The sequence below is a fragment of the Mauremys reevesii genome, linkage group 9 (assembly GCF_016161935.1).
Source record: "Mauremys reevesii isolate NIE-2019 linkage group 9, ASM1616193v1, whole genome shotgun sequence".
NCBI lineage: Eukaryota > Metazoa > Chordata > Testudines > Geoemydidae > Mauremys > Mauremys reevesii.
Window position 1 is genome coordinate 18,115,407 of NC_052631.1, and position 144,179 is coordinate 18,259,585.

At 39.7% G+C, this 144,179-nt stretch overlaps 1 protein-coding gene across 2 annotated transcripts; it reads left to right on the plus strand.

Annotated features, from left to right (window-relative positions):
- The first annotated feature begins 54,548 nt into the window (after positions 1-54,548).
- BCHE (butyrylcholinesterase) lies at positions 54,549-97,708 on the plus strand. 2 transcript variants are annotated; one of them, XM_039486937.1, is made up of 4 exons: positions 54,549-54,648; positions 58,511-60,035; positions 86,126-86,292; positions 95,980-97,708. In XM_039486937.1, the coding sequence occupies exons 2-4, from the start codon at positions 58,513-58,515 to the stop codon at positions 96,102-96,104; spliced, it is 1,815 nt and encodes a 604-aa protein (XP_039342871.1). In that variant the 5' UTR covers positions 54,549-54,648; positions 58,511-58,512; the 3' UTR covers positions 96,105-97,708. The 2 variants fall into 2 exon arrangements, with proteins under 2 accessions (XP_039342871.1, XP_039342872.1); XM_039486938.1 differs by lacking the exons at positions 86,126-86,292; positions 95,980-97,708 and adding an exon at positions 73,551-73,603.
- Positions 97,709-144,179: the final 46,471 nt, after the last annotated feature.

The window sequence follows — 144,179 nt, forward strand, 5'->3', positions numbered from 1 at the left end:
CTTTCTTTCTTTCTTTCTTTCTTTCACTGTTGTGAATAAGCATGAAAAAAGGATATCACAGACAGAGCAGATGTAGGGGAAAAGTCATGAATTATAGGACCCAGTTCTGCAAACCATTACTCCTCTGTCCCAGTGGAATGTAACTATGGATGTGAGTATGAGTTACATAGCCTATGGCTCTCATCCTTTTTCCAGGGGTTGGGGGAAGGGAGAACTACAGCTCAAGTCACAAATTGTGTGATATCACAACTCACTTCCTTCCTAGGTCTTCACAATGTCTTCCAGGAAAGAGAGGAAAGGAATAATAAAGCCTGTTTAAAATAAAATGAAATACATTTCCACCTGAAGATACCGTTTATACATTTATTAGTAAGAAGCATTAAAAAGCATAAACAAAATTATTTTGTTTGCTCTATATATCACTTTTAACTAGCAAACTGTACTCCAGGACTTGTGCTGCCATCATTGGTAACATTGGTGAACAAACAAGGATCAAAAGAACATTGGTAATTTCATATTCTGCGATAAATAGAAATACATAAACTATTTCATAACTGGCAAAGAGAAAAACTGTATTAGTTAAGACACTGCACTAATAGATTTCTTCATGTTTCAGGCAATGGAAAATGCAAAGTTAAAAGCATAAAATATTATTGCTTTGAACTGTGCATCATCATTTACTTTTAGTTCATGATTATTTATATTTATAAGGCTGACATTGCTAAAGATGTTGCAGAACATTTTTTCCCTATTCAAATACGTGTCCATTTGGTCCTAGAGCTTTATTATACTCTTGGAAAAGAAAAATCACATTTTGTAAAACCTCCATAGCAAGCTGTGCATATCTTTATAGAAAATGTGCTAGTTCTGTCAATCATTCTTGACACCTACTTCTTTCCTTTGGTCATCATAAAAATGCTGTATCCAACAAGGGATAATTCTCTGTTCACCTTGTCTTGACAGATAAAGAGGAACTGATCCTAGAACTAACAATTAAAAGTACTTTATGTACAAATGAGCATCACCTGATCACATTTTCAATGTGCAAACAGAATAAAGTCCAGGCTATGTTATTCATAGGCTATCAGGGTTGGAAAGGACCTCAGGAGGTCATCTAGTCCAACCTGCTGCTTAAAGCAGGACCAATCTCTAGACAGATTTTTGCCCCAGATCCCTAAATGGCCCCCTCAAGAATTGAGCTTATAACCTTGGGTTTAGCAGGCCAATGCTCAAATCACTGAGCTATCCCTATATATAGTGTTTCCATCTTTGTGAAATTGGCCCTTTTACAGCACCAAGTATATATATGTGTGTGTGTGTGTGTATATATATATATATATATTTTCTGAATGCTATATTCTTGGAATTATTTTGTAGCTATTATATGGCCTAGGTTAGACTAGATGATCACAATCTTCCTTTCTAGCCTTGGAATCTATGAGTCTATGAATAACAGGAGGCTGATCTTCAAAGGGAAAATCCACTTGTGTCTTCTATGACTCTATAATGTTATTAATTATAGACCTTTATAGGAGGAATGGGGCATTAATCCAAAGGGAAAGTTTTGCAGAAAAGAAGAGTAATCTTATGAAGGGGGATAGTGTGCTCAAACATATTTGGAAAGAATGTAAGACTAAAGCAGAAGAGAAAAAGCTACCATCAGTGAGTAAATGTCAACCAGGAAATTGGTCAACTGAATAGAAAACTCCAGCGGGGACAGTGGGATATGTGTTTTTAAGATTCAAACCTCGTTTCCTTAAGAGTCATTCCTGTGATTCCCCTTTGTTGTCCTACCCTGACTTTAAAGCCTACAATATGGTTCCTAGTAATTTCCCAGAAAAATAATTGCTTGATATATATTTGTATTCATTCATCATGTTGGTTGATTAATCAAAATAGTGACAGTGCATTTGAAGCATCAGTTCGATCATAGGCTTTGACTGGAAGATTTTAAAAATATAATTTTTTTATTTTTCTTGATCATTCAGCACAAATTAATTTCAGTTCTTAAATGTCTTAGTACTGTATTTTGAATTAACAGCCAATATATTCTAGTAACACTAATAATCCATTTTAAAAAATCAGTCAAATGAATAACTAACTTAATATCTCTGGAAAGACTTGGAGGACAAAATCATTCAATATTTATTAACTGACCTTTAGGGGCAAACTGAACAAACAAAGATTTTTGTCACATTTGAAAAGAAATATAATGTATAAACAGCCATAGCAAAGTTCAAAATATCATGTAATTTAAGCTCCATAGACCATCAGATGTCAGCAATTTATAATTTTAAAATGCACGAAGAAAATGTTAATCAGGAGTAGGATACAGCTGGCCATGCTCTGTATCTGGACTGCAGCTTGAAATGGATTGATGTTAATAGTCACCTAGGTGCCCAAAACATTCACAATTTTGGCAATTGACCATCATGTGATAGATGTGAAAATTTAAAGAGCTATATATTTTAGAAGATGAAAAAGATTAAATGGAAGTTGCTGTTAGCCATTCAATATCATGTCCTGGGCCAAATTTCAAAAATTCACATGCAAACTTAAGAGGAAAATTTGGCTACACCTTAATAGTGTTTTACACTTAAAAAGACATGATCAAAAGGCTTTCATTTTGTCAGAAAGAAAACACATCGAAACACCAGGAGCACACATAGAGGGGATGTTGATAGATATCCTTCCTAATGGAGAACAAATGTGTTTACGGTTACCTATATATCATGCTGATTTCGCTACATAATTTAGTAAGCAAATGTGTTCCTGCTGCTGCTATTTGGTTAGCTTTTCTAATGCACCAATTTGCATGACATTCATCACAACGACTTTTCACTAAAGTTTTCTTCCTAAGTTGTCTACAAGATTTTTGAAGATCTCTTTTGTTGTTATTCTCTTCTGTTTTTAATGTTGTTTGTTTACTTTAATATCTGTTTTAGTCTGTACTGCTATTCACTCTAGAGTCTAGAAATTTAACTTGCTGAAGCTTTTAAAAATAAATCATTTTCTGCACTAGAAATCTCTTCTGGCCTGTCAAAAGAGATAAACTTAGGGTCTTGATTCTCACCTACCTCATTCCTGCACTTGGGGCAGGGAAGAGATGGGTAAAAGGCAAAAGTTACCTTAAGTTGCCTTTGTGCTTTCTCCTGGTTTAACTGTGTCACAGCTGCATTGACTTCAACTGAGCTAGGACAACTTACATGCATTGAGATTCTATATTCTAGGGCTCTGAAGCAGCCTGCTTAACCTGTAGTATAACTTGGAGCAGCCTCAAAGCTGCTGTAGATTATGCTTTGCTTTCCATGGCTCCTTAAGAAGTCTGGAAAGTACAGACTAGCCATAGTGAAGTGCACTCTGGTCAAGTCCTCTACCTGTTTTATACCAGTTCTGCACCAGCCAGGGGGGCCCGAAATACAGAGGAGGGCATCGTCACTGGCCTAAAAGTTCCTTTATACTTCTAGAGTAGTGTACAACAGCCTTTAAATATCTGCAAGTCAAGTCCAATATCTCCTGTAGACATCCAGCTATGATAGTTGTATGCTGGTAAAACACATAGGCCAACAGGTGGTGCAGCAGTACAACAGCTTTCTCTGTTTTTCAGTGGTGTTCAAACAATCTTACATTCTGCTCCAGAATAAATTATCCATCAATTCCTAGGGTGGAAGGCTGCAGATGCTGGCCGAGTGGTAGACGATATATGAAGGGTGACGGTCACCCACTATACGTAGCCTGGTTATGGCTGACACTGCAGGTTTTGACATGGTTCTTTGGGCATAGTTTTAAAATGTCCCTCTGATTTTTGAAATTTAGCCAGTTACTGGGAAATCCTTATAAATAAAATAGAGAATACCATTAATACTACTATTAAATAGCTCTTATACAGCATTTTTCATCAATGGATCTCAAAGTGCTTTACAAAGGGTGTCAGTATCATTATCTCGATTATACAGATGGAAAACTGAGGCAGTAAAGTAACTTTACCAAACTCACCCAGCATGCCAGTAGTGGAGCCAGGAATAGAAATCAGTTCTTCTGAATTCCAGTCTCTGTCCACTAGATCACTAGCATTGGAATGAGCTTTTTAAGTATGCCCACTGTAGCTGCATAAATAGATTTGTTTGTCAGTATAAAATACATAATATGTTCAAATTATTGATTAAAAGTTTCACAACTTTTTCTTCTATTCTAGAGCTCTTTGCCAGTTTTCCTCGCTGCAGGGTATCGAGCATGTAAGTATGCACTGGAACTGCAACCTAAAATAGAGGCAAAGAAACATTAATTTGAACATATTATCCAAGTATGGTCATACATTCCATATAGTATTGCATCAATTTTCTCACTATGTGTACTATACAGGTATATTAGAACTGCCACCTAAAATGAAGTGTAACATAAGTTCTTTGCCTCTGTTCCCACAAATCAATCGTGTTGCATTTACTCAAAAGGAAAGGAATGTGAAAAAGACATATTCTACAATAACTTATGAGCTGATTTTGTAGAAAATGTTGCAATGTTAGAGACATGATGGTGGTACTATACATAATAGCTATATAAAAGACATCACTTCTAATTATGAATGATACAGGTCATAAAATAAAACTATTTTAGATACACACCAGTATCTGTAAAATCGACATGAAATATTTTGAAATTATCAAAGCAGAATGTTTTGATTGAACCAAACCAAAATTATGTTTGGTTTATCAATTCAAACATTTTTGAGACTTTGATTTTTTAATCCTCATTTGGAATGGGAATTTTTTCTAAAATCTCAAAAAAAAACATGTGGGACTGGAAAACAATTTCCCATCCAGCCCTACTACTAGGGTCAAACCATCAAACCATCGAGAAATATGTTCAACCCATTCAAGGAAGAGGGAATGTAAATATCCCTTTAGGGGGATATTTTCTATATAGCAAATTTCTGTTGAACAATGTAATATTTAATTGTTGCGATTTATGGGCTGTTTAATGGTTAATTTTTATTATTAAATTACAAAATATTATCTATTTTATATTTTTATCTCTAAATATATCTATTTTAATTACACTTTTGTTGCCTATGTAAGGAATTTCTAGAATTCAGTGACAATATAATGCTCATAATACACAATATGAAATTTCAACTTTCCTCTTCTAGGACTTGATATTATAACTCTTCAATGAGCAATTGTAATTCCAACACATCCCAGCCATTGGTGGGTGGGATTGAATCTGAGACATCTGAAGCTAAATGCATGAGTCTCTACTACAGGAGTTAAAAGCCACATGACTCTTAAGCCACAGCTGTAGCAGACACATCAAGCTCTATCTGGGCTAGGTGTCACTAGAGGGGAAAAGCAGCAAAGAATCCTGTGGCACCTTATAGACTAACAGACGTTTTGCAGCATGAGCTTTCGTGGGTGATATGCATGCAACAAACCTCGATGCCAACTCTGCTCACATATCTACACCAGCGACACCATCACAGGACCTAACCAGATCAGCCACACCATCACCGGTTCATTCACCTGCACGTCCACCAATGTAATATATGCCATCATATGCCAGCAATGCCCCTCTGCTATGTACATCGGCCAAACTGGACAGTCTCTACGGAAAAGGATAAATGGACACAAATCAGATATTAGGAATGGCAATATACAAAAACCTGTAGGAGAACACTTCAACCTCCCTGGCCACACAATAGCAGATCTTAAGGTGGCCATCCTGCAGCAAAAAAACTTCAGGACCAGACTTCAAAGAGAAACTGCTGAGCTTCAGTTCATCTGCAAATTTGACACCATCAGCTCAGGATTAAACAAAGACTGTGAATGGTGTGCCAACTACAGAACCAGTTTCTCCTCCCTTGGTTTTCACACCTCAACTGCTAGAACAGGGCCTCATCCTCCCTGATTGAAGAAACCTCGTTATCTCTAGCTTGCTTCTTGCTTGCATATATATACCTGCCCCTGGAAATTTCCACTACTTGCATCCGACGAAGTGGGTATTCACCCACGAAAGCTCATGCTGCAAAACGTCTGTCAGTCTATAAGGTGCCACAGGATTCTTTGCTGCTTTTACAGATCCAGACTAACACGGCTACCCCTCTGATACTAGAGGGGAAAAGTGTGCCACACCAAGCAGGCATGAGTTACGCAATTATTCCTTATTCATAGAATCCCTTTGTCATCAGTGGGATTTCTTCAGTAAGTAAAGATTTTCAGGACTGAACTCGGAATTAGTTTTCACAGGTAATTATACCAGCAATAATACTGATTAAACCATACAAGTTATTTCTAAATGAGTCATTGGTATGATTTTTGTAAATTATATTGATAATTTCCCAAATACATTATGCATCAGCTTTCCCTGATCTGTGTACTGAAAAGCGCTATTCATCGTTCTTACACATTCTGGGGTTTCAGGAAGAGTGATCATGTAGTGGCTGCTGCAGAAAGGCAGACACTAAAGTCTGAAAAGCTTGCAATATAATTAAGTGCTAATAGTACTATCACACTGTTTTAGGAGGCATTAATACAGTTCCCAAGTGGATAAACTATGAAACTAAAAGAAACATAGTTTATCCCAACAAGGGAACTGGATCATTGGCAAGACAAATACCACAACATTACTATTATTACTGTTATGCTACAAGAATTTGCAATTCTTTTTTTAAAGTCTCTAGATATGGATTCCCGTTCTTCGTAATGTACAAGTTAAAAAGTTTAGCGAAAGGGTGTTGTGACATCATGACATTACAAGCAGGTTCTGCCACCTTTACTCATACTGAATAGTCTCTTATTCCATGAGTTGTTCCACTGAAATCAATGGTAATACTTGCTTCAAGGTGCTACTCAATATGAATCAGGGTGGCTGAAGTTCACTGTTAGCACCACAAGTGTTATTATATCACATCAATATTATTAGCCCCATTTTACTGATGGGAATCTGACACATAGAAAGGCTAAGTGACTTGCCCAAAGTCATTCCAGGAAATCTGTGGTAGAGCAGGGACTTAAACCTAGGACAACAAAGTCCTAGGCTAGTGCCCTAAACACTGTGCCATCCTTCCTCTCTCTACTAAGGATCTGGGGCAAAAATTGGTCCTGCTAGTGAAGGCAGGGGGCTGGACTCAATGACCTTTCAAGGTCCCTTCCAGTTCTAGGAGATTGGTATATCTCCAATTATTACCTTACCTAAAAGATTTTGGAAGGGTGTGCAACTCTGTGTGGCATAGATACTGACTCTGTGGAGAATCCCTGCAGGCCAGCAAATAGGCGGGAGGGCATTGGTGAGATATCTGAGGTTAATCTCCATGCCATTCATTCTTGACAGCTCTGCAAAGATTTATGGTGATAATTATGATCTGAGTTTTTGTGGACATTTATTTGCACTAGAAACTGGACTGAGCCCATCAACAAACTTAATATAAGATATTAAACAGTTGTCAAACTGTAGTGATTTTTGGTCACTAGCTAGTTTCAGAACAATGATCAAAAGATGAAATACAATTAACAATTCTCCATCACTTCCAGTCACACCTCACCTCCAATTTCAATGAATTAAGGAAATAAGGACAGTGTAATGGCAGCAAAAAAGAGTGCCCCTGAATATTTGGCACCCTGAGTAAACTGATAAAAAAATGCTGTAAAAAACGATGTGTATAAAATACAGTAGAAAATCAGAGATTTAAATAAAAATGTTAAAAAAATATTTTTAAAGAAAAAAGGAATAAACTTTCATGTCTGCATTACTTTTACTTTAGATTTAAGAAATCCGCAATAAATAGACTGTTTTAAGGTGTTTTAAGGCCATCAATTCTTCCAAGAAACACAGAAGTATAGCTGCTCAAAATATTCATTTGAAATGTTTTTTGATGAAAAATAGCATATTCCTTCAAATGGAAACTTCTCCAGGAAATGTCTGTTTTCAATGTAATTACATTGAAAAATGAAATTGAAAGAATATTGGATTTGAGATTTCTGGGTTTTTGAAAAAAAAAGACCTTTGAAGAACAAATTCTGCAAAAATTAACTCCCCCTTCCACCCTCCCTTTTTAGTCAATTCCCCGCCAGGAACAAAATATATTTCCTAACTAGAACTATGTAGTACTCTGGTGAAGATTCTCTATGCTGATGAGAGAGAGCTCTCCTGTCAGCATAATAAAACCACCTCTATGAGAGGAGGTAGCTATGTTGATGAGAGAAGTTATCCCATCGACATAGCAGTGCCCACACCGGCGCTTGTGTCGGTGTTATTTTGATGCTCAAGGGGATGGTTTATTCATACCCCTGAGTGACATAAATTATGCCAACATAAGCTGTAGTGTGGCTATAGCTTCAGTCAGCATCAAACACAAAAGCTGTCTCGGTTTTTCAAGGGTCACACTGTGCTTACAGGCTTCTGCTTGGCTTTTTCTTGTCTCTTTAACTCTGCCTCTTTCTCTGTTTTTGTCTGTGACCCCAAATATCTGTGTATTCTTTCACACTCCAACACACACCTACCCAGAATAATACTCAACATAAAAACTCCTTGGAGGGTTCACACACTCTTTTCTCTTAGGTGGGACTTATGTTTACAGTTAAGTATGAACTCATCCTTCAATTAATCTATTGACCTTAATAGGGTTTTAACCCAACCCATAACAACCCGGCTCATAACAACATCCCAGTACCTCAGCTTTAGTCAACAGTACTTATTTTACAAGGATATGAAGAAAAATATCTAGTGAAATCACTTTTGAAGAAAGGGAAAGGGTCAAATGAGTAATATCCTCATATCCTTGCAATATTCAGGGGAAATTGTGCTATTAATGTGGGGAAAAATGCTTGGTGTAATGTATAATCTATATACTATTTTCATTTGAGTTTTCTTATACAAATAGAAAATGAAGCACCTATGCATGTAATTCTACACTGCATAAATCTCTTGTGGGGAAAGGTTAAAGATTCAGAGACATTATTTTATTAGACAATTTCATAGTGAATTAGAGTCACCACAGCAATTAAAATATAGGAAAATCTGTCTTGGTGAGATCTGATATCTCATCTAGTATGAAGAATAGGACATTTTAATTAAAAAAAGTTGGGATAGTATGACCCTGAGTTTTAGAGGTGTCCAGAACCTAGAGTTTCCACTGATTTAACTTTAGACTGTAAGCTCTTGGAACACAGACTGTGATTTATGTGTTGGAATAATGTTAAAAAATGTGAGGGCCTCATTTGTGACATTTTTAGGCACAGCCATGAACATGGGGAGGTGCATAAGCTGTGTAACACCAAGAGTAGCCCTGACAGGCCTTTTGGCTTGGAGACATGCCCCAGAGTCACAATTCCTCTTTGCTGTGAGGAGATGATCTATATCAACAGCACACTGAACTTTACTCAAATTGCCCTTTTAGGAGTACTAGTTAGCGAATCAGGGAGGGGATGGAAGCAAGGTGTGAAAGCTGTGGCAGTTTTCAGCAATATCCTTGAAAAAAAGCCTTATTGAATTAAATTAAGTATCCTGGGAGTCCATTGCATTAAATGAAAAGGTTTTGTGTTCTTTTGGGACTGGATGATCAAAGTACTATATTGAACAATATTGCAGATAAGAATGTTTTTTTGGGACAATACATGTGAAGTGGAATTCCTGGAAATATCTATGAGGGAGGTGCAAAAACCCAGCCTATTAGTTATGCCACTGTCTACTGATCACCTCTCCTGGAAACTGTCATGGGTCCAAACTATATAAAGAAACAGGCTGTTCTAACCAGTTGCTGTGCTTGTTCTGAGCTAAAGCGGCTACTACAGAAAAACTCCTTGGTAGGGTTTGAAAGACTGACTCTTACCAGAGCACCTGCTGTAGTTGGGCTGGGGAATGATCTCTGGTAAGCTTATTAGTATTTGGGTAGGTTCTTTTATTGTTTTTAATGTTTTCTCTATAAGGCTCTCACCTTACAAATAAATGTGTTTTCTTAGAAAGAACTATGTGGTAACTTAAAATTGCAGACAATTATGCTGTTCCTAGGCTCTGAAGAAAGAGCAAAGCACAGAGGCTGACCTATTTAGGCAATCTGTCTTGCTGGTAATAACACAGTATAGGCAGGGAACTGTGGAGCCTGGAAAACCCCCGTCAGAGGAGAGAGAGAGAGAGAGAGAGAGAGAGATGAGTCTCCCCAGTCAAGGGAAAAAGAGGTGACAGCTACGGAGCCAGAAGCTTAGAGTGGGTGCCTCTGCTGGACCACAGAGTCTAGGGCCGTCCCATTTCCTGCTTCTCGCTTCCCACTCCTCTTTCACCTGTTGCTTGGGTGAGTAAGTGGCCATGCAATCAGGGCCGGCTTTATGAACGACGGGGCCTGATTCGAATACCCGGCGGCGCGCTGGGGCTTTGGCGGCACTTTGGCAGTGGGGGGTCCATTCCAGGTCTTCCGTGGCACTAAAGGACCCCCACCCCCCGCTGCCAAAATGCCACTGAAGCCCCGGAGCGGACACACACACACACACAGAGCCCGCCGCCGGGCAAGTATAAAAAAAAATAATTAAAAGATGCCTAAAGCACGGGGCCCGATTCTGGGGAAGCAGGGGCATTGGCTTAAAGCCGGCCCTGCATGCAATGTCAGTTTGCTCCTACAAACCCAAACTCAGTAGCCAATGCAGGAGTAAAAGAGGAGTTCTTATTCTTGCCCGTGCTCCCTTTTATGACAGTCAATATTAATACAAAAATTGAAACTGAGATTTCTCTGTGCCTCTGGAAATCAGTCTTTAGGTCTATCTCATCATCAGTCTTTCACTGAGATGCTTCTGGCTAAAGTACCACTGGCTATGAAAGTATAGCATATGGCAAAAAGGCCAGGAAAAATGTCAGAGCTTCTGCATACTTCATCCTCAAATGAAAAAGGACAGTGAATGGATGAGTTTCTAATTTGGCAGGATCAAGGGTCTTGCCTGGATTAGGTAAATGAAGAACTACTCTTTTCAGAATCAGAATGGAAATCCAGAATATCAGGGATATGAGGAACAATGCATGCTAATAAAATTTGAAATTAGAATATGTTAAAATATGACTTTTTGTCATGGATTGCATAGATGGTCACGTCATTTTAGGATTTTTCAAATGCCGATGAAATTATTACTATTATTATTATTTATTATATATAGTATGAATTGTTGATCTGGAGAACCAGATTGGAGTTCTCATTGGTTAGTAGCAGAACAGTTGTTTCATCTGGAAAGACAAAACTTAATTATATATTCAAGGGACACAATAAAGTAATGGCCCTTTAATTCTCAGACAGCAGAAAAAACATTGCTTCTGCTGCAACTGTATCTTTGCATTAATGCTAAACTACATCCTACACTCATAGTCCGTCTTTCCTTTTGGCCTAAAACACAATTACTACTACTGCACATGTAAATACTACAATAACTTCTTTTTGGGTTTAAAAATCTGTTTCTATTTCTTATTCCAGGAGGATTGAAAGCTCAGGATGACAGCAACAGAATTCAGTGTTTGTTTATTAGCAATACTTGCTTAATATGTACCAAAACTATGGAAAGGTGATGCTCTAACATAATGCTGCAATTATATTAAAAAGAGAAGGTTAGCAATGATTTGTGACACTTTATTTACCTCTGGACCTAGGGTGACTCAGGGATCTTCATATGCTGGCCAGATAGGTGAGTTGCAATAGTCCAATGTGAGGTGATGAACACATAGGTCAACATGCTGGAGATGTCTTGCTAGCCAGGAATGAACAAAGGCACTTTTGATGCTGACTGCAGTTTGTTTTTCCAAAATCTTGTTTTAAAGGGCAAATTCTGTACTCGGTTACAAGGTTGAAATCCCCACTGATTTCAGTGGAGTCAACAGCTCCATTATGCAAGGTCTGCAAAATAATCTGAACATTTTTGTGTAGAGGTTAACATTTATTTTTTAACCAGCTTAGCCATGTTTTAATCTGGACCTATGGCAACTGCATTTGCTACCCCAGGAAATATGATGAGTTTTCCTTGCATCCAAATTTCAGTGTCTCTTCTGAATTGAAATAGATGACAGACATGTTTGTCAGTTCTTTTTAAGGCAAGAAAATAGTAACAAAGAAGACTGCTATTTTTCCCATTACAATAAATTCAGGGTTTCATATCATTAGTTTAGGAATAAAAACATGAGCAATAGCTACTGAAGTGTTAACACCAAGTAAAAACATGATGTAGTGCTCTCAAAATTGCTGTTACTGTAAAAGTGGAAATGACTGCCCTTGATTAAACTTCACTCTCTTTACTAATTTGAAAAACAGAGGGAAACGGGGAAATTTACTTTGTTTGTAAACATTTATTTTTATTACAAAACTTAATTTAATTTAACAGTAATTACTCCAAGTTTTACAGTATTTGTAGATAACATTAAGGGATAGCTGATAACTTTTTTTTAACTGCAGCATCTGTTGATGTTATTTTTTTGAAATGTACTTACTTGCAGATAATTTTACCTCTAATATTAAACAAAATGTCAAATTATGATAATCTCTCTGTTAGCAACTTTTACTTGCAACTTTATTAATGCAAGCACAGTAGCTCTAATTTTACTCCTGCAAGTAGTCTCACAGATGTCAGTGGGACTCTTTGCAGGAGTGAGGATTGTGGGACTGGGTCCCATCATCATTATTTTTATTCACTGACTATTCTTCTGTTTAGTTTGGGAAAACAGGAATAGTGCAATCAGGCCCTAGAACCCAACAGTTACTAGATTTAAAATGTATTTCTTTTTCCACACTGAATGAAAAATTCTATTCTACAATAAATGAAAATAAAATGTTGTTGAAAAGCCAAAGCCATATAAGAGATCTGAATGTTGTAGCAATATTTAGGGGTGGGGAATGTCTTGGGCTTATCTTCTGGCCCATCCTTAGGCATCAATTGCCCCTCAACCATGCTGATTCTGTCTATAGATGGTGGAACCATTTCTGTGCTCTGTACACTGATTTCTTCAATGACACCGCCCCAAAACGAACATCATAAGCACATAAGACTGACCATACAGGGTCAGACCAATGGTCCATCTCACCCAGAATCCTCCCTTCCAACAGTGTCCAGATGCTTCAGAGGGAATTAACAGAACAGAGCAATTCTTGAGTGTTCCGTCCCAAGTCATCCAATCCCAGCTTCTGGCAACCTGAGGTTTAAGGACATTCAAAGTATATTGTGTCCCTGACCATCTTGGCTAATAGCCATTGATACACCTGTCCACCAAATCCTTATCTAATTCTTTTTTTAACCCAGTTATATTTTTGGCCTTTACAACATCCCCTGGCAACAAGTTCCACAGGTTGACTGTGAAGAAGTTCTTCTGCTGTTTATTCATTTCATAGAGTGACCACTGGTTCTCATGTTATGTGAAGGGGTAAGCAACACTTCCCTATTCACTTTCCCCACACCATTCATGATTTTATAGACCTCTGTCACAACCTCACTGGCTATTTCTTTCCTGATATGAACAATCTCAATCTCTTTAATCTCTCCTCATATGGAAACTGTTCCATACCCTTAATCATTTTGATTGCCCTTCTCTGTAACCTTTTCCAATTCAAATATATCTTTGAGATGGGGCAACCAGAACTACACACTGTATTCGAGATGTGGGTGTACCGTGGACTAATATGGTGGCATTGTGATATTTTCTGTCTTATTATCTATCCATTTCCTAATGTTTCCTAATATTCTGGTGTGTTTATGCTGCCATTACTTATAAATGAGAACCCTACTGTTAGCCAGCATCAATGCACAAAAATGATTATGTGCAAAGCAATTTAGAATCCAGAATAGAAGTAAAGTAATATGTTTTATAAAAATTAATTAATCCATCGATTAATTAGTTCACCCCTACCACTGTAATATATCTTAGTAGGCTACTGTGTATGGTTGGTCTTACCGATGAGCCATAATCAGAACTCCACATCTAACTCTCATTCACAGATATGACTGACTCTCTTTTTGGGGTGTGAGTTTGTGTGTCTAGGTTGAATTCCAAAATCAAGGAAGCCTATGTTTTGGAGTAGACTGAAACCAGAGTCTCATGCAGCATTTTTGAAAGATTAAACCCACGCCTATGGAATCTTATGAAAATAGCTGATCTTGACATTCCTACCATTTTGAGACCCTTCTCTCAGGAGGTCTTGATTTGGATTAGAACCCAAACCTTCATCCTAATCATGAACCTAATCCAGATTAGTATATCATCTATTTGATTTTCCTCCGGTCTCTAATGAAAAATTAACATGGCCTTGTTTTTTTCCCATTATCTGAAATTTCCAGTAAAAGATATGGCTTAGATACATTCAAAATTTATTTTTAAAATGAGAACTTGTCTAACAGTGGAGTAGTGCACACAATAGGGGTGTGATTTCTAAAGTGCATGAAAATGTTGCACAATAATTGCTCTGTGTAGCCCTTGCTGGTGTGCACTAAAAGTTCCCTAGCGGATTTTAACATAGATCTGTTTCAAATAGCACTATGTTAAAGCGTGCTTAGGGAACTTTTAATGTGCAACAGCAGGGGCTTCATGGACGAATCAATGCACATTAATGTACTTTAGAAATCGTATCCCGGAGTGTGCCTTGGTGCTCCATGTACACAAGCCCTGCGGTATCCTAAAACACTTTCAAATCATGTTTCCACAGTTTCAAATAACATGAGTTCTGGATCAGTGTACAGAAGCCTGGTAGAGAAAACATAGTAATGGCCTGCAAAGGACCTTCCAAACATTTGAAAGTATTTAACAGAAGCACTAACTATAACTACTTAAGGTAAAGCAAGCCAAAAAAATGTTTGCAATTTGCTGAGCAGCAATATGTTTAGACATATCTGATAGTCTCTGTGTAGCAATTTATGCTACAGCAGCTACAGCATATAAAATGCTTTTGTATCCAATTTAAAAACATGAATGTTCTCGTCTTTACCCTAGAGCTTAAAGACAATTTACAGAAGTAGGCCAGTATGAAGTATTGCCACAATAAACTGTTGTTTTACTTCCCTTTTATAGCAAAAATTAGGGGAACACTGCAACTGCTGTCGAGCCTTAAAATATGTTTGCAATAAAAAAAGAAGCCATTGCGTTTATTTAATTTCAATGGTTTTCTTCATTATTCAAAGGCCTTTTAAAATCTTTCATAGATTTAAATATGATTATTTGTGAAAAATATCATAAACCTTGACCAATTAATGTAAATTTCCAGTTCATGCAACTATAGAAAAGCATGGTCCTACTGTACTTTAAGTCATGAGAGAATGAGAAAGGATTTTAATTCCATAATTTTCTTCAGATATATAGTATTGGATGCCCTGGCAGCACTTTGAATAGAATGTAAAACTATGGGCAGTGTATTTCCGTCCATGAGGAGAAATATGCCTTATAGCCATAACAATGGGTGTGAATGTCTTCCAAAATCATTGGGAAATCATTTTAATGGCTGGAAACCTTCATTTTTATTGTTGGCTTGGTTACAAATGACACACATTCTGGTTTATGCTCATCTGCTTTCTCTTCGATCACATGGACAGTTGGAAACATCAAGTGCTTTTGTCTGAGATTCTGGGATGGATAAAGTAGAAATAATGCCTGGATCAATCCCCTTCCTAACTGCTTTCAGGGAATGAAGGTGATTAACTGAACAGAGGAAAATATCTGAGAGGAGAGGACCTCTTTTGGAGAATTTGATTATATCCCAGTAACTCATTGGTGAGACTACTATGCAGTCTATCTCAATGGCTAACTAGTTACCAAGTGCAGAGTAGGAAGTTTGTATAACGTTTATGATCTTAAACCCAGAACATTGTATTTTTCTTTTTATTGCAGAGAGACTGTCCTCTGACAAGGAGGATTCAGGAGCACCATGTTTAGCATAACAGTCTGAAATATATTTCTAATTCCCAGAGATGGAGTAATCTTTGATGAAACAAGGGTAAAAGGAAAACTATACTATGAGGCTTGATTTTAATCTCACACTGGTTTTATAGTGGAGCACACCATTTACCTCAAGGAGGGTTAATTTTAGTTTACACCAGTGTAACTGATATCAGAATCAGACCCATACTAAAGAAAAATAAGACTGGAAAGAAGTTACAATGGATATGATTAAATCTAAATATTCACAGCCCAAGATACTGAGTAACCAATAGTGTCTTTCTATATTTAAAACAGAAGATACCACAGTCAGTAGAAAATGACAAACGTTAAGTTTTTAATAATGCCCATTATCAGACTATTAGCATCAATCACAGTTTGGTGAAAAAGGGGCTGATATATGAAAGGGAGATGAAAACACGAGAGGGAATAAAATGTAACTGATCTGGAAAGACCATTCTCATACTTGCACTTGTGCATATAGAACTCAGCCAATCAATGCAAAGATTTACTCAAGCAACAGAAAAGATTGGCCCTGGTTCGCGTGCAGCCATGGAGGATGCACAGGTCAGTGACCCTGCCTTCTCCCTCCCTGTCTCCTTTGTGGCAAGTTGCTCCCAGTATGGGCAAAAAACTCAGAAGTAGCCCCTGTGCTATTCTGTACTTTCCTTATGTGGGGTTGTGCAAGGAAGTAGGTGGGAGCTTCTCAGCAGTGTAGCCCTGAATATAATGGGTCCGATTTAGCCCCCTTTAAATCAACAGGACTGCCTGAGGAGTAAGGTACTACTCCGTGTAAATAAGGATGACAGAATCAAATCCTTAGATAGTAATGGAACCATGAACAATGAGCAGCATGGGTGTAGAAAGCCTGTGGGCCAGCTTTTCAGTTCTAGGCTCAAGCACCACAAAGTACTGTAGCTTTGTTGGTTTCAAGTGAAGGGGAGCTCCCCATTGACATAAAATCAGTGGAGCAGACTACTATGCCAACTGCACCTCCCACTCCCAGCATAGAGGGCATATGGGTGTGTTGGGGGGGTAAGAGCTCTGGCAGCCCTCATTGGCATAGGGCCACATAAGGACCTAATAAAATGGAAGTGAGGTAACCTTCTCTAACTCATAGGAGGGTTGTCCAGTACAGCATCAGGCAGGGGCGCTGGAACAATTTTTATCATGGTGGTGCTGAAAGACATTGAATCAAACTGTAAATCCTGGAAACCACTTCAGTCGAGGGAGTGCTGCAGTACCCCTAGTTCCAGCACCTATGGCCTCAGGGAGCCATAACTGCCTCTTGAAAGGCCCCACATCCCCTGTACCAAATCACGTTCAGACACAAAGAACAACCAGTTCTACCTGTTGACAAATATAGTTGATTGTGGTGCTGATTTACTCTGTTTGGTTGGGCTTTATTGCAAAACAAAGTCCTGTACCTAGGGAACAACTACGATATCCCTGGGAGGTCTAACTGCAGAGCACTTGTGGGATGAGGGATGGGGCGGAAATGCAGCAGCGGGAAAATATTTGGACTTTAGGAAAGCATTTGATATTGTGTCTCATGAAATCTTAATTGAAAAAATAATTTAAATTGGCTTGGTCAGGGTCACTTTCATATAGACTAAAAATTGGCTGACTGACAGGAAAAAAAATTGTGATAAACAATGATGTAGTAAGTTGGTGGGAACATGTCCACTGGGGGTACTACAGAGGTCAGCGTTAGGTCTGGGATCCTTTTACCTCTTCATCTGGAAGAGGGTGTAAACAGGATGTTAATGAAATACACACATTATACCAATCCAGGAGGCCTTGGAAACACCAGTGAGGATAGCAAAATAAATAAATAGATTAGAAAAATGGGCAGAATACAAGATTCAGCTAGGGAAGAAAGCATGCTAATGCAAATGGAGGGAGAACAGCCTAAAACTCCCACATTCTGTGGAAAGAAGAAACCTATGAATTAGGAATACTGCATGGTAGTGGACAGAAGATTAGACATGTTCATGCATTGCATTATGGTAAAAAGTCCAATGTAACTTTGGGATCCAGTGCCCTTTGAAGTCAATGGGTAGACATCCACTGACTTTAATAGGCTTTTGATCAGGGTGCTAAATGCGGAGGGTATAATGAAGCAGGGAAGCAATAGTCTCCCTATATAGGACTCCACTGTGATCTCACTGGGCATATTGCACTTAGTGCTGGACAATACCTTACCCAAAAAAATGTTAAACTGGGAGGAACTGAGAGAACAGCTGGAAAAATGATGAGGTTTGTGTAGGGGTGGGCTTGAGAGGAAAAAATGAAAAGAGTTAATGGCTGTAACATGGCTGAATGATGATTGAAGCAGAAATACAATACAAGTGCACAAGTATGTAAGGATTGTAAGCATAAAGGATGGTAACAAATTATTTAGTTAATCACACAGAGGTATAACTAAGAGTTCTATAATATATGAAGGACACTAGGGTATGTCTTCACTACCCGCTGGATCGGCAGGAAGCGATAGATCCAGAGGAGACTGATTTATCACATCTAGTCTAGATGCGATAAATCGACCCCCGAGTGCTCTCCCGTTGACTCCTGTACTCCAGCGCTGCGAGAGGCGCAAGCAGAGTTAACAAGGGAGCAGCAGCAGTTGACTTACTGTGGTGAAGACACCACGGTATGTTGATCTAGTACATTGACTTCGGCTACTTGCGTAACTTAGATCGACACCCCTCCCACCCACAGCATAGACCAGGGCTTAGTCTAAGTAACAGGAAAGCTGCACATTAGATTGTAGAATAACATCCCAAAGGAAGAGGTGACAATCCCATCAGCTGGGGCCTTTAAAATCAGATGTAGAAATGTAGAAGTCTTGCATTAACAGAAAGATGGACTGGCTGAACTAAAAGTCTTTCCCTTTCTAGCTTCTTTGTGTTGAAGCCTATCTATCCCCAGATGTCTGATTTCCTTTTCCAAACCATTTCCAGGTTCCACATAATTTACTGGGAGACACTGGGAGACACAGAAGTGGTATAGCTATTTTTATTGAAATAATCTCCCCCCCCAAAAAAAATGAATACAGCAAATATTCACTATACATCTTTTGATCATGTAGTCTTCTATCTACATTCACCCACAATGATTAATATTATGGTAGTTTATCATCCCCCTGACCAAATCCTTCATTCGAATCACAATTTTCAGACTTTGTTTCTGTACTCAGGCTTAAATCAGTCCATATTATGGTGTTTGGGGACTCAAATATTCATACTTATAACCCAATAGACTCATTAGCAGAGGAAGTTTTGTCACCATAAGCCTTGAATGAACTGACTCTGTCAGTTTCCATGCCAATGCATCCTGATATTTCACTTGACATGGGGCTTCTTGTCTTTTTATCTCAGATCATCTTCTCTGACCATTCCTTAATATATGTTGCTTCTCTAGCCTTTTAGCTAATAAAAAGTATTTATTGCTCTACAAAGTTGTAGATATTTCTACCTAGGCAGATCACAGCCATACTTCCTTAACATCAAATGAACCACTTTAGAAAATAATATTAGGTACATAAGCCCCATAGAACACAGATAACCTGTTAAATATTCTGTATAAATATCACTTCTCCGACTCCTCTGAAACTCCAAAATAGTGTACTTTTGCACTTTATGTAGCCTCCCACAGGACTACATAAAACAACATTCCAGTGCAATTTATGCTAAACAGTTACAGCATCTCTAAAATAATCATCAGAGAATAAATATTCACAATTTATTTTTCTTCCATAACAAAATTATTATTCCTGACTGGGAGAGTAATTGATCAGAATTAATAAACTGTGCCTTTTTCCCCATTTTGTTTTTGCTTCCAGTTCTTTGGGTTCAAATGCAAATGTGGGGGTAGAGGGGCATGGAGGAAGGCAATTTCATATTCAGAAACACATTTGTATATTTGAACAGAAATAAATTTGATAATTTGGTTTCAATGAAGCCATGAGAATACATACCGCCTGAGAATCTCCTCCACAACATTGGTCTTCTAGGCTTATAATATGTATTGGCATGTTCAAAAGATATAGAGGGTTTAAGTTTTATTCACAATGGATAAAATCTGGCCCTGTGCCAAGGACCACTGATAGGCATATGCAACACTTAAGCCCTATCTTTAGAAGCTTAAATGCCAAATGTAGCCCATATTAAATGGCTTAAAAACTGATTTCCTTTGGGGTCCTACAGGGATTTGTGTCAGCTCATTCTCTTCCTTATGTTAATCAATGATTACAGAGAAAATAAAAAATCACTGGTGCTAATACTTGAAGATGATACGAAAATTGGTGGAGTGGTCAGTAATGATGGGTAAGGCTACGTTTTAGTCACGGGTATTTTTAGTAAAAGTCATGGACAGGTCATGGGCAGTAAACAAAAATTCATGGCCCATGACCTGTCCATGACCTTTTTTCTATATACCTCTGACTAAATCTTTAGGTGGGGTGCAGCTTGGGAGGACAGCCTGGGGGACGCCGCAGGTGCTGGGGAGGGGGTCATGGCCGGGGGAGGCACTGTGGGTGCTCGGGGGGAGAGGAGTTGAGGGTGCTCAGGGCAGGGGCCCTGGTGGGCCTGGGGCAGGCACCCTGCCAGGATCCTGGGAAGTGGGGACCTCAGCTCCTAGCTCCACATGCTGCCTCCGTTCCACCCTAAAACCCAGTCCTGCAGCTCCCATTGGCTGGGAACCGCAGCCAATGGGAGCTGCGGGGGCGGTGCCTGTGGGCAGGGGCAGCATATGGAGCTAGGAGCTGAGGGAGGGAAGTTGCTGTCACCCTTCTAGGGAGTCTCCCCAGGTAAGCACTGCCCCACACCCCAACCCCCAGTCCTGAGGCCCCCCCCCCATTCAAACCCCTACTGCTGTGAGCCAGGGGTCCCGAGACTGCCCCAGCAGTGGCTGGTGTGCCTGCCCAAGGGCTGCCCGAGCTGCTCAGGTTGCCCCCAGGCCAGGTGCACTGGCTGCTGCAGAAGTCACGGAAAGTCATGGAATCCATGACCTCCATGGCAAGCAGAGCGTCTTAATGATGGGTCCTGGTCAATAAGATGGGATCATTTGAACAACGTGCATTTAAATACAATCAAATGTAAGGTCATACTTCTCAGAACAAAGAATGAGAGACAGTATCCTGGAATGCTGTGACACTGAAAAAAACTTGGGTTGGTGGTAGATAATCATTTGAACATCTGCTGTCACTACAATGCCATATCTCAGAGGGCAAATGTGATCCTCATTGGCATAAGCAGAGAAATAGAAAGAAAGTAAGGAGGTGAAATCATCTCTGTATACAGCATTAGTGAGACCATTTCTGGACTACTATGTCCAGTTCTAGCACCTACACTTCAAAATGGATATTGAAAAATTTGAACAGGTTCAGAAAGTGGAGGAGATTTGAAAAACCTGCCTTTAAATGAAAGAAGCTCAATATATTTAGTTTATCTCAGAGATGGTTAAAAGACAACCAGGAGGAAGAGATATGATAGCAGATGGCTCCTTAACCTATCAGAAAAAAGGCATAATGAGATCCAGTGCTGGAGGCTGAAGCTAGACTAATTTAGACTGGAAAAAGGAACATGTTTTTAATAGAGAGGGTAAGTAGTTTTTGGAACAACTTACCTAGGAATGTGGCAAAGTCTCCATCATTTGATGTCTATAGTTTAAACATAAATTGATACAGAAATCACTGGGGGAGAGTCCATGGCCTGTGTTATACAGCAAGTCATACTATATTATATTATTGTCCATTCTGGCATTCATATCCATGAACCTGCTAAGTCCTTGGCGGATGTAAATGATGATAGTTCCAGTGGAATCAGTGGAGCTACGCCAATTTACATCAGCAGAGGATCAGGCCCTACGTCAGACTTAACTGGTGATAAATGCAAAAACCTGGAATTTACACTCAGTTCAGGGCTCAATTTCACCTACTGGTTTTACGGTGTTTTAAATTCATTGACTTTACTGAAGTTACTTCTGATCTGCAGAGACCAGAATGACGTTTAGATATATATTTTTAAGTGATATATACCTGAAATTCAGGCACGTGAAAAGTAGATGAGAGAGTGAAAACTGCAAAATGTAGTGACATTCCATCCAGAATAAAATTCTGTGCTTCTGCATATCTCTAGTAATACATAGTTAAGAGCATGGCATATATTGTATTTTTTTGTTGTTGTTGTTCTTTTATTTTAGGAAAACATTGATTCTGTTCCCTCTTTTCACTGCAGCTAAAATTAACCTGGCTGTTTTTCTTCAAAAAAAACAACTTGACTCACAATATGCATCATTTTATCATGCCAAAATATCTTTGTGCAGAAGCATGAGGCTAGCAAGCAGCTATGAATAGTTAGTTGAGAGTTGTTGCAGAGCCAGCACAAAGATCAAAACTGTTATTGTAAATTCTATGAAATATACCTTTTCTATTTCTGCATATTTGATCTATCTAAATATGTACATCCAAAACTTTAATATTCAGCAGCTCAGATGTTGTGCCTTTTTAGTGCCCCTTAATAATGTCACTTCTTTTTGGCCTGAGCAGTTAGCCAATATTTAGGGCCTTGGCAGTTGTTTCCTTTAGAAATGGTAATTGTTGATATGAGTTATATATTTCTTTGGTGCAATCCTCTGTATTTACAATGACTACACACAAAGTCCTGTTTCCTGAACACAGTACACGCAGACAACAGCAGGCAGAATATCTTTATAACTTACAAATCCAAGTCTGCCTTTCCAGGGAGAACTGCACCCCAAAACCCCTCTGTTTCTCAACTCCGTCCAAGGGCCACATTCACCAATGCTTCTTGCACTTTCTGCAGCTTTCTGTCTCTCACGCACACAGACACACACAGCTGCAGCCAGTCAATCCCTTAGTGCCCTGCATTTTACAATCACTCTCAGGAATTCCTAAGCCCACAAACCCCAGGTGACAGTCAATTGTACCACAGCATCCATTGCCTTGGGCAGTGGCTTCTTACTCTTTCTAGCTATCACTACACAAAGGTGCATCCAATTGTTCCTTCCATTTAGCTGGAAAGAAAGGTACTGAGCACACCCATCAGCTTCAGTGAAGTCTATGATTGTCTATAGATAAAAGACCCACTGGAAGGCATCCATCAACACCTTCAGCATAACAATACAATTGAAATCTACAAGACAATTACACTGTTTGGGTCTTACATGATATAGGCTTGATAGTCAAACCTCTCCAAAGACAAAATTCCCATTGGATTCTAGGAGAGCACTTGCTACAGTCATTGTGCAGTACAGCAACTTCCATGGGTGAGTGGAGAATAAGGGAGCCAACTAGGCACCCAGCAGAGAGTTTGCTCTACTATGTCAACGCCATTCAGAAAGCCTCCACGCCTAGTTGGCCGGTGCATATCTTTCTCTCAGTCACAACTGAACCTTTTTATTATGTTTGTTCTTTGTTTGAGCAGAGATGCCCAATTATAATACCATCTACAAGCCCTGACATGCTTTTGCATGCATTTCACATGGTGGTCTTTCTTTTGAGGCTCTGCCTTCAGACTAGGTTTTGCTAGGCCTTTGCTCTGAAAACTTTGAGCTTGATTCCCCTGCAGATCTGATCAAATACAGGTTTATTCTTATTTGGTTTATGTTACTGTGGCAGGGTGAAACAGCAAGGAAGGGTTATATGATACAGCCACGGGATTGAGAAAATGGGTGTCTCCTCTTTCTGAGGCTGAGGCAGGCAAGGAGAAAGATCTCTGCCTGCTGTGGTCAGGGGAAATCCCTTTATTTTGTGTTTCTTCATGAGTTTTTGTGTTTGGATAATAAATGCTGTCCTAGAACAGACTCAGGAAAGGTACTGATCCTTTCTTAGGCTGGTTAGATAGCCCACCAGTTTTCAGTCACTTCCTTAGATTCTCAGTATGTGTCATTGAGAATGTAACTGTGTACTCTAGAGGGTCTAGTTGTCACATTCAGGGCAACTGCTCCTGTGTTTCCCCTCCGTGGTCCAGCCAAGGCACCTACTCTAGGCTCCAGGCTCCTCAGTCATCACCTCTCTTGGGTGTGGTATCCACAGCAACAGCTAGACTGCCTAAGTAGGCCTGCTTTGCTTCCCGCCTCAGAGATGGTACACTGTGTCATCGCCACAGTTAAGTTGCCACACAATTCTTTCTAAGTAAGAACATTTATTCTTAAGGTAAAAGCATTACAGAGAAAACATCAAAACAATAAAACACATGCTGATAAGCTTACCAGAAGTGATCCTAACTCCAACATGGGCTCTGGCCAGTGAACAGTCTTTCAAACCATACCCACATTTTTTTTCTGCGATCAGCTTTGTAACAGCTTTGTAACAGCTTTTGGTCAGAACAAGCCCCCTCAGTCTTATGGCACCTTTGTAGGCCAAAATCCTGCTAACCCTTCCCTAAGGACTGGGTCCCCTTGGACCAGAGGTCCTGTCTTGCTGGATCAGAAAGAAGGCCCTGAGTTAATTTAAACTCAGGCTATTTAAGCAAAAATCCTTTTTTTATTTGTTGGTCCCTGGAGAACCTAGTCAGAACCAGTATATGCAAGCCTTTCTCCAGGTGGTGGTAGCTCTTTGGAGGTGTTACAACTTGAGTGAATTTGCCTAACTTCCCCCCACTGTTCTTAGTTCCTGGAGGGCTATGGTAGCCCTACCTCATGGAATTACATGCCAATAGTACAATGACATTTGCATTGTTAATAAAATTAATACAATTAACTCCTAAAATATTTATACTTAATTCAATAAGGTCTCTCTAGGATGTCGCAGGATATTTTCTTATCTGTCACAGTGGTTATGGCTAAAATCTCACTTACAGACATGGTCGTCTTCAGCACTGCTTACCTGTCTGTCTCACAGTGACCTTGCAGCTCTGTTCTTGTCCTGTATTTAATACTGCAATTATCCATTAGCTGGCCTCTCTTTCTGCTCTATGTCAAAATTGCAATATTTCAGAACAGCACATCAAACAGCCTCTTAAGTGACTTTCCTCAGTTGAAGCTATTTATGGGCTTGTCTCCGACGCTTATTCACACAATGAAGTTCTGTTATTTTTTCTGCATCATGTCACACACTGGCAGAAAAATTATGGACCTGGTAAGAACCATATGGGATTCTACTGAAGTCGTAAAAAGGAATGTCAAAATAGCTTTAATTGTTGTATTTCTTACATCATTTTCTTCAGCTACTGCTAATATAATAAAAAATACCTTGCACTTTACCTGCAATTCTCAGCACACTTTACCACTATCACTAAGCCCCATGACACCACTGTGAAATTCATCCTGCTGTGGAGAGCTCTCACAAGGAATTATGTACAGTTTTCTCTTCCCCTGAGAATGGGGAAGTCTCATAGGGGGCCTCTGTCTCCCATCCATGCTGGCCCCAAATATGTGAGTGTGGCCAAAGACATTAGAGTCCCAAAAACTCACAGAAGGAATGCAGAGGGACTGCAGCCACCATTCCAACTCACGGGCTAGAACAGCAACCACAGAAGGACTGTGTTCCAATACTGCAACCTGGCAGAGGCTTGTGGGTGGTGATTGCCATACCGCAACCCTCACAGACAAGACTGGCTGGAAAAATTCAGTCCATGACTAAATGAAAATGTTCACAGAAACTATCGGCTTACCTCAAAAATTTTAGATTTTTTTCTCAGAAATCTGAAAATTCAAAAACTGACACATTTTCAGCTGAAAAGCAAAATAATTTGGGTTTGTTTGTTTTAATTCAAAATTTCCCACAGACATACCCCATCTCCCCCCCCCGCCCCCCAATTTTCTCACTAGCTTTAATCTCAGAGATATCTGCAAAAAGTCTAATTATTCAGTCTGGGGGCGGGGGAGACTGATATGTCAGATTCACTCAGCAGGACAATGCTAGACCCAAAAAATGAGCGTAGGAGTTCTGAAATCCAGTCCAATGCTATAAAGCAGGGGGGGGAATCTAGGAAATGGAGTAAAAAGACATCCATGCCAAGTAAAGCAACCACATGATGTTCATCTGAGAATAACATTAGAGGGGAAAAAGGGGGAGCTGGAAATTCTGGAGCTGGAAAGAAGATTGAAAATTAATGAAAAAGAGTTTGCAAGATGGACACCAATGATAAAGTAACACAAACCACAACGGTTCACAGCAAAGAGAGAAAGTAACAAGCAAACACAAAAAGTGCAGGGCAGCTATTTGAATCTTCTACCACAGCTTGATAAAAAGAGAGTCATACTACATTGCTTAAAAGGTAAATAAATAGGCTTGTCTTACTGGTCACTTGTTAAGCCCATACCTGACTTACCTAGTTCCTTACCCTGATGTTCATCTGATTTTTTATGCCAGGTCAAACAGAAATTGCTGATATTACCAGCTTGTAACTCTGGTCTGGAGAAAACAGTTCTGATAAGTGTTATAGAGAAATAGGCTGGAAAATCAGTGGGAGAGGTATGTGTGTGTTTGTTTGTTTGTTTTTCCTATAAAGCAGGGCTAAAAGTGGCGCTGGAGGTGTCAATCTAGAGTCAGAAGAAGCAAGTATGGAGATGATTGTCTGTTGCTGGGTATGTGAAGTTTTAGCACTTAAGAAAGTGATGGTTACACCAAAAGCTAGAGCCAGATACAGTGTGGACAGGAGCTGGATAATCTATCCCATCCAACTCAATGTACTTCCAGATCACCTTCCTTTTAGGGCCTGATCCAAAGCCCATTGCACTCGGGTCAAAGACTCCCACTGTCTTTAGTTAGGCCCCTCAGCCTTAAACTGTCCTGAGCAAAGACCACTGATCATGCCACACTGGAGATGGTTTTGTAAGGTCGACCATTTACACTAAGGAAGTGAATGACAAGAGGATCTAGATCCTGCTGTGAGAAATGTGAAGAGGACAGAGAAAACTGTCTAAATGGAAAGGTGGTGAGTCCCTCATTGTGGGGAATCCCCACGTAGCATAAAACTAGTACAGATGGCTACCCTCCTACCTTTGTTGTCTCTTTTCTGTGTCCCTCTCTCCCCAGCTTTTTCAGTTTGTGGGCAATTCCTAAAAATCAACAAAGAATTAGTTACAGGTTGATCCAAAACAAATTTTAAAAAAAGAAAACGAAAAACCTTAAAACTTCTGTGAAATGAAATATTTTGTGGAACCTGAAACTAAACATTTCATTTAGTTTTTGAGCCTTTCTTTACATTTTAAAAAAACCATAAAATTAAAGGAAATTTCCAAACAAAACTCATTTTGAATTAAAAAAAAAGTCAAAAGGTTTTATTTCAAAAATGTCTCGGCTGAAAAATTTTGCCCAGCTCTAATGTTAATAACATTGTCAAGTGTGATGCATGTTATAAACAAAAGAAATGGAGCAAACAGTTTTGTCAGTTGATTTCAGAACTCATTTTTTGGGTCTAGCATTGTCCTGCTGAGTGTATCAGTTAGCAGTGCCATTGTTATAGGCTATCAGATGAGCACATCCTGAGCACTTGAGTTTTACAGCAACTAATATTATGGTGCTTCAGATGCTGCACTAATGTATTACTCTTCATTTATATTTGTGGGGGGGAGCTTGGTGGGGATTGGGTTTGTGTGTGTGATGAGGGTTGGCTGCTGCTAATCCATGGATATGGCTCATCAAGGCACAGCCTGGTATCCTGGAGTTTTCACTATTAATCATTCAGTTATTAATTTCACATGCCTGACACTTTACTGCCTGGAGCTGAACACTCATAGAAAAGCCTCTTCTAAGACCTCCGGAGATGCATTCAGTTTGTTCCCACTCCTCTCTGTTTCCTTCCCTCCCTTTCCAGTAAACTAAAAAAGCTATGATCAGTTTTGTTCTATGAAACAGTATTGTACAGACACACAAGGGATGCTTAGCACCAGGATGAACAGGTTCAAGACTGAAGCGTACTGCAGACTAAAACATACTTTAGGTAATAGTGTTTATTAGAATGAGATAATGTGTGAAAACATAGGGTACGTCCATACTACCCGCCCGGGTGAGTGGGTAGCGATCGACTTCTCGGAGTTCGATATATCGCGTCTCATCTAAACGTGATATATCGAACTCCGAATGCGCTCCCATCGACTCCGGAACTCCACCGGGAGTCGACGGGGGAGCCGCGGACTTTGATCCTGCGCCGTGAGGACGGGTAAGTACTTCGAACTAAGGTACTTCGAGTTCAGCTATGCTATTCGCATAGCTGAACTTGCGTACCTTAGTTCGAACCCCACCCCCTAGTGTAGACCAGGCCATAGACTCCTGTGTTAAACCATCCATTTGAACAATACCAATCGCGTCATAGACTATTCACCTGCATGTATAACAGTGGTCTATGACAGCTTGATCATAGTTACCTTTTATGTATTTATTAGTCCAAGGGCTGGCAAATGAGGAAAACACTGGCAAATGACTCTGACAAGTGACTTGTAGGCTGTGTTGATGAAGACAACCTGAATGATATTACAGACCTTAATGCCCTTTATCTGCAGTTGTAGATGTTCATTGGGAGACATAAAAAGCACTATGTCATGATAGGGAAATCCCTATTCCCCAAAACAAACTTATATTTCTGGTGTTAGAGGAAAATCAAATTAAAATGCCCTGCCAAGTGTGATCTCAGATGGATGGGTGTTTAGCTAAATCCTCAGCCGCTTTCGTAAGCTATTGTGGCCAAGTAAGAGTCATGTGCTTCTGGTAATCAGGAACTTGCTTCCCAGCTCCTTATATGAGGTTCTGGATGGTATTGCTTGTGTCTCAGGTCCCCATATCTGGTCAACCTGGTCACTGGTTCTTGTACATTTTTGCACAAAACCCCTCCTTCCTTCTGTTACAAAAATTAACTGTTTGGACTCAGGGCAGGTGCCTGTTGGGTGCATTATGGCATTGAATATTTACCTTTCCATAAATTATAAAAATAAGTTCCCAGCCTTCCTGGGTTGTAGAACTGTTCCCTTTCCAATACCTGATCTCTCAAAATCACAGCTATGGTGCATATGAACTTTTAACATATTAACTTTTCTTCCAGAAGTCCTAAACATCAGGCCTAACTATGGTTAATTTTAGTTTCCTGTTACCAGTGTCCTCTCTCTTTCTCTCTCTTTAAGTTAGACTTGATATTCTGACATTAATAACTCTTGTGCCTCCCTTTTCTCCTTTTCCTTTCTTTCTTTTTGGAAGGTTTTTGCCTAATTTCACATTTTCTTGATTTTGCCCTATGATGATTCTACGTTAGGGCTTCCTGTAACTTTTGAACCTCCTCTTAGGGCCTGTTTCACACTGGTGTAAATCTACTGTCATCAGTGGACCGACTCCTAATTTACTTCAGTGGAACTACAACCAGAATTTGGCCCTTTAGAGCATCCTGTTGAGCATCTCTAGGTCTGAATAGCTGGTATGATTTGTACTAGTCTGGACCAATAGATTGGCTTGTTTTTCATTTACGCCAATGAAATCCAGAGTAACTCTGAAGTCAAGAGTGTGACATTGGTGTAAAACTGATGCTAGTGGAAAATCAGATCCGTGTGAAACTCTAGACACTGGGGATGGAATTCATTCCTGAATTAGTGCTGTGCCATGCCCAAGGACAGAATTTTGCACTGCACTCAATCTCAGGGCTAGTTCAGCTTTAGGTGCTGATGGGGTGTCCCAACTCATGCCTGCCTGGCTGCTGAAGAGCTCTGTGGGTATGTCTGCACTGCAGTTAGACACCTGTGGCTACTTCGTGCCAATTGAATCAAGCTTGTGGGACTCAGGCTAAGGGGCTATTTAATTTTGGTGTAGATGTTTTATCTTGGGCTGCTGCCTGAGCTCTGAAACTCTCCCACCTTGCAGGGTGCAGGCTCCAGCCCGAACCACAATTAAACATCCGCTTAGCTCGAGCCCCATGAGCCTGACTCAGATGGCACATGCCAACCATAGGTGTTTAAGTGTAGACATACCCACAGTGCCATTCACTCCCAGCTTTAGTGCTGGACTACACCCCATCACTCTATCAACACCCCTAACACTACCCCAAGCATCCTTGGGGCCAACGGAGGAGCACAGTGCTGGCAGAGGAGGAGAAGAGAAGGAGAGCACAGTGCTGGCAGGCCAACTCTGTGTCCAGTAACGAAGGCCCTCTGGTCTAATGGTAATTGCCATAGGGCTGTATGGTCATAAGGCAGCCATTAATTGAACCCTTTATAACCTTGTTTCACAGTATTCTCATTTGAGGGGAATCTAGATGTGGAATGAACTAAAAGAACAGATTTGATTAATCCAGAGCCTGAGTATCTTTAGGAAACACTACTAAACGTTACTATTTTGTAAACCTTTCCCACTCTGACCAGAATGACATTCACAACATACTACAAGCACTAGCCTCTTCTTCGGGACTTGGATGGCCACAATGAAGAAATACTATTGAAAATGCTTTCATTACTATGACTTTTAAATATCTGGAGGGGGCGTCCACACACATCGTAACTTAAAAGAGCTAACAGATGGAGTTAATACCCGGAATAAAGAAAGGAGCACCTAGTTTTTTTGATTAATGCAAATATTGGTTTGCAGTGCATGAAATGCCATGATGCAGCTCTTCATACAAATAAAATAATAATATTTATCTACCCAGAGGGTTTACTGTGAAGGAATATTGCATTAATTCATTAATGCGGATGAGTGTAAAACTCCATGCATCTGGCTTGACTCTGTGCGGTGATTCATGCCTTCAAATCACAATGACAATACCCTGTTAGACCCACAGCTAACTCACGGTGTTGTGCTGTCTTCAGTGGGAGGTGAAGGAGCTCATCACTTTGCAGGCTCGGATCTGATGAAAGGGGAACATTACAGCTGATCAGAAATTGGAATTTCCATCCCAGGGGAAATTCTGATATTTCTGTATTTGTTTCTGTCCTGAATCATGCCAAAAATGTATTTTGTTTCAAATGCCAGATCAAAATGAAACATTTTGTTTTGATTTTCCCAATAGAAGATCAAAACATTTTGTCAAAATTGACGCTTTCCCATTGAAAAATTCGACTTCAGCAAAACCACATTTTCTCGGAGCAAAACATTTTGTGTGAAAAATATTGGCCAGATTTAGAAAACAAACCACTATTTTCTACATTATCATACAGTTCTTAGTAGATAAACTGTTTGCCTTGCAGTACAATTTAACATAATGACTGTTTAAAACAACATTCTACTCATGGTACTAAAACTTGCATGGCACTAAAGAATTCAACTGAAATGAGTCACTTTGCAATAGTGGGCCCTTAAATAGTGAGCTGGATAGCATCAATCTGAGAAAATAGACTGATCTTCTTAGTCTTGCCTAAATCACTGTGTGGGAGTAAAGGAAAAGAAAGGGAAGGAAAACAGCAAAAAGAAAACAATATTTACAAAATACTTTTGTAAATATTTTTGGTTTTGTGTCATAGATTTTTCCCCTTAAAACCAATGAACCCCTCTGCATTCCTGTCCATTCTAAAGTCAACCTATGTGTCAATTGTTCCACATCAAACTTCACATCTGACTCATGGGTGCTACTATTATATGGTGTGTAACAGAGAAACTGCTTTGCATTTGCTACACAAAACCTTGAAAAAAAAATCCAATTACTGACTTCATTTTTACACTATTCTCAAAGGGCAGGCACATTGTATCATCTGGGAAGTCTTCCAGTCCTATTTTTAGAAAAGTGAGATATTTCATGTGGCCTGCACTAGATGGTGTTCCACATAATACACTTTTCCTGGACATTTTGCATATTTGCTGTGTCCACTTTGTGTTCAGGTGACCAAAACTATGAATGCATTATTCAAAATGAAGAGACTGTGATAATGATTTATACAATAGCAACATTTTTTTCATATAATGTTTATTAACACAGCCTGTTGTAACAATTTATCCACTTTTTTGGCTCCCTTTGCAGATTCAGCAGGAATCTTTATTGAGTTGTGCATTATGTAGCTTATGTCTTTGTCCTGAGAGGTAACAGCTAATACTGAATCCATTTGGGTCTGCATCAAGTTATATCTGCCATATTTTTTTTTCAGTTCCCTAATTTTACTGAATCTTTTTCAGCTGCTTACATCAGGTTAAATTTACACTTGTGCAGAAAGTCGACTGAAGTCATGTTCCTCACTTATGCCTTCAAAATAGGGCTTACATGGGTTTTAAATGATCCTTTCTACAGAGGGGTGTGACAGATATTGCAATCCCATTTTGTATTAAGTGTATATCTCACTGTGGCCAGGGTTGTATGCAGCTCTAGGGAGGGAGATTTACCACAACTTCTCCAGGAACAAGAAACTGTGGGGGTGATTAAGGAGAATCACTGAGGTTGTAACCACCTCCAGAAAAGTGCCACCTCCTCGTCCTGGGGAGGTTTGCACACACTGGTTCAAACTGGGTTTCCCCAACAGACAGAAAAAGGGCTTTTGATATACAAAGGCTGGGTTAAAACTGACTTAGGGCCTCTTTCTGATTCAGCAAATGGACAAGATTTTCTATCCAAGCGGGGGACCAACACTTGCAAATGGGTTGGATAAATTTTGGTCCCACGGCCCCATTAGACTGAAAGGTGATCTCTGGTAAGCTTTTAGGAACTTTTATTGTTTTGTGTGTTTTCTCTGTAATGCTTTTACCTTAAGAATAAATGTGCTTGCTTAGAAAGAGCAGTGTGATAACTTGTAACTGTTGGCAATACATTATTCATAGCCCTTAGAGAGAAAGTAAAACACAGGCATTGACCTTTAGAAAGATGGGCTTGCTAGAGATATCACAGTTTAAGTCAGGAAGCTGTGCAGCCTTAAAACCCCCAGTCAGGAGGGAGAGGGTTGTAGGTCTCCACCCAAGAAAGGTGACATTTGGGAGCTGGAAACCTTAAGTTGGTGCCTTTTGTGGGATCACTGAGGTGCAGTTATCTTGAAACTGTGACAAAGGGTTGGTATCACCTAATATAATTCAACTGGATTTAATGGGGCTGATTTACATCAGCTGAGAATCTGACCCCACATTTTTCTGGTTTTCAAGAAAAAAACTATGGTTTATTATCCAACTTGTGGTGCTACAAACTCGTTTGAGAGATATGGGAGAAAAGTTGTCTTTATTACTGCTGATGACTCACAAGTCAGAACAAAGAATTTACACTTGGAACTATTCTCTTGGTGATGTGCAAGCCAGTGAAGGATTGAGCTCACTCTCCCAAAACTGTCTCAGCTCTCTGGTGTCATCATAAATCAAAACAGAAAAAAAATGTTGTGCTTTATGTAAGCAAACCTGACTTAAACTACAGTAATGGAGAAGATCTGTTGAGTAAGGCAGTGCTACTTTTTTTTACCATGCTCATGTTTTAAAGTGACAAAGATCAGTCCCAGTTGCAAGTCCTAGGGCACTCCACTATTAACCTCTTTCCATGCTGAGAATTAACTATTTTTAATTATCCTCTATCTCTTAACCAGTTTTTAATCCATGGCAGAAATTTACCTTTTACCCTGTGGTTATTGAATTTCCATAATAGTCTCTTGTGAGGGACTTTATCACAAGGCTTTTATAAGTCTAAATAAATCATCTTCTCCAATTCTCCTTTATATACTATTGTATTAACTCTTTTATATAATTTGAATGGGTTAGAGAGGAAAGGTGGTTTTTTTCCCTTTACTGAAAGTATACTGGTTTATCCTCAACATATTGAGCTATAACACTCTCTTTAATAATTTTCTCAGCTAGACAAAAGTAAAGTTCCATGGTTTATAATTCCTATGTTTACACTTAGGAACTCTTCACACATGCCGTCCATAAACTAGGAATTGCTGTACAGGTAACTCATAGTGGAAAATTTGAGAACTTGCAACATCTAATTATCATCAGACACTCCGTTCTGAATGGCCAGATTCTCAGTTGGTGTAAATGGGATATCTCTTTTGAGTTTAATGGAGCAATGTTGACTTTCACCAGCTGAGAATCTGGCCCTTTTCCTCTGGAGTGCATTTGGGGCTATGTGTCAACCCTAACACACACCATCCACAATGGCAGCAAGACACACGCACATCTGAGTCCCAGCTTCTTAGGAATGGAAAAAAGGATACTCTTTGTTCTTTTCCTTTTGGCAACAGGGTAACCAAATTACTTCCTCCCGTACTGGGGCCCTTGCAGCTTTTTTGGGGTGGTTAAATGTCCTAGCAAGTCTGCAAACCCTGTTCTATCTTCTTTCCTCCATTACTGTGAGTGAAGGTAGAAGGACCCGTGTGGGATGCCTGATGTCTTGCCTGCTGTCAGCAGCAGTCAGATTGTAAGGGTATTATTGCATCAGGGAAGGTATCCTAAAAGGAAAGGAAAAATCTGGGAGATAACAAAAATGAGCCAAATGTTTACTAGGCAAGGGGTAGTTGCAACCTGCCAAAACCACCTCCTTAGGGCTACAGAAGTCTATTTTATCTGGATTTAGAGGCCAATTAACAAAGAATATTTTTCAACGTTATCCACTTCCAAAGATCAAGGTTTGCCACCATATCCTCACAACTGGTCTTCCTGGTATCAATATATTTTAAAGTAGTACCACTAAAGATAAAAGGATGGCTTCCACAAAGTATCCCCTCGTGAGCCAGAACCACTTCCATCGGGGTAATATTCTGCCTCTTCTGCCAAACTCTGAACTGTCAAAAATTGGCCTCCTCTAATGGTTCAGTGTTCTGATGCAACATAACAGTGATCAGTCCTGAGTCCCCACCATAGCCCCCTTTGCTCCATCACATTTCTGATGCTATTTTACCTTGTGAGGCAGCTTAACGTAAGGAAGCTTCCCTCAACCTCACTCTGTAAGTGTCTACACTACAATGTTGCTTCTGCCGATGTAAGTCGCCCATTACACCAGTTTAATAACTCCACCTCAGTCAGGGGCATAGAGCTTAGGTTGATGTAGCTAGGTCAACGCAGCGTCAATGTAGATGCTGTGTTGATTACATCAGACTATCCCAGCTGTTAGCCCCTGAGTTGCCTGCAGAACATTCAAAAGTTCAGTGGGATATATATTTACTAAACATGTCACTATTCCTCCATTATCAGACTTCTTTTTAACCAGACATACTGAGGAACACACTGGATAGTGAAAAATTTGAGAACTTTCAACCTCTAATTACCATCAGACCAGATCTTGAAGTGATCGGCATTCCAGCAGGTTCCCCTGGTTACTTCTGATGTTTCTTTCACTCTAGAAACCACACAGCAGGGAATCAGCCAGAGAGCCTGTAGGAAATTGCCACAAGGAACTGGAAGAAACAGATACACTTTAAAAGAGAAATAGCATGGGGAATGTCAGGAAAGTGAAAAAAAGACCACGCTAAAGAATTACTCTGAAAAAATAGTGTGTACGTAGTGTATGCCAGAAACACACTGGGGCAAAAGAGTGGTGTGCAGCGAGCAGCAGTGCTCTACAGTGTCATAACAAAGAGGCTCCTTTATTGTCACACTTTAAAATGCAAGTTTGGGTTTGGTTGGCTTGGTTGTTTGTTCCTCCTAATATACATATTGGAGATGGAGTCTTAATTATCACTTCAAAAAGTTTTTTTTCCTCCTGCTAACGATAGCTCATCTCAATTGATTACACTCTGCCTGTTGGTATGCATACTTCCACCTTTTCATGTTCTCTGTATGTATAAATATCTCCTGTCTGTGTGTTCCATTCTATGCATCCGAAGAAGTGAGCTTTAGCTCACGAAAGCTCATGCTGAAATAAATTTGTTAGTCTCTAAGGTGCCACAAGTACTCCTGTTTTTTTTGCGGATACAGACTAACACGGCTGCTACTCTGAAACCTGTCATTATGCAAGGCACTGCATTTAGCCGTATGGAGTGGAAATCCATCAACTTCATGAAAAAACTCGTACAGATACAGACTGACATCATCTTCCTTTCCAAATGCAAACAGATGGACATCATACCAAAAGGACTAAAGGTAAAAAATCCATTACAATCTACATACCACACAGACTATGCTGACAGATTGTGCCACACACTCTCAAAGAAACTGCGAAACCACCTGATCAACATCCTATACAGCAAACAGGGGAAGATTAAGACTGAACTCTCTAAACTAGATATTCTGATGAAAAACCAACCTTCTACACAAACTTCCTCATGGACAAACTTTACAAAAACTAGACAAGCCATTTACAACAAAAACTTTGCTTCTCTACAAAAGAAAAAGGACACTAAACTGTCTAAACTGCTACATGGCACAAGGAGCCACAACAATAGCTCCCTTAACCCACCCAACAATATTGTTAATCTTTCCAGCTATTCTCTTAGCCCAGCAGAAGAATCTATCCTATCTCGGGGACTCTCCTTTTGTCCTTCCAGATCCACGAATATGATACAGTTTTGCGGTGACCTAGAATCCTACTTTCGCCGTCTCCGACTCAAAGAATACTTCCAACACACCTCTGAACTACATACTAACCCACAGAATCCTTCCTACCACCGCTATAATAAAAAGGATTCTGCATGGACTCCTCCAGAGGGTCGAAACAACAGACTAGACTTCTACATAGATTGCTTCCGTCACCGTGCACGGGCTGAAATTGTGGAAAAGCAACATCACTTGCCCCATAACCTAAGCCGTGCTGAACACAATGCCATCAACAGCCTCAAGAACAACTCTGACATCATAATCAAACAGGCTGACAAAGGAGGTGCTGTTGTCATCATGAATAGGTCGGAATATGAACAAGAGGCTGCCAGGCAACTCTCTAACTCCACATTCTACAAGCCATTACCCTCTGATCCCACTGATGATTACCAAAAGAAACTACACCATCTGCTCAAAAAACTCCTGAGAAAGCACAGGAACAGATCTATACAGACACATGCCTGGAACCCCGACCAGGTGTATTCTATTTGCTACCCAAGATCCATAAACCTGGAAATCCTGGACGCCCCATCATCTCAAGCATTGGTACTTTAACAGCAGGATTGTCTGGCTATGTGGACTCTCTCCTCAGGCCCTATGCCACCAGCACTCCCAGCTATCTTCGAGACACCACTGACTTCCTGAGGAAACTACAATCCATCAGTGATCTTCCAGAAAACACCATTCTGGCCACTATGGATGTGGAAGCCCTCTACACTAACATTCCACACGAAGATGGACTACAAGCCATCAGGAACAGTATCCCCGATAATATCACGGCTAACCTGGAGGCTGAACTTTGTGACTTTGTCCTCACCCACAACTATTTCACATTTGGGGACAATATATATCTTCAAGTCAGTGGCACTGCTATGGGTACCGCATGGCCCCTCAGTATGCCAACATCTTTATGGCTGACTTAGAACAACGCTTCCTTAACTCTCGTTCCCTAACACCCCTACTCTACTTGCGCTACATTGATGACATCTTCATCATCTGGACTCATGGAAAAGAAGCCCTCGAGGAATTCCTCGAGGGCTTAACAATTTCCATCCCACCATCAACCTCAGCCTAGACCAATCCACACAAGCGGTCCATTTCCTAGACACTACTGTGCTAATAAACGATGGTCACATAAATACCACCCTATACCGAAACCCACTGACCGCTATACTTACTTACATGCCTCCAGCTTCCATCCCGGACACACCACACGATCCATTGTCTACAGCCAAGCTCTAAGATACAACCGTATTTGCTCCAATCCCTCGGACAGAGATAAACACCTACAAGATCTCTATCAAGCATTCTTAAACCTACAATACCCACCTGCTGAAGTGAAAAAACAGATTGACAGAGCCAGAAGAGTACCCAGAAGCCACCTACTACAGGACAGGCCTAAAAGAAAATAACAGAACACCACTAGCCATCACCTACAGCCCCAACTAAAACCTCTCCAGCGCATCATCAAAGATTTACAACCTATCCTTAAAGATGATCCCTCACTCTCACAGATCTTGGGAGACAGGCCAGTCCTCGCTTATAGACAGCCTCCCAACCTGAAGCAAATACTCACCAGCAACCGCACACCATACAACATAAACACTAACCCAGGAACCTATCCTTGCAATAAAGCCCGATGCCAGCTCTGTCCACATATCCATTCAAGTGACACCATCACAGGACCTAATCACATCAGACACACCATCAGGGGCTCGTACACCTGCACATCTACCAACGTGATATATGCCATCATGTGCCAGCAATGCCCCTCTGCCATGTACATTGGCCAAACCGGACAGTCTCTACGCAAAAAGAATAAATGGACACAAATCTGACATCAGGAATCATAACATTCAAAAACCAGTGGGAGAACACTTCAACCTTTCTAACCACTCAGTGACAGACTTGAAGGTGGCAATTTTGCAACAAAAAAACTTCAAAAACAGACTCCAAAGAGAGACTGCTGAACTTGAATTAATATGCAAACTAGATACAATTAACTGTGGTTTAAACAAAGACTGGGAATGGTTGGGTCATTACACCAATTGAATCTATTTCCCTATGTTAAGTTCTCCTCACACCTTCTATGGGCCATCTTAATTATCACTTCAAAAAGTTTTTTTTCCTCCTGCTAACGATAGCTCATCTCAATTGATTACACTCTGCCTGTTGGTATGCATACTTCCACCTTTTCATGTTCTCTGTATGTATAAATATCTCCTGTCTGTGTGTTCCATTCTATGCATCCGAAGAAGTGAGCTTTAGCTCACGAAAGCTCATGCTGAAATAAATTTGTTAGTCTCTAAGGTGCCACAAGTACTCCTGTTTTTTTTTACTCAGCCCTCAGTGTGCTTCAGATTTTGCATGTAGTATATGGCTTTAAAAAGCTGCAAAAGAGCCATTTCCAAAAGAGGGAAAGAAAAAAAAAGTAAGGCAAAATGCCATAATAGAGATTAGCTTCAGCAATGAACTTAATGGATGGTTTACTGGAAACTGCACTAAATGTTACATCAATCTACAGCTTGGCTTTGCAGTGTTTGCATCTTAAGCCCGTGCAGATGGGTAATTTATTTTGTACCTGAATTTCACGGCCCAGAAACACTGCCAGTGGTTTACAAAACAACCCAAAGATCTCTGAGAAAAAACTGAGCAGTAAAACCAGAAAGAAAGTGATTCTGAACGACTTCTTTTTCTGGTTTTAAGGGTTTGAGGCTCCTCCCAGATGAATAATGTCCACAGGCTGAACATAGTAGCACAGTTCCATTGTAGTGTATACTGCATAAGGGCAACAGCACAACCTGGTGGTATAAGATTGTTATGATACCTCAATCCAGATTTCTACACAGAAAAATGCAGAACTTTCAAATGTCACACAAACTATCTAATTGCCTGCACAAGTTTTAAACTGTTTTTGTTTTGTTTTGTTTTATTAGCTCATTTGCAGAGTACACATTTCACTTAGGTTTGCCTGATAAGCAAAAAGGACCTGCAAATGCTGGGAGATTAAAGGGAGTTTTACAAACTAGACTGGACTGCAGGGGTGTCTGCAAAGAGACAGATTAATAGGTCTTTTCCATTTCTAATGTCTCTCATTCCAAAACCTGTAGGTGTAGCTGTGGCCAACTATTTCATGTGATTTTATGCTGGATACGTTTGGAGTTAAGCTTTGTTCCAAAATAATAGCCTGAGGCGGCTCGCTAAAAAGAAAAGCCTGCAATGAGTTATGGAATGCACTATGCAAAATAAGAACATGTATGAAGTGTTTGGGGAAAAAAAAGTTTATCTTGCTTGCTTTTTCCATTATGATGAAGCTGAACAAAGTATAATACATTTGCATAGACTGAATATGCAAACACCAAAAAATAATATTTATTCTCTTTCTTCTGTTTCTTCAGGGTATGTGACATTGCTCAGAGTCTATCTTGTGATGTGGCAGTGAAATGAAACAGGTAGAAAAGTGCTCAGACAGGATTTTCAAATAAAATTAATTATATGTTCTATTTTGCTTTGTGCTGAGGAATGGGCTATGTTACTATTAGGAATGCAGTTGGGCAAGTGATGTGGTATTTGAATGAAATTCCTGCCAACTATAGTTGATTTCCAATCAAGTATTTACTTAACATACAGTGATGCAAACATTGCTCACCTTGCTCATATGAGTAGACCCACTAAATCAGTAGTCCTAATACACTAGTGGCACTACTCTCAGAAGTAAGCCAGTGGGGTTCCTGGTTTACATCCAAAACACAGGGTGTCCAATCTACCTCCCACTGAAGTCAGTAGGAATACTCCCACTAATTTCAATGTGAGCTAGATTGGGACAGGAGAGAAAAGACTCTTAAGAGATGGTTATTAATAATCGACTGAGAGAAAAACTCTGCACACACTTAGAGTAAGTCACATGGATGGTGCCTACAGCTAAAGAGTAACATTGTTTGTTATACTGTATAAATCTTATAGGAAGGTCACTATAACTAATTAATATAATTTATTTCTCACTTCTCAGTCTTTCTGTGCTCTTAGGCACCTGACCTTTCAGCACTGAAGTCAATGGGAGCAATGCATGCAGGTAGACTCTACGGCCCTACTTCAGGAAAGCACTTAACCATGTGCATAAGTCCTTCCATAGTCAGCAAAGCACTTAAGCTTTGACTTCAGTGGGACTAAAATATGCAGTTAAATGTAAGCTGTGCTTAAGAGCCTTTTTTGAATAGATCTGGTCTCCTGAACTGAGGAATTACAGGGGAAACATGTTAACTCACAAGCTGTGGAAAATATTCTCTCTCTCAGTGAAGCCAGGAAAAATCACATTTTTGAGAAACTGCAAAAGATTATGGCAGATTTTGCTTCTTTTTTTTCCGTTGATAGTATTATTGAGATAATTCTTCATTCTTTCCCTGGGGCAGTGATGTAAGAGGCAAAATGTCCTAAAAATGGTAAAATTTTCCCATACTACAATTCATTACCTTTCTCCAAAATTTAGCCAAGGGCATGTAAGGTGATACCATTTCATCATACTCAATTCAAACACTTGGGAGAAATGTACAAAATTTTGCCGTTTGCACAAATATCATTAACAATTCAAGGAAAACCAGCTTCTTGCAAGTAAATGTGCTTTCCCACACCTCTATCCTCTTAACATTTGTCAATAACACCAGAAAAATACCTTGGCATCAGCTGACTAAATGAGAATTACTAATGTGTACATTGACTGTACGTTTACCAAGATAACACTTAATATGTTTTATTTCTAACACATATTAAGTTATTATCCATCACTCTAGATAACACCAAATACCTTTGAGGTTTTGTTTCTATCACACTGTAAGTGACAATGCTAATTATTAGTTTGGCAGTGTAAAACTGTGTCAGGTTACATCTGATGAGTCAATCAACATTTGCTAATGTAACTTTCTGCCAGTGTCTGAAGGAGTATGGACATCATTATCATTGACACGATCATTCCTCCACTCTGCTCCCCCTCCTACTTCCTGACACCACTTGGAATTGTTACATTATGCAAAATGAATTATGCTGCAACAATTTGACAAACCATTTGGGGATGTCTGTCAATCTGGGCAAACAATGATAATTGACTTTTAGCATCAAACACCTACTCGGTGAATAAGAGTGAAACCAATTTTTGTGTTCTGAGAAGGAGGAACCTATCCTCCTTTGCTAGCTAAATTAAGTAAAAAAACATTCATAGATACTGTATTATTATAATGGTTCCAGTCATGACATAACAGTTAGTACTGTGTAAGCATCTACCATACATTCAAGGAATGTACTTTTTTTTTCTCAGAGGAATAATAATTATATCATACCAATTCAACTTGCTGTCTTGTTTTTTCAGTCACATTATATTGTTTCAAGTTTCACTGCTCTACAGCCAAAATGCTTCTGAAATAAATGTAGTCAAACTTTACTAATTCTGGGTCACTGAGAACGAAAATGATGCTTAAAATTGTTGATTTGCTCTAGTTTTTCTGTTTAGCCAAAATGAGCAGAGATGCCTCATACTTGTGTGAACAGTGCAGATAACTTCTGCTATGTTTGTGGTGAAGTGACTTTTGCATCACAAAAGCGCAGTATAACCACTATGGTTAAGAAAGCCTATCACCTTTATTTTGGCTGCAAAATTGGAGATCAGGAGATCAGGACAAGAGGTGGGCCCCACACTTGTGCAACAAATCTTCACCAGTGGTTGAACAGGAAAAGGAAATCTATGCCTTTTGCAGTGCCAATGATTTGGAGAAAGCCAACAGATCATACCAGCAATTGTTACTTCTGCATGGTGCCTCCAGTTGGGAAAGGTGTGTCAAAGAAGAAAAAGTGGACTGTGCATTATCCAGACATTCCATCAGCTATACGCCCAGTACCCCACGGAGAAGGACTGCCGGTTCCTGATGCACCAGAATCATTCTCACTTGAGTCAGACGAGGAAGAGGAAGAGGATGAAACTTCTGGTCCTGAACCATCAATGTCACAGGACTCACATTTTCTCCCATCCTCCTCCTCTGAACCACACCTCATAACACAAGGTGAACTGAATGACCTTGTCAGGGATTTGGAAAGACCCAAGAGTAAGGCAGAGCTATTGGGCTCCAGACTACAGCAGTGGAATCTCCTGGCAGGTGATGTTAGGGTTTCCATGTTCCGTGACCGTCAAAAGGATCTTGTCCCATTCTTTTTCATGGAAGGTGATCTTGTAGCCTGCAACAACATCGATGGTGTGATGGCAGCCCTCAACATCTTTCATGATCCAGATGAGTGGAGACTGTTCATTGATTCATCGAAGGCGAGTCTTAAAGCTGTTTTACTGCATAATGGCAATGTTTTGCCATCAATTCCAGTTGGTCATGCAGTCCATATGAAGGAAGCCTATGACAACATGAAACAACTTTTGAGGTGCATAAACTATGACCAACATCAGTGGCAGCTTTTGTGGCGATTTGAAGGTTGTTGCTCTCTTGCTTGGTCTGCAGACTGGATACACAAAGTACTGCTGTTTTCTCTGCGAATGGGATAGTCGTGCAAGAGATTCCCACTACATCAAGAAAGATTGGCCACTCCGACAGTCATTGGAGCCTGGGAGGAAAAGTGTTCAGCATCCACCACTTCTTGAATCAAGGAAGATTTTGTTACCACCCTTACACATCAAGCTGGGTCTGATGAAGAACTTTGTTAAGGCCATTGACAAAACACAAGCAGCTTTCAAGTACCTCCATGGAAAATGTCCAAGGTTAAGTGAAGCTAAGATAAAGGATACATTTTTTGCACTCTCATCTAGATTTTTTTCCACCGAACTGCGGAGCAGTGAGCGACAAGCATGGCGAGCGATTTCACCGGGACATTGCAACAATGGAGAAACACTATCAGGGCAAATGGAGCCCATCAATGCTTGCAGACTATTGCTGGACAGTGACAAGAGATGCTTCATTTAATGAATACAAGAGACAAGCCAAGAAGCGCCGAGTAGACACTGAATAGGACTAAACTATGTACATTATAGTTTTTTCCCTTTTGTTTCATAATAAATTTTAGTTATATAACCCTTTTGCTGATTTTTAAAGTGTTACATAAACAGGACAGGTGAAATATTATCATGTAAAGCAACCATAAACACATGAAAAGACCTAGGTTTACAATTTATGATTAAAACTCTACTATCTACACAATATACATAGACATAAAATGTAAAAACTTAAATATCTTAGAAACAGTAGCCAATCAGTTGTTTTAATTGTCATATTTGAATTCAGCACATCAAAATACATAATAAATATCACATTTTATCTCTGAAGCAGACGACCTCTCAAAAATTGTAGACCAGTGTTTTTAATCATATTATTTTCACCACTTTGTAGTTAAAGAAGAAAAAAATAAACAGTGTTTTGACTCAGTTATGTCTGTGTAACTGTAATAATAAAGTTTAATTCCTAAATTAAAAAGGATGCAAGCAGTTTGCCAGGAATGTGAACTGGAATGTTCTGCTTGTTATATTTTTGGAAGGCTGGTAATACCAAGTTATTAACATTAGAAAAGGCCTCGTCATGGAAAGTAACAACTGTCCATTACATATTTAGCATGCACTGAATGTTATGGCACCTCAGTTATGACAATACACAATTTCCCTTTGATTTAATGAGTTTCTGAATATTCACTTAATGGCTTCATAATATACTGTTGCAAATATCGTTATAGCACTTTGACACTATACTTCTTAATGGCTCCTTCAGAGCCATTAGGGTTGGTATATCAATATCAGGGATCCAATGATTAAGGGTTGCCTAATAGCATGCATTGTCATGATATGGTGTATTGCATTAAATGTCTTCTAGTTAATAGCTCTATAGTATGCATTGACATGATATATTGTAATGGCTGTCCTGTGAAGAAGCTCTTAAAAGGCATCCTGTCAAAGAAAGACATGCTAATGATCCTATAGCATGCATTGACACAGTGCATCAGGAGAGCTTCAAAGCCCTACTTGTTAAGGGCTCCATAATAATTATTGACACAATATATAGTGTTAAATATCCATGTAATGACTCCATTTTATGCACTGGCATGGTACTCTATATACTGTCAAAGATCTAGAGTAGAAGAGCTGAGGTAACCCAAGCCATGATTTATTTCAGCACACTTTGAAAATGTTTAAATGAAACATTTTGACTATTTTGGATTTTTTTATCACACGAAATATGGCAAAATCAACACAAATTCATGAAATGTTTCAATGTTGCCAAATGTGCATTTTTTTCCTCTCCAAAAAAGTTTCAGATGAAAAATGTTGCTCAGCTGTACGCCCCATAAACTTTCACAAAGCCACGTCTTCGTCCTGCTTCCACTCCCTCCTTTACCACAATGCCTACATCAGAGCTGAGAATGGTTAGGCAGCTGGTATACTTAGACTACTGCTGATCATGTGGACCGACATTGTCTCATTGTTTCCTTGTTCTTCTCTGTTCCGCTTCACCAAATGCAAGGAAACCAAAGGCAAAAGGTAGTTTCTTAGCTTACAAGCCCAAGGCTTCTTTTTAGCTGGCCCTTGACACACAACCTCTCTCTAAGTTTCTGTCAGGGTCACGTTGTGCTTAAGGCTTCTTCTTGGATTTTTTCCTCTGCTCTCATCTCTCTCAGTCATTTGTGTTCCGCACACATGCGCACACGCACATCCCATTCCCCAGAACAATACTCAGGAAAAAGCATCCACCGACATAGTCCAAAACTCCTGGGTTCACATAGCCCTTTTGTCTGAGGTTAGGGATTTTGATTAACTTACCTACAGTGATGGTAAGTGAAGGGTGGGTTCATACTCATCAAACTCAACAAGGTTTTAACTCAACTCACAGCAAGGTTTCACCCAGCTCATAACACTATGTTCCAGTTTCAATCACTGAAGACATCATCTTGGGGTAGCTGCCAGGACCATATTAAATACATGTAATCTCTGCCTGTCTGGGTCTATATTTTCTACATATTTCTCCATATTTTATATGCAATTTACTTAGTAAGAAACGTATTCAGGTATTGTTTATTGGTTTTTTTACTGTGTTGTTTTTCTTATATTTGTTCCCTACTGTTATTGTTAACATTTACTGGTAAAATTATCTTCCTCACTCTAGTTTGTGTGCATTCAAGGGCTGCACTTATGCACTGGTTTTACTTTCAGCCGTGCTGAGAGCCATCTGCTAAATACGAGAACCTCTCGGGCCTCATGCAAGGGAGGAGGAGGTGGGCAAGAGGCTGTGAGCACAAAGCAATTGCTGGTTTACGTGGCTGAGTGCTAACCACTGTTAAATATTTTCTCATTGTGGAGAACAGTTTGGAAGTACAAGTGTCTCCAATCAGAGTATAAACTCAGACTACATTTGCACGACTTTGTGGTCCATGTCAAAATCGTAGGTCACTTTCATCAGCTGGTGTCACAGCTTTATGTGTGCACATGAAAATTAGAAGCACTCTAATGGTGTCATTATCATTCAGTCCTTAACCATTCCTAAATAATGGTTCCTAAACCTTGCCTGCAATGACACTAGGGAATATTCTAATCCCACATTTTCCAAAGCCAAGTCCATATAGGATACACAAGGCTTGAGCTGCTGAAGTGCAAAGTGGGCAACAAATGGTGCAAAATGACTCCCTATTTGTCTCTGGCTGCAATGCAAGCCAGTTGGGGCAGCATTTGTGTAGTACAAACATACCCATGTGCAAATTATTGTACAACATTTCTCATTTGGCCTTTTGGTCTGGGGGCTCGTTTTTCAGGCCATGCGCTCACTACACCTCTTATTCTTATTAAGTATTATATATTATATAATAGCTGCTCCTGTCTGCTGCTTTTGGAAACTTTTACCAAGCACAATTCTCTATATCCCAAGTTTGATCTCCATTGACAGTGATCATTAGGAGCAAAGACCACTATTACCTGTTACTTCAGATACAAAACCTCTTTTTTAATGTGGTGCATTAAAAATGCAACCCCCTATACTATATTTACAGAACTAAGAGGGAATTAAAATAAACAATGGTCTTGTGATTAAGGCTCTGGAGTGGTACTCTGGAGATCTGGGCATAAGTCAAGCTTATTTAGTGATCTTGGGCAAGTCTTTTCATCTCTGTTCCTCAATTCTCCATCTGTAAAATGGGGATAATAGTACTCCCTTTCCCTAATCTTTGTCTGTCTCATTAATTTCTTCCAGGCAGAGACTGTCCTTACTGTGTGTTTGTAAAGAACCCCATCCAATGGGGCTCAAGGATAAAAGTAAGTGAATGAGTGGAGAAATGCAGTCCCCTCCTTCAATGCTGAAAACAGAGGGAGAGTTACTCCCCTTCCTCCTTGGTAATGCAATGAGAGCTCCCCCTCCTTTTTCAATCCATTTTAACCACTGATAACCCCCAATCACAGATGGGGTCTCTAGGCATTACCATAAAACAATATCAAGCAGCTGGTGATGCAGGGTAAAGAAATATTGAGCTAGGTGCCTGCATTCCATCCTTAATTTTTATTTCTTGTACCTGTGTACTGAGTGTATTTTGGAAAGGTGCCACCACCTTTCTGAGAATGCTACTTCTTAAAAGTAAATTAATTAGGGATTTTTAGAGTTAATTGACAGAAAAATGCAAACGGCGGGAGAGGAAAAACATGTCCATAGCAATGTTATCGCAGGCTTGTACGATTTCCTCAGCACATGTCAAAGTGAGAGGAAGAAAAGAAAACTGTAACATTCATGGAGTGAGTTAAACTGTCAGGAAGCCATATAAGGAAAATAATCATTAGCAAGTTATATGCTTAAGAAATTACTGAAAGTGACTGAACCAATCCCTTTATCCCTATGCAAAATATGTTGGAATATTTAGGAATGATTCATGGTTTAAGGTTTTTGTGAGATAGCAACTCAAAATGCCCTTTGTAAGGTTATAATCATAGAGTTTAAGGCCAGAAGGGACCACCAGATCATCTAGTCTGACCTTCCGTATATCAGAGTTTGTATTCCCCTCATTGTATTATTTTAACATCCTTTTTATTTTAATGTTCCGCACTTTATATATGTACTTTATATAACCTGAAGGAGTTTACTGTACTTTACCAATAAACTGCCTGGCCTGACATCTCAGTTTTTCAAACAGATGGTACTGTGATGAATTATCTAATATGTAGAAATGATGGCATGTTTCTGGGAAATTTGCACAGATGCTTATAATGAGATGTTCATGATCACACACTGCTTGCACATTCACAGAATGACGCTACCTTCTGTTACAAAAGGCTGTCATACTGCTTTTATGCTTTTATGACTACATTATAACAGCCTCCATCATCAGAGGTCTGATAGGCTTTCGGCTACATAAGTGTCTGATGTCAGTGGTTCAAAACATGAATGTAATTTTTTCCCTATTTGTGGAAACTGGACAAAGAACAAATCAGCTCAGAGTAATCTCGTTTTTACAAAATGAAATCAAGTTAATAAAATTTGGTGGAGGGGAAGGGCTGAATCAGTTTTGAATAATAGGAACTAAATAAAAAGAGACCATGGATTGAAGAATAGTTTTTAGTTTTGTCCTAGTGCAGCCAGTGTTCAAGGAACCTGCACTTGATGCTAACAATTTAATTTCATTGCGGCCTCCTATCTTACTGAGCCAGGTTACTGAGGAAATAATGACTAGCTATCGTCAACAGCATCTTAGTTCTTCTAAGACCTTTTCTAGTTCAAGCTACTCACTTGGTTGTACCAATAAGATTCTGTCAGTTGATTTGATAATAGACCTCATGACTAGGAACAAACATCCGAACTAATGCTATTAGTAGTTTTCAGCATCATCACAAGGTATTGCTGCCCTGCTCACTGTACCTTACAGGAGTAGACTAAGTTGGATTGAACAGGTGTTACTTATTCCTCCAGAGACATCTCTGAGGATCATGTATCTATTCTGCAAGCATTTAAATTTCAATTATTTTGATAAATTTACTCTTATCACTCCTCCTACTAAAAGCCTATGTCAATCTTTGGGGGAGATGGGCAGATACTATAAAAATGCAATGTAATTTAATTCTGAGGTCATCCAGCTGCACATCTCTTTCCAACCGGATCTGAAAATTGCTGTTTCTCCACTGTTCCAGTGTCAGAAGAAACTCAGAATGTGGATAAAATATTGGATTAAACTGATTCCAGGTAGATAGAGGTGACTTAACATAGTGCTTTATATTTCAAAGGGCTGTACAAAAATTAACTACTTCAATCTTACAAAAACCCTATGAAATAGGTCATTAACAATTGTTATATCTCTTTTACTGTTAGAGAAACTGAGATATGGAGAGGTTAATTAGCAAATTGGCTAAAACCATACAGAAAGAAGCAGAATTAGGTCTCATGACTTCCTGGCTTCAAGCCCTATGCCTACTCTACTAGATACAAACATACTCAGTTGTCTGTATCCCTGTCAGGGTCTTACCATTGACCACAGAGTCTGTTCAAGAGTCTCTGTTTGCTTGTAGTACTTATAAATTGTCAGAATATTGAACTAATTTGGGGCATCAATTATTTTCACAAGTGATCTTTGAACAAACACCTGGATCTTCTTTTGTGCCAAGTCAGAACAGCTTGGATACCTACCCAGTGGAGTGGCTGCTACCTGTTGGACACAGATCTATTTCCCAGATGGACAAAAAACTAACTAGTAGAAGTGTAAAACGGCACAACTTTAACATCTATGCAAAGACTGAATCTCGTGCAGAGTACACAGGAACCTAGACCATAATTTAATTAGTCTCAACACATTAACATTACATTTCCGCTATGTGCTGACACTTAATTTTACTTGTTTTCTTCTAAGCCAAAGATGGAAAATGTAAAAGTGTTTTGCAAACCATTTTGTGTATATATGAATCTTTTTTTTAAATTCTGTTTATTGAAACATGTCCCCATAAAAAGACAGAAAAAGTTAGATTATTGAACGATACCATTGGGAACTAAGACTAAATAAACATACCAAATGAATAAAAATAATAAATATATCTTACAATTAGCAATATATTTTGTTATTTACACTGATTTCCCCAGAATTTTTGTAAAATAGCAGCCTATAATTGTATAACAAGGAGAAAATTATAGCAGCCTATAATTAGAGTAATAGGGAGAAAATTATAGCACCCTATAATTGTACCAATAATGAGAACAAATAAGAATGCAATTGTTTTTGTAAAGGGCAGTGACTTCCATATACTTATTAGATGGGTGTCCATTTTCAAGATATTCACTATAGGTATCTTTTCTAATATTAGCCAATTTCTCCAAGGATAATGTGGTTCCATGTGACTTTTTAAACCATTTATTAATGGAAATATTATTGGGGAATTTCTATTTAGCAGCTCTTAATAGCTAATAGTAAATAATGTAAACCGGGCAAGAAGGATCAGTGTTAAGATTGTTGTCATATTCCAAAAGTGCTAGACATGTTGTTAGGTTGATTTGAGATTCAAAAATATTTGAATAGTGGAATGGTATTTGTCTCTGGAAAATTTTCTTTATGTGGTGGACACAGCCACATGATCAATGTCACCAATACACACTACATCCTCTTCAGTATGAGGCCTCAGTTTTCCATCTGATCTCACACTGAGAGATTTGCTGCACCCTCACCAAGCCTCATTGAAATCCATTTATAGAAATAATTCTATAGAGAACATTTTGAGCTGTATTTTTTTAATCCTAGCTTTACGATTGAGTAAATTACTTTGGTGAGTGTGTTGGCTAGTCCATCTATTTTCACACCGCTGACTGCCCTCTTAAATTTCATCATTCTTGGAATTATCACCATCAAAGGAATAGCTTTGGAACTGGACTAGGAGAGCTAGGAAAAAGGATAGCTTTGGAACAGGAATCAGCAAAATAATCACAGTGTTGCATGTTGGTCCAACCACTGGCCACCAATCACCTTTATAGCTTTAAACTCTATTCAAGGAAAACTGTATCTCCAGTGGCATTGGTTTACATTCACAGCAATGTGGAAGAGTTAAATTAATCACATGAGAGTCCTTAAATGCAATACAACATGTTGAGAATTCAAAAAAATGTATGGCAGAAGAGGCAATAAAAGAGCTAAAAAATTTAAACAATATGTCCACTTCTTCAGACCCGTGGCAACAATTCATACAGATCAGTCATAATTTACTGTGTATTTTTGTTCCTCACTGATGAAGTAAGATGAAGAGAGAACATAGGTTTTCTACTTTTTAACTACAGTATACGTTTCTCCATAAATAAGGCACTTATTAAAATAACACTTTCTATATGGTTCTTTAAGAATCCTTTTGAAGGGCCTTATCAAAAGCCTTTTGAAAAAATTAAGTAAACATTGTCCACCCTGTTACCTTTATCATATAATTTTCCAAAGAGCTGCAAAAGGTTGAAGTAGAACAATATTTGCTTAAAGCTGTGCTGTTTACACCCTATGAGTAAGGACATACTTTGGACATGGAGGCATGTAAGTCAGATAAAATGTGTTTCCTCCTCTCCTCCACCCCCAGACACTCTGTGTGTGATATTTCCATTGATGATGGTGGTGGCTATGACTGTGACTTGAAAAAATATGACCCCCCATTGTTCTATAGATCAGAGCAAGGCTTTTGTTACTGGGATTATGGATGGTATCCAGCAGTCAAAAAGCATTATCGAGTCAGGGATGGGATGGGATGAAAGGAGAAGGGTGTTTAAGTCAGAGAGTATCCTTAAAGTTCAGGGCAGCACCTGGTGAGTGAAATACTCTTACTGGTCTGATATACTATGAGCATCTCAGTCAAATCTTTTGTAAAAGAATTAAGTTTATCACTTGTAATAACTTCCACTAGTATATTGGCCATTCTAGGCTACTCCCTGATTCATCCAGGTATTCAAGCATATGTATAATTTAAGGCTACTCACATGCTAAAAATTATACGTATGCTTAGGTAATTTGCTGATCTGGGGCTTCAGTTATGAAATAATAATACATAATAATATTTTACATTCCTGTAGTATCTTCCTTTGAGGATCGCCAAGTCCTTGGCGTACTTCAAGTAGTTCATCTGAGTATTTTGGTATTTACATTAGAGACTCTCTAGATACAGAGGTAAGATCACTCAAACAACATTAATTCTGCCCTAATAGTGCCTGAGGTAACTTACCGACAGACAAGACTGGTCTTAAAAAAACTCCTTATTAGGAGGGAAACTGCACAGAAATAAGATAAAAAACACTTCCTAATGTTCCTAAACGCCTAATGTTCTCTAGCAGCAGCCTGTGCTGTGTTCCTTCATTATTTCTATTACACAGCAAACAGTGCCTCACCGAAAAAACAAATCACAGCATCTAGAGTCTACAGTAGGTGAGACATCTTTACACTTCCTGGAGGACTTACTCTATAGGACACACAGTGCCTCCTACTAAGAGAGAGTCTGAGACAACTTGATCTGTTAGTCACACAGGTTCACCTCATTAGTGACCACAAAGACCTTATACCTTGAGTTTAATAAATCTCTGTGTTGGACAGAGTTGATAGTTATTTTCAGGGTGGTCCCATAGGGTTACATTAAGGGTGTCTGATTGACCTTAACGTTGTATACTTTATTTATATAGTGTAAATGCTACTGTTTCTCTATGTCAGAGCCAGTGATAGGGCAGATCCAGGGGACAGATGTTTATGGGGTGGTGGTGACCCATCTTGTTGGGCATCAGATCTATCAGTTACAAAGTAGCTGAAAGTGAAGTAACGCACAAATCCATCTTCTTGTTTTTTCCATCTACTTGAGGGAATCTCGATGGCAGGTGAAACCAGCAGAAGATGCAGCACTGAAGGGTACATTCTGGGGGAAGATATGTAAGTTGAAGGAAATCAACTATTTGTCCTAAGCATAAACTGAAGGCAACTCCTCTTTATAAGGGAAATTTAACAACAGCTATTAGGCACAAGGATATGCATAATTCCTCAACCGATGTCATTAAAGGGCCAAATGTATGATTTCACGTGGCTTCACTTTCCTGTGTATAAAACTTCTTTAAAGTGTTCATAGATGCTGGGGTAAATTAAAAAGGATTTTATTTAGAGAACATATCATTGTGTCAGTATATTTGGAAGGAAATTGTTATTTCAGCATGTTCAAATAACAAGATTCTAGGATCTGCTCTCCATTACTCCAGTGTAAATCTATTGCAATACTTGGGATTTATCCTTGTGTAACTGAGCTCAGAATCTAGATCGAGAAGTTTTAATCCAAAATGAGTGTGCATGTTTGACACTTTCACACTAAAGTTCCAGGAATGTATAACTGAGGTTTGGGTTCAGATTATCACAAGGGCACGTCCCAAGGATATGCCTAACAGACATGTGAACCTGAACGATACATAGTAAATGCTCTAGGAGAGGGTAAGTGACTGTTTCTTTGAGCTTCCTCACTATGAACAATCCCATTTATCATGGTAGTGTCTAGAACATGGGGTTGGCAACCTTTCAGAAGTGCTGTGCCGAGTCTTCATTTATTCACTCTGATTTAAGGTTTCGCGTGCCAGTAATACATTTTAACATTTTTAGAAGGTCTCTTTTTATAAGTCTATAATATATAATTAAACTATTGTTGTATGTAAAGTAAATAAGGTTTATAAAATGTTTCAGAAGCTTCATTTAAAATTAATTAAAACGCAGAGCCCCCTGGACCGGTGGCCAGGACCTGGGCAGTGTGAGTGCCACTGAAAATCAGCTTGCGTGCCACCTTCGGCACCCGTGCCATAAGTTGCCTACACCTGGTCTAGAATTTTCTCTGTCTTCATATTAAAGAGTATAAGCTTTATATTTTAACTTTTTATTTGTGCTTTCCATCTGTTCTGTAATTGCCAATATTGTATTTTTTTCTAATCAAAATAGAACTCTAACTTGATCATTATATCTAGGGAAATGTATTGCCTTGAGCTCTCAAAGGCAACAAAGTTCTGTCCTGTCCAGGATGAAGCTGGCTGTCTTTGTAGTAGTTGAAGACATGTAAAAGTCTGAGGTCTTCCTTCAGAGTAGTGCCAGAGAAAGTTGGGTGAGAGAGTACTGTGGACACAAAGCCAAAGGATGGCATTGTGGTTAAGGCACTTGAGTGATACTCGGGAGATCTGGCTTTAATTTTTTGCCCTGCCATAGGTTTACTGTGTGACATTAGGTAAATCCCTTAATTGCTGTGTGCCTCAGTTTCCCATCTGTAAAATGGGGTTAATAATGTATAATCCTTCCATCTCTCCACCCCATGTTTGTCTTATTTATTTAGACTGAGATAGGAACTATCTCTTATTATGTGTCTGTACAGTGCCTAGCACAAAAGGATCCTGAAACTCCTGATCTTAGTTGATGTTTCTAGGTGCCACCCATAATATAAATAATAATAAATTTAAAAGTGACAAACAAGCAAAAGACAGATGGCCACACCATAAATAACTCCCAGTCCTGTTAATGTCTTATTTCTCCAGTTGAAACAGTGATACTGTGTAGAATAAGGCCATGCAAGCATACATTTTTTTAAAACTAAAACTGGAATTAGAAGATTCAGTATTGTACAATGGGCATTTGACAGCAGAGCCAACCAAAACTCAGAATTTCCATTTCATAGGAAATGCCAGCATTTCAGAATGTGCTTGTATTCCAAATCAGAATGGAAACAATTTGGTCTACATTTATTTTTGTCAAAATAAACACAATTTTGTGAAATATTTTGGTTTTGATTAAACTGCATTTTCTAATGGAAAACTGTTTTGTAGAACATTTTATGACTAGCTCTATTAGACAATCAAATTCAGTTAATACAATTGATTGTTGTTGCTTGATGGCATATCTGTATAAAATGTTCTCATTTTCTCTCCTTCCACTATTTGTAGTTGGAAATAGCCAATTGACCTGAGGTGGAAAGATATTTTAAACATTTTGCCAGATTGTTATAGAAATCTTGAACTTTTGCAAAAAAGAAAAATACAAGTAGGGATAGTTCTTCATGTAAGAAAAACAAAAAAGAAGCAAGATTTATACTTCTGTTGTTGTGTTTGTAGTCTGATTTGTTATAAAGTTGTAGCCTTGTATTAAGGATAATTTTATTTTTCCCTTTCCAATAAAATCTAATGCTTGATTTAATCAAAACTGGTATAATTCTGAAGCATTTCTATAACTATACCATTACCCTTTGAACAGATGCCAGATACTAAAGAACGGCTGCCTACAGATCAAGTTGCTGTTGCCAACTCTCGCGAGCTTTCGGACAGAAACAGTTGATTATAATGTCAGTACTGTCCAATTTACAGGCTTAACGTAGCAGCCACACACTGCTTTTCACTGAAGTATACAAAGATCTTGACTCTTTTAGAAACTTTGTAGTCTTTGCAATAGAAGCTGGGGTGAGTGGTTCTCTATTTACATGTTTCTATGCCAATATAAATTACAGTTAAACTCAATTTGTATGGGGATTGTGATCTTTTAAAATGTTATGGTCTGACCATTTGTTGCTCTGTTGGAGATACTCACTCTGCTCTGCAAATGGAACTGATGGAACAAGTAAGCAGGCATGTGTATCAGACCTTGGTATTATTCAAGGGATTCTGGGCTAAATAAATTGAACTGAGTAATAAATCATTTATTAATTCAATCATCTTTTCTATTTAAATAGAGATTACGTAGCCTTGTGTATAGATTTCTTGGTTGGGTAAAGATTTGCAAGGAGAGAAAATAATAATTTAAATAAATTATATTCCCTCACTGAAAAAGAATACGAAAGTATATTCTGTTTAATTTTTATTGGCTAAAACAAATACAGAAGCAACTTTTTAAATATGCAAATATAGTAAATGACATCTCTCTACTTGGTTAAGGTTGGCAGGCTAAAGCAATCTTCTGACCTCTTCTATTCTTGTAGTAATAATCAAGTCCTATTTATTTAGCTCAGTGTGTTTTATGTTGCTGAATTTGTTTTAATGCAGCATTAAAATTATTACAAAATGTACTATTTCACCACCAAGTGCAGTACCATACCTTTCAATTGCTAGTTTTGTCACTATTAGCAGGAAACATAACTTGAAACTATTATGTTTTCATTTAGCAGTGTAGAAGTTTTGTACTTTTTCCAAAGTTTGACCTATTTCATTTGCTCATTAAAAAGATTCGATAGTTCATTGGAGAGCTAATTTTAAAATGTACAGTGTTGATTTTTTTACTTTAACTATTTCTTTAATATTTGCATTAATAGCTAAAACATTTTAGGATTGTGGATCAAAAGTTCAGGGTCTGTTTTATATTTGCGGATTTTTACTTTTGTCTCTATTAGTTTTTAGTTGTGTATATATATATATGTGTGTGTGTGTGTGTGTGTGTGTGTATAATAACATAACTGTATGGAGACTAAAGGTTCTACATGAACCCTATACTCCTGATGTTCACATCCCCCCCTTTATTATTTATTATTCTAATTTCACTTTTCTTATGCCTATAATATTACCATTGATTATTTCAATCCTTTACAGTTCCAGATAGCACTTTAAATGCTACATTAAATGCTTGCTTTCACTGTCACATATTGGATGGTTTTAAAAAATTACCCTCCTTATCCAGTTTACTGTATATTGGATAATTGCTGACTTCCTATGCTGCTAGGTCCTTAGCCCAATATTGATGCAATCTCCTGATCACTTTATTCATGAATTAACTTAAAAGTAAAACAACCAGGATTTGACTCTTGCATAATCCTTAACCCCTATGGAACATTTTTCATTTATAGCTCTTTAAAGTGCTTTACAAAGATAGGAACTCTCACTGTATCTCTTTAATGGGTGGGTAAACTGATGTACAAAGCAATAAGTGATTTCATTTTGCCTAAGGACTGCAGCTTGGTGCACTAAATCCCTGATTCTGCAAACACTTGGAGTAATTCTATTGATTTGAGGTTGCCCACTCCAGTAAAGTTTAGCAAGGATGTGTTTGCAGGATTCTAGGTAAGTAAATCTTAAGGTTTGGTTATTGTTAGATACAGCTCTTTAGCCCTTTTATTTTTATGAATCATACTGAGAAGCATTTACATAAAAGATTCTATTGCTTTACATCTTTTTCCACAATAGATCATCTGTGTACTATAGATTTTTATTTTCTCATGCTTTTAATAAAAGTTCGAAATATTGTCTGTGATAATTTATCTCTCTGAGTTACTTTGATTCTCTCTCATATTTAGGAATCACTTTAACCAGAAACTTCCCCATTTTTTCTATTCTCCCTCAACTTTCCAACAATAAACAAACAAATTAACTGTACTTTCCACAGAAATTAGCCTCAGTCCTTGTAAGGAGAGAAGTGCTGCTCATTAACAAAGAATGAACTATTTAAAGTGGCCGTGCTGAATACACTAGGCAGAACAGGACAGTAATAGGAGGAGAGGGTAGGAAGAGCAGAAGAGAAGCTTTATTGAATATTTTCACTGAAACAGACTGTAGGATTGTGCCAAATGAGATTTTTCTTCTTTTTTGACATTTGGCTTTTGAGACGAAGAGAATGTTTTTAGAACAGAGTTAATAAGTCCAACCTTAAAAGACTAAGATCAGTGGGACTACTCACATGCATTAACTTAAGCACGTGATTAAGTACTTTACCTAATCAGGGTCTAAATTCCTAGAATTACCAGCACCTACAGGCCCCAATCAAGGACTGTACCAAGCACTGCAAAAATAAAGAAAAAATATAGTCCCTGCCCAAATAAATGTACAATCTAGGCAATAACTATAACGCTAATTGTTATGGCAAAGTATCAGAGGGGTAGCCATGTTAGTCTGGATCTGTAAAAGCAGCAAAGAATCCTGTGGCACCTTATAGACTAACAGACGTATTGGAGCATGAGCTCATCCGATGAAGTGGGTATTCACCCACGAAAGCTCATGCTCCAATACGTCTGTTAGTCTATAAGGTGCCACAGGATTCTTTGCTGCTGTTATAGCAAACAATGTCTATAACACATTTATTTGTTCATGATTTTGGCATATCTGTGTGATCACATACAAGAACTGAAGTTATAGAGTATTACAGACATACATATCAGTTGAAGTACAGACTTATGAAAAGCACCTCCAATTCCCAGAGAGTACTGTTGGGTTTATAATGAAGTTATTTTGATGTTTTGCTATTGCATTTCAACCCACTTGGGTTCTGTATCATAAATACATGGTTCAATATCTACAGTTTCATGTCATCCCTGAAACAAAAATAGAGATCTGAACACCTCCAAACATGGGGAAAGCTCTAATTCAAACGACAGAGGAGCTGCTTTTTCGGGGTCAATAATGTGTCTGTTTATTTGTAAAGAAATTGGTACATGGCCTGAATTTTGTCCCGTATTTCTAGTAGAAGTTTACTTGATATCCTTAAGATTGTGCACATTGTTACTAGCTCTCTGTATTTACGGGATAGTATGAATTACAAAAGTAACCACCGACAGAATAATTTCTAATCATACATTGTGTTTTGCATGATGTTCTTCTCATGTATTAGCCTCCAAATTGGAATGATCAGGGCACCAACTAACAAAAGTAAATATTATGAAAAGGCCTGATGGGCATATTTTTGTGTGCTAAACCAGATGAAATACTGTTTGTTCAGTGATTGTGTGTGGGAGGAAAACAGATACTCCTTAGCAAAGCAACTTACGTATGGCTACTTCTGGTGACTTTTACTGTGATGCCATACAAGGCACCTGCTGCATTGGGCATATGATTAATGGTTCACATAGTCACAAACTCGCTGGCCATATACTTTCATCTCTTTGGCCCACCCCTACCTAGCCCTCAACCTCCCACCTCCTTCCATGTTGTGGTGGACAGAACCGTTGTGGAGCACTACTCTGTGATATTTAGGGGCAGCAAAGTCCCTGTGGATCCTATCCATGCCTGTCCCCTCTGTATTTAGGGACATCCATGCCAATGTGAGGAGAGAAAGCAGAATTATGATCCAAAAGCATTGTCTGACTCTAGACTATAAAATTTACCCATTGCTAGAAAATCATGTCAGAATAGGGTAAAGTGAGATCGTTACTGAATATGATTCAGCAAAAAGTGTAGCCAAGAACAAGCGATGGCTAAAATCTGCTCTGCTGCTCCGTGCAGCAGAACCATCTCAGTTTCAGTGCCTTTGGGGCCTTTCACATTCCTTCTGCATGCAACAAGTTTTGGCCCTTGTACTGATACATTAAAATGCAGGCTCCTAAACTTAATTTTTATTTTATTTCAGGAATGATGACATGCAGCAATGGGACAAGTGTCTGCACAAGATTTCTGATGTGGTTTCTTCTACTGTATATGTTTGTAAGGAAGGTGCTACCTGAAGACGACATTATAGTTACTACTAAGAAAGGAAAAGTAAGAGGGATTCACTTGCCCGTACTTGGGGGAACTGTGACAGCCTTTCTGGGAATTCCTTATGGCGAGCCACCACTTGGTAGACTACGATTCAAAAAACCAGAGCCCCGCAACAAGTGGACAGAGATTTGGGATGCCACAAAACATGCAAACTCTTGTTATCAGAATATAGATAAAACTTTCCCTGGATTCCCTGGGTCAGAGATGTGGAATCCAAACACTAACCTTAGTGAAGACTGCTTATACCTCAATGTATGGGTTCCTTCTCCAAAACCCAAAAATGCAACTGTCATGGTATGGATTTATGGGGGTGGATTTCAATCAGGGACATCCTCTTTACCTGTCTATGATGGTAAATTTCTGGCACGTGTTGAAAGAGTCATTGTAGTTTCAGCGAACTACAGAACAGGGGCACTAGGATTCTTGGCTTTACCGGGAAACCAGGAAGCTCCAGGAAATGCAGGTTTATTTGATCAAAGGTTAGCACTTCAGTGGGTCCAGGAGAACATAGCTGTCTTTGGTGGCAATTCTAAAAGTGTGACTTTATTTGGAGAGAGTGCCGGGTCTGCTTCTGTTAGCTACCATATCCTTTCTTCTGAAAGCCATCCTCTTTTCACAAGAGCCATCATGCAAAGTGGCGCTGCTAATGCCCCCTGGGCCACACTAACACATTCTGAGGCAAGGAAGAGAACTTTGACCTTAGCTAAACTACTCAGCTGCTCGGGTAGCAATGATACAGACATAATTCTCTGTCTCCAAAACAAGGATCCCCAGGATATCCTCGAGAATGAAGTTTCTGTTCTAACACACAACTATCTTTTAAAAACATATTTCTGTCCCATAGTTGATGGTGATTTTCTCACTGAAATGCCACAAACATTGCTCCATCATGGGCTCTTTAAACAAACCCAACTCTTAGTGGGAGTTAACAAAGATGAAGGGACATCTTTTCTAGTGTATGGGGCACCTGGTTTCAGCAAAGATAATGATAGCCAGATCAATAAAACAGAATTTCAAGTAGGTTTAAGTGAGTCTTTTCCAGAAGCAAGTGAACTTGGGGTGGAATCAATCATTTTTCACTACACAGACTGGGAAGATGAGCAGAACCCTAACAATTATCGTGATGCTATGGATGACATTATTGGGGATTACAATATCATATGTCCTGTAATGGAGTTCACAAATGTTTTTGCTCAACTAGGAAATAATGTATTCTTCTACTTCTTTGAACATCGGTCCTCAAAACTTGCTTGGCCAGAATGGATGGGAGTAATGCACGGTTATGAGATTGAATTTGTATTTGGATTGCCTCTAGAGAGAAGAGTTAATTACACCAAAGCTGAACAAATCTTGAGTAGATCCATGTTGAGATACTGGGCAAGTTTTGCAAAAACAGGGTAAGTTTAAGTTTTGCTGGTTGATTTTTTTGTCAGATGCACAAACTAAAAATAATGATTTTATTGATTGTGTTCTGGAGGCTAGTGAGGCCTGTGAGGAAGGATTAATTGTCCAGCTAGCTGGGCCTTCTCTTTTATTATTGATAAAATTAGCATCTCAGTAAAATAAACTGTTGAAATGCAGCTGATGATATCATATGAGTTTAAGAAAATATTGTGTACCCTTCAAAGTTGTTAGTCATCTGCTGCCCACTTATGAAGGCAACCACAAAACATTTTTTTTCATGGCATCAGCTGTTGCAAATGAAGGCAAGCATTTCAAGCTGCAAAAACATAATACATACACCTCATACACACTATGGGTTAAATCCTGACCTTATTGAAGTAAATGACAAAACTCTGGTCGACCTAAGTGTGACTCACTCTCAGACTGAAATTCACCACAAAACCCAAAGAACAAAATGTTATGTGAGGCACTAAGTGAGATTTGGGGGATGGAATCCAACCCCCTCAACCAGTCTACCCAGCTTCTGTTCCAGCATATGGACTGGAATAGTGGCTATAACACCTATTGTCCCCATATGGTGGGGGAAAGTATCTGTATTAGTGGATTTGCATAAGACTTCTATAGGCACCATAGAAATATCCTCTAGGTTTGAAAACATTTACACTAAAGATAGCCATTAGTAGATCCGTACAGAGTTAGTCTTAATGTTATAACTCTAGTGCCGTGGTTTTCAATCTAGGATATGTATACCCCTAAAGGTATGTGAGCTCTCATCAGGGGTATGCGAGAAAAATTCTGTAATGGCAGACAATGCATCATGTTATGCCTTCCATACCTTTCTTTTTTTCTGTTTTCATAGGTATATTATGACCCTATCTCAGATGGGTCTACATGGTAGACTACATTATTTGAAAGGGGTATGCAGCCTAAAAAGTTTGAAAACCATTGCCTAAGTGGTATGTTGGGAATTGAAGCCCTGCCTTCTGGTTACTTTACCCATATCTACTTAGGAAAAAAAACTCCATATTGTAAATAGAAAACTGTATCCATGGCAATGCACATTTCAGTATTTAACTTATCCTCACAGTAACAAGAAATCACTTTATTTATATTTTTTATCCTCACAGTAACTTGCTTCTGGGATGGCTATTTCCTTAAACTTATTTATGCCCTGAATCAAAACACACTGAAGTCAATTAACAGATCCCCACTGACTTCAACTTTGGATCACACCCTAACCATTTTTCATTCATAGATTCATAGCTTACAACCCAGAGTGGACCATTGTGACCATCTAGTCTAATCTCCTACATAACAGATGCTATAGTACTTCCACAAATTAATTTCACTTTGAACTATAGCATACAATTTAGAAAAATAATCCAATCTTGTTTTAAAATTGTCAGTGATGGAGAATCCATCACAACCCTTGGTAAATTGTTCCATTGGTAAATTAGTCTCACTTCTAACAATGCGTGCCTTATTTCTAGTCTGAATTTGTCTAGCTTCAATTTCCAGCCATTGGGTCTTGTTTTACCTTTGTCTATTACATTGAAGAGCCTTTTACTATCTATTTTCTGTTCTCCATTTAAATACCTATAGACTGTGATCTCCTTAACCTTCTCTTTCTTAAACTAAACAGGCTGTGCTCCTGGAGTCTTTCACAATATAGCATATTTTCCCAATCCTTAATCATGCTCATGGCTCTTCTCTGAACTCTCTCCTACTTAGCAACATCCTTTGTTTATATAGTCAAGAATTACATTACCCCTTTGGCCATAGCATCACACTGGGAGCTCATGTTTAGCTGATTATCCACCATGTCCCCATGTCCTTTTCAGAGTCACTGCTTCCCAGGATTGGTTCCCCCTTCCTGTAAGCATGGCCTACATTCTTTGTTCCAAGATGTATGACTTTACATTGAATCTGTGGACTGTCTTCTTCTTTATTTACCACTCCCCCAATTGTTGTGTCCTCTGCAAACTGTTAGGCACATATTGTTTAATTAGAAACATATTCATGTTCATAAACTGTTGCCTCACATTTCTCACCCAAATTATTCTTCTACGTTGATTATGCGTTTATAAGGTATTTAAGAGGGCAGTATTATTTCATGAACAATAAGAATGGCAAAAATTGATCTGGTGAGATGTATTTAATAGGTCTACTTTTGTATTCATTTTACATTACACATTGAGGGGAACTAACAATCTGTTTAAATGCATCATTCCTTTAACAGATTTTCCCTTTAAGAGGTGTAATTGTTTGGCTTGATGGAAAATAATTCACTTAGCCAATCTATTCCTTTAGCAGGCTTCTATGGAAGCTTTCTTGACTGTACTTAATGAGCATTATAAAAGGAATTAAGATATTACATATTTGCCATCTCTCTGAATTCTAGCATACACCGCAGATAAATAAACCCTTCAAATAAATAGTATTTTAATCTAAATTTTATATTACTGAAAAATTATTTTAATCTAAGAACTCTTTTCATTAGCATTGATGGCAGAACTATATATGCATTTTAGGCAACAAAATGCACTTACATTGAGTATTTTTTTAATATTGGGATGCATTTTAGAAAAGGAATGCATTTGATGCTTTACTATCATATATGCATTAATTTTTTTGCAATAAATTCCTGCTCTGGAGCCTATATAGTGAGGTCAGCTAAAACTTGGTAACCCTTTCTACTTAAGGGTTAAGGATGGATCCAATATCCATAGCACTCTGAAACCAGTGAAGTTCAGACATTTTGACAGTAATTAAGACTGCACTGAATTAGAGATCTCCACTAGATTCTGCAGCTTTTGCAAACCTATCCTGCAGAAAATTGCAGATAATGACAATGCTGTAGCCACCACAACTATATCTAAAAGTGTAGACGTTTCAATTTAAATCAAAACATTTATTTGTTTTAAAAATGAGCTTCTCTTCTCATAGAGATTTTGCAGAGCAATATTTAGATGTGTGGTTTGGTATTAGCATAGTTTCAGAGGTATAATACATAGTTTCCTGTTTCTCAATACCTGCTTGGTAATATGAAGTTACAGAGATAAGGGCACAGTGCAAGCTAAAATTAGGCAACGTAAGGTGTGTGTGTGCAAGTTTAAGTTTGTGAAAGACTGTCAGCCAATAGTTGTGTCATCTAGTCTGATTATCATTTGGACTATAATTAGATTAGCTGGCAGATAGTATTTCAAGTGGTTTCCACAGCAAACAGAAAATACTCACTATCTGCTTCTACCACAAGTATTGAAAACATAACTATTTATGGTAGATAATACATCTATGCAATTTGAATCCCCAGCAAAACAATCACATTGGTATGTTTTCTGCTAAGCCACTCATTTCATAAACAAAAACATGGATCTAACCAATGTACACTGCCCATAGTTTAGAATAAGTGGATCAAGTTGATCAAATATCCGGAGTAGAGTATGCCTCCCCTCTTCCTGACACGTCTGATTATGCACTACAGATTCACAAAAATACAAATACTTCTTGCATTTGAAATATTATGCATCGTAAATTCTGGTGCAATAAAAGGGTAAGTATATGGGGCAAAAGTGCCTTTGCCATTGATGTTTGCAGTACCAGAGGAGAAAACTAGGGAAAAAAGATGAAAATCAGAAAGATTATACAGCACAGTTATTACTGAGGGCGTTTGACCTAATATTCTAATGTGCACTAATACCAAAGCATGAGGGAGGAAACAGAAACTTGCATATAAAAAGAGATATGAAAAGCTAAGCAAAAGCTTAAAGATTTTTATTTATTTTTTGTCTCAATGACTTTACACTTAGAGGTAATTTCGAGGTGGCTCAGCTTACCTCAGAAAGGACAGAGTACTTCATTGAGCCTTCGGTGCTATGGCTTGTAACTGCATGTTCCTCATGGGTTCTCTTTGAGCTTGCACTCTGGCCCTATATTTTTCATCCAGACATGAGTGCTGGGATTAAGGATGTTCATTTTGAAACAGGCAGGTTCAATGACCCTAAAGGAGCCGTCTTTCATTCTCAAGAAATACCTGATGTCATGTAAAACCAGAAAAAAAAGTTATCATAAAAAAGACAAATGATTCCTTCAAAATGCACCCGAGTGATATATAAATCCTTGATTCTTTTGTTTGCCTAATAAAATAGGGCTGTCAACTGGCCTGAAGTTTTCCAAAACAATGAAGACCAAGAACATTTTACACAAGACCGTTGCTTCAATTTTCCATATCTGTAGGCACTTTGATCTGGCAACCTCGCTAAAAATAAATGTGTCAGTCATGACTGGCCACTTTGCCAGGAGACACTCTGGGGGATTAGGATTTTCTGTTTTTTAATCAGGATGCAAAAAACAGTACTTTAGTCTATGGTAAGACATTAAGAGCCAGAAACAAGGCAGTTAGAACATTTTTGCCAAAATATTCAAAATTGGATGTCTAAAGTTACACACCAAAATTCCTATTTAGGACTCTAAGGAAATGGCCTGATTTTAGAATGCAGATTATAGGTTGAGGTACTGGTCTTTAGGCACCCAGTTTTGCCTTTCATGCTTGTGAGTGGTACAGGATTGCCTGACCTGGAGACTGAACTCCTCTATTTATCCACAGATGCAATATGAGCAACTGTAGTGCAGACTTCACACTGTATGTCAGTGTGCCTCAACCCTGATCTGAAAGGCCATCTCTCAGGGTGAGAAAGTAGTTCAGTCCATGGTCTCTCTTATGAAGCAGCAAAGAATCCTGTGGCACCTTATAGACTAATACCCACTTCTTCGGATGCAAGCAGTGGCTTGCATCCGAAGAAGTGGGTATTCACCCACGAAAGCTCATGCTGCAAAACGTCTGTTAGTCTATAAGGTGCCACAGGATTCTTTGCTGCTTCTACAGAACCAGACTAACACGGCTACCCCTCTGATACAGGTCTCTCTTATGAGTCTGCCAAGAAGAGCAACAATTGGTGTCCAATAGGGTGAGATCTTTGTGAACTTTCCACCATTGAAAATTGCATCAAGATCATCAGATGTGCATAATTTTCAATAATTACCCAGGGATCTGTATTTTCCAGTGCTGCTTGACTCAAGGGAATGGAAATCTCATGCTATTGGCTGATTCTAATATTCAGCATTTTTGTTTCCTTGGAAAACCCAGAGAGTTATTGGCCTTTATGATGTGACTCAAGTGCTTTTATCTTTCAATAACTATGTGCCTTTTATTGTATCACTGATGTTCTTTCATCTGAAGTTTATTGACAGGTGAACAGTTGTATTTTCCAGCAACCTTTTTGCTTTCAAATTGAATTCTTTTTATTGAAGCAGAAAGTGCAGATACTTAGGAGTGGCCTCTGTTGAACAATATGTCATCAGCACCAGACTCACAACTAATGCTCTTTAAAGGGCAGAGAAAGGTAAATATTACTAAACTGTCAATAAGATTCCAGTGAGTGGAAGTCAAAGCCTTACCTATTTTCTACTTACATTCACTGTCACCTGCAGCTTTTTGCTATTGCATTAGTCATTTCAGCTTTTAATAGGCTGAACAGGAGATGGAACTTTTTAGCTTTGGGTCAGATTCTTCCATGGTTTTCAAATGCTGTAGTTCACTCAGAGTATTTCTAGTTTCATAAACTTAATTTTAGGGAACATCTTTCTCCACAACTTTGAACAAGGAGGAGACAACATTATTTTTGGTTTCCCTAAAAAAGAATCTCTCCTGGCTAGAGAAGAGAAAGAGGTTTTGTTTCTTCTTTGTAAAGAAATAAAGCATAAGAAAAGAACTGGTGGGGGAAGATGGTGGCTCCAGAACAAAATCATAATTAATTTATGTTTGTTTTAAATAGTCTTTCACTTAGCCTGACTCGTGTTTTTCAGTTGCTATTGTTACCTGGGACCATTTGCAGCTGGACTTAGGTTAGAGCAGCCTTAAAACCAAGGTCTGAACCAGGCCTCAGCCAGCCTGAGACTTGAATGGCTACCCCTTTCAGACCTGCACCTAGCAGAGCTCAGCAGAATGGATTCAGCCATGTTTTGCTTGATGAAGACCCAGTCAAGTCACTAGAGGTTGAATATCAGGCTCTGTATATCTATCTATGTTCAGACATGAAGACCTAGTAAATGTGGATTGAGTTTTTGGTGGGCTTTATCTGCAAGTTTTCCCTGTATGCTTTATTTTAAGTGAGGTCCATGATGACTGACACATTTGTTACTTTCATTTTTCTTCATCACTTTTGCTGCTCTTCAGAAAGCTTTTGGAAGTAAATGAGTGACACTAACTAGTACTATCAATCATAGTCAGCAGAATGCTCTGCTACCTTCTAGTAAGATGAGGCTTTATTTATCATGGGAAAAATGTATGGCATCGCAAATCAGTTGTTGCTAGGTTATGCCTTTTCCATTCCTTTATTCAGTGTATTTTTCTAGACACGAGTGAAGGAAAATTGACAAGGAGACAGACAAATCAGATAAGACAAAAGCTCAAGTAAGAAAGTAGTAGAACATATAAATATAATATTTTAAGGCTTTGTGAAAAATGTCTCCTATAAAAAGAAACTTGCAAAATTTGCCTCACTGTTTTCACAATTGGTTAAACAAATCTTTTGCAGCCTTTTAAAAACAAAAAAACAACCACAAAAACAAGCCTTGAAGTATTCACCCCTATGTTTTAGGCGAACCTGTGTGACTTTGATTGTTAAAGCTCTGAAGGATCTCATCTGGTTATTATAGTCTTCCCCTGATGTTCCTATGGTGGACATATGACAAACATCAGTGCTTTTCTTACCAATCTATCACACTATACTTACAGGGAGTAGTTTCAGAACAGTGAGAACAAAAACAGAAGCCTCATCTTGAGTCTAGACAGCAGACTGAACTAAAGATCCAAGACTTAGTTGTGTAGAAAGGAACATATATGGTTGAAAATAGAAAATTTAGAAACTCATTTTTTATCTTCCCAACACATTGGACACAGAGTAGGAAACTAGCTTCTGGAAACAAACTAAACATGGGCTATAGACACTACTGCAATGAGGGCTACATACATTCATAGAAAGAGAGATATGTGAATGGGCCCAAGCCACAAAACTCTGATTCAGATATGGATTTATTCAAAATTCAGGGGTGCCTGGGCCCAGGATTCAAAGCATATTTCAACATAGCCCAGAGATTGTTGGAACAGAGCTGATGGTTTCAGCCTTTCTCAAAGAAGAAATGCACACCTTGTCATGAATCCTTCACCTTCTGATCTAGAGCCAAATGGCATGGTCCACATTGGCTCATCAAGCCCTCATGTAGCTCTTTTTCTGCCATACAGATGACAGAAAAATGTAGTTGAGATCAAGGAGTTTGAACCAGATGCAAAATATGGCAGGAAGACAATGAAATAATTCACATCTGTTTAGGGATGTATGGGAAGACACATTGTTGGAGCCATGGAAGAGAAAGATGCCTTTAGCAGGAGAATAGGGAATCTTCTTCTGGCATATGGCTTCTGCTGACACAAACAATTAATTAGATATTGGGTAAGTGATGCAGCCATTCCATCACAGCAGCAGCACCCAGAGACATAAATCACATCCATCCACCATCAAGATGATAAAGAGAGCAGTCCATAACCAAATGGCATACTATTTGTTCTTGAGCTCCACAGAGGCAAAACAGGGAGATGAAGAAGCTGCAATGGGAAAGATATAAGTTAAACCACCCATGACCAGAATGGATCCTGTTTTAATAAAGAAAGATCTTTCGGTTCATATGGTTGCTCATTTCAATCTTATCAAAAAAGCTTAATTTCAATGTGTTTTAAAAGGAAATTTCATTAAAATTGACACATTTCCTTGGAAATTTTCAGTTTCAACAAAAAGCATTTTCTATCAGAAAAACATGGCATTAGGAAAAAATTTCATCCACTCTGATAATGGGAAGAGAGACAAAAAGATAGACTATGACAAGATTATACAAGAAGAAATATTAGATTTATATCTATATATAAATTGTGGGAGCAAAAGGAGAGTGAAGATTAAAAGATGAGACTCTATAAGCCTGGGCAATGAATAGCTGTCCATTTGGGCTGAGAAAAGAGGAAATGAAGAAGAGTTAGAAGGAAAGACAAGGACATCAGAAGGAGCTATCTGACAGACTGCAGATGTGAGATTGGACAGAAAAGGAGAGCAATATTTGAACCATCTTCATAATAGGGTTGAAACTCTTGGAGTCAATGAGACAATCTAAAGAGAGATTGTTCAGCAAGGAGGAGACAGAAGAAAGAACCCTGTGTGATACCAAGAGACAGCGATGGGAGAGAAGACGCATTAAGTCATCAAGGAAGGACAAGAACTAGGAGAGCACAATATCATCAATGTGTAGAGGGAAAAGGACCAGGAAGAGGAGAGTGATCAGCGGTGTTGCAAGCAGCAGACAGATTAAAGATAATAAGGACACAGAATCACCCCTATCATTTAGCTAGTGCAAGACACTAGTCACCTTAGTCAGGTGGCTTTGGTCAAGTCAAGAGGGCAGAAGCCAGTTTGGTTGGAGGGAAACATGATTTAGGGGAGAAGAATCCCTGGCAATGTGAGGCATACTGGAGCCATTTTATAATTCCAGACAGAGAATGGGAGGAGAAAGCCCTTATAAATATGGTTATTAGGTACTGAAGCACAAAGAGGAAAATCTAATTTATTCCTCCCCTCTCCCCACATCCTTGCTATGGAACATCCGCAATACTTTCTCTTTTTCCATGTGACTCATTTTAGAGCCACAAACAAATCTGTGGAAATCCTGCTTTCTTCACAGATAGTTCATAAACAAAAATATGGACCACACCTAACAAATACATTTTTTATTATAAACACTTGATTCCACTTTATTCAGGAGTCTTTAAAATGCCTTGGCATCATTCAACATCAGTACTGATGTCCACACATATTGTTATATTAAAAAGCAGTAATGGGAACCACTGTTTAGCTATTTGGTACATTTGTATATGGCACATCGTGCATGAAGCCAATAACTGGAGACACACATTTGGCAGTCATCTGAGATTCTGGCTTGCAAATTGACAAGCTGTCATAGAATTTCAAAATTGAAAACAGGAATATTTGGTTTAGCCATTTTATTTCAAATGGGGCAGGGTTGCAAAATATTTAGATTGGCTTAATATCATTGTCATAAAAGGTGAACATTTTTCCCATATGTACAGAAAATCAGACTCAGAAAATAGAAGTTTTGTTCTTGACAAGAGGTGGGTCAAATCATTGCTGAAAAAGTTCTTGCACTTCCAAATGGCAAATCAGAGCTTCATTTAAAAACTGTGTAAACATCATAGTGAACAATCAAATGAAATAACAGACTAGCAACTGAAAATATAATATAAAGATTTGTCTTGAATTGTGCCACTTAATGCTGTATATCTGATGGTCCCAGCTAACAACATGTAAAACCCATTGCAGTAAGTGAAGAGTCTCTCCCTAATGAAGATAGGCAAAAGATGGTCTTGTGATTAAAGCATTGGACTAAGACTCAGGATATGCAGGTTCCATTCTTGATTATGCGGTGGGCTCTTTGTGTGACCTTGTGCAAATCACTTTGTCTCTCTGTGCCGCTGTTCCCCATCTCTACATTATAAAAAAATATTGTTTGTCAGGTGTTCAGATACCAAAATGAGGGGAGCTATATAAAACTTACAGGTAGATAGTAGATAGTAAATATGCTGAACCACTTTGGAAGACATCAGGAATCATCAAAACTAATCTTGCCTACGTGGAAAAAGTATAGACCCATGAAAAGTCAAAGGGGGAGCCAAGTTGGTGGGGGGTGACTGCCCCACTTGCCCCAAAGTAAAGGATGCCCCAGGGCCAGAGGGACATGCTTTTCCACATGATTGACTTCTCTTTGCATTTGTGAAGGATGGGAATTGCATAAATACATATTTATGTGCATGTGCAAATTGTGACCATATTAAGAGCTGTGCATGTCTAAGATGGTGCACACTTAAGTTTTTCACATACACTTTTGGAGACATAGCAGGGAACAGAAAGCACGGGTCCAACATTAGTACTTAGTTTCACTAGACCATAACTTTTTACAACAGCATTTTTAGAGAAGAACCAAATTCTGTTGCTATTTAGTGTTAACTTCTACCTATAATCAGTGTTAATCAAGGGTAAAATCCTTATTTTATAGACACAGGTCTTCTGCCATAGATACAGCTCAAGTTCAATGTTCTGCTTTCCATTTTTTTTCTGACTGGACAATGCCATGTGAGTTTAGTTCAAAATTTTTGCAAGCTATTATTTTTTCTAGATAATCCTAGCATTTTTAACTGAAATCCTGATGAGAAACATGAGGAACAGAAACCTGCACATTTCAATTCACTGACAAACACAGGAGAATGGTTTCCATGGAGAGTGATCTGTGCCAGAGAAGTGGCAATGAGGAATGATAGAGAGATAGCTATGAATCTAGGGCCAAATTGTCACAGAGGCCTCAATCTGGTGTCTAATTCTGTGCCTGCAGTTTTGTTCCCGTCAGCTACAGGTGCAGTCAATTAAGGGTGAAAATGGTAGCAGTTAGCAATCTAGCTGCATGATTTGTGGGAGCAGTTGTTTTTTGGGCCCACAAATCTGGAAGTTTGATGTCTAAATTCAGTCATTTCATGCTCACAGTTGATTGCACACACAAAACTGTATTTTAGCTTAGGCATAAAATTAGAAGCTTTTACAGTCTTTTCTCCCAGATGCTTCAGCCCTCATGTTTGTTCAGCATTTGCCCCTCGGACAAGCCTGAACCATTTGAAGACTGTCTATGGTTACACCACAGCAGTTCAAAATTCCAAGGTCTGCTGTCTGTAGCTTAAAACAAAAAGATTCTTTCGGGGCTGAGGCTGCTATTCAAATATTCTGATCGTTGTCTGGATTACCAAAGCCTAACAAATCTGCCTGTGATGGATGTGATTTGGTAAGGTGGCAGCCTATGGATGAACTTCCTGGAATCCCAGTAACTCAAAGATTATTGTGGATACAACATGATATTGTCTACAAGGCCAAAACATAATAGAAAACATTAGAACATTACAAGGATTATACAGAAATTAATAGACTCATAGTATATCACTTCTGCCGTCCTTACCAAAGAAAGCTAAAGATGTATACAGATGACAACAACCCATTCTTCTCTAAGCTCTCATAGCATCTGGACTGGGAAAAGGAGACCGCCACTTCATGTCACATTCCCTCTGTTAGCCCCAGGGGCAGCTGTAGCAATTTCGCCACCCCAAGCAGGGCGGCACACCGCGGGGGGCGCGCTGGCGGTCGCCGGTCCCGCGGCTCCGGTGGACCTCCCGCAGACGAGCCTGCGGAGGGTCCGCTGGTCCTGCGGCTCCGGTGGAGCATCCGCAGGCACGCCTGCGGGAGGTCCACCAGAGCCACGGGACCAACGGACCCTCCACAGGCACGCCTGCGGGAGGTCCACCTGAGCCGCCTGCCGCCCTCCCGGAGACAGGCAGAGCGCCCCCCGGGGCATGCCGCCCCAAGCACGCACTTGGCGTGCTGGGGTCTGGAGCCGGCCCTGGTTAGCCCTCACAAACTTGCCCCTCCTCCTTGCTTTCTCTGGTAAGATTTCCCATCAGCTTTTCAAATCTAATATATTTTATGGTGCCAAGATGTAATTTAAATTCTTGAGGGGATGTTTGTATTCTGTCTTCTTGTGGACATCACACTTTATTGCTCCACGATGGATTTAGCCTTGAGATCATGAAAGATCTAGATATCACTTTACTCTGGTTTAAGTGGCTTGTTCCAGCATTTTACTCAGCTCTGCTTTCCAGAGCTAGGTGTACCTTAGCATTGTTTCTTGAAAATTCCAATTGTTGCATTACCACTAGTGCAACTCCATATGTGGGGGTAAAGGTAGAAGCTCTAGAGTAAACCTGCCACTGGTCATCTTGTATATCTATCCCTGCTCAGAGTAGGTCTAGATCAGTGCTTCTCAAAATCAGGCTGCGGCTTGTTCAGGGAAAGCCCCTGGTGGTCCGGGCTGGTTTGTTTACCTGCCGCAATCACCGGCCGATCGCGGCTCCCACTGGCTGCGGTTCGCTGCTCCAGGCCAATGGGGGCTGCGGGAAGGGCGGCCAGTACATCCCTTGGCCCGCGCTGCTTCCCGCAGCCCCCTTTGGCCTGGAGCCAGGTGTTTCAAACTCCCAGCCTGCGGGCCATCTGCGGCCCATGAGCATCCCCAATGTGGCCCGCGGGGCTCCAGCAGTTTTGGAGCCGGGTCTCTCCCTTGGCCCCACCTGCCAACCCCGAGTGTTCCCCCCTCAGGGGCCCCAGCAGTGCAGCGGAGCTGAGTGGCGTCCGCCTGCTCACTCCAGTGGCTGCCGGCCCCTCCCTGAGGCCAATGGGATGCTGCAGGGGCGGTGCCTGGGGGCAGAAGTGCATAGAGGCCCTCTGGCCTGCCCCGCCTTGGAACCCCAGTTAAGCGTTGCACCCCCAACCCTCTCCCAGAGCCTGCATCCCCTTCCCTTTCCCTTTCCCACACACCCCCTCACACCCCCAAACTCCCTCCCAGAGCCCGCACACCCTCCTCCAGCCCCCCCCACACTCCCAGCCCCCAAAATCCCTCCCAGAGCCTGCACCCTCCCACACACACTTCTGCCCCAAAACTCCCTCCTAGAGCCTGCCCCCCAACCCCACACACCCCAAGCCCCCAAACTCCCTCCCAGAGCCTGCACCTCCTCCCCACACACACCCCAGACCCCAAACTCCATCCCAGAACCTGCACCCCAGGCTCTCTCCCCCACCCAAACTGCCTCCCAGAGCCTGCACCCCAATCCTCTACCCCAGACCCCAAAGGCTTAGGCAGGTGGGGGTGGAGTTTTTTGGGGGGTGGGTTCTTGTTGGCATGAGTGACTTTGGCCTGCTGGGAGGATTTGAGGACTGGCACTGGCCCTAAGGTAAAGGCCCTGATTTAAACCCCATGCTAGCGCTCCCACTATTCCTACCACTGGTGGAACTTTAAAGGTGGTAAATGTCAAGAAAAATGCTAGTGTAGACAAGGCCACAGGGGACCAACCAATTTCAACCATTTTACTCAGTTGTGAATGGAGTATCCAGTCGAGGAGTAATAATTAGGGTAATTAGTATACAACCAAATATCAGATATCACATCCTGCCATATCTGCTGCACAGAGGCTGTTTTTTAAAGTTTGGTCCTTGGAGATCAGGAAAGCACTGAAAGAACTGAAACCATTTATCTGACAACCTACGAGTGACTGGGAATGTACTCCACTAATGGTGGAGCAGCAGATAGCCAGATTAGTAATTATATGCATATGCATACCGAGTTACTCTTCTCTCACAACCAATGGCACCAACACATTTTACCAAGGCCACTGGGGATTTAAAAGACTCTTAGTACTTCTACAGTAGTTAATACTTTTTTCTCCCCTTTTGCTGACCGCTGCAAATTTGTCCCAGGAAAAGTACTTTTTGATTATGCCCAAGTGGCAATTTTTCTTCCAGACCATGACAGGGAGAGGTGAGGTCACCACGACATCTCAACAGATTAGGAAAGGGTGAGTAAAAGATTGTATCCACCAGACCTCTTTCACTTCTCTCTTATGCAATGATTTCCCCTTATGCAACTGCTTCAGAGCCTCACTGGGGATACCCATAGAGACCTCTTTGACCTCTACAAAGTAATCCTGATTTATAGTTTAATCTGATTTCTAGTGGCAACTGAGAATGTAAAGAGTATGTTTGAAAGGTAGCCCTTGAAATCTTCCATTGGCACCACGTGAAAGGGCTTTCAGGTCTACAAAACACAAAGGCTCATTGATGGCTGCACATTTCATAAACATGACTAGAGTTTATGCACACTGCAAGTGGAGACTAGACCCACAAAGAAGTTGTTATACCAGTACTGTAAATTCTATCTACAAGTGAAGAAGAGAGTTTTCTATACAGCTATATACATTTCTGCATTAAGGGCCTGATCAAAACTCACTGAAGTCAAGGGTAGTCTGATTGGGATCAGCCTCTAAGATGCTCCTTGACTTCAGAGGGAATTGGATCAGGCCTCAAATGACATCTCAAACAACAGTACTGTACAGACCCATTTACGTGCGGATGTCAGGAGTAAAGCCGTCACGACCATGTGTTAACGGACTGCAGGTTAAGCGCGCCATGCTGAAATATCTTAAGATCTCTATATATACATATATAATTATCTAGGATTACATACGTATTCACAGCATCCCAAATACTGCAGGCCTATCCATTAACGATGCTTTGCAAGAATATAAATTCAAATGTGTAATCTAATAAAAAGATTATTATTACTACACAGGGGTGAAAGTAACTCAGGACACTTACCGGTACAGAGTGGGGACGGCTCTGGCCCCTGGAAGGGGTGGGGCCTGGGGTGGAAGAGGCAGGGCTAGGGGTCAGCATCCCCCAGCCAGCCCTTCCAGGCCCCCTGGTCAACGCCGCCCAGGATTCCCGTGCTGATTTAAAGGGCCCGGGGCTATGGACACCGCTGCTGTGGTAGCGGCATCCAGAGCCCCAGGCCCTTTTAAATAGCCGGCCCCAGGGCAGCTGCTCCCTTTGCCCCTTTAGGCAAAAGGGGCAGAGATTTTAAAACGCTGCAGGGTCCTTTGTCGCGGCAGCGCTTTAATGTCCCTGCCCTTTTTGCCTCCCCCGTCGGCGGTGCTGCTGGTAGTGTCCCTACTGGCAGGGCCACCAATGGGGGGTAGGGAAGGGGCAGCAATATTAAAGTGCTGCCACAGCAAAGGACCATTGCTGTCCCTTGCCCCCCATCAGCGGTAAAGACGTACAACACGTTTCCACTCTGCACTTCCTGTTGATTTCTATGTCAGTGAGTTAGTGAGCAAATCCGTAGTGCTACATAGCAAGTTCCTGTACCGCGTGTTAAATAGGTAGCACTGGGAGGCATAGCGCTACCGCGTGTTAAGCGGATTCACGTGTAAATGGGTCTGTACTGTATCAGCTCCATTTAGGTTAAGGGGAAGATGATACAGGATGAAAAATGGTCTGCTTCTTTACTTGCAGATACTCACAAGTACAGTCTGAGATACACATGTGATTATTCTTGTATGTGTTAGACAGCCTATGTTAACTGTCCTTCACATTGAAGCCCCTCAGCATAATTATGAACTATGGATTAATAACAGTGTCTGTTAAAAGAGTGGTGAGTGAACCTCAAAAATGTTTGGAAATTCTATTTGCATAAATACTCAAAAGTTCCTCTCCCCACACCCTCAAATGTCCCATCTATTTTTTTAATTATTATTATTTCATTCATTCATGTCAGTCTTGGTTTTCCTTACTCCTCCACAGTTCTAAGCCTTTCCTATCCAAGACACTACAAAGAGACCCTAAGTTAGGGGCCTGTGGTAAGGGGTTGCACAGAGGGATTGGGAGGTATGAAAATGTGTTAGGAGATCATGAAAAGAAAGGTTCTACCAGCTGGGAAATAAGAAGGCCTGGAGCATATTGGGAGGAAAGGATCTTTTTCTAAACCAATACACATCTAAAAACAGAGCAGAGTTTGGTTTAATTCAAAATAACCCCTGCGATTCAAGCCGTTTAAGTGATTAATTGTCCATTAAGAGGGTTTTGCACCTGGTAGCCCACAGTGACTTCCCTAGACCCTATACATTATTTATTTGTTTTACTCACAACATTTTGAAGACCAGTTTTGAGGACATTTAATGTGTGAGAAAACTTGACAAATGAGACCCAAGCAATTCACCCACAAGAACCATCTCAACTTTTGTGGCTTGTTGCACTTTTTAAGTCTTTTGTAGAGTAGAACAGAATCAGATCAAAAGAGAAGCAGCAGAATGTTACTTCTGTGGAATACGGCATACCACAATAATTTATGGCTTCGGACATTTATACACATCACTGTTGTCATCAAGTAAGAATCTGGAAGGAATATCCTGAGCCTTATTTAGCATGTATAAGTGATAGAAAGCCTAGCTGTCAGGTCCTTCTCTAGTTTCTGGGAGTTAAAATAAGAGCCAGCTGGATCACACAGATTGCTCCAGGGATCAGCGGAAGAAATAATGTTTGCTTTTGATATTCCTCTCTCAGTTATACTGCAGTTTTCTTACGATAGGCAATTGAGCCCCTTCCTGGTCATTAGATTACAAACTCTATGGGGGGAGGGGGAGAAGACTGAGGACAACAATAAAAAACTTCCATAGAAAGTAACTGAGGGTCACATTCTGCAACCTTTACTCAAGTTACATAGTACTCACACGGTGTTTCTACTCAGTTCAATGTGAATATTCATCTAAGTCAGACTCAATGTAAAGGTTGCAGAATCAAGACCTAAGAGGGTTGGCTTTTTTGTGTCATCTTCCATTTAAGGAACAATGCAAAATTTCAGAAATCTCTTCTTACAGAGATCAAATTAAATTAGATGAAACAAGTACATTAATATATTTTAAAACTACCTGCATTATACATGTACCTAGTGCTATAGGAACCTGGGGTCAGACTGTGGCTTGTTGTTTGAAAGGTGCCCAAGGTAGGAAAGAGTGCAAGAGAACTGGATTTTTAAGAATAATATTAGTGCATTTTTTCCCATCCGCACTAAATATTTCACATGGTGATAATGCCACCAATGGAGTTACCACTTTTCAAACTGGTACTTACTATAGTCTCATTATTCCAAATGGCACCATCCATAATCTTTGGATAAGAGACAGAATAGTGAAATACTTGTTATCTTGTCTTTTATTTTAGCGTTGTGAGAATCAAAGCCCCTAAGAGACCATTTTTGAATAAAATATTAGGCATGATGCATTTGCACAGAGAGCCCATCAGATCATTTGATTAGCTGATGTGGGAATATTCTGAAGAAGTGTGTTAATTTTAAAAATCTGGAGAATATAGTCATTATGCCAGCTCACATACTGGTAGCCCCAGCTGGTAATGATATTGACATCAAAGGTAGTCTATGTATTTGTGAAGTGATAGTGTGTCACATTACCATTTTATTATTCAGGAGTGGTGCTTCCCACAGTCTTGTTATTCTAAATGGCACATTCACAAACTTTGGATAATAGACTGGGTAGCAAAATGCTTCTGTCATCTTGTCTTTTCTCTCAGAGTTACTGAAATAACAGAGAGACGGAAGAGGGCATTTTAATATAAAATATTTTGGCACAGTAGAAAGAATTTACCCAGTGAGCCCATCAGATCATTTTATTAGAAGGTAAATGATTAGTTGACTTGGGAAAATGTGCTGAATAGCTGTCTGAATTTTAAAAATCTGGAGAGTCAACTCATTATACTGAATCACACATAGGTGGCCCCAATTGGTAGTGATATTGGCATCAACTGTAATCTATTTATTCATGCAGTGAAAGCTTTTCACATTCCTGCAGACCCCTCTTCTTGAATGAAAAGTTTACACAATAATTAGAGCTTCTGGGGATATTTTTGTGTTTATTTTCCCAAGCATTTGAAGTATTCTTCAGCATCTGCCTATGCTGCCATGAAGCAGAGTTTCCAGAACTAATTTTTTTTTCTGACACTGAGTAGTATTGCTCCTCAATCTGAGGGGGTTTGAGCTATCAAATTTGTGGTGCTCCCCAGTTCCTACTTGACAAGGAATAGTGTGAAATTGATAGCTGGGTTTGAGGAAAACAGGAGATAGGCCAAATTGTTTCATCAGGGTTTGCAGAGATTGAACCAAGGTTTAACACCAAATCTGCAACTCCTTTCAGTAAGATTGGGCAGGTAAATATCAGTTTAGCTCCCAGCGTCATCCTCCAGTCTAAGAAAAACCTTTGGAAGTGTTATGCTATTTACATGAGGCAAATGTGTGCTGTCACAGGTTTGTAGTCCCTCTGGGACTCAAACCACAGCCCAGAATTGTTATTAGCCTAGCAGTTGTTGTGTTGTGACTAGAAAGTGAAAATAGGTATAAATATCATGCATCATGGCCTTTAGAAATTATGTGAGACATCTGGATACATTTGCCTGACTAATGCAACAAACACTTCCTGCCACTCTCTGAAATGATCTAGTGCCTCACACAGCTAGTTACATTTTGAAGGGCTGGAACAGCATAAACATGCCTGGTGCTCCTCTTCAGCTCTCCAGCTAATTAAGAGTGCCCTTCTGTCCAAGTGGAAGAGAGAGAAAACAGCAAAACCATCTCTTCCAGACCATAAAATATACTGTTCATCCATCTTGCCCAAAAGCCTAGTCAAGATATTAAAGATATTTTGTCTAGTTTGCTCAACTCTCAGCATGGTTAACTCTCAGCAATGTGACTTAATCATTAGCCTACAATTGAGTGTTAAGAAATATTGCTGGGGGTCCCAATCCCATGGTCCTTAATTCCTTCTTCAAACTTCAAGACTCTGCCACCCTTACTCTCATCAAGTAGTCTCTGACTACCCTGAAATTAATGGAAGTACTCCCCCAGAGTGACTAGGTGTTAAAGTCTGGCTCTTTGTGTCTCTTTATTCCTAAAGAGACAGTCTGTTGTCCTTACTCTCACTGAGTAGTTCACTACCCCATTAACATTCCCACTGAAATCAATAGGCTAGATTGTGCCCTTGTCCATGGCTGAGCAGGGGTGAAAGATCCCTCATCCTCTTGCTCAACCTACCTGGATCTTGTCTAAAGGGCAGTCCCTCTTTGTGAAAAAGTGGGATGGAAGAGAGTGGGATCTTACTTGAGATGGGAAATAAGCTATATTAATTCAAGAGCCATACAATAATTTTTCTTCCCACAACTTGCCCCTGGGGTGCAGCATTTGTTTATCAACCCTTACTCGCTGCTGAACCTAAACAGAGCAAACATTGCTAAGGATTCCAGCCACTTTCATAGTTCTTACAGCCTTTGTAAAATCAACTATAGGGAATGTAAGAGAGGCGGAAGTCATTCTTGCTTCCCATTGTCATGGTACCACACAGCAGAATAGGACCCACTGAACAACAGGCTGGTGTTGAGGAAATCATGAAAACTAGCAATAAAAAAGAAATTCACACTCACCTCCTCCCTTAAAGAAACTGTTTAAAGATCAGGGTCAAATTGGAATCTAGGGCTAGCATGGTCACTGTTTATTATTATTATTATAGCACCATAGAAGCCTTGAACAATTACCCACCCAGTTTCATAGAATGGTAAAAAATGTGATAGTGACTGATTCAGGGCACAGATGAAGAGATAAGGAGTTGGGCAGTGTTTCAGCATATGAGCCTATTAAAGAGGAATACGTGTATATTTTGCCCATGTACAACATATGAATGGAGAAGTTTCTGACTATTTTATTACATACACACGTAAACACATGCACAAATCCAAATAGCTATGTGTAGAAGCTATGGAAATCTATTTTACTATGTGCTACTAGCAGTGCTGAAAGCATTTGAGTAAAAGCTTCCATATGAGGAGAGATTAATAAGACTGGGACTTCCCAGCTTGGAAAAGAGACGAGTAAGGAGGGATATGATAGAGGTCTATAAAATCATGACTGGTGTGGAGAAAAGTAAATAATGAAGTATTATTTACTCCTCCTCCTAACACAAGAACTAGGGGTCACCAAATGAAATTAATAGGCATCAAGTTTAAAACAAACAAAAGGAAGTATTTATTCAAGCAATACATAGTTAACCCATGGAACTCTTTGCAAGAGGATGTTGTGAAGGCCAAGACTGTAACAGGGTTCAAAAAAGAACTAGATAAGTTCATGGAGGAGAGGTCCATCAATGGCTATTAGCCAGGATGAGCAGGGTGCAAAACCATGCTCTGAAGAGTCCCTAGCCTCTGTTTGCCAGAAGCTGGCAATGGGCCACAGGGGTAGATCATCTGATTACCTGTTCTATTCATTCCCTCTGGGGCACCTGGCATTGGCCACTGTCAGAATACAGGATACTGGGCTAGATGGACCATTGGTCTGACCCAGTATGGCTGTTCTTATGTTCTTGAGCTAAAGGATAACTAAACACTTGTAAGCCATTTTCAGCTGTATCTTTCCCTAAGAAATTTGTAAAATTGAGCATAGAAAACTTTCTTCTGGAGTATTTCAGCATCCAACAGCATATTTGTGTTGGGAAATGGTAAAAGGACAAAGCAGAAAGCCAGCTGAAGCTCTTTCACTGAAATTAAGTGCACTAATTTACAGGTCTTGGAGAATTCATTTCTTGAATGCTAGTAAAAAAAATGTAATGAGTTGTTGCAAAATGATGACCATACCCTGTTCATCACATCTTAGATTAACTGGATCTAATTGGGTGTGAGATTGATAAATCATCCATAAAAGTAATGCTGAGGAGATACTAATAAAAATGTAATGAATGCTTATATTGTGTTCTCAAATAGTATCAATCATATTATTGAGAAAAATAAGGTAATGGAAATATATTTATTATGATTAATAAAGCTCCGTGTGCGAGGATGTCACAATTTCCATATTAACAAAGTTAATTTTGTTCTACTAAAGAAGTTGAAATATTAAAACCAGTCGGGGATTTTTGCCCAAACTTTTTTTTTTTAATGCAGATTCATCAAAACTGAAACTTTTTGTAGAAATAAGGCTGTTTTGATGAAACTTTCATTGGGAAGGTTTCTCAAGTCCAGGATGGAATTTCTGGTCAAAATCACAGAAAGAGTGTGGTTAGAGCTCTGCCTTGGGATGTGGGAGATTTAGGTTCAAGTCCCTGCCCTGAATCAGGAAGAGCAGGGACTTAAAACCTTGACCTCCCACATCCCATGTAATGGCCTAACCGTGGGGCATTGGCTATTCTGGGGTATAGTTCTTCATCTCCAAAAATTTTGAAAGGTGTCCTGTTTGGTTCCAAGTAGAATGAAAACCAATTCTGAAACCTCAGAATTTGTTGCTAAAAGGAAGTTTTATTTTTTGGCTAGGCCTACTACATATGAGCATGGAATATACAGAAATTCTCAATGAACAACCCCTGTTAAAATTGTATAGCTTTCTAAAAGTTCCCTCTGTAAGCCAAATCTGCCATGTTTTATGATGCATGAACCCTGAGGGGCAAATTTTGCTGCCAGTTAATGGATATATAATGTCCAAAGGGTCAGATTCTGATCTCAGTTACACTGATGTAATTCTAGTCTAGCTCCTGTGACTTCAATATAGCTATTCTGCTATTACTCCAGTGAGAATGAGATTAAAATCAAGCCCACAGATTTCAGTGGGAGCACGTGTATGTTCAAAGGCAGAATAGGGCCTGTATGTGTACTCTATATATGAAGTATGGGAATGTGACTTTAATACAATCTAGCGTTGCCCTGTTGTTTGCACTCATTGTGTGGGGTGGGCACAACATATTGATGAGATTTTGGCTCTATTTTTGTCTGAAACTGATCCTACTAAGTTGGCTGAGACACCTGAATTTCTTGGTCCAGACATGCAATTCAAGACAGAGATCAAATCTAAGGAACAGTTTCTCTTTCATCAATGTAATGTTGAGGAGACCAGGAAATAAGTTTGGCTGCCTCATGTTTTTTAAGGACTTATCATCATGAAACATATGAGTGTCCATGAATGACAGGATGCGGTGCCACAGTCAGAACCCAGAGAAGCTCTCCATGGTTTCAGGACATTTTCTTAGACAAAAAGATGTAATGGAAAATAGAATCATAGAAATGTAGGGCTGGAAGGGACCTCAAGAAGACATCTAGTCAGCCTTCTGGGCTATGGCAGGACCAAGTACACCTAGACCATCCCTGACAAGTGTTTGTCTAACCTGTTCTTAAAAACCTCCAGTGATGGGGATTCCACCACCTCCTTTGGACACCTATTCCATGCTTAAATATCCTTATAGTTAGAATTTTTTTCCTAATATCTAACTTAAATCTTCCTTGATGCAGATTAAGGCCATTACTTCTTCTCCTATTTAAAGTGGGCATGGAGAACAATTGATCATCTTCCTCTTTATAACACATATTTGAAGACTGTTACTAAGTCTCCCCTCAATCTTCTTCTCAAGACTGAATATGCCCAGTTTTTTTTTAACCTTTCCTCATAGATCAGGTTTTAAAACCTTTTCTCATTTTTCTTGCTGTCCTCTGGACTCTCTCCAGTTAGTCCACATCTTTCTTAAAGTGTGGCACCCAGAACTGGACACAGTACCCCAGCTGTTGCCTCACCAGTGTTGAATAGAATGGGACAATTACCTACCATGGTCTTACGTACAATACTGCTATTATTAATTCACCTCAGAATGATTTAGCCTTTTTTGCCACTGCATCACATTGTTGATTCATATTCAACCTCTGATTCACTACACCCCCCATATCTTTTTCTGACTATTCAGTTATTCCCCATTTTGTAGGTGTGCATTTGATTTTTAATTCCTAAGCATAGTTCAAGACACAAAGGGGCCGATCCTCCTCTCACCTATGCAGATGGAGTTACTCCTCATTTACACCACCATAAGTAAAAATAAAAGGGGAACAAAGAGTACCTGTGGAACCATAAAGACCAGTCAGCCTAATTTTGATATCTGGAAAGATCCTGGAACAAATTATTAAACAATAAATTTATAACCACCTTGAGGATAAGAGAGTTATAAATGATAGCCAACATGGATTTGTCCAGAACAAATCATGTCAGACCAACCTTGTTTTTTTTTTTTTTTTTTTTTAGTGTGTAGATAGGGGAGAAACTGTAAATGTGATAGGTCTTGATTTTAGTAAGGCTTTTGACATGACATTCTCATAAGAAAACTAGAGAAATGTGACCTAGATGAAAATACTATAAGGTGTGTGCAAAACTAGTTTAAAGACCATACTCAAAGAGTAGTTATCAATGGTTTGTTGTCAGGTTAGGGGGCCATATCTAGTGGGGGCCTGCAGGGGTTAGTCCTGGGTCCGGTACTGTAAAATATTTTAATTAATGACTTGGATAATGGAATGGAGAATATTCTTATAAAATGTGTGGATGACATCAAGCTGGGAGGGGTTGCCAGCACTTTGGAGTACAGGATTAAAATTCAAAACAACCCTGAGAAATTGGAGAATTGGTTTGAATTCAACAAAATGATATTCAGTAAAGACAAGTGCAAAGTGTGGTTACTTTGCAAAGTGTGGGACCGTGCTGCCTGCCCTCCTGGTATTCCAGGGCTAGAGGGGCTGGGGCCGCACTGTCCAGCCTCCCAGTGCTCCAGGGCTAGGGGGTTTGGGGCTGGGACTTCTGGGAGGGGAGGGGGAGGTCTGGGGCCATGCTGCCCGGCCTCCAGGGCTTGGGGGACTGGGGCCACACTGCTCAGCCTCCTGGCACTCTGGGCCTGGGGGAGGAGAGGCACTCCAGGGCTGGAGGCGCTAGCCTGGGGCGGGGGCCAGCGGCTGCAGTGGGGGAGCTCTGGGATCCAGCAGTGGGCATGGAAGGGGCAAGGCCTCTGGCAGAAGGAGCAGGTCTGAGGGACTAGCCTCCCTGAGCCAACAGTTCACCTGCCACCCATGAACATAGGAGTGGCTTCTCCCTTCCTTTGCTCTTTAGTATGTGGGCAAACTGTGGAGTTTCCTGGGGAAGAAGCATCTGGAATTTCTCAGGAATTGGGGTTGACTAGGGAGTGGGAATTTTGGGGAGATGGTGAAGAGGAGACTTTGGAGATAGACAGCCATTGAAACTGGAGTCAGGTTTCCATGGATCACGATGAGTCCTACACATAAAATTTTCAGCAGGACCAGGCTCTCACAAGTTACGTGGAACTCTGCTTCCACAAGGGGGCAGAGTTCAGGCTGTGCATACAACCTAATTTTTGTCATTGCTTGGCACTTGAGTTTTTGCCCATGCAATCATAACATCAAATTAACTGTATTAAGATATATTTGTATTAACTGTATTAACTCCATAAACCATGGAATTTCCCAGATTATATTGGGAGTTACACTGTTCATGGCAACATTATTAGCAAGAAGGAATGAAAAATAGGTGTGATGTGTGCAGATAGATTACAAACCTAAATAATTGTTACAAATTAAAAATATTATAATCCTGTGGTCTCTTTGCATCGTTGTAGCTGGGAACTGGTTTTTTTGTTTGTTTGTTTGTTTTTTTAATTTTCTGGAAGTTTTCAGTAAGAAGGGAGCTACAGTACATTTCTAGTTAAGATGGTAAATGCTGTAGCAACGTAGAGAGAATGTTATAATCAGCATGTTCTGGTATGGCAATATACTGTATTAATCTGATCATGTTTTCAATCATTTTTAGTAAAGTATATCTGCATTCATAGGCATAAACCTCCTTGTTATCTGTAAATTACATTTTGGAATGTCATGATTTATTTTATAGCATAAAGGCTATTAAATGAATACTGACAGCACTATTAGTGGTCTGATTTTGAACTGAAGTACAAGTCAACTCTGTTTAAGTCATTGTTTTCAGAAGCCACAAATAAATGTGCAGTTAAAAAGGTTCCATAAGTTAATAAGAGCAGAATTAGTAAAGAAGTGAGCAAGTTAGGAACATAGAAATTGCCATGCCAGATCAGATTAATGGATCTTTTAGTCTAATATCCTGTCTCCACCAGGGGCCAGTACCCGATGCTTTAAAATAAAGCAAAACACTAGAGATGGGACAATAACTAGATTCATTCAGAATATAGAGAATAGGCCTGACGTTCTAGCAATATTTAGATAACTGGATATTAATATTACTTATCCTTCAACCACTCCCATCCCCATCACTGGTAAACAGAACCCATCTGAATCCCGTACCCTTTGGGATTCTCTTATTTTTGTCCTCTGAAAGAGGTCACTTATTGCCTGAACCATGTACTCCTCTTATTTACTTTTCCATATTGAATGCCACTCCTCCTCCTCAACAGCTATTCAGGAAGCTGCATGTGGTTGGAATTGCCCTCAGACCATGAAAAAGACTTCTGATGTGGAGGCAGGAGACTGTCCTGTGTACATAATGCATCCTCAGGACAGGAAAGGCTACTGTCCAGTGCGTCACCATTGTACTAACTACCTGAGGTGAAGACAGTCCAGACTCCTAGGCATCAGTTTCCAGCAAAGAAAGCAAAAGTTTTTTTTTTTTCCTTCACTGAAGTAGTGGTTATTTTTATTTTTTTTTTTTTGTCTAAGCTTCCTAGCCTTTTATTTTTTATTTTCATCATATTCATAATCATCCGGTCTTTATGTAATCATCCTCTGCACCAATAAATGATTTTAAGACTTCCTCTCTTCTGAAACTTAAACCAACTTCTTTTTCATCAAGTCCTATCTGTTCCTACACTATAAAACTCACCCCTCTCTGAAAAACAAAAAAAAAAAAAATTATTATAAAAAAAAACCATATCCCTTAAATTCAGTTTATATCCCCCTTATATATATATATTATACCCCACCACTACAACTGATAATAATCATGGTCCTGTTCCTGTTGGAAGCTAATCACATCCTGCTAGATGCTCAGCACCCTTTAATTCTCATTGCTTTCAGAATGAGTTGTGATTCAGTGTGCTCAGTAACACAATGGAGGTATTTAGCACATTGTAGTTAAGGGCCTTTTCTTCTAACACAAAAGATATTATCTTCTTCTCTTGGACTTTGCTCTAACCAGGGTGGATTCCAGTCACTTCATTTACACAGATGTAAACCTTTACTTGTAGACCCTTCATACCTACCTGAACAATGCAATCCAATGGACTCATATTAGAATTAGACATTAGCATTTAAATTAAAATATATGTAATGCAAGCTTCTAGCTTTACTGTTTTGGGGTCACCTGTAACAGATTTGTATCTTTTATTAGATCTTCTGGGTTCAACATATGCAATTTATGTAGGTTGGTTTTATTAACTTCATTTTTCCTTTAGGATAAGAAAAAAACCAAAAACTAATCTGAATATATTTAATTTTACTTTTGTTAATTAAACTTAGTGATACGAAAAATTTAAAGTTTTACTGTTTTGGGTGGTGGTTTTATTTCTATCATGTACAAAGGTGCTCCAGTAATTCCAAACTAACATATTGATGTCTGAAATAATATAACTTGTCAATAGTATAATTTTATTCTATTGATGTGCACAGGTAATTTCCCATGAGAAATGAAATATTTCTCTTTAATCATTTAGAACTCCAAATGAGACTCGGATTAATGGAACCAGATGGCCAATCTTCACTACAGCTGAACAAAAATACTTAACATTAAACACCGAAGCTTCAAAGATATATACAAAATTACGTGCCCAGCAGTGTCGATTCTGGAATGTATTTTTTCCCAAAGTCCTGGAAATGACAGGTAAACTTTTGGTAAATATACACACACAGAGTATGCTGCTCAATACAAGCTCACTTTCCTGATAGTAGCACTGTATTTTAATTTGAATCTCAAAGCTTATATTTGAAAAGGTTATTTCAATGGAATCAAATCCTGATGTCTTTTCTTGGGCAAACTCTCATTCACTTCAGCAGTAGTTTGCCTTGTTATTCGTCAGTGTGTTATGCAACCCTAAATGTGTCTGATCCACAGAGAACAGATATGTCTGCTTCCAGCTGAGAGGCTTTTGTTGAAGCTGTAGTGCAGCAGGCTGTTAATGCTGGAGGTACCAAGTTCAGTCCCCAGTGATGACCATGATGGCCAAAAATGGGAGCTTGTTTGGGATTAGAACTGCCAAAGGCTGCAGATGCTTAGAATGAGTTTTCTCTACCCTTTGTACCTAATCCACAGAGGCTGTGAGTTTGCTGCTGCTGCCAGCTGGGGGATTTGGTTCTTTAGGACCAAGCTGTAGATGCTTGTGATTTATTTCTGGAGTTCCAGGGCTCAATCTCTGGTGACAACCATGCAGTTGTTATGTAAAGACTGTGTAAAAAGAATGGAGATACCTCAGGGTTTGGCCAGTGCAAAATACCACTGGATTTTAATTAAGATTGTTTGCATAGTGCTTTTGCAGTGTTTGTCTAAATCGCTTTTAATAACTTTTTATTAGTGATGGAGAATTGTCACAAGGTTTGGAGTTATGGTTTCAGTGAGGTTTGGAGTTTGGGTTTAGTCATGAAGACTAAAAACTTTGGAAACTTTGCTATCCTATCCAAATCCATTCAGACTTCAATAACTGGCTAGATATCTCCTGAAAACTGATTTTCTTGTCAGGGTTCTGGTATCTTGCATTTTAGTGAGCCAATGGTACAGGTCAAGGTTGTGTGCCTCTGGATATTTTTCAGGAACAGTCTTTATAAAAATGTTTTTGGAGTTCCAACCCTCATCTAAGCCTAGAAGGAAAGAAATGTGTGAAAATAAAATCAGGTTTTGAAAAGGTTAAGTGATAATTTCACATCCTTCCATAAAGTTCAGTTTAAGGTTGGATCTAGAAGTTGGCTCTAGAAGTGGGTAAGTGTTCATGATGGCAAAAGTTTGTTTTTGTTCTGTTTTTCTGAAATGGTTAATTCATTCCCATTTTGTGCCCTTTGGTCTATTACAGTTCTGATCGTGTTCCTACTGAAATCATCATTACTTTCTCCATTTACTTCAAAGGGAGCAGGATCAGACCAATATTTTTATACTTGATTGAGATCATATCACTGCGGTTTACTGGATTTGAAATCACAGAATCTAAAGGGATAGGACTGGATCATGGGAATGGTCTCAAATTGTCTGTTAAAACCATTTGTTTTAATCTATTCTGATCTATTTAGGCTCTTATACTATGCCACATTATCTGAGTGCAATATTCCCATTCACTTCAATAGAAGTTGGTTGGGCTCATCAGTATGTTGTAGGTGATGTTCAGTAGCTCTCAGCATCAGATCTCATTTTATTAAATAAAAAAAGGGAAAGGAAGCAGCATTTGTAACCAATTCAATGTATTATTTGCTGTTTGGGTGATGCTTTGCTGTGTCTCTTACATGACACCCTGCCATTTGGTGACTACGTGGGAGATTTTACAAAATAGCAAGTATATTTTTTTTGTGCGAATTTGGGTCATTTTCAGGCAAGAAGTGGGTATTTCAGATCTACACAGACTTGGTTTAATCTGCGTTTTGATCATCAGGCATTACTCATAAAAATGATAATTGTATACTCCATCTGTTTGGATGATGTTATTGATATACGAATGTACTGTGTATACCAAATGTTCTGTGACACGATTTATATCAACACACATGCTTCAGCATCTCTTGGCAGCCCAGCAGAGTTGCCTTTCATGGCCTTGGGTGGGGAAGGATCACAAACCACCTTTCACGATCTGCCTAGAGAAATGAAAGTATGTTTCTTGATATACCATAAATCATTTCTTTTAATCCCTAATTTAATATGCACGTTTAAAATATTTTTTGAAAGATTTCATAACGTACTCTTAACAAAAGTAAAAGAAGGAGACTGAATGTTGTTAGTGGGTGGTGTTGTTTTGGCACTGCCTGTCTTTAGAACAGAAACATTAGACCTTTCTATATTTATGTTTCCTACACAACCTCTTCCAGCTGTGAGGAAAAAGTCGTTTTAGTTTCCACTGATAAACTTCCTAGGATGCACTTGTCTGTACTGGGCTATCTTGATTATCACTTCAAAAGTTTTTTTTTCCTTACTTAATTGGCATCTTAGAGTTGGTAGGGCAACTCCCACCTTTTCATGCTCTCTGTATGTGTGTATATATCTCCTCAATATATGTTCCATTCCATGCATCCGAAGAAGTGGGCTCTAGCCCACGAAAGCTTATGCTCAAATAAATTTGTTAGTCTCTAAGGTGCCACAAGGACTCCTGTTCTTTTTGCGGATACAGACTAACACGGCTGTTACTCTGAAACCTTTCATTGCAAAGGTTCCTTTCAATGAAACACTAAGTTCAAAAATATTATTTTGTATTTCTTTAGTTCCCAAAGGACTTTACATACCATAGACAGAGATACATCTGCAGATCACCTTACTCAACATTGAAACACTGCCACCTCTTAGGTGGAAAGTCACAACTGCTTTAATGGACAGCAACACTGCACAGCATTTAGGACAGAAGTGAAGAAAAATATGATATCCAGTTGAAAGTGCAGCTGGAATTTAGGTAGACAGGAGTGTAATGATTCCAACTGTAATCTGAAGAGGACACCCAAACTGACATGTCTACTCTTGCTAAAAGTGCAGTTGAATATTTTAATTACCTCAAGTCGTCAGAGCCTCAGTTTTATGCCTTATCTGAAAATGCCACCTCAGCCATACAGTGTCCTCTGTCACCATGCTAGGGAATCAGTTTGGTACTGAGCCACCTACTAACTCATCTTCCTCTGCTATCCTGTTTATTACTTTGAGATCTCCTATCTACATAATGACCAGCACCAGTGCTGCTCAACAGCAAAGCTGGCTCTACCACACACTAAGCAAGACAGACAGTTGGCTAAAGTAGTAAAATATAAGAGACAGCAAAATGTTTAGTGACTCCAGGCTGCAAGGGTGGATCTTTTCCAGTTTCCTAGGGAAGCAAAATGCCCAGAGCTGGCAAAGCTTATAGTAGGGCTGCAAATTTAGAAAATTAATAAGAGAAAAAAAATTTCACACATCCAGATAGCAAAAAGAGACACAAATGGAAATGCCAGTCTCTGAATATTTCTAGAGTATTTAGTGTTGGTACAGTTTTGGGGGTTTCTTAGTGTCTTTACCTTGCGGTGGATTACCACACTATCACTGAGGACCTTAGTTGCAATATATATATATATATTGCAACTAAGGTCCTCAGTGATATATATATTTGTTCTGACAGTACAAGTACCCTAATAAATTGGGCCCTGGACTTGTCGGGTGTGTGCTCTTGATTCTCAGGTTACAATTCTGCAGGGAGCTGACAGGCTCCCGCAGGACACTGAGAGCTCTCAACCTCTCACTGGCCTTAAGAAAAACTCAGGAAACTCAATATCATGGGAGGAACAGACTTAAATATTCAGCATGCACAAGGCAAAAAGATTAGTCTGAGGGTACTAGCATTGGCACAATTCACAGTACTCCTCCTGATGACAGATTCTAAAAGGGTTATCAGGTTTAAGAGCCAGAAGACACTAGTCCTTACCTGTAAGGAATAGGAACTAGAATAATGGATTAATTTACTCAAAAGAAGTTTGTTAACTCTTGAACACCCTCCAGTTCTAACAGATATTAACGATCAAAATATTATGTATCCAAATGAATGTTCCTTCCAACACTCCAAGAACCTGTAATGCATCCAGAGCCTAAATACCACATTGTCTGTTTCCCCTTGAGCTGGCTATAGGCAGAACAACTTTCAGTTTCTACTCCATTACTTACTCTGGTCTTTTTAAAAATATAATTTATTTTTTTTAATTTATAGCAAGATTGTGTCATTCTATATTACCTATGAAGAAACAAAACAAAGATAAAATGTCAGAATAGTCCTATCAGTGGATTTTGTGAATGTGCTAAGAAAAATATCCTAAGAAAACTAAGAATTAAGCTTGAACATTTTACATGTACGAAAATAGTATTCAAAAGCATTATACATTAGACAAATAATCAGCTGTATGTAGATCATTAAAATGCCTTCTCATAATACAAGAACAAGGGGTCACAAAATGAAATTAATAGGCAACAAGTTTAAAACAAACAAAAGGAAGTATCACAATGCACAATCAGTCTGTAGAACTCTTTGCCAGAGGACGTTGTGAAGACCAAGACTATAACAGGGTTCAACAAAGAACTAGATAAATTCATGGAGTATAGGTCCATCAGTGACTATTAGCCAGGAATAGCCGGGATGGTGTCCCTAGCCTCTGTTTCCCAGAAGCTGGGAATGAGCGACGGGATGGATCACTTGATGATTACCTGTTCTGTTCATTCCCTCTGGGGCACCTGGCATTGGCCACTGTCGGAAGACTGGATACTGGGCTAGATGGACCTTTGGTCTGACCCAGTATGTCCATTCTTATGTTCTTATGCCACAAGTCAGAAAGTTCAATATCAGAACCAGTTTCCATATTACTTTGGGTTAGATTCAGCAACCATTACTCATGGGACTAGTGGGACTAGTCTCAGAGTAAGGCAATACTTAATAAAAGGGTGGAAGGATATGGCCCCTAAAATCCTCTGTCCATTCATTTAATTTGTCTAGCCCCACCCTCCTGCAACCTAGTTAGTAAGGGAGGTAAAACATTACAATATTGTACCATCTGAACATTTCTACTGACTGTTAGAAGAAGAAGAAGAAGACAATAAAAATCTCGTTTCTTTAAAAACAAACAAGCAAACAAAAAAAGCTGCTTTGTGGGTTAAAGCTCCCCAGCTCTTCTGAAATTGTATGGATGACTAAAGAACATCCAGGAGAGATTTCAAAATACACCTCATCCTGCAGACCCCTGTACCTGGACAGTTCTTAATATTTATCAGAGCTAAGAGTCAGGAATATATTTGCAGGTACTAATAGCAGCTGGGTAGGAAGAAAACATTACTCCTGACTTATGTTTCCTACTAAATTATACTATATCATAACTGTTATGTGACCTCTGTCCAGCTCCTAGTGTCCATAACACAAAAATACATTCACAACTGGTGCCCTTTTGGCAGATTTAACAGAGGGGCAAATAAGGGCATGGAGCCAAATTTATCTCTGATGTAACTCCACTGAAATTAGGGTACTGTGACATCACCGAAGCAATGTGGGAAGGGATGTGCTGTCAACTGTTTGATCTGTGGGTATATGGAACACTTTATTTTCTTGCTTTGTCAAACTGAGCATTAGAGGCCTGATCCAAAAAAGACTCTCCATCACGTTAATTATTATGTATCTATTGTTCATAATTATTTATTGTTATTTTTTACAATTTATTATTTTTATTTTTAATCATGGCCTGCAAATCTTTTGCGATAATCGACTACAAAACCTTTTGAGATTTGAAAATATAAGGAGATTTGACCATATAAAACTGCATTTAAGCTGCTGCATCTGTTAAAATGTATTAATTAATTCATTGGTTGGCTTTTGTTATATGGTAGTGAATTCGAGTAACCTCATGCTCTGAATTGTAATCATTGGTCAAGATGAATTCTCTAATCTCTTTTTGCCTTCTTTCTGTCAGCCCATCTAAGTCACAGGTGGTTGCTTCAAAGAGATTGATGATGTTGGTGATAATGGGATGCATTGACTTGTGACTTCAATTTTGATCTTATCGCTGAAAAAGAGCAAACAAATGGGAACCCAAGTTCTTATTTCAGGGCTTTAGTGTCTCTCTTTCTTTTTTAGATTCATAATGGTGGCAAGTCTGAATTTCTCATATTCCATTTTCTATAGCTCACTCACTTCTTTTAATGTCCGTTAGGTAGCACTGAAGTGTCTCATAATTTATGATCCAAATCAATTATTTCTGATTAGAGATGTGTGGACAGGAGATGTATTCAAGTTTATAAAATATTTGGGCATGAATACTTTCCAGTCATTAAGACTTCAGAAATATCTGAGCCTCTGTACCTGAAATATTCAGGAAGAAATGTAATAGTTGCCTGAATCAATAATTGGGCAACATTGCATGGATAAATTAGACTGGATAATCATAATCAAGACTAAGAAAAGCAATAAGATCCAGGTGTTTTTCTCAAAATAGTACTAGTAATGGTCCAAATGCTAAATTACCCATCCATTTGACATAGTTGCAAATAATCTGGCTTCATCTAAGAGTCTGATTTCTTATTTAAAGTAAAAAAAAAATATGCAGAGAGCAGCACTGATGGTCAGAAAAGTGACTGTAAAAGTAGAACATTTAGTATTGTGCATATCTGCTCCTTACAGGTCTTATGAGTCATATTTACATAGCTTATTGACCAAAAAAAAGTTTTTTAATATTATCAACATTTGGAAAAGCACAAGCTTTGGAGTTTTTTGTTATTGAGAAAACTGGCCAGGAGAAAATAAGAAATTATCTGAATTTTTCCCAAAACTCAAATTTAGTGAAGCCCTAACTATTTTGGAGCTTTGAAAACAAAAAGTTTGGTTCATCTATTTTTTTTTATTTTTTGTACATCTTCATTCTTTTTGCCTTCATTTTGCTCCAGAAGCAAAGGTACTGAATTACTCTTGATATAACTGAAACTAGGAAGGCATTAAAATCTATTGAAAAGTCTCTTATCAGTACATTACCAACCTGATTTCCATACCAAACAGGTTTGAAAAAATTCAGCTGACCTGCAAATAAACTTTATCCCTTTTGACATAAGAATGGCCATACTGGGCTAGACCATTGGTCCATCTAGTCCAATAACCTGTCTTCTGACAATAACCATTATCATATGCTTCAAAGAGAATGAACACAGCAGGGCAATTATCAAATGATCCCTCCACTGTCATTCAGTCCCAGCTGCTAGCAGTCAAAAGTTTAGGGACACATGGAGCATGAGGTGGTATTCCTGACCATCTTGGCTAATAGCCATTGATGGACCTATCCTTGATGAACTTATCTAATTCTTTTTTCAACCCAGTTATACTTTTGGCCTTCATAATATCCCTTTTCAAAGTGTTCCATGGATTGACTGTGAAGTACTCCCTTATGTTTGTTTTAAACCTGCTAATTATTAATTTCATTGAGTAACTTCTGGTTCTTGTGTTAAGGAATAAATAACTCTTCCCTATTAACTTTCTCCACACCATTCATAATTTTATAGACCTCTATCATAACCCTCCTTTGTCATCTCATTTCTAAGATGAACTGTCCCAGTCTTTTTAATCTGCCTCTTATGGATGCTGTTCCATGCCCCTAATCATTATTGTTGTCCTTCTTTGTACCTCTCACATTCTAATATATCTTTTTTTTTTAAGATGGAGAAGCCAGAACTGAACTCAGTATTCAAGCTACAGGCATACCATGTAGTAGCATAATGATATTTTCAGTCTTATTATGTATCCCTGTCTTAATAGTTGCTAACATTCTGTACATTAATGAAAACATTAAGCAGATGTTTTCAGAGAACTATCCACAATGACTCCAAGATCTTTCTTGAGTGGTAGCAGCTAATTTAGACCCTATCATTTTGTATGTATAGTTGGGATTATGTATATCACTTTGCACTTCTCAACATTAAATTTCATCTGCCATTTTGCCCAGTCACCCAGTTTTGTGAGATCCTGCAGAAACTCTTTGCAGCCAGCTTTGGATTTGTCTTAAGTAATTTATTACTGTATGAAAACTTTACTACCTCACCGTGTAACACTTTTCCAGATAATTTATGAATATGTTGAACAGCACCGATCCCAGGACAGGTCTTTGGGGGACCCCACTGTTTACCCCTCTCCACTGTGAAAACTGACCAATTATTCCTATCCTTTGTTTCCTATGTTTTTAACTAGTTACAGATCACTGAGAGGACCTTTCCTCATATCCTGGTTACTTTTATTAAGAGCCTTCGGTATGGGACCATGTAGAAGGCTTTCTGAAAGTTCAAATACACCATATCAACTTGCAAGGATCATTCTTGTCCACATGCTTGTTGACTCCTTCAAATAATTCTAATAGATTGCTGAAAAGCCGTGTTGACTCTTACCTATCATGATCATGTATGGGTCTCATAATTCTGTTCTCTACTATAGCTTCAACCAATTTGCCTGGTACTGAAGTTAGGCTTACCAACCCGTAATTGCCAACATCACCTTTGGAGCCTTTTTTAAAAATTGGCATTACATTAACTATCTTCCAGTCATCTGGTACAGAGTCTGATTTAAGTGATAGGTAATATGCCACAATTAGTAGTTCTTCAATTTAATATTTGAGTTCATTCAGAACCTTTGGATGAATATCATCCAGTCCTGGAGAACTGATACTGTTTAATTTATCATTTTGTTCCAAAACTTCTTCTACTGACACCTCAATCTGGGATAATTCCTTTGATATATTACCTAAAAAGAATGGCTCAGGTGCAAAGATTTCATTTAGCTTCTCTGCAACAGACTTAACTTGAATGGAGCCGTGATTCCACCATGTATCTATGTTTTTGTACAGCCCTGGCATAAATCTGTCAGTGGTAGCGTGCCCCATATAGGAGCTATGTGAGGAGTGCAGGCGTGAGTTCACTTGCCCCCACCCCAACAGGTGCTGCAAGATGTATCTTTTTAGCAAGCCAGAGCTCATCTCTTTGGCCAAGGCCTCTTGGTTGTTTCATCTCCTCTCAGGGTCTCAGGTGATTCAACAAAACAGCCTGCAGGCAGCAAATGACCTTAAACAAAAGAAAGGAAAAGAAAAATCTGTCAGCAGTTCCCTCCAGAACATGGGCTGTTGTTACTTCAGAGGGCCCTGGGAGAATTACTGTCCACTTCAGGGTTCACTGGGCTCCAGTGCAAGTCTCAGTCCCCATCTCTCCCTTTTAGCTCAGGTGATCTGCACCCTCTTTCTGCAGACTGTCCCCTCTCCTGGGGCTGGAGAAATTCAACAGTCTGTTTCCTTTCCAGGGTTACCCCACCTGAGTGGAGTTCCCTCCCTTTAACAACTCCTCCAGTCCTGGAATGATTTGCAGGTGAGGAGGGCAGTGCCACTCCAGCCCAAAGCAGCTACTTAACCCCTTCCATACCACTGTAGGGATTATATACTCTATCACAAGCACCTAGCACAGTGGAGATATGATCCTTTTTGGGGTTTCTAGGCTGCACTGTAAACTATGTATTAAATCATTCTATTTTGATTAAAATAAACAGAGGTTGCTTTTGAAAGCTGAGATAAATAATACATGTTTATTTGATAAACATATATACAATGTAAAGAGAGCAAATTCATCTTCATAAATATATAATACCTAAGATTGTGCCAGAATGATAGTTCTTTATTTTAACTCACTACTTTCTGATGCAGTGCTAAAATGTTAGCCACTGAATTTCCAATAGTTGGGGATGAAAGAGAGGGAGGAGAAACTGTTGTGCCATCTAGAGGAAAATGGCACTGGTAATCAACATTATTTTTCAATTAATGTAAAAAAGATTCAAATTTAGATTAATACAACCCATTATGTGTTTTACAGGAAATATTGATGAAGCAGAAAGAGAATGGAAAGCTGGATTCCATCGCTGGAACAATTACATGATGGACTGGAAAAATCAATTTAATGATTACACTAGCAAGAAGGAAAGCTGTGCAGGTCTCTAATTAATAGGTTTACCCTTTCGAGAATGTCCATATTACCATTGATCAAGGTAAACATACCAGTAACTATCTAACGTGTTTAGCAATAAAGCATATTATGTAAATTAAACAAAATGTCATGAATATAATATTGATTCCCCAGATCTTTTAGTTTATATTCTACCTTGTATCTCAATAAACAATATAAGGCACTCATACCCTTTTAAAGCTTCAGAGTATGTCAAATAGGACTATAGATATTAAAGTATGAAGATTAATGATGTACATGTTATCATAAACACTAGCAGCTTAAAGTCTCACTTCAAGGAAACATTGTAATCTATTACAGAAAGTGTAATTTTTTAAAATAGAAATATCAGTATTTTATAATATTGTCTGGAAAGCACAACTGATGTAGATCTTTAGCGGCAATGTCACTGCATTATGAACCTTGCTTCAGTTGTAATTTAGTTGACATAAACAGATGATAACATTTCTGGACACAACAAATATTAACCATTTGTTAAATCAAAGGGTTTTTTAAGAGAGTTATTAAACCTTGAATAATTGCTTCTTTAAGGCCCAGTCCCTGGGAATCACCACACAGCCCATGTATTCATACATTAATATTCCCTACTAGGAGCCAGGGATAAAAAAAATCCTTCCCCTATGTTATAGAACCACTGTGGAGCCAGTCTGTGTAGCACCTCTGCTGTCCGTGATCCCACTCATCAGGGAGCAAAGGCTCAAAGTAACGGATCCACAGCCAGGGCCAGCCTTTCCCTGATCATCTCTCTCTCTCTCTTTGCCCTGTGCAAGACTTCCCTGTGGAGCTGGGCTCTGGATAGGGGATGCAAATGCCCACTGAGCACCCCCACCCTTGAATAATTCTGTCCCTTTTCACCCAGTGGAACTAGCCCAGATTCATTGTAGGGAGGAGCTCCCTGCACATTGAAGGATGGATTCAGATTTACTCCTAAGTGACTAGATTCAACATAGTGTCAGTCGCATCAGTTTACCAAAGACCAGAAATATAACCTCAGTTGTCCTGATTAGGTAGAAAAATTACAATCTGTAGAACATAGGCCCTATCCTGTAGTGTGTTGTCATTATTCTGGCAAGTCCCTCAGTGAAGTCATTGGGAGCTGAAGGAGATCCTTATTTTGCAGAAGTGGGCCCTTAGGTTTGTAGGACTGAGCCCCAGGTTTGGTTCATATAAAATCCTTCCTAATGTTTTCCACAAACTCTAACTGAATCTTTTTTGTGGATTCAAAACAAAAATGTGTATGACTATTTCCCCATTAATCTGTACTTCTTGGTTCTGGCTTGAATGGGAAGCAAAATGCCACAAAATACAGTAAGATGCTATCCTTGGTCCATCTGGAAGGAAGTATTATCAGAATTCTCCTGAGACAGCAGGCTTTGGTGAAATTCATAGTCCATTTTGGCAGACTGAAGAGATCTGGATAACACTAAGATGATGGAGAAGCAGATGAAAATAAAGATGTAAACTCCGAGAAAAAAGACTGACAGCTTCTTTTGCAACAAGCACTTTAGCTGATAAAATATGTTCACCCTTTTGATTAGGACAGTGTTTCCCAACCTTGGGACACCGCTTGTTTAGAGAAAGCCCCTGGCCGGCCGGGCTGGTTTGTTTACCTGCCGCATCTGCAGGTCCGGCTGATCGCGGCTCCCACTGGCCGCGGTTCGCCGCTCCAGGCCAATGGGGGCTGCTGGAAGTGGCAGCCAGTATGTCCCTCAACCTGCGCCGCTTCCAGCAGCCCCCATTGGCCTGGAGCGGTGAACCGCGGCCAGTGGGAGCCGCGATCGCCCGGACCTGCGGACGCGGCAGGTAAACAAACCGGCCTGTCCGGCCAGAGGCTTTCCCTAAACAAGCGGCATCCCAAGTTTGGGAAACACTGTATTAGGGGATATACATTTCTTGTACAAATTCTTGGAAGTCAGTACCAGAACTTTTATCACAACTTATTGGAAGACCAGTTTCCTGGATTACAACCTGCACAATCAAAAGGCCATCAGTTTTTTGGACAGGCAATTACCATACATAAAGTAAGGAATGCAAATCGTTAACTACAACGTGTCTACACTAAAAAGTTAGGTCAACCCAGCTATTGCATTCAAGGTTTTAAAATATCCACTCGAGCAGTGTAATTAACCCGACCTAATCACTGATGTAGACAGTGCTAGGACTACTGAAGAATTCTTCTGTCAACCTAACTATCATATCTTAGGAAGGTGGATTACCTACACCGGTGGATGAACTCTTCACATTAGCATAAAACAAGAATGGACAGACCAATGGTCCATCTAGCCCAGTATCCTAGAACAGTGGCTGGTTCCAGATTCTTCAGAAGGAGTGAGCAGAAGAAGGCAACTATCGAGTGAGTCAATGCCTGTCGTAGGGTGACCAGATGTCCTGATTTTATAGGGACAGTCCCGATATTTGGGGTGTTTTCTTATATAGGCTCCTATTACCCCCCACCCTCTGTCCCGATTTTTCAGACTTGCTGTCTGGTCACCCTAGCCTGTCGTCAAGTCCCAGCTTCTAGCAGACAGAAGTTGGGGTTGCTTCCCTGACCATTTTAACTAATAGAGTAGGTAGTGAGTACATCGAAGAGCTACAGAAGTGCAGCTGTAGACAAGCCCTAGATTTTGCAAAAACTCTGTGTATCGTGTATCATGTTTATAGTATATATACATTTATGGCACTATATAAATTACTATTGTTATTGATGATAATATTATAACATGCAGGATTGTGGTGATCTACAGAGTACTGAATGTTTAGTACCTTCTATCTGCCTATCCTCTGCTATTCAGACCATTGGAAAAATTTGCTGAAAGATTATGAGTCTCTGTGCATCACCCATCTGGTTCTTTTGGTTCAGAAGGCAGTCCTTTTGTATTGACTTAATGGATATGATTTTTTAAAAGCGCTCATTGTGGGCTTAACGCTGTCAAAAGTGTCAATAGTGAATCTCAAAGGAAGCAAAGTTAGGTCAACCCTGAGTATTTTTGAAAATCACACCCAAATTCTTGGTGTCTTCCTTTCAAGCCATTTCAGTTTGTTTCTGAAAATGAGATGAGCAACAACACTTTTTTTAAAAAAAATTCAGGCCTAACAAACATACAACTATTTTTTAAAAATTAATCATTTAAAAGATATGTAGTATTTTTTTTCTGTTTGTACTGCGTGGGGCTGGATGAATGTATCTGAAGTATAAAACTCTTTTTACAATTTGTAGTTGGACATTGAAACATGAAATCCTAAGAGAGGTTGGAGGAAGGGAGGGGAAGACAAACTGAATAAAATTAAACTTAAACCCATTCATTTGTTGGCTTGCTGACTTTGTTGGTGTGAATATATTTTATGCTTTCATTTTTCTTGCCCTGGGAAAGGATTTTGTAAAATACCATTACTACATCATTCCTATGCTGTGCTGATTTCATTTAGTCATATGTCTCTATCCTACACTTATGCAAATATAATAAGACCTGTCATAAGTGACTAATGAAGGGAACAGCAAAAAATCAGTCACCCACTGTAGGTGGTTCATAGCTAAATGTCGAAAAAAATTGTACTAGAAATTGAATGAGGATACTTTAAAGTAGTTGCTTAAGACAGTCATTGCCTATTGGACAGATACCTTAATATAGATTTTACTATGTATATATTGTGGTTAATGATATTGCTATTGGCTCAAAAGGGGATTGCAACCAGGGGTTGATGGGGAAGATCTGCTGTTACGCTACTCACACACCCTCTCAGGATCCAAACACTATCATACCAGAGTGGTTTTTAGTTTCTGAAAACATGGTTAGCAGTGCAATTAACAATGATGACATTTAAATTAATGCCATTAGGCTTAAGAGTTAACATCACACTGATTTGAGTGGGGTCAGTTGACACCTAGTTTAGAGAAATTGGGCTAACTTCCTCATAGTGTTGCCACAAGCCTAGATACCAAAGTTATTGTTGCTCTGTAAATACATAAAGGGATAGAATTTGGGTCATTGTTTCTATCTATCAACAGGCTTAGTAAAACAACACAAACATGGCTATCCTTATGATACTTAAAACAACACTGTGTCAATTCATATTTTGAAAATGAAATTTAAATGTAAACAATGGAATAATTGATGGAGCAACCAAAAATTGCCTTTACATTGTACAATGTATAGACTCAATATGAATTATGTACATTTAGGCCTCTGTACCATTCCTATTACACAGAGGCAGTAGACAGACTATCTTTTAAACTACATCATAATGTTGTGATTTTTAATTTATCAAACATTATGGGGTCTGAACTCCACTGTGTAACTTAATATCAAAGCAACCTAACCCATTGCTATAGGCAGATAACATACAGCTTAGTCTGAAAAATATTAAAAGTAGAAATATTTATATCAAAAAGTTGCCTTCATCTCAGCCATGTTATGGGTCACACTTCCCCTGGCTCCACACTGGTTCTGTGACATCAGCAATAGCTGATTCAGATGGACATCATAACCATCCTAGTACTGCTTTTACACCTGCAATATGTCCAACTATTAAAGAACAGCATAGGTCATCAGTACCAGCCGGCACACTGAAAACCTCACAGCCTCCTTGCTCTTCCTGCTCCTCCAGTGAATTAACTGTTAAAAAGCCAAGACACATTCCAGGGTTAGCAAGAATTAAAGGACGTGGAGGAGCTTGCTAATGTGGATACACTAAGCATTATGGTATCCCTGCTGTGCTAATTTCACTGAGTTGAAGAAATAGGTTAGGAATCTGACAGTGATTCAGAATATGGGCGAGGAATGAGAGCAGCAGCTCTGGCCCAAGCGTGCAGCCTATTGGGGAGATGCGTTAGTGCCAGCTGACTACTTTCTTGCTTGTCTTTCTCTCTCACTCTCTGTGTAGCTATGGGGATTTGCCAACAAATCTGTCTGCTCTTGGCTAGCTAGCAATTGCAAAACCAAGCACCTGTGTAACAGATATGTGCAGCTGTATATGTTTACCACTGCTGATCCATCTGTAGTACATGCCACATGCCAGTTGATTCATTCTGGGTGGATTAGGAGCAAGAATCCATTAGAGAAAATCCCTAGCATAATTAACAAAAATAACTCATTTTTATCTCTCTTCAGTAACTTACGTTTCTAGGTGGTTTTCTGGTCCTATGTAGCAAGGCACGGGGGGGAAGAATTTATCATAGCCTTTGACTCTAATAAGGTAGGTCTTTCTACCTGGTGAGCTAAGACAGCCACTGCACTAACTCAACCTGTAGAAATAACAGATGTTAACTTTAGTGGTTCTGAATCCCTCCTATACCCTCTTTTTTTGTCTTAAAATTTCTTTGGGGGCCTTTATTCTTCCCCTAGCAAATAATAGAAGCTCTCACATGCTTTTCTAGTCTAGTTCTAGGAGCATCACTCCCCTTATTTTTTTCTTATGCAGTTTGAATGTTCTGAATTTTTCAAATTACCCCAATTTCTACTCTGTACCTATTTCAGTTGCTCTGTGCCAACTTCTTTTAGTTGCTTTTAAATTCAACTATGTTTATTCCCTAGAGCTTTCTACTTTATATATAAAACAATGGAAAGCTCTAGAGAATATATATTCTCTCTATCTATATATATCTATTCTCTATCTATATATATCTATAGATATATATAGATATATAATTACTCACTTTATCCCTCAATCTCTTTCTATGTTAGTATAGTGCATTTTACTTTTCCATTTAATCATTTCTTCTATTTCCTTTTTTTAAGGCTGATGCAGTTTAAAAAATATATATAATTCACAATCCAATCCAGTTTACTCTTTTTCTCTTAGACACTGTAGAGAGTGTTCCTTTATAGGATCTCATAACAGCCAATAGGATAGCTGGATTTTTTGAGAGAGCAGGTAATTTTCTGAGCAACAAAACACTTTGCAGTTGTGCATGATAAGGTAGGAGTAATCAAAACCCAAGTTGATTACTGCAAGAATCGAAAGGAATTTCTCAGTATATTCAACAGTGCAAAACTGGCAGGGTATGTTACAGGGTTTTTCTTTTTCCTCGGGGCCACTGTCACAGACAAAATACTGGACTTGATTAGCCTATGGCTTAGTTCCTAAATTGCTGTGTGTTGTTCATATGCACAGTCTTTATGAATAAGCTTGTTAGTACATTGTATCCCACAAATATATTTTTAACCTCCGTAAGAAATATTGATTTGTCTGATGAAAACTTACTTTTAAAAAGTTGATGTATAAAACACATCTATTACTCATACCTCTAAATCCTATTGGTTTAAATATGTTCACAGAACTTTCTGATATAATGCACAAAGCAGGCAAATTTCTCATTCAACCAGTTAAAAGTCCAAAAGCATTTACACAGACTTCAGTTGACTTAGAACCAAATCTTATGCCCTAAAGTAATTAACTAATTTAGTAATGCTCATAAGGAGAGATAATTCCTTCCTGATCCCTGCAGAAATCTTGATGAATGAATATTGATTACCCCGTCTTTGTATTCAAGCCTACAAAATGTTTTTGGTAGACTAGATTGGATGTACAATACTCAGAAAAACTTTGATGCATAGACTTAATGACTACAATGCAGTGATGTGATGCTAAAGTCAATGCAGGTGTGCACTTTAACAGGGTTTTAATTGGGTTGCAGGTGATTATAAATAAGGTTCACAAACGTTATGAAAGGAAAAAGATGGGTGATGGTAGATTAGGGCAGGAGAGGAGGGTACTTTGTGTCACGTCTCTTTGCTTCGTTTCACTTCACTTCGTGTCTCTTCTGGATCCCAAAATAAAGTCTAGTTGTGGTACAGTAGTTGCTATGCCAATGTCAATAAAGGGAGAAAGGTTGTTTGATATTGTTCTGCTCCCTAGCAGCATCACAAAATACATGACTAACCCAGTGGCTTCATTGTAGCAATACATACTCTTGGAGGTCAGTCATAGTTTTCCAGTCATATCCGTGTGCAGAACGTATTACCTTTTCCTTAACAATACTGAAAGACAGGATAGAGTCCAGGGCCTTAACTAATGTTATGTCCATTTCAGATCTGAATAGGAACTAATCTCTTGTATGATGCCTCCCAATTAACATACATACAAGTGAGAGAATACATTCTCCTGTCTCTTCAAGTTCTGCTTCCATTTTAATTTATTCCAGAGCTTCAGCAGCTAATGCTTTAGCCACTATTAATAGAATAATGTACAAATGGTGTAGGTGGTTCTTGCAGTTTGGAGTGCTGTGGTTAATTTCTTTAATTTATAAAGTATTTATAAGTCTTAGTTATACTGAGCAATGGTAAAAATGTGTAGGCAGAAAGCAGTTATCTCCACACCTCTCAATCTTCCAAATTAAATTCACTCTTGCTGCATGTCTAATCACTTCAGGGTACCTCATCATCTTCTCTCTATTACAGGCTACATAGCACCATTTCTTGCAAAATAGATATGTATATTTCAGTGAAGGTATTTAGACTGATCTTATTTTATTATCTCATCTGTGAGGAGGAATTAAGGGGGTTAACTCAGAACCAGCCCCAAGACATTTGACTGATCATTCATCAAGAATTGTTTAGAAAGTAATTCATGTTGATTTTATTTAGGACTGTGGTAGCTAGTATGAATTACACATTCAAAACAATATTTCTGAAATATTAAAACTTTCTCCAACTCACTAATTACAGAGCTGCACATTTTATAGGTATAGCTAGTTGGAGTTACCCCAGAGCCACTAAATAATATTGATGTGCATGACTGTTAAGATTTTTGTTTGAAATCAGGAGAAATGAGGCATAGTGGAAAGATTGTATTTATTTATTTATTTGTAAGTTCATTTATATTTGCAGGATTTATTCATCTGGAAAGATTACTTTTTTTTCTGTTTCAACAGGTTAGATTGCTAGCTAGGAATTCATTCCATTTGGTATTTCATCTGCAGTGCTATAAATGTAAGTGAAAATATACTTCAGGAAACTATCCTGACCTGCAGGGGGAAGAAGTTGATGGATTAATAGTTTTATTTTTCCCCGTCTCTTCTTTCTAAGATTATATCATAATAAAGAGCTTCTCCTTCTGATTCAGATAAAACTCCCACTGGAGTCACAAATTTGAAGTCAGCAAGAGTTCTTAGAAACCAAAACAACAGGCTCAAATTCGAGTTTATCATAGAAATGGTCAGCCTGATTTGGCATACCACACTTCATGCCTGTCTTAGGGAATGACCTTGTGATTCCTGTTCTCTTAATCAAAACATTCTGGGGCCTAGATCTTCTGCCATTGAACTAAAGACAGTTTTGTCTTTGCAGGAAGAGATCCTTGACTGATATTTACAAATCTTTTTACTCCACCCTCCTCTCCCAATTCTTCAGGTGAGAGACATTTAATATCATATTTAGAAAAAAAGATCCCCACCAACTCCTGTTGCACACACTTATCCTCCTGGGAATACATACTTTCTCTTAGTGACAAGGTCAATGGCAGAGCAAAGCTGGGGACAATCTGGATCACATGCTGCCTTTGCAGGGGAAAATTCCTTTGAAGTTAAAAATTGAATTCATCTGCTTTTCATTTTCTGAATTCCTGTCCAATTCTTCCCAGGAAGAAGGAAGGATTTGAAAAGGGACAAGGTGTGGAGAGAAAGATAAGAAAAGGAAGCAAAAATATGGAGAACTAGTCCCTCAGAATCCTTGGCCTATTCTGTAAAGTATCTTCAGTTCTGCCTAGCTACACTCTCCTCCCAGTGTCAAAGCTCTGAAGAGCCTGTTGCCACAGATTTTTTTCCCTGGGTTTGAATCAACCTAAACCTATGAGGGAATTGGAAGTAATGGATGAGGAGTGATGACTAACTGTACTTTTGAGTAGATTCGACTAGCTACAACCTTCTTGGAGATTTTTTTCAAACAAAGGAGATAAGAAAGGAAACTAAAAGGAGGAATAAATCATCAATTTTCATCATGTCACAAGCTTAACCAGGGCATGCCTCACTGCTCTGTTCTGGGACTGGTGTTCTCTAATATATTTGTTAATGATTTGGAATAAGGGATGAGCAGTGAGGTGGCAACATTTGTAGATGAGACAAAATTATTTTTTGGGGGAGGGCAGGGATAGCTCAGTGGTTTGAGCATTGGCTCACTAACCCTAAAGTTGTAAGTTTAATACCTGAGGGGGCTAGTTGGGGATTGGCCTCCCTTGGAGCAGGGGGTTAGACCAGATGACTTCCTGAGGTCCCTCCCAACCCAGGTATTCTATGAATGAGAATGAATTGAGGCTCAGTAGGCTTCACATGTGAGGAGATATTGAAAAGTTAGTGCTAAAAAGACCCTTGAAAGGGATATAAAACCTCATGCTCCAGGGTTAAAGCCATTTTTTAATTACTAGAGCTCACCATATGACTTTATTGTAGGGGAGGAGGTAATCCCACATATGTCTACTGAAGTGTTTCATTTCTTTTTCTGAAGTTTTTGGTGCAGGCCACTGTCAGAGACAGAAACTAGGCTAAATGAACTGTGAGTCTAATCCAGTCTAGTAGTTCCTATGTACCTATATATTCAGATATAGGTCAGTAACTGGAAAAAAATATCAAGAGATGGTGCCTTGAGCAAGAGTCCAAGAATAGCTTTCTAAAAGAGAGGCACTGACAACCAACTACTGTAATAGCTCCCAATCACTGGCCTTCAAATGCAAAGAAGGAGCATAGATATGATTCATGCACATTCCCAGTACCTCAGTGAGTGATTTCAGCTGAAACTGAAGTTGAGAAACCTCCAAGTTTAACTCAAGACACACTTCTCCTCTTACAGAGACATAATTTGAGCCAGATCCCACCAATCTTATCTACCACTGTAGTGGGGTGGTTACCCACTCCTGCCCTGAGGGGTTTAAAAAGTGGCCTGGGAGGGCTTGAAAGCTGCAGCTCTAAAAGCTGGCCTGATTGGGGAAGTGACTGCAGCTGGGCCACACCCTAATCAGGCCACAGCTGGCCTGTATAAAAAGGCCAGGGAAGCCAGGAGCTAACAGTCTCTCTCTCTCTGTAGCAGGAGAAAGGTCTGGCTGCAGGGAGCTAGACATAGGATACCTGAGTGGAGCAGGGCTGGGGAAAGGTAGAGGAGCTGCTGCCTGGAAAGCCCCAGGCTGCAGCCTAGCATTAAGCCAAGAGGTAGTGGGGATTGCAGAGGGGCAGCCCAGGGGTAGGCAAAGGCAGCAGGTCCAAACCCCTTTGCCTATGATGAGTGGCTGATTCTGCAGTCTGCCCCAGTGAACGGAGGCTAGATGGAGACTGGGCAGTAGCCAAAACTGAGGCAAAGTGGGGATAGTAGGTTGGGGGTTCCCCAGGGAGGGGAGACCCAGATTGGTGGGGTACTGCCATGGGGCAGCACCCCAGTTAAAAGGGCACTGGAGTCCAGGGAGGGACACAGGGGCCAAGAGGACAAGCAGATCACTGGCCTGCCGAGGGCGCTCCTGGCTGGAAGTGAGCTAATTCCCGAAGACGACCAGTAGGAGGTGCCGCAGGAATGAGTCCGCATGTCTATAACCACTTAATTTGAAAATTCCTAACAGCAAGATACACTCAGTTGTCACCAGACATGAACATGCCATATTAAGGTTTTAACCATCCTGAACAGTTCCCACACAGTCAAGGCTAAGATTTTAAAAAGTCTTTCTACTACAGTCAGTCAGAATGAGATGTCAGTCCCCAACATGCTAGCTATCTTCTTCCCACTTAATTATTCTCAGGTCTTCTGAGTACCTCACTGTTTTGTAAGTATGATGATGATAGAAGACAATAAAATATAATTTCCCATCAGACAGAGTGGTCTGTTAGCAAGAGAGTAACCTCCCTGTACTCCCATTAAACCCAGTCCTTTTCTCTGATGAGTACAGGTGATCCCCAGCCTCATAATATGTGTGTGAGAGAGAGGCCACCACTGATAGATCTCTTTGAATAACAGAGATTACCACAATTCAGTGAGAACACTGGGAGGTAAATTTGCACAGACTCATTTAAATTATGATGTCATCACCTCCTCTTGCAGATAAACTGTGCAATTTATATTAATATAAAAGCATGCTTTGTGCCAAGCCATTCAATATTGCGTTCTTTTATCTCTATTTTCCCAAGAAAAGTTACCCATGCAGCATAATCAGTAACAAAGCCCATATTAGCTTGCATCTTATCCAAAAGATCCTAAAAATAGTGTACCATGAGGCTATAGCTTTGCAAGGAATTTGCCGCTGTCTAGACACACACAAGTTTAGATTTGTAAAATGCATTAAGGACCTTGTTAATGTAATTAATGGATTTAATAAAGCAGATATTACCTAAAGTGGTACAGCTATTGGTCAATAACTCCTCCTTAACTGCCTATATTACTACCATTTTATTTCAACATTTGGCTTCTTACCCTTTGATCTGCTCATTATCTTTTTACACTTTGATCCTCTTTGTGATTCCTTGGAATGCAAATTGATCCATTAATTATCCAAACTCCCTACATTTTACAGAATGTACATTTCTTCTGACCATCATCACCTTCCATCATATAAATACTTATAATCTTTCCATTTAGTGTATCTGACATAATAAGTATTCTTTGGGGATGAATATTACAATTAAAGGTACAATCAGACTTCCATTTATAATCCTTTGGGCTGGAATTTCCAAAGGGGCCTGGTGGAGTTAAGATCTGATTCTCCTTTAATTTCAATTAAATATGGATGCCTAACACGCTCAAGTTCTTTTGAAAATCCCCACTTTAGTTATCACCACTTCATAACTTTCTGAAACTTCCCCAAATGTTCCTTATTGGGGTTTGGGTTCCATGATTGGTTTGTTTCACTTTGGAGAATCTGAGCAAAATGCATTTAAGTGCTTTGAGTTGTGTAATGTGGAAAACATGGATTTCCTGATGTAAAAACATTTTCTATGTTTTGTTTTTGTTTTGGGTTTTTTTTGGTATGTGCATGCATGTGTATCTCATGAATGACCAAACTTTACAAGTAGAAGCTTTCATCTTCCTCTCTCAGAGATTGTCTAATAGTTTAAGTGGAATCTAAGCATGTTTTAAAGTAAAAGAGTTTGAGCAATTTAAATCACTCTTTCACTTGTACAGTACAGAAGTTAAAGTGAAGTGACGGAAGTGTGGTGTTTATGAGACTTATGGAGAAAAAGGAGGGCTCAGTGGTTGGAGTGGTGGCCTGGATCAGTATTCAATTCCCTGCTGTGACATAAACTTGCTGTGTGAACTTGGGCAAATCATTTATCCTCTCAGTGTCTCCATTTCCAGTCTGTAACATGGGAATAGTAGCACTTCCCTGCTTCACAGCAATGTTGTAATTATATAAATGCACTAGGGACTGTGAGATTCTCAGATACTATAGTAATGGGGACCATATAGCTGGGTCTTAGCTCTATAGCAATAATAATGTTGCCCTTTCTTCTGATACCAGCTTCATCTCTCAGCCAAGTGGTAACAGGTCAGCTTGCCAGTAGAAGAGAGATTAGTTACAAGGAGTTTGGGCTAATTTCTAAGTGCAACTAATTTTATTTATACACCAGCCTCAGAAAAGAAGTGCTCAGACAGCATACAGACAGTCTCTTTTCAGGACTCTCAGTCCAACACCAATGCTTTGTTCCCAGGGAGCAACACTGTCTTCAAAATTAACCTTAATCAGAGACTAAGGCACACAGCAAACTCTCCTGCTCCTCTCTCCAGAAATTGTCTGTACAAAGAACATTGCATGACCCCAAAATGAACAAGATTATATCATTTTTCCCATTTGCTCACATGCTAAGAAAGATAATCATAAAAACTATGTGTAACAGTGCCACCTGGCCGTGCTTGCATAATGATATCAATATATAATGCCAAAGCCAGTTAGTTATATAGTGCTTCTGTTTCACTGTGGAGTTCCATTGTTATATAACCAGAATGTTTACACCTGAAGATTACTCTAATTTACACCATCCATGAAGTGGGTCCTTCCAGCTCAGCATACAGAACAGCAATCAATGCAAGACCCTTACACTGTTCCACCACTCTGACGAAGAAGGCTGACATGGATATGCAGCTTAGTCTGGATCTAGGAACTCCTTGAGGTCTAATCTGGTCTATTTAAACTAACTGAGTTCCAGTTGCTCTGTCTAATGAGGATAAATGAAGATTCTTGGGATTTCAAAATCTCTGGTTTCACTCTTCACTTGAGTGGGAGCAGAGTGAGGCCAATGCTGAGCACTTTTGAAAATCTCACCCGTAGAGCACTACATAGCATAAATGTTAAGGTCTATTTTTGTTAGGATAACATGACACTTCAGCTCGCATATCCATTCAGTACATCAGTTGAGATTGCCAGCCAAATTTGTGATGTCCACTCAGAAATAGAATGAGACAACCTCTCATGTCCCAAAACCTACTGAACAGCCATCAGATGGCTTCCATTGTTTATGGAATATGTTTTTCTTCAACATCCTTTCTGCTGCAAAGATATTTGAATAAACCTTCCTTGTTGTTTGAAATAATCATTTGAGCTCTTTAATGTACCATGCTTCTCATTTGTCTGTCTCCCAATCCCCATTATCAGACTATTTATGTGACCTATGAAAAATGCAAGGAGTAAAACATGCTGTGTGAAAAAGATGCTGTTCTCCAGAAAAATTTGAAGAATCTTATATGAATTACCTTTCTTTCACTAAAATATTATAAAGACAACTTGTGTTTATTGAATAAAGTCTTTGCACATTCGTACTTAACTGCACTGACCTATGTTCCCTTTCCCTTTTTAGACTCACTTGACTGCATTTCAGTTGCAGACTTTTACATTAGTTCTTAAATATTTCACATTTTCCTGCACTATGAAGCACTTGCAGTTGTTCAGTAATCGGGTTGTTCAATTGGCTGGAGATTCCTTGCCATGTAAAAGTGAACAGAGAGGTCCTCCAGAAAGAGAAGGGTCTCTGAAATACAGCAGGCCATTTCGCTGTAACTGAAGCAAGTAATGGAGAATTTGTAAAATAAAATGTAAAGGAATGAATTGTGGTCTGCAATAAATACTTGCATTGCTCGAAGGGTATTTCCTTTTGAATTATAGGATTTCTGATTCACTGGTTGAGAATCAGGGCTTATCTGCTCAACTTCACTTTATAGTCCCCTAGCCAGATATTTTAGCTGCTTCTGAGACACACTATAATTCAATAATATCAGCACAGCTCAATACATTTATTGTAGATCTGAGGTTTTCCTAACAGAACCAGAAATATGATCAAAATTGCTGAGACTGTAGATTTTCTTCAGTATCAGCTCTACTAAAGGGCAAAACTTTTTGTTGCTTCCTTGGCTAGCACTCAACACCAGCAAGTATTTTGAAGTGAATGATAATGTGACCACCCAATCTGCTCCCCAATTTCAGTTTGATACTACTTGGCTTGCTGCCAAAATTGAAATCTAAAAGAACTGGCTAATCAACAAGCTGTATGAGGAAGAGAACTTGCACTGCCTCCAGAAATATGTCCCCTGCTTTAAATTTTGCACAATAGTTATCCCAATCAATATTTTAGTAATTAAAATCCAGCAAGTGACAAGTGTTGGCTCGCTTAATGTGAACCCATTTCCAAAGTTGCTATTTCCAACTGCCCTGGCGGGTCTCTAGCAGCATCCAAGGATCGTAACATTTTTATGCTCTTTAAATTTCTGTCCAAACTGCCTCAGCCAAAACATTTATAGGATTTCTCTCTGAAGATTAATATCATCTCTCACTACTAGTCACCCCATTTTGTGCTTTTCCCCATCTCTTCCTCCAGTAAATTGCATCTGGTATTTTAGTCCCTTGTTCATTTTCATGATTCAGCCATACCTCTGTTATTCTGATAATATAGTAATTTTTGAAAATATGTATCTCCCATTCAGCAGTCTTATTATTATGTATGCCCCAAGCACTGGAATAGGAGGTTGCTTTTTTCCTCTCTTTCTCTTACTGTAGCTTTCCTTTGCTTTCCCTTGCCACTATTTCCTATGCTGTTAATCAGTGATTATGTTACCTAAAGATATTGGCAGTACTCCTGTAAATCCCTTTGCTTCATCACTACTTATCAAACAACAAAAAAAGGCACAGTAATTTTCCATAGTGGTTGCCAATCTGTGTATTTCCATATACAGGATTTCAGCTGCAGTCCATCTCTTAAAAATGTTGCTTTCCCTCACTACCATTCTAAGTTGTTTAAAGCTATAAAAGCTTCAGGCTAACACAGGATGCCTATTGTTCTTTCTTTTCCAAAGTCTAGACTTTGACCTCCTGGCTCCCATTGGTAATTAACATACCAAGATGTTCATTAAGGTCCCAGGAAAATAAATGATGCTCTTTTCAAGTGTCTTTGCTTTCCTTTTCTAGCATTATTTGTTTCAAGCAAGTTCAATTCTCTCCATTAGGGGCCTAATCCAAAGGCTTTTGAAGTCAAGGAGAGCCGTTCCTTTGACTTCTGTGGGCTTTGGATCAAGCCCTGACTGTGTAGTTGGGCACCTCTTTGGCTGTATAGCAGAAATTAAGGAATTTATTTATGACAAGGAGGAAGAATATGTGGGTCATCTCATGTAACAGCACGTGTGGCATTTGCCTAAGAACTGCTATGGTTGTTGACTGTCTCTTTATCCTTGATACCAGAAAGACTTAAAAAAGACTGAGATGCCAATTTAGTAGTAAATAAAATTACTATCTGTAAAATTTAGCACTGCATCTCTTCTCACCAATGCTCGGGTGTTAGATGGTAATTATTTTATAGTATAAATATCCTTCCTTTCTGGTCTCTTCTCGTATTATTTAAGCAAGCCACTTTACACTAATAAAGGGAACTGGATTAGCCCTGCCACATTATTTTTATTGGTATTTTGACCCTCCGCTTCATGAACTGAACTCCACGCGGGGGCAGCTCCAGGCACCAGCGCAGCAAACACGTGCCTGAGGCGGCAAGCCGTGGGGGGCGGGCTGCCAGTCACTGTGAGGGCAGCAGTCAGGCAGCCTTCAGTGGCCTTTTTCCCTGGGAGGTCCGCCAGTCCCACGGCTTTGGCGGCAATTTGGCGACAGGTACGACGAATGCACGGGACCAGCAGATCACCCACAGAACCGCCACCAAATCCGCGTGACCAGCAGACCTCCCACAGAAACGTCGCTGAAGGCTGCCTGACTGCCATGCATGGGGCCGGAAAAAACATAGAACCGCCCCTGACTCCACGTAACTTATTATCACTGAATTTTGTAGCTGATAAGTGTCAGTAGCATCCTTGTGGCCATTCTGGCGTTGTGGCGCCAAACACCTCTGAAAATCAGACCCTAGGCATATAATATTAAGCTCCCAAAGTTGAAACCCCCAAAGTTATGGATCCTTTTCATATTTTAGTCCTCTTTGCTCTCCCAAGGAGAACTTAATTTTGTTCCTTCTTGTTTTTTTAAAATATGAAATAAAGCCAACTTTATTGAAAACACGTGTTTGCTCTTTGTGTATGACAAAACAAGCACATACAATAGGCTGGTATATAAATATCCAAGTCTCATTACATGGAATTCTGGCTTTATTGAAGTCAAGGATAAATTTGCTATTTAATAAAATGGGGCAAGGATTCAACCCATTGATTTTCATTGACACTGCTTCTGGAGAAAGGTACTAGTCAGCACATACTAATCTGGCCCAGAGTTTGTAAATAGTGTTATACTGTAACTACTGACGCAGCCAACATATTTTACACCTGTTTAAGCAGCTAATAATATCTCACCTAATTTGTTGAAAGACATACAATTTATCTATGCTAATACTTTTAGTTGGAATTTGGTGGTACATCCCACCTGAGTTTCAGAAACACTTGCAAATTGTGTGTTGGCAAGTGAAGTGTTTGCCATTAGCCGCTTTAGGACACGGTTCCTATCCATCATGGATAGTCCTTGTTCAACATTTCTTCAGAGCCTGGGAAACAAGCAGGGAGAACTGGAATTCCTGGCACAGTCAATGAATTATGATGTGATTGGAATAACAGAGACTTGGTGGGATAACTCACATGACTGGAGTACTGTCATGGATGGATATAAATTCTTCAGGAAGGACAGGCAGGGCAGAAAAGGTGGGGGAGTTGCATTGTATGTAAGAGAGCAGTATGACTGCTCAGAGCTCTGGTATGAAACTGCAGAAAAACCTGAGAGTCTCTGGATTAAGTTTAGAAGTGTGAGCAACACGGGTGATGTCGTGGTGGGAGTCTGCTATAGATCACCAGAGCAGGGGGATGAGGTGGATGAGGTTTTCTTCTGGCAACTAGCACACATTACTAGATGACAGGCCCTAGTTCTCATGGGAGACTTTAATCACCCTGATATCTGCTGGGAGAGCAATACAGTGGTGCACAGACAATCCAGGAAGTTTTTGGAAAGTGTAGGGGACAATTTCCTGGTGCAAGTGCTGGAGGAACCAACAAAGGGCAGAGCTCTTCTAGACCTGCTGCTCGCAAACCGGGAAGAATTAGTAGGGGAAGCAAAAGTGGATGGGGACCTGGGAGGCAGTGACCATGAGATGGTCGAGTTCAGGATCGTGACACAAGGAAGAAAGAGAGCAGCAGAATACAGACCCTGGACTTCAGAAAAGCAGACTTTGACTCCCTCAGGGAACTGATGGGCAGGATCCCCTGGGAGAATAACATGAGGGGGAAAGGAGTCCAGGAGAGCTGGATGTATTTTTAAAGAATCCTTATTGAGGTTGCAGGAAAAAAACCATCCCAGTATATAGAAAGAATAGTAAATACAGCAGGAGACCAGCTTGGCTTAACAGTGAAATCCTTGCTGATCTTAAATGCAAAAAAGAAGCTTACAAGAAGTGGAAGATTGGACAAATGACCAGGGAGGAGTATAAAAATATTGCTCAGGCATGCAGGAGTGAAATCAGGAAGGCCAAATCGCACTCGGAGTTGCAGCTAGTAAGATATTAAGAGTAACAAGAAGGGTTTCTTCAGGTATGTTAGCAACAGGAAGAAAGTCAAGGAAAGTGTGGGCCCCTTACTGAATGAGGGAGGCAACCTAGTGACAGAGGATGTGGAAAAAGCTAATGTACTCAATGGTTTTTTTGCCTCTGTCTTCACGAACAAGGTCAGCTCCCAGACTGCTGCACTGGGCAGCACAATATGGGGAAAAGGTGACCAGCCCTCTGTGGAGAAAGAAGTGGTTCAGGACTATTTAGAAAAACTGGACAAGCACAAGTCCATGGAGCCGGATGCGCTGCATCCAAAGGTGCTAAAGGAGTTGGCAGATGTTATTGCAGAGCCATTGGCCATTATCTTTGAAAACTCATTGTGATCGGGGGTGGTCCTGAATGACTGGAAAAAGGCTAATGTAGTTCCCATCTATAAAAAGGGAAGAAGTAGGATCCGGGGAACTACAGGCCAGTCAGCCCTACCTCAGTCCCTGGAAAAATCACGGAGCAGGTCCTCAAGGAATCAATTCTGAAGCACTTAGAGGAGAGGAAAGTGATCAGGAACAGTCAGCATGGATCCACCAAGGGCCTGATTAACCTAATTGCCTTCTATGATGAGATAACTGGCTCTGTGGATGAGGGGAAAGCAGTGGATGTGTTATTCCTTGACTTTAGCAAAACTTTTTGCAGAAAAGGACGTAGGGATTACAGTGAACGAGAAGCTGGATATGAGTCAACAGTGTGCCCTTGTTGCCAAGAAGGCTAATGGCATTTTGGGCTGTATAAGTAGGGGTATTGCCAGCAGATTGAGGGACGTGATCATTCCCCTCTATTCGAAATTGGTGAGGCCTCATCTGGAGTAGTGTGTCCAGTTTTGGGCCCCACACTACAAGAAGGATGTGGAAAAATTGCAAAGAGTCCAGCAGAGGGCAACAAAAATGATTAGGGGTCTGGAGCACATGACTTATGAGGAGAGGCTGAGGGAACTGGGATTGTTTAGTCTGCAGAAGAGAAGAATGAGGGGAGATTTGATAGCTGCTTTCAACTACCTGAAAGAGGGTTCCAAAGAGGATGGATCTTGGCTGTTCTCAGTGGTACCTGATGACAGAACAGGAGTAATGGTCTCAAGTTGCAGTGAGAGAGGGTTAGGTTGGATATTAGGAAAAGCTTTGTCACTAGGAGGGTGGTGAAGCACTGGAATGGGTTACCTAGGTAGGTGGTGGAATCTCCTTCCTTAGAGGTTTTTAAGGTCAGGCTTGACAGTGCCCTGGCTGGGATGATTTAGTTGGGGATTGGTCCTGCTTTGAGCAGGGGGTTGGAATAGATGACCTCCTGAGGTCCCTTCCAACCTTGATATTCTATGATTATATGATTCTTTTTACGGCTAATTGGTTCCATTTGTTTTTCTAGCAGGTTCTTATAATCAGAGATGATGAATCCCTCCATCAGGAAAATATTATTAATATCCTTTAAGAAAAGATTAATGTTTACACGAGTGCATCATAAGCACAACACAGACAAGACAGAGTTCTCAACAGTATCAACTGAAGTGAGGTCTGTACTGAAAATAGTGATGCTACAGTAAGCCTAAGAGCTGGATGACAACATTCCTGGATATTTTAACCCTTTATTAGCTTTTCTGTTTAACAAAGAATACTGTTTGACACTAGATACAACACTATAAATGAACTGAGAAGCCTATAAAAATTCTCTTTTTTAACAATTTCTTTATTCTTTGTTTATTGTTAGGTTTAAGATTAAAAATTATAGACCTATAACTATACAGGATTAAAATAAAGAGGTATTCTTTTGGGGAGAAAGTTACACTCAATAGGCATTACTATGATCTAGAAACGTATATGGACCAGCTTCTTGGACTTGAAGAGCTGCAGCAGTTGCTTAGAGTTCATTCATAAATTACAGACTGGGGAGTGTAAAATCTTAGTTTGGAATCCTTCTAATTAAATAGTAAAGGTTGTCTCCATTGATGATTTTCCTGAGAATGTGTGTGTGACTGTGCATGAAACTAGTCATATGACCTTGCTCCATGAAATGCTGTCAGGACATATTCTAAATTATCTAGCAGACCCCTTGGGCAGTGAGATTTGGATTCAGCAAACCATTCCTATTCTGCAAAGCTTTTAAACATAGGCTTAAATCCCATTAAAGCCAATTGACTTATTTAGTTATGTGCTTAAGAGCTTTGCAGAACAGGGATGTATTTAAGTTTAAGCACTTTGCTGAATCAGGGCCTGAATCAGTATTTTAATTAGGCTAAATTATTATGTATCCCTTAATTCTGTGCTATCTTTTCCCCCCATGTCTTCCCACTGTAACTTCATCTCTCAGAATGGTCTAAAACACCTAATCATGAATATGGTGCTCGCCCTACGTCTTGCTATGCAACTTCCTATGAGGCCACAATGCTGTTCTGTAATCTATATGGACTGAGAATCCCAAAATGACTTCTGAATCCATCTTTCCATAATATTTCTGAATGAATATTTTAAAATAAGTATCTTGGAAAGTCCCTTCCTGTGTCTTGCTCCACTCACTGGGCCAACCTGAGTTAATTTCCCATTTTTCAGTAATTCATCACAATAGATAAAATCTTCTAAAATCTATTTATAGCATTCTCTGTTTTAATGACATTCCCAAAATCTGCTCAGAATATTAGAAATGAGCAAAAACATTTCTAAGAGTTAGAAACCAGGAGAGTCAGCGAAGATTCTTTAGGAGATCTAGATGTGCATCAGTGTTGCACGGAATTACCGTAACCTTCTATGTGTTCTCTGTCTCTCTGTCATCTGTATGGTTTTGGAATAATGAGTACTCAAGAATTATAACCATAGGATGAAATTTTCCAAAGTAAACAAATTGGACACTTAAGTCCCATATTTAAAATGGACTTCAGCTCTTTGAAGCCAAAGTCCCTTTTGAAAATGGCTCCTAAGTCACCTGAGTCACTTTTGAAAATGTTACCCATATTTACTACTGATTTGGAATTGTTTGTCCCTTTCAGGACACCAGCCCTTTCCCAGTGCCCAAGAAAAGTTGACACCTGGATTTCCATTCACATTTATATGTTCAAATTTTGTTTTGTACTGTGCCATAATTAACACATTGTTTCATCATGAAAGGGTCACTATTGAAGAAATACACTGTGTTCTGAGGCCAAAGGATATATCTGGAAAGCAGAGCAGTGTAATTGCATTACAGATATCTATAAGAAATAACAAAACTGCATTATGTAGATAAACATAGGAAATAACCAAGGGGAAAAAACAAACTTACACAGAAACTTGTGTGTTGGGTGGGAGGGGAAAATGAAGAAGGAACTCTGCAGATTAAATTCAGAAGCCTGTATCTAAGTTCTGTAGAATTCTTCCATTGATCTATTCTGTACATTAAAATAGAGTTTAATTATTAGGACACTCCCAGTGTGATGCATATTATATGCTTTGTAATCAGTCTCTGGGCATGAAGGATTTGTGAAATATTTTAGAACCTCCTTTTTCTTTTAAAGGAAAAAACATTGTGGTAATGTTAGTTTTGGCTTTTGAATAGCTTGTCTGAAGTCCCCTCTTCAAAACATGTTGGGATAAGCAAACTGGATAATAAAATACTGAATGTTCCCAAACCATAATGTGGCAGAGCCCCAGTTCTAAGCTCATTCTCACAAACAGAAAACAGCCAAGAAGAGGAGAAACCAAAATCTTCTTTTAGGGAAAGAGTCCTGATTTTAACATGGCCTGCACAAAATAAACATTCTTAAACAGGTACTCAGATCCTTGGCTCCTTACTCAAAATAAGGTTCACAACAAAGCAAGAAAATAAAAACATCTATTTTTGAATACCGTTACAGGGAGTTGAAGGCTGTTCTCTCCATAGCAACGTCAACCCTGTTTAGCAGAATCATAGAATCATAGGATTGGACAGGACTTCAAAAGGTCATCTAGTCCAATCCCCTGAACTCATGGCAGGACTAAATATTATCTAGACCATTCCTGACAGGTGTTTGTCTAACCTGCTCTTAAAAATCTCCAATGATGGAGATTCTACAACCTTCCTAAGCAATTTATGCCAGTGCTTAACCACCCTGACAGTTAGGAAGTTTTTCCTAATTTCCAACCTAAACCTCCCTTGCTGGAATTTAAGCCCATTGCTTCTTGTCTTATCCTCGGAGGTTAAGAAAAACAATGTTTCTCTTTCCTCCTTGTAACAACCTTTTATGTACTTGAAAACTGTTATCAAGTCCCCCCTCAGTCTTCTCTTTTCCAGACAAATGATCTATTCTCTCTCCATGTGCACCTGGAAATTGGATGCAACTGTCCTACCTTGTTCCCTTAAGCTCTGAAGGAACTCTTCTATGTCCTAATGTCTCAAGTTTTGGCCCTTGTTAATTAGGGAAACTGGTATATAAGATAACCACAAGGATCAGTACCTGTATAGCCTGTCACACTTAGCCAGACCTCACTCTGCACCAGATGACATTTTTAGATTAGGAAAGGTTTGGACAGACACCTATGAGGCCTTCCTGTCTTTATGCCCTCCAAATTCTGAAGCTTCTTAGAATAAAGGAAGCACAAAAACATATTTAAACATGACTATATTATGGAAGCCTCAGAACATGCTTGATTTGAATAGGGTAGGCAGCCAATCAGGGCAAAGAAAGAAGTGTGCCAAACCTGAGATACTCTCCAGTGGTTCATCTCTGTTCAATACAGATTCTCACTGTTAGGCCCTCCCCACTCAACTTTTTCTCTGCTTTCTCTCTCCCTGGATGTCGCTGTCTCTCAGTTATTAGTGGTTGTCTCTCTAATCCTCTGGTTCTTTTCTTCTCAACCTCTCTGATGCTAGGTCCAGAGCCAGCCCAGAACATTTGGGCACCTGAGGTGGGGAGCTCAAATGACGCCCCCTCACTTGGGCCAAAACTTTGAAAGGTCTCAATTCTGCCTTCTTCCTATTCTACTCCTCTCATGGTACTGCTCTGCTACCTACCCCAATAAAGGAGAACTAACAACTTAAAATGCCTTGTTCAAAAATTGTAAGTAACACATAACTTTCAAATGCCTGAACAGCAAATGTAACTTTTCTTGTCTGCATAGTAAACACAGGCATTTTTATCTTTTTGAATAATCAAAGTGGTGCTTTCCATGCCTTCTTGGTTGTAAAGATTTGAGCTGCTTCCTGCTGAAGTTCTACAGTCTGGGCCAGCTCCTGTTCTATTGAGATGGTTGCAAGGCTGACCAGCTTCTCCTGTGTCATTGTGGAGTGTAGACGTGTTTTTATTAACTTCAGCTTGGAGAAGCTGTGTTCTCCACTGGCAACTGTTACAAGAAGTATTAGAAGTATGCGCAGATCAACAAAAGCATTTGGAAAGAGGGTGGTCATCTTATTTGTGCCCATGTATTCCAGAACAGCCTTTGGAGTTGATCCTGATGAAATGTATCTTGAAAGGGCTTTCAGTTCATCACCTAAATCTTCTTCGGGTATAGTGAGGAGTTTTGGACTATCATACAACATCCCAAATATACTGCTGTGTTCCTTGTGCTTCATGAAACGTTCTTCAACTGACTGTACTGCACAATCTAGTGCCTGGTTAAGGAATTCAACTTTGAATTGTTGTTTGGGGTCTCTTATGGGATTATCCCATGCCTCGTAATCAAAATGTCGTCTTCGGTGATTCTTGTATTTTTGAATGGGTGGGAAAATAGCTTCAGTGTGAAGTTCCTATGCCAACTTCTTGCTGACGTCAGATCTGCCACAATCTTCTGTTTGACTTTTGTTGCCAGTAACTGTATGATCTCATTTTGAATTGTTTTTCCAAGGTAGTAGTGTGTGTACATTTCTTGGGTGGTGATTCTTCTTAGATGCTCCTAGAGTACAGCATCAAACTCAGCCATCAGCTCCACAATTTTAAGGAAGTTTCCATTGTTTGGCACATACAGCTGATCTGAAGTGCCACACCGTGCTGGGTTTTGGATAGCAAGCATTCTCACAATGGCAATGAGCTTTTTCAGAATATTTTGCCAGTAAAGAGACTCTGATTCAATCTCCTCTTGATGCTGATCATCTATGGTGGCCTTTAACCTTAGTCTCATCTCAAGCTCTTTCCACCTATGGAATGCTCTCTGGTGATTTGCTGCCTTCTCATGGCATGCCAGATTTCTAGCCAGATTTTTCCAGTCCTTTGTTCCTGTAGAATCCAATGTGGCTGGAACATTAGACTGGAAGAGTTTGCAACAAAAACAGTATGCAGCATTCTGGATTTTTGAGTACATAAGCCATGGCCTCTCCACTTTGTCACCATTGGGGATTTCACGCCAGTAATGTGTTGGATGGAAACGTCTATTTTCATTGTCTTTGGGGAACATGAAATTTTTCACTTGCTGTGGCCCAAGGAAGTCCCTCAGGCTACTGCTCAAGTGGGTCCACAATCCTGGATCATCTTGATTTAAGGAACTAAACTCAGCAGCAGCTGTTTCTTGCGTCTCCACCACACTCTTCTCTGATCTATATTTTTCCTCAGGAATGTGTATGGTTACGTCCATTTGAGATGGAGATATGGATGCTGCAGTAGCTGGCAGGTCACCTGCGCTCTGACTAACTGGAAGATCAGGCATATCCTCACCACTAACATCCTCACTGGGGCCGGAAGGCTCACCGTGAACATTTGAGTCTATGTATCTCAGAAGAGCTCCTTCCTGCTTAGATAGAAAAGCTTTCATTGCTTTCTTTCTTTTTCTGAATGCTGCCCCAGAGGGGCGTTTTCTTCTTTCACTCATGACTGCTGTTCTGTGCCACCTATAGTGGCTCTCAACACTCAATTGAAGGGGACAAATAAGCAGGCTGGTAGCAGGGCCTGAGTGAGGGAAGATATCAGTGTCTTAAGGGCCTAACTGACTCCTACTACTTCAGTTGACTGCCTGTTCTCAAGTGGGTTCAGGGAAGCAGCAGGAAACCAAAAGCTCCCTGAGAAACTGGTGTTAATCAGTCCAGGCTCCTGGGGATGCTAGAGAAGTACATAAGAGGCTCCTTCTCCTTTCTTTCCCTGCAGCTCCTGCTGCTTTCTGTTATTCCCTCTCACCTTTTCTCCTGACTGCCTGTTATGTCTCTTGTGCCCTCCTTTCTCCAGCACAGCACTCCACCATCTCTGTGCATCTAGAGCAGAGAGAATACACATGCACCAGCAGCAGACACAATTTTCTACACTCTGGGTCCTAGTGGTGCCCCCCCCACAGTCTGGCACCTGAGGCGGCCGCTTCATTTCGCCTTATGGTAAGGCCAGCCTTGGCTAGGTCTGTAGCATGATGAGTGGAATTGGACAACAAGGGTCAAGAGGAATCTGCTTTTATTGGACACCAGGGGGCTTAGGAACGCAAGCAGAGACCAAGCTGCTATTTCTTAGACTGCCGAGCCTCAGTATGTTGCCAGCCTCTCAGCATACTTGATAAAGATCTCTTTCCTATATTTCTGCTTGTCTGTCCCATCATTCATTGCTAATGGAACAGGGTCCCACTCTCCTTCATACCAGTTTAATTTCTTTTACCTTCCCTTTGCTTTCACTTTTTTCTTCAGACCACCTTCTCCAAAGCTTAGCTCACATGGCTTAGCTTTCTTCTTCAGGGTTTCCCTGTCCACTCTTCTGATCCATGGCAGGATCAATACTACTGCAAATGATCATTTCATCAACTAATGCTCTGGCCTTGGTTCAAACTGACTGGCTTGGGAACAGAAATTTGCTGCCATTATTTTTTACAAGGTTCTCCCACAGAATTGTTCCTTCTTACCCTGGGATAATCCCCAGATGCCAGGGTTGCATGTGCTGACTGAAAAGTGGGGAATCTATTGATATTATTTTCCTCTATGAGCAAAACTGCTGCCTCATAGCAATAACTAAGGCAGGAGGCAACCTTATCAAACTTATGTGGAGTTCACCAGCTGACATAAATATACAGAGCTGGTGAAAAATATTACCATGTATGAAACAATTTGTTCCTGAAAAATATTGATGATGTAACACAGTGTTCAATTTCTATAATAGGAAGGAGTGGTGAAGATGTCATATGGAGAAAGAGGTTTCCGCTGCTGAATTTTTAATTTAATTTTGTGCTGCTTGCTGAAATCCAAAGCCCAAGGAATCAGTCATCTCTGGCAAGGTTGATTTACCAACATCCAGCCATGGAGCTTTTCCATTAGAGGATGTAACATTACCCCACCCCTCCCTACTTTGACTACTGGAGAGGAAGCATCTGCTGGATCTCAGAGTATTGTCCTGGTGCTTGGAGGCTGGAGAAGTGGAGTATTTAATATGAAAGTACTAGAGTCTCCAGGGCCTGGGGGAGAGGGTTGAGGAGCAAAGGCCTGGACTGTGGAAGGCACTCATATGGAGATGGAGAAATTCCTTGCAATCTGCTCTCCTTACTCCATTGAATGTCTATCTGGGTTCAGAAATGATCTTGTACAGATTATTTAAGTTTCTTCTTTCCTTAATGCATAACATGTGCAAGACCACTTTCAGATGGCAAATGTCCCTGAGAAAGAAGTGAGAGGGAAAGCAAAACAAAAAGCACTTGAGGGTTTTGTCTCCAAGAGAAGACTGAGCTTTCAATAAACCTGTCAGGACAGGTAGAAATCCATTTTCTTTGTAATTTATGCATGCACAGTCTGGGCCCAATCCATTGATGGCCATGAGAATTCTGTATATGCAGATTTAGTCCTTTTTCTTCATTTCTGTCCCTTAGATATTTCAGTTTTGCTATATTTCCAGAATCTCTGCAGGGAATGTGAAGCTCTGAAAAAAAAGTTATTGTAAGGATATTTAGATCAGGAAAAGAGCAAGAACATTTGTTCTCTTTGTTCATCATTAAAATCAAGCTCCAGTCTGTGACAGAATTTGCATTTCCCTTTGTCAGTTTTGGGAGACACTGTAAAATAAATTTAAAAAAAAAGACTGTAAATGTTAGGTTCATTTTTATCTTTCTGATAACTCGGATGTGGCCCATGTGATCAGCTCTCTGTGCCTTCTAGCTGATGGGCCCACTTGGTCTAAAATATATTACTGACACTTATCAGAGGGGTAGCCGTGTTAGTCTGGATCTGTAAAGAGCAACAGAGAGTCCTGTGGCACCTTTAAGCCTAACAGATGTATTGGAGCATAAGCTTTCGTGGGTATATGCGTCTGACAAAGTGGGTATTCACCCACAAAAGCTCATGCTCCAACACATCTATTAGTCTTAAAGGTGCCACAGGACTCTCTGTTGCTTATTACTGGCACTTGTTGTTGTAAAAGGCAAATGTTTAAGACAAAACAATAAAACAATTCATCTAGTAACAGTGTCTGAATTCAGCAAGACTAGCAAATGTCCAGTATGTGTGACCCATCAAAACATTATTTTAGCCCCTCCAGCTTTAGAATTGTACCTTTCTGCAGGGCAGATTGTAGATTTCTATGAAAATGGCAGTTTAGGGGGTTGAGAGAAATAACAAATGACAAAGACTATTTAAATTCAGCAATTCACTAAAGACTTAAAGCTGAACACTAGCAGACAATATTCTGGACCTTGAGGTCTTTAAACCATGATTTGAGGACTTCAATAACTCAGACACAGGTTAGGGGTTTGTTATAGGAGTGGGTGGGTGAGATTCTGTGGCCTGCGCTGTGCAGGAGGTCAGCCTAGATGATCAAATGGTCCCTTCTGACCTTAAAGTCTATGAGACCTGGAGTAGAATAGAAAATCAGTGAAAGGATAGCTTTGGTTACTCCTACTTCAGATGTAATTCTTTCTGCAGCATCTTAAGGCAGAAAGTGGAATTTATTGCAAACACCTGCTTGGAGCAGACTCTCACATAAATAAAAAATAGCTGCATTGAAATCAAGGAAGTTACAGCCATGAAAAACTTGTGTAAGTGAGCAGAAAATAAAAAAATTGCAAATAACCTGCGGTTTTAGAATTATTTTTTTTATTATATGGACTTTAGCCATTTTATTAAAGCAAAGTCTTTTTTTCTTCATGTGTGGTACAAGGGGTCAGAAGGAATGAAGACCATTTGAAAGGGACATTATATGATGTGCTTCATTTCTTCTATTAGGAAGAGCTAGGTAGTAAAAGGAATCACTTAGTCCTTTATTTAAATTACCACCCCAATTGTACTTAAAATGCTGGTATTAGTTCTCTCATTGTTTTATAACATATTGGGATGGATGAAAAATCTTAAATAAAATTGCCAGTTTGGATTGAGATTTTTATACATACATACCACCACCCAGAACATCAAACAGTTCTTTCCTCCTCACATTGGTATCATATTTTTTTCATGCTTTTTCACTTCTGGGCTCCAACCTGGGTCAGACAATGGAAGTTCTTTAGTGCCACAAGGAACATCTGCTGTCATGAGATGTCTAACCCAGTTTGAAATCAAAAGGGGCATTAAAAATTCTAATCAAATTTACATGCCTGGTCACAAGAATGCAAATGTTGAGGCTCACCCATCACTGCTTAAAGGTTTGTAGCACTAGCGCTAATAAACATGAACTGGGCAATCCACTTCAGTGGCTTGTATCCCAGAGTATAATGTTTGCCTTTAAATATCAGCTCAGCCATTTGCAAAATGAACATAAGCCCCCAAATCATCATTCAGACTGTGATCGATCTAGGCTCTGCTACTGCAGAGACATAATTGAATCCTGAGGTCCAGGATCCCTGGTTGCCAGGGCAATAGAATTCTAGCCGGGGGATCCCGCTCAACAGCAGCTGAGCATTGGAGGCCTGATAGTGACTTTAAAAGATTCACTGTCTCTTTGGCATTCTAATAGAGGGGGAGATGGAATTTCTCTGATTCAGTGACAGCTGGGGAAACAGATTGCATTGGATGGCATCTAGCTGTCAGACAGGAATAATGGGCTCAGTGGGGCTGAAGACTTCCCTTTTTCCAGGAATCTCCATGTATGGTAATAGGAACCAGTGCTCCCCTTATGTGAATTAGAGGGTCTGAATTTAGCCTACAAAAACACATCTAGAAATATATCTGAAAACAGCGTGGAGTTCTCAAAGGCCTTCATCCAAAGCCCTCAAAGTCTTTGGCTATACACCTATTGACACCAGTGGGCTTTGGTTCAGGTTCATAACACAATAAGTATTTCAAATAATGTGAGTACGTTCACTGAAGCACCTGACTTTTTGCTAGACGTTCAGGTTACAATCATTGAGGGGAGTGAGAATTAATAAAAAAAAGGCCCTCCTGGAAATCTTCAGCTACCCATTTACAGTACTTTCTTAGAAGAGAATCAAATTGCAGAATTCTGGCTGGAATCCAGATAGTAAATTTACATTTATTTAGAGTGTTTTACTTGGGGCAAAGAGACATATTTTTAGCTGAGTTCATTAGCAAACTGCAGTTTTGCAGATTTCATAGATCAGCATGTTGTTATAAAGATGTTTCAAACCCATGCAACAAACAGAACTTAATGTGCTGCTCATGCAGCTGAGCGTGACATCATAAACTACTAGAAATCCTGGAAGTTATGTCTGCTCATGGGGTAGAAATTCCAATATATTCCAAGTAATTCTACCTTTAAAATTCAACCTCCAAATTTAGAGAGAGAATCGATATTAGGTTGCAGAGTGGGTTGGTAGTGCTTCCTAGTGAAGCGTGGAGATGCACTGCCCCAGGTGGAGATAAAGGAGGGACTGTGAAAAAGAAGATTCCTCTTCTACCCCGTTTGGTGTAATTTGTACCCCCAGAAGTGCTAGGAGGGAACAATCCCATGTTGCCATGAAAACAGGGATTGCTATTGTGTCTGGCCCTTAGCAGGAGGTTTTAAAAAAAGGGAAGGTAAGTACGCCCCCTGCCAACCACTCCAGTGTAGCTCCTCTGGGGTCAGTCTGGTTGTATATGTGCACAGAAACTGGAAGATTATCCTCCTGATTCTCTGTTGCCCTGCCCCTCACAGAGCTGTTTATACCAATGCAGAGAGGGTGTATAAAGTACTACCAAACCACAATGATGGTTTGCGCCCTGTTTGCACTTGCTTTGCACTGGTGTGAATGATTTCACAAGAACCATGGCAACAGAGAATCAGGACCCTTGACCTTTTTTTCCTGATTCCTATAAAAACTGGGGAAAAAACTGGCTTTTGGACCAACTACCGCAGTCTGTATTCTAGTAAAATTGGCAATGTTTCCTTGGGCCAGGACTCCAACATCAAGCCCTCTGCTAACATTGTTGTACTTGTTTTGATCCTTGGTGGATAGCAAACTCCCAAGTGGGTAGTTGCTTTGAGCCTAGCTGCGTCACAGAGGAGGCTAGGAGAGTTAGTCTGAATGATAAAATGTGCCTGCTAGCAACGTGTTCTTGAGTGCTGAATATACTCTCTCTCCTCTTTGACTTTTAGCAATTTAAGCTCTAAGGGCTCACTTCTCCTCCTCAGAAAAACACAGTGCATTTTTGATGGTTATTCTGAACTCCCTCCACAGAAGTCCCTCATAAACATCAAGAAGGGTAATAAAGGGAGGTTTGTACAAAAAATAGTAAAGTACCATAAACACCCTTTCTGATGACATTCTAATGAAAAACTTAATTCCTGGCCTTAAAAGGTAGGATTTTGTTCTTTCTCTTTAAAAACTGTACTAAATCAACAGGGAGAGGAAGATGGAACCAGAGAGGGCATCCCTTCTTTTGTGAAACTTTCTGATATTCATTTTCTTCCTGGCAATGTTCCTGTGCCTTCCCACCCCTTTATTGGTAACTTGCTTACACCATTTGTCTGATTAGGCCTCTGATCCTGAGTAGTATACCATGCAGGCAGATTGCTGTGCCCATACAAAGAGCTCTGTGAAGTCAGTGGGGCTCCATGCAGGGTCTACACTTGTACAGCACATTTCAGGATCAGGGTCGTAGGCTGTTAGCTCTTTAGGGATGGACCTTTGTCTTTCTATGATTATGGGGTAAGCGGTGAATGTGATATACCTTGACTTTAGCAAAGCTTTTGATACAGTCTCCCACAGTATTCTTGCCAGCAAGTTAAAGAATTATGGACTGGATGAATGGACTATAAGGTGAATAGAAAGCTGGCTAGATCATCAGGCTCAATGGGTAGTGATCAATGGTTTGATGTCTAGTTGGTAGCTGGTCTCAAACAGAGTGCCCCAGGGGTAGGTCCTGGGGCCGATTTTGTTCAACATCTTCATTAATGATCTGGATGATGGGATAGATTGCACCCTCAGCAAGTTTGTGGACCACAAAGAGCTGGGGGAGAGGTAGATATGCTGGAGGGTAGGGATAGGGTCCAGAGTGACCTAGACAAATTGGAGGATTGGGCCAAAAGAAATCTGATGAGGTTCAACAAAGACAAGTGCAGAGTCTTGCCCTTAGGACGAAAGAATCCCATGCACCACTACAGGCTGGGGACCAACTGGCTAAGTGGAAGAAAAAGACCTGAGGATTGTGGTGGACGAGAAGCTGGATATGAGTTAACAATGTGCCTTTGTTGCCAAGAAGGCTAGAAGCATATTGGGCTGCATTAGTACTAGGAGCATTGCCAGCAGATTGAGGGAAGTGATTATTCCCATCTATTTGGCACTGATGAGGCCACATTTGGAGTATTGTGTCCAGTTTTGGGCCCCTACAGAAAGGATGTGAACAAATTGGAGAGAGTCCAGTGAAGGGCAATGAAAATTATTAGGGGGCTGGGGCACATGACTTGTGAGGAGAGGCTGAGGGAACTGGGCTTATTTAGTCTGCAGAAGAGAAGAATGAAGTGGGATTTAATAGCAGCCTTCAAATACCTGAAGTGGGGGTTCCAAAGAGGATGGAGGTAGGCTGTTCTCAGTGGTGGCAGATGACAGAACAAGAAGCAATGGTCTCAAGTTGCAGTGGGGGAGGTCTAGGTTGGATATTAGGAAAAACTATTTCACTTGGAGGGCGGTGAAGCACTGGAATAGGTTACCTAGGGAGGTGGTGGAATCTCCATCCTTAGAGGTTTTTAAGGCCTGGCTTGACAAATTCCTGGATGGGATGATTTAGTTGGGGTTGATCCTGCTTTGATCAGGGGTTGGAATATATGACCTCCTGAGGTCTCCTCCAACCCTCATCTTCTATGTGTATGTGTAAATAATAGAGTCACAGAATTTAAGGCCAGAAGGGACTACCAGATCATCTAGTCTGACCTCCTGTACATCACAAGCCACCAACACTAGCCAGCACCCACTAAACACAACAACTAAAATTAGACTAAATAATAATAAAATAATAACAAAATATAATAAACATTAAAATCAGGCAGCTGAAGGAGCTCAATGGATAACTCAGATATAAGTATTAAGAGTTTCAGAATTAAGTCATGATTATCAGTAGAGGCTTTTTAGATATGAAGAAAAAAATACAGAAAGAGAGCAACACAATTATTAGATTCTATTAAAGTGTCGCTGCTTTCATATTTAGGTGAAACAGCAAATGTTTTTAATATTCATCAGTTCACTTTACAATTATAGCACCCTCATGAAAAATCAAAGAGGTATGAAATTAAGCATCTGTGTCTGGTACTTTAATGCATAGTTAGGCAGACAGATTCAAAATATGACAGGAAAACAGGACATGTTATCTTGAGTAGTAATCTGTTATCTGTAACATGGCTCACAGTTGAACTATTAACATAACTGTATTCCAGCATTTCATGTTGAATGTGTTGTTTGCATTTATAGTAAGTATCTGGTTTCATTGGTTGTTGTAAGTGTAGGCTGTCTGTTCATGCAGCAATGTAGGCAGTATATTGGTAGTTCCTCATTTCTGGTAGCTGTTTTCTATACAGCTCTGCTGTGCTAAAAATAGACATGTGCTAGATTCTGCAGATTCCTTTTTAACCAGTGGTAAATGAATGTTCTCAGTTCACAGGCTTTTATCAGGTTATTTATCCACGAATCCAAGAAAAATTATCTGTGTTAACTGCTGGCTTTTATTTATTTTTTACAAAAAACAGAGAATATATTTTTAAAAAGCACTTTGATTTCAGTTGCGTAACATTGTTGGATCATTTCACGGATAATAAACAGCACCTGGGAATAGGAGGCAGGGGCCCTCAGTGGAACCCAAGGAGCGTCAGTGGAACCCAAAGTTACTTTCATTCTCCCCCTTGACCTCATTTCTTTTTAATTGTAACAATGCACCCATCACAACTTGTCTCTGCAGTCATGTAAAACATGAACTATTTTACAATACATATGTTGCTATGAATGTAAATTAAACCAGAAACAAATATAGTGTAGCAATCACCTCCACCAGAGAAAGGCAGAAAACAGATAGGTCTTTCTCCATACCATACTCAGGGTATGTCTACACTATGGGATTATTCCGATTTTACAGAAACCGGTTTTTGAAAACAGATTGTATAAAGTTGAGTGCACGCGGCCACACTAAGCACAGTAATTCGGTGGTGTGCGTCCATGTACCGAGGCTAGCATCGATTTCCGGAGCGTTGCACTGTGGGTAGCTATCCCGTAGCTATCCCATAGTTCCCGCAGTCTCCCCCGCCCATTGGAATTCTGGGTTGAGATCCCAATGTATGATGGGGCAAAAACAGTGTCGCGGGTGATTCTGGGTAAATGTCGTCACTCAATTCTTCCTCCATGAAAGCAACGGCAGACAATCATTTCGCATCCTTTTTCACCTGGATTGCCCTGGCAGACACCATAGCATGGCAACCATGGAGCCTGTTTTGCCTTTTGTCACTGTCACCGTATGTGTACTGGATGCTGCTGACAGAGGCGTTACTGCAGTGCTACACAGCAGCATTCATTTGCCTTTGCAAGGTAGCAGAGACGGTTACCATACCTATTGCACCGTCTGCCATTGTAAATTGGCGATGAGATGATGGTTATCAGTCATTTTGCACTGTTTGCATTTGGAAATTGGTGATGATGGTTATCAATCCTTTTGTACCATCTGCTGCTGTCATGGGTGCTCCTGGCTGGCCTCGCTGAGGTCGGCCGGGGGCGCATGGACAAAAATGAGAATGACTCCCTGGGTCATTCCCTTCTTTCTGTTTTGTCTAAAAATAGAGTCAGTCCTGCCTAGAATATGGGGCAAGTGTACTAGAGAACCAGAGAGCACAGCCGCTCCGTGTCAGAGCCCCAGAGATCCCACAGAAATGATGAGCTACATGCCATTCTAGGGGGTGCCCCTGCAACAACCCCACCTGTTGCTTCCCTCCTCCCCCAACCCTCCTGGGCTACCGTGGCAGTGTCCCCCCATTTGTGTGATGCAGTAATAAAGAATGCAGGAATAAGAAACACAGACTTTTAGTGAGATAAAATGAGGAGGAGGCAGCCTCCAGCTGCTATGATAGTCCAGGCAGGACATTAAGGGGGGGAGGGGGGAGAGGAGCACAGCCTCCCGCTGCTATGATAGTCCAAGCAGTACAGAAACTTTTCTTTAGACATGAAAGGGGGGGCTGATGGAGCTCAGCCTCCATGTACCGTCTGCTGGGAATGACCGGGAGTCATTCCCATTTTTACCCAGGTGCCCCCGACCGACCTCACCGAGGCCAGCCAGGAGCACTCACGGGCTGATGATGATGATGGATACCAGTCATTTTGCACTGTCTGCCACTGGGAAGGGGATGCTGGTGTTCAGCGCTGCAGCACCCCATCTACCAGCAGCATGCAGTAGACATAGGGTGACATTGAAAAAAGGCGAGAAACGATTTTTTTCCCTTTTCTTTTGGGGGGGAAGGGTGTAAATTGACGACATACACCCTGAAACACCTGGGAAAATGTTTTTGACCCTTCAGGCATTTGGAGCTCAGCCAAGAATGCAAATGCTTTTCGGAGACTGCAGGGACTGTGGGATAGCTGGAGTCCTCAGTACCCACTCCCTCCCTCCATGAGCATCCATTTGATTCTTTGGCTTTCCATTACGCTTCTCACGCAGCACTGTACTGAGTCCCTGCTGTGGCCTCTGTCTATCATAGCCTGGAGATTTTTCCAAATGCTTTGTCATTTCATCTTCTGTAACGGAGCTCTGATAGAACAGATTTGTCTCCCCATACAGCGATCAGATCCAGTATCTCCCGTCAGGGGCGGCTCTAGATATTTCGCTGCCCCAAGAAGGGCGGCATGCCATGGGGGGCGCTCTGCCGGTTACCAGGAGGGCGGCAGGCGGCTCCGGTGGACCTCCTGCAGGCGTGCCTGCGGAGGGTCCGCTGGTCCCGCGGCTTTGGTGCACCACCGGAGCCGCCTGCCGCCCTCCCGGCAACCAGCAGAGTGCCCCCCGTGGCATGCCGCCCCAAGCACGCGCTTGGCGTGCTGGGGCCTGGAGCCGCCCCTGTCTCCCGTACAGTCCATGCTGGAGCTCTTTTTGGATTTGGGACTGCATCGCCACCCATGCTGACCAGAGCTCCATGCTGGGGAAACAGGAAATGAAATTCAAAAGTTCGCGGGGCTTTTCCTGTCTACCTGGCCAGTGCATCCGAGTTCAGATTGCTTTCCAGAGTGATCACAATGATGCACTGTGGGATACTGCCCGGAGGCCAATACCATCGATTTGCAGCCACACTAACCCTAATCTGACATGGCAATACCGATTTCAGCGCTACTCCTCTTGTCAGGGAGGAGTACAGAAATTGGTTTAAAGAGCCCTTTATATCGATATAAAAGGCCTCGTTGTGTGGATGGGTGCAGGGTTAAATTGGTTTAATGCTGCTAAACTTGGTTTAAACGCGTAGTGTAGACCAGGCCTCAGGGTCAGTTAGATCAGCAGTGATAATAAGGTCTAAAATTTCTCTGTACTGATAGTACTTTCCCACCACCTTCTAGATGTTCAAATCTAGAGACTGTTAGTCAGAGGCATCAAGCCTCTGTCAACTGTTATGACGGGGGTGATTTTGTAGATTTATTCTTTTTATTTTGCTTTATTAGCAGAACATTGTGATATTCATCCAGCACTAACTGCAGAGGGTGCTCTGTAATATTACATAGTCATGACTTATGATTACCACATATTTATGCACTATCACAATGAAACCATCACTAAGCAATGTTGAAACATCACATTAAAATTAGCATGTGCCTTTGATCAGCTCCATAGACTCCAAAAGAGCCTCATGTGGGGCTGCAAAAGAACATATGCAGCCAGACAGTATCACTGCTTTCCAGATTTCTTTTGTAGATCAGCTCTGTGCTTTGCAAGGGAGGTAAAGAAAGACAAGGCTACTAAAATGAAAATAATCAACAAATCTTAACCTTTTGTACCTAACCAATTCAAAGAGATTAATTTGGGGTTTGGGACTTTCTCACCAGATCCACATAGCTTGTCTGTTTATTCTAGTTAGTTGCATTTATAGTAAATAAACCCATGGATGGGCTTTGTTTTAGCAGTTTATCCTTTGGTAATTAGGTTGAGACAGGGGATTTAACAAATCAGCCCCTCAGAGGTTCTTATTTGATTGCCTGGGATGCATATGTTGTATAAAGGTGGGTTTTTTTTCGTAATTAAGTTTCTCAGAATTTTCCTTGAAGGTTTATAATCTAAAGCAGGGATACTGATGGCTGTTATATCTGCCAAAAGGCTATGACTCTGTCTCTGTGTGTAATAGATGCGATGTTTGGTTTTGAAATAATTTCTTGCTTCATGCATAATCTCATTAGATGGAGAGGATTGGCGCTTCAAAAGCCTGTGTTATTTTTTTCATTGCTTTCATGCTTGGCCAAAAATTTTGTTTAGCCAAAAGATTTATTTTTTTCATAGCATATTCCAATGATAAAGAGACCTAAGTCAAATTAATCAAGATTTTCTAAAGTTAAAAAAGAAGTTTTAATTAGCCAATGGGTATGATCAGAGATACCTTATAAATAAGTCTGTTTATATCTCAGCATACTTGGATGGCAGTGGTTTCTATTGCAAAATACGATAATATGTCATTCAGTGACATTTTGGAAAGTGCTGGATAGAAAGCAGTCCCTGCGATTTGGCAAGATTTTATTTTACTTAGGCCTATTTCTCATTTTGCTGACTATATATTAAACAGAGTTGACAGATAAATACTGATGTTTTACTTTCTTGGAGATTATAGAGTAACATGCTTTAAGGTCTGACATGGCTGGTGAAGTAGATTAGTTAAACCACTATTACTTTTTAGTGGATTTTTTTTTTATTTGGATTTTCCAGAATCATCATCTTGCTTGTACAGTCCTTTTCCCATCTGTAAGCTCTTGTAAAAACTGAAAGTCAGGTGACTTGCTGGATAAAATAATATTGTAACATCTACACTACTGTTTTGATCTAATTTATGCTTATGAAACAAACAAGTTTTGGTTCTGCCTTTTAGTGTACGCTGTTACACTAACTATTGAATTGCAGCACATCTGAAAAGACTCAGCTTGACTTCTGCGCTGAGTGATCACTTTGAAACATAGTAAAATTACTAGTAGTTCCATTTTTTTTAAGAGATGGGTAATATATGGGTAAAACAAAATCCGTCTGCCCACAGAACATATACTGAGTCTGAGCAAACCCCTTTAGAGGTTTTGGGAAAGTTAGTTTTGCATTATGTTTTATTATTCTAATTTATGCATGTCTCAGCCCTTCTAGGACCAGCTGGAAAGTGAAACAGGCATGTCAAAAGACCGTGCTTAAACCTTTTCTTATGGTATATTTGACCTAACCAAAAGCAAGGAGCACTAGAAATTTCACATGAAAGTTTCCAGCCCAGTATCATAAATCCACATGATTGGGATAAACATGTGAACAATTGTGTCCTAAGCTTCTGACTTTGCCATTAACTTCAAAGGGAGCAAGATTGGGCCCTAATATTTTTTCTCCTCTATCATCATGCTGCCTGTTTCCCTTGTTCTCTGGTAATTAAAATATTGCATTCACCCCTTCTTTTTGTGAGGACTACAGTTCTGATTCTGATCTCACACCTATTGGAGTTATGCCCACTGATAACCTTTTTAACTAAGATCAGAATCAGAGCCATTATGTTATATTGTCCTCTTATGCACTAAAACCCATAGGAAAGTGTTTAACTAGGAATCCTCTTACTAAGAGCTAAGAAGCCTGCCCCAAGAGTAGGTCTAGGCCACACAATGGTAAATATTCTGGCAGATGGTTTATGCTACAGTGCTAAAACAGCAGTGAGAGAATGGTCTAAAATTCTCAGTGAACACATGGCTTTCGAAGCAGGGCCGATCTTTTGCATAAATGGCCAATTCAAAGAATAAAAGGATTTGACTGATTATGCACAAATGTAACTTCAGAGGTGCTTTCAGTTATGAGAATCTTTTTAGGGAAAGGAGAGAAAGTGTTTCAACTTTGACCATATTCTAATATCCCCACCAAGGTCCGCACCTTGGGTCACAAATTGTAGTAAGGGTATAGTCTATTTTTAAAGGGTTAGTAAATGATTAATAGATGTTTTTAAGCATGTTACAAGCATGAACAGTGTCCATGGCATAAGTAGAAGGAGTTCAAGTTAGTAATAAGTGTAATGATCATGGGGTTCATTAAACAACAAACCAAATGAATGAGCAAGGAATAAAACTTTAACAAAACAAACTGGAGAGTGCCTCTCGTGAACTGCTGCACACAGCCGTGTGGTGTTCCCAACCCCTGCCTTCAGGGCACATCTCCAAATTCTTGTGTTCATAATACTGTCCCTTATGATGGAACATCTCTAAATTATAATCTTCTACAAACATCTCTCTACAATAAGTAGAGCTGGTCAGGAATTTTTTGACAAAACATTTTTTCCATCAGAAAATGCTGGTTTGTTGAAACCAAAATTTTCCATAGGAAATGCTCATTTTTCAACTCAAAAAAAGAAAAAAGTTTGAAAAGAAAAAGCTTTAAAATTGTTGAAATGCTTCATTTCAAAATTTTCAGAACAAAAAATTCCTGGTTTGAACTTTTTGTTTTAAAATTTGAAAACCAATAATAGTAAATAAATAAAAAACAAATACTTAAAATCAAACTGAAAAGATTTGAAATGAAACATTTTTATTGACCCAAACTTTTTTTTCTTCCAGATGTTCTGTTCCTGAAAAAAATTGAGATTTTAACTTTTTGTCTCAATTCAAGACAGGAACATTTCCTGAAATCTCAAAAATGTTTGTGGGAAGAGAAAAATGTTTCATGCTGTGCTCTAGCTTTAAGCAACCTATTAACTGGTGCTGGAAGAAATTTTCTTAATTTCAGTTTGTCAATGAAAAAAATGAGAGGACTTTTTCATAATAGTTTTGTGCAAAATTTTCATCCCATTTTTCAACCAGCTACAGAATTAATCTTTCCATTGGCTTAACTAGGCTTTGAATCAGGTTCATGTCAGCAAACCAAAAGTAGAGCTTGTGTATTTTCAAGCAATGATTAATACATTGAATTGGATTTGAGTTTGTTTTTAAACATCTTTTAAGAAGTTTTCCATGCATAAACTGAAAATCCTCTCTGAACTCTCACAGCCATTCCAAGAGCAACTGTATAGCCAATAAGCCCATGTATAGAACATAAGAATGACCATATTGGGTCAGACCAGTGGTCCATCTAGCCCAGTATCTTCTCTTCTGACAATGGCCAATGCCAGGTGCTTTTGGAAGGAATGAACTGAGCAAGTAATCATCAAGTGATCCATCCTTTGTCACCCATTTCCAGCTTCTGGCAAACAGAGGCTACGGAAACCATTCCTGTCCATACCGGCTAATAGCCATTGATCGACCTATCCTCCATGAACTTATCTAGTTCTTTTCTGAACCCTGTTATAGTGTTGGCCTTCACAACATCCTCTGACAAGGAGTTCCATGGGTTGACTGTGTGTTACGTGAAGAAATACTTCCTTTTGTTTATTTTAAACCTGCTGCCTATTAATTTAATTTGGTGACCCCTAGTTCTTGTATTATGGGGAGTAAATAATACTTCCTTATTTACTTTCTCACACTAATCATGATTTTATAGACCTCTACCATATCCCCCCTTAGTCATCTCTTTTCTAAGCTAAAAAGTCCTAGTCTTATTAATCTCTCCTCAGATGGAAGCTGTTCCATACCCCTACTCATTTTTGTTGTCCTTTTCTGTACCTTTTCCAATTACAATATATCATTTTTGAGGTGGGGCAACCACACTTGCACACAGTATTCAAGATGTGGGCATGCCATGGATTTATATAGAGACAATATGATAATTTCTGTCTTATTAACTATCCCTTTCCTAGTTATTCCCAATATTCTGTTCACTTTTTTGACAGCTGCTGCACATTGAGTACATGTTTTCAGAGAACTGTCCACAATGACTCCAAGATCTCTTTCTTGAGTGGTAACAGCTGATTTAGACCCCATCATTTTATATGTATAGTTGGGATTATGTTTTCCAATGTGAATTACTTTGCATTTATCAACATTGCATTTCATCTGCCATTTTGTTGCCCAGTCACCCAGTTTTGTGAGATCTCTTTGTAACTCTTTGCAGTCTGCTTTGGTCTTGACTATGTTGAAAAGCTTTGTATCATCTGGAAATTTTGCCAACCTCACTGTTTACCCTTTTTCCAGATCAGTTATGAATATATTGAACAGTACTGATCCCAGTAGAGACCCCTGGGAGATAACGCTATTTACCTCTCTCCATTCTGAAAACTGACCATTTATTCCTACCCTTTGTTTCCTATCTTTTAACCAGTTACTGATCCATGACAGGACCTTCCCTCTTATCCCATGACAGCTTACTTTGCTTAAGAGCCTTTGGTGAGGGATCTGGTCAAAGGCTTTCTGAAAATCGAAGTATACTATAGCCACTTGTCCACCTGTTGATCCCCTCAAAGAATTCTAATAAATTGGTAAGGCATGATTTCCTGCTACAAAAACCATGTTGACTCTTCTCCAACAAATCGTGTTCATCAAAGTGTCTGATAATTCTGTTCTTACCAAGCTGTAATTGTCATGATTGCATCTAGAGACATTTTTAAAAAAAATGGAGTCACATTAGCTATCCTCCAGCCATTTCGTACAGAACCTGATTTAAATGATAGATTATATACCACAGTTAGTAATTCTGCAATTTCACATTTGATTCCTTCAGGACTCTTGGAAGTTGCCTCCAAAAGTTAGATTACTAGAACCAACAAGCCCCAAACTGGAGCTGGAGCTGTTCACCCTTTTTCAGAAATGTCCCTTTGTGTCCAGAGAAGAATTCTCTCCTTGCTGTAAGCATGTAAGATCTTTGTAAAGGACATTCTATTATACAGCTGAAACAAACTATTCCTTTTTCCCACATAGGCTTAAGAAGAGACAGACTACATCTGTACTATACACTAGGGGTGTGATTCCCCTGTTTGTGTAAACATGCTCAATCTATCTCTCATCGAGCTAGAGTGAGTACAAAGAGCAGCGTAGCCACAGTAGCATGAGCAGCAGGAGCAGCAGAGGCATGGGTGAGCTGTGGGTGGGTATGTACTGGGCATGGCTCAGCCATGCCTCCTGTGCCATTACCTGTGCTACTGCATCTACAATGCTATTTCTACTCATGCTAGCTCAGTGCACGCTGGCCTGAGTATGTGTACACGAGCAGGGGAATCACACAGACAGTAAAGCGAAAGTGTTACAAGTTCTTATCTGATGTAATTTGAATGAATTGATTAGAACTACACCAAGGATGAAGCCGGCTGAGAGCCACTAAGATGAATATACACTTAGTGTTCCATACTTACCTATATCCAAGCATATACAATAAGAATTCCAGGCCAGATTCTCAGCTGGTGTAAATCAGCATAGCTCCATTGAAGTCAAATGAAGCTAGATCCTGGCCCAGAGGATCCTGGAGCATCTCTCCTTCCGCATTCCAGAATCCTCCCCACAAATCACTTAAATACAGTAAGACCAATGTAGCCTGGCTGACATTGGTTGCCAGCACTCATCTGCCCTCTATGTCTTAATGGAGGAGACTACATAAAAACCAATTTCATAAGGTGCTGGGATCCCTAAGCTTTCACTGAAGTCAACAGGAGTTGAGGACACATGAATTTTGAATGAGTTGCTCAGGCCCTGGCAAAATCAAACCCTAATACTGCCTCGGGTGTCATTAACTTTCCATGTACCTTTCATGGGGATCATCCTCAGTTCAAGGGGCAACACGTGGCTTAGTGTGGCTTCCTTAAACTTGGTGGAAGGCTGGCCCTGACTGTCTTTACCACTTAGCCCATGAGGCAGGTGTTTTGTGAAGGTGGCCCTGCCGAGGAGCCGGGAAGCATATTACATAATCACATTCCAGCTACAAGGCATGAATGTATATTTTGTATACTGTGCAGTTGGAAGAGATCACATGGGTCACATTACCTATATCTATGATACCTCAGGAACATTGAAACGTGGATTTCCACATTTGTGTGGACTGTGAGCTAGTCATACAACAGTGAGCTCTAATATAAAATATATAATAATGGCAGCCTCCAGGTCTCTGTATTACAGCTGGTTGAAAACTTTCTGTCAAAACTGGTTTTCAACAGAAAACTGTGTTTTTATCTAACTGAAATTATTTTTGCAAAAATTGTCCACTTTCCTTGGAAAATATTGATATTTTTAATTAAAACAAGAATGCACTCAATCAAATATTTTGATTTGGATATGCTACTGTGGTGTCTCAAAGGAGTTGTAATTTAGTTGCCTCATGTCCCCATTCTCCCCTGTGGGACAGGCTTTCCAGCCAGATTTCATCTCCCATGATGCACCATTTCCCCCTCACCAAAAGGAAAGGCCCTGGTCAGGGCCAGCGCAATCCATTAGGTGACCTAGGCAGTCGCCTAGGGTGCTAATATTTGGGGAGCGGGGACTGCGGTGGCCAGATCTTCAGTTGCCCTGGTCATGGGCGGTATTTCAGGGGCGGGACCTTCCACTGCCTAGGGCGCCAAAAAAGCTGGCAGCACTCCTGGCCCTGGTGCATGATAGGTGATGTCTACAGAGGAGAATGGGTGCATGAGGCATCAGAACTATAACTCCATAGAAGCACCACAGCATTTCTGAATCAAAATATTTCAGGCTTTGGCTGAAACATACTGGTTTTTGATCTTATGCACTTAAAAAAAAATCCATTTTCTGACCAGCTCTACTCTGGATATTTCTATTTTTCTGATATTTTATTGAAGCTGCCTGTTGTCAATAATAACAAGCCCCACAGGATTGTAAAGTTTCATCCCAACTTTCTCAGAATTTGCTGCTATGTTCCCAAAGGAAGATTCTGTCCTTGCTGCAAGCATTTGAGGATCTTATGTACATGGTAGAACTAAAAACATTTTTTCTACTGAGAGCAAGTGAGCTTCTAAATTGTGTATATACCTTCCATGCTTTAATTCACAGTGAGCACCATGAGTAAACCAAAGTGAGAGAGGTATATCCACTGACAATGAAGTCAATGGAATCCTAATGCTCACAAGGGCAGTATTTGGCAAAGAGATGACAAAAGATCCTAACTAGATTAAACATTGATTGCAATGGATGTCATAGCTTTGTCTCATGGACATTCTCATGTTATTCCCAGTATAGCCACTGACCCATTGTGTGACTTGGGACAAGTCACTTTATTTCTGTGTCTCTGTTTCCCGTCCCACTCTTTGTCTTTGTCTATTTAAGTTGTTAATTATTCATGGCAGGGTTTTCCCCTTACTATGTCTTTGTACAGTACCCAACACAATGGGACTCTGCTCTCTGTTGAGGCTTTTAAGAACTACCCTCATGCCAGTAATAAATAAATAATTATTATTATCAGAGGTTCTCAAAGCAATATTCTCTACCTGTAGTTGTGTTCAAACAAAACATCTACATGATATGATAGAAATGATAAAAAATGTAAAATGAAGATTAATTCTACTGTCAGTTATGCCTGCGAAACATCATAGTTTTCATTTGCATGGGTGTAAATGACAGCAGAATTTAGCCCCTAATGTTTAAATGAGGAATATCCCTGGTTTTGCTGTAGTTACCAGAGCTTCATTTGGAGATTATTACTCAGCATTCTGGATTTCCAGCACTAATTGTCAGTTTGTTAATCTGTGCTACACTGCAGTATTTATGAATTCATAAATACATGCATCCGACGAAGTGGGTATTCACCCATGAAAGCTCATGCTCCAATACGTCTGTTAGTCTATAAGGTGCCACAGGACTCTTTGCTGCTTTTACAGATCCAGACTAACACGACTACCCCTCTGATACTATGAATTCATTGTACCTCAGTTAATTCCTTCTCTATTAAAGCCATTTCACATTTACTTTATTCATTTTTTTCATACTCACCCAGCAGTTAGGTTTTTGAATCAAGATTCAGCTACAGTGTCATTGCTGGTCAGGTCAAATATTGAGCATTATACAATAAATAGGAAAAAATAATATTTGCTTGCCTTTTGTTCTTTCCCATTCATACTTGCCAGATTAATATTGTGTATAGAATTTTACATTTGGGCAATACAGTCGCCTATGATCTTAAAAGTAAAAAAGCCAGATGGTTTTGAATTCTAGTAATCCTCAGTAGTGCCCAATACAATAGGATTTCTAGTCATACATTTACTAATTATCTCTGTGCAGCACTCTAGGTGAATTCCGACACAAGCACTCTAATAATGTAATTAAAAATGTATAATAGGATTAAAAATGAATTAAAAAGATATTATACAAAATTTCAGATTTGGAATAGAGTACATTAAATGACTGGATTAAGGCCCACAGTTTTAAAGGACCTGTAGTTAGTAGATTAACAGGCATGTTTTGGATGCTACCAAGACGTCATGCAAAATAATGCTAGCTTCAAATTAAGGGAAAAAATAAATCTCATCATCTCCTGTGGATTCATTCGTAGAAAGGACACATTTACTTTTGTTAGTACTTAGCACACTCTTGGTATCATACAAATAACGATCATATTTATTAATAGGCATGAGAAGGTAGTAGTAAAATGTAATAAAATAAACTATTAATAACTTAGAAGTTGAGTTTGAGGTAATGGATAAAGAAAATCAGTTTTTGGAATGTCTTCAGCATGCTGTCAAGAGGTTGTTATGCTCATCTTTCATACATTCTTGTAGCTATGTGGTTAAACCATGTATTAATTCATAGTTAATCCATGGTTAAGGTAGGTCATTTATGTACCCTGTTCACCAATAGTATATTCATCCTACTTTGCTTAGGTCATGTACACTGGCGTCACTTAGCAGGTGTGCAACTTCCACACAGTGCAGACTTCCTGTTTAACACTGCACAGGGAGAGGAAGGGACAGCATAACGATGGACTGTGTGTAGATTCTTCCATGCTCTTCCTCTGTCTTCAGGGAGCAGGTGTGTAAAGGTCCACAGAGGCTGCTTCAGCCACTGGACTGAAGTCTCTTCGGTGCAGCAATTCTGCAGATTTGGGGAGGAGGGTCTGGATTGGGCCTAAATTCCCATTTTAATGTCAAGGTACAGAATTGTTAAATAAGAACTGGAAGGTTTGATGCTGCATTCTTTGTATACTATTAACATCCAGTATCTCCTATAGGAGCTTTAGGTGCACAGGAATGGAGGATCAGAACATGAAAGATCAATAAATGAAGACAGATCGATTAAGCCATATATCTATTTATGGTTGGAATATTTGACTATGTATTCTTTAAGTATGCTATTGCAATGCAGGCTCCTTGAGAACTCCCTTTATAATTTTCAGTAGGTCAGACAGGTCTATTTAGGGAAAAAAACAAGCTGTTTTTAGTTCTGCCAGCTTTCTATCTTGGGGCTTCCCTTCATCTGTGTATGTAACTGCTGTGTGAATCAAGGGCAGCAAATGACCCTAAGCCTGTAAAGTCACACCAGGGCCCAAATATACAGAAGGATTTAATTAGAAATTGCCAATGACGACAGACAAACATCTGTAATAAAACATCAAAGACAAAATGCATTTCGAGTGACAAGTGCCAAAAAAAACGTGTATAATTTATAATATTACTTAACATGCAGAACATCTTAGTTATTCTATTACCGTTTCCTTCCTTCAGGTGTCTCTTTGTGCCTAGGTGTTTTTTTGTACTGAGCAATGGCAGTTCACTCCTTCTTTTCAGAATGTAAATGACTGAAAAATCCCTTTGTAAAAATACTTATCTTGAAACACTGGCTGAGACAAAAACCCAATCACTGTGCAAGTGAGATGGATTCATTCTTTCCTGACTCTGAAAATTCACTCCAAAGGCTCTTATATATTGCCAACAAGTCAGTTTTTAAAATGATGATCCAATAAAGATTCTCTGAGGAAAATTGGAAAAAATAGGTACAATGCGTTTCTTTAAAATGATTCCTTTTCATTGACTTATTTTAAATTATAACATTTTGCTGCAAATGTAACTCTTGTGAATTTGTGAAATTAATAGCTCTTGCTAGAATCAGATGCTCTGGAAATTTCCTACATAGGCCCCAATTCAGGAAATAATTTTAAGCGAATGCTTAACTATAAGAATATCCTTAAATTCCACGGGCTTCACTGGGATTTAAGCATATGTTTAAGTGCTGTCCTGGTGTTTTCCTGAATTGAGGCCATATTTTTCTATGTAATTTATTACTAATCTCTGCTTATCCTACCAATCCAAATCACTGGATTTGTTAAGCATGGCTCTCTATAGTATCTAAGCACAGTTATTTTTTTTTAAATCACATGTCTTGGTTGTCTGCTTGAGGGAAAAAATAATCTTATGGTATACATAAGGTGTAGGATGTTAGGGGGAAAAGAAAATGGTGGGCATGACAATAACTCCTTTCTTGGGGGCCAACTTTGTCAAAGCTCAGTGCCTTGCGTTCAGTTTTAATATGAACTCAGTCTGATCTCCAGCAATAGGGTGTTTCTCTGCCAAAGACCCCTCTACTGAAAGTGTCCTTCCACAGACTCATGAGAGATTTATGCTTGTCTCCATCAATGATAGTGTTCTTAGATGATTGCTTGATTGCCCAGAGAGAGGCAGTCCCTGAGGTAACCATATTCTATCCCACTGAGGACTTCAGAAATTAAGACTAGGACATTAGACTTGATGAACAATTTGATGTGGAGCCAATTCAGAGCACAGTTATCATGTCACTGAGCTGTCTTTCTCAATTCAATTTTCTACATGGCTTATGTGGAAATACTAAAAATAAGGCCAAAACAGGACTGTAACCCAACTGCCTCCCCTCCTCCCCCTCTCCCCCAAAAAAGCCCCTCAGAGGATATTTTTCAAAATCCATGGTGGGTGGGCAGGTGTTGCTAGAACCTTTTGCAGCTTTTTAACCCAAATTCCCCAATAACATTTTCTCAACATAGAGCTTAAAATACAGAACTATAATATCTTCCACAAGGAAAAGAGGATATTAAAAAAAATGTGATACAAACCTTGAGCAAGTCATTTCACCTCTCTATGCCTCTGTTTCACCTTTGAGTGTCCTGTCTATTTAGACTGAAAGCTCTTCAGGTCAGGTTAGACCATCTTGTATACAATGCCTTGAACAATGGCACAACCTGATCTTGGTTGGGGCCTGTAAACCTAACTGTAAAGCAAACAAACAAGCAAAAATAAATAAATAAACAATAGCCTTTGAAGAAATAGATAAAAGCAGAATAAATATAATCCAGTTCCTAAACACCTGATATACTATTAAGAGTGCCAGCACTCTCTCAGCCAATATTTCTCTAGTAGCCCTCCTTCCATGCACAGTGCTTGTTGTGTGGGTTCTCTCTCTCTCAATGTAGAGCTTTGCTTTTATGGGTTCTGTGTCAGCTATCTTCCTCTGAGTGAAGTCCATGACTCATTTTGATTCTTCCACCCCTACCTACATGGACATGGACCTTCCAGATACAAGCCATTACAAAGGCAACAAACAGCCTCTGTAGGCTCCAGAGAATCAATCCAAGCCATACAGCACAACTGTCCTCCAGAGGAAACTCATCATAAAGCAAAAGTCTCATGTAAATTCCCAGATCTCCTTCTAGACTACTAAACCAGTGTGACCCTGTCACCAGTCTGATTTTGTAGCTCAGGCTCAACTCCATAAAGCATGCTCTAGTTGTGAAGAGCACAGTCAGCAAGACTTTCCTAAAGTCACACCATTAGTTAGAGCAGCAAAGAGTCCTGTGGCACCTTATAGACTAACAGACATTTTGGAGCATGAGCTTTCGTGGG

Excerpts from the sequence above, each read along its gene's own strand:
- BCHE (XM_039486937.1), top strand. The coding sequence starts at position 58,513 with ATGATGACATGCAGCAATGGGACAAGTGTCTGCACAAGATTTCTGATG. Across the intron at positions 60,036-86,125 it reads GCAAGTTTTGCAAAAACAGG|AACTCCAAATGAGACTCGGA; the intron begins GTAAGTTTAAGT and ends TTAATCATTTAG. Across the intron at positions 86,293-95,979 it reads CAAAGTCCTGGAAATGACAG|GAAATATTGATGAAGCAGAA; the intron begins GTAAACTTTTGG and ends TGTGTTTTACAG.